General features: G+C 45.7%; 8 protein-coding genes and 1 non-coding gene across 12 annotated transcripts; 7 read left to right on the top strand and 2 right to left on the bottom strand.

Moving 5' to 3' along the window:
• Nucleotides 1-27876: 27876 nt before the first annotated feature.
• Otud7b (OTU deubiquitinase 7B) lies at nt 27877-86981 on the top strand. Of its 3 annotated transcripts, XM_040752208.1 has the most exons (13): nt 27877-28014; nt 31898-31955; nt 60284-60434; nt 63564-63752; nt 64802-65029; nt 67305-67406; nt 68001-68128; nt 75624-75736; nt 78919-79046; nt 79465-79614; nt 80112-80226; nt 81070-81154; nt 82879-86981. In XM_040752208.1, the coding sequence occupies exons 3-13, from the start codon at nt 60350-60352 to the stop codon at nt 84076-84078; spliced, it is 2523 nt and encodes an 840-aa protein (XP_040608142.1). In that variant the 5' UTR covers nt 27877-28014; nt 31898-31955; nt 60284-60349; the 3' UTR covers nt 84079-86981. The 3 variants fall into 3 exon arrangements, with proteins under 3 accessions (XP_040608142.1, XP_040608141.1, XP_040608143.1); XM_040752207.1 differs by lacking the exon at nt 31898-31955 and having other exon boundaries at nt 27882-28014; XM_040752209.1 differs by lacking the exons at nt 27877-28014; nt 31898-31955; nt 60284-60434 and having other exon boundaries at nt 63620-63752; nt 64936-65029.
• Nucleotides 86982-89416: 2435 nt separating this feature from the next.
• On the top strand, nt 89417-98192 carry Mtmr11 (myotubularin related protein 11). 2 transcript variants are annotated; one of them, XM_040752210.1, is made up of 18 exons: nt 89417-89568; nt 89698-89832; nt 90815-90890; nt 91266-91387; nt 91741-91801; nt 91934-92076; nt 92704-92779; nt 92885-93020; nt 93219-93306; nt 93414-93502; nt 93586-93710; nt 94099-94165; nt 94535-94605; nt 95081-95247; nt 95516-95689; nt 96251-96433; nt 96819-97112; nt 97587-98192. In XM_040752210.1, the coding sequence occupies exons 1-18, from the start codon at nt 89545-89547 to the stop codon at nt 97731-97733; spliced, it is 2178 nt and encodes a 725-aa protein (XP_040608144.1). In that variant the 5' UTR covers nt 89417-89544; the 3' UTR covers nt 97734-98192. The 2 variants fall into 2 exon arrangements, with proteins under 2 accessions (XP_040608144.1, XP_012979284.3); XM_013123830.3 differs by lacking the exons at nt 89417-89568; nt 89698-89832 and adding an exon at nt 90237-90510.
• An 825-nt stretch (nt 98193-99017) lies between these two features.
• On the top strand, nt 99018-103365 carry Sf3b4 (splicing factor 3b subunit 4). Its single transcript, XM_005084248.4, has 6 exons — nt 99018-99167; nt 99473-99601; nt 99851-100393; nt 100609-100815; nt 102414-102587; nt 102944-103365. The coding sequence occupies exons 1-6, from the start codon at nt 99134-99136 to the stop codon at nt 103129-103131; spliced, it is 1275 nt and encodes a 424-aa protein (XP_005084305.1). The 5' UTR covers nt 99018-99133; the 3' UTR covers nt 103132-103365.
• LOC121142511 lies at nt 102141-102267 on the top strand. Its single transcript, XR_005879554.1, has one exon. It is a non-coding gene; the product is annotated as a small nucleolar RNA SNORA19 (small nucleolar RNA).
• Nucleotides 103366-107062: 3697 nt separating the features above from the next.
• Sv2a (synaptic vesicle glycoprotein 2A) lies at nt 107063-121132 on the top strand. The gene is made up of 13 exons (XM_005084246.4): nt 107063-107215; nt 110478-111432; nt 112755-112935; nt 113579-113730; nt 113803-113936; nt 114463-114552; nt 114744-114854; nt 115492-115580; nt 116157-116321; nt 116490-116623; nt 118208-118414; nt 118921-119080; nt 119398-121132. Exons 2-13 carry the CDS (start codon nt 110811-110813, stop codon nt 119579-119581), a joined length of 2229 nt encoding a protein of 742 aa, XP_005084303.1. The 5' UTR covers nt 107063-107215; nt 110478-110810; the 3' UTR covers nt 119582-121132.
• A 1326-nt stretch (nt 121133-122458) lies between these two features.
• On the bottom strand, nt 122459-123315 carry Bola1 (bolA family member 1). Its single transcript, XM_005084247.4, has 2 exons — nt 123167-123315; nt 122459-122940 (listed from the first exon to the last, which is right to left on the bottom strand). The coding sequence occupies exon 2, from the start codon at nt 122935-122937 to the stop codon at nt 122524-122526; it is 414 nt and encodes a 137-aa protein (XP_005084304.1). The 5' UTR covers nt 122938-122940; nt 123167-123315; the 3' UTR covers nt 122459-122523.
• An 11698-nt stretch (nt 123316-135013) lies between these two features.
• LOC101844064 (histone H2A type 2-C) lies at nt 135014-135426 on the top strand. The gene has a single exon (XM_021235456.2). The coding sequence runs from the start codon at nt 135037-135039 to the stop codon at nt 135424-135426; it is 390 nt and encodes a 129-aa protein (XP_021091115.2). The 5' UTR covers nt 135014-135036.
• A 134-nt stretch (nt 135427-135560) lies between these two features.
• Nucleotides 135561-136009, bottom strand: LOC110343560 (histone H2A type 2-B). Its single transcript, XM_021235463.2, has one exon. It carries the CDS (start codon nt 135959-135961, stop codon nt 135569-135571), a length of 393 nt encoding a protein of 130 aa, XP_021091122.2. The 5' UTR covers nt 135962-136009; the 3' UTR covers nt 135561-135568.
• Nucleotides 136010-136051: 42 nt separating this feature from the next.
• LOC101843803 (histone H2B type 1-C/E/F/G/I) lies at nt 136052-138041 on the top strand. The gene has a single exon (XM_013123768.3). The coding sequence runs from the start codon at nt 136285-136287 to the stop codon at nt 136663-136665; it is 381 nt and encodes a 126-aa protein (XP_012979222.1). The 5' UTR covers nt 136052-136284; the 3' UTR covers nt 136666-138041.
• The last annotated feature ends 2276 nt before the right edge of the window (nt 138042-140317 follow it).

Here is a 140317-nt window from a genome sequence, read left to right as displayed (position 1 = left end):
TAAGCCGGGCGGTGGTGGTGCACGCCTTTAATCCCAGCACTCAGGAGGCAGAGGCAGGCGGATCTCTGTGAGTTCGAGTCCGGGCTGGTCCGACAGCCTCCAAATCAATACAGAGAAACCCTGTCTCGTAAAACAAAACAAAAAAAGATTGATTGATTTATTATTTTTTAAATTTTTTTTTAGTTTTTACGAGACAGGGTTTCTCTGTATTGTTTTCAAGGCGGTCCAGCCCAGCCTCTTATTCACAGAGATCCGCCTGCCTCTGCCTCCCGAATGCTGGGATTAAAGGCGTGCACCACCACCGCCCGGCAAAGATTTATTTATTTAATATACAGTGTTCTGCCTGACAGACCAGAAGATGGCACCAGATTGAATCGTAGATGGTTGTGAGCCACAATGTGATTGTTGGGAATTGAATTCGGGACCCCTGGAAGAGCAGTCAGTGCTCTTAACCTCTGAGTCATCTCTCCAGCCCCCTGATTAATGATTTTTATCTTGTGAAATTAAAATATAATTATATAATTTCTTTCTTTCCTTCCCTCCCTTCATTCCCTCCCATGCACCCTCTCTTGCTTTCTCTCAAATTCATGGCCTCTTCTTTTCATTGCACATACACACACATACACACACACACACACACACACACACACACACACACACACACGCACGCACACACGCACGCACGCACGCATGCTCCTAATTTATAAATGCATATGCTCAGTGTGTATATCTAGGGAACACAGCTCCTGTAACTAAGGCTCAGAGAACAAACCGCAGAAGATGTGCCCAGAAGATCCAGAGGAACAGGGTTGTGAGAGTGCATCAGGGAAGCTACATCCATGAAGTCTCAACAGCATGGCTGCCTAACTAAGACCTGAACAAGGGGACATCAATAGACAGCTGGATTTCAGTTGCTTGCTTTTCTAATCTATTCAGACCAATTGTTTAGATCGGGTGATGGGGAGGGTTTGGGGGATGTCTGAAAACCAGAGCAATCCAAACTGACCTGGATGTCTGCCTTTGGAGTTTATTGTTTGTGAGATAAGAATCAAGTGGCCCAGACTGGCCTTGAACCCCTGATCCTCTTGCCTTTGTCTTCCAAGTGCTAGGACTACAGGCTTGTGCCACCATTTAAAAAAATATGTTTTTTAAAGAGTTTTGGAGGGGAGGGGTTAAAAAAGAATCTTATGACTTAGCCCAGACAAGCCTTGAATTCACCGTTCGCTTGCCTCACCCCCTCAAGTGTTAGTATAGGCATCCATATGAGGCCTAGCTTAAAATCTTTAAGGACAAATGAGTATTATCTTTTTAAAAACTAGGGTTTGAGACCTGAACCAGATAATTCTTGATTTTGTATTAATCAGCTTTTCATTTATGTATCAAAAAGCCTGAGAGAATCAACTTAAACATAAGAAAGGTTTATGTTGACCCCCAGTAGGTTTCAATCAAGGCTGTGAACATGTTAGCAATCCTCCTGCCTCTGTTCCTCCCCAGTGCTGGAAGGCCTGCTTTAATGTTTGGCTTACCTCTGTTTCATATTTTTCTTCTGCTTCATATTTTAAACTCATTTTTCACCCTTGTGAAACTGGAAGAAGTGTATGAACTATATTATAGAAGGCATATATTGTGTCACTATAAAGTCTTTTTCCTTGCCCACACATCCTTGAACTTCAAATAAACAGTGGATAAAGTTATCTTGTCATTGCACACTTGATTTTGATAGGACTCCTGTATTTTTACCTCTTAGAAAGAGGATAAGCCATCTAGGTGCAGAGGCATTAGCTAAAATAAATTATGATGGCTCTTAAGCTTGAAAAAATGTGAGTGATTTACACTATTTTTTGTGTACATTCTGTTAAATTGTGAATTATGTCTGAATCCTTGACAATCCTAGTATTAATATTCGTAACCGTCACTAAGCTCGTGCATCTAAAATGAGAGCATTTTAAGAGCGGTAAGGGTCGGAAGATAATATTGAGTCTACCTAGCCTCATGTACGCATGCCTTCTCAGCACATGTAGTGAAAAATCACCCAGCATCTGGGGGACTATGTCATGCCATGCTGAATTCAGTAATTAACAAGAGGCCTGTTCTGATTTGGAAGACCTAAAGTTGTTGGAAATTGATTTCTTATTTTAGAGCCAAAGTTAATCTCTAGTTTTTTAATCTTTTGACTACACCCTTTAAGAACGTTACAGACTAAATTGGAAGGATGTTTTACAAGAGTAGCTCTTTCATGTTCTGCTCACCAAGTCCTGTTTCTCAGCTTGTATACACGCTCCCTAGGAACTGAACCCAGGAACTCAAGCATAAAAATCACAAGATCTGGACTGGAGAGATGACTTGGTGGTTAAGACACTGGCCTCTTACCAGAGGACCAGGGTTTGGTTCCCAGCATGCACATGACGGCTCACAGCCTCCTGTAACTCCAGTTCCAGGGGCCTGACACCCTTTACTGGCCTCCACAAGCATCAGGCTCATGTGCAATGCATATACACTTAGTACACACAAACAAAACAAAAATAAGTCTTTAAAAAACATGCTTTATTATTAGGCTACACCTTCACCCTCAGTTCAGAATTTTTTCTTTAAAGTTAAAAATTTGTTAATTCTTTGAGGTTTTTGTAGAATGTGTTTTGGTCATCATTGTGTTTCCCCAAGCTCCTCCCAGGACCACCCCTTCCTGTCTTACCCAACTTTGTGTTCTTTCTTCTTTTTCTTCTCCTTCTTCTACCTCTCATTCATTTATTCATTCATTATTCATTCAAGAGCCATTAAGTCCAATTTGTGCTGCCCATATACTCTTGGTCATAAGAGACTGCTGAATGCTGAGCCCTAAATGGAGCATATTGTCACACCCCATCCTCTCAAGGCTCAGGGATCGCTGTGGGAGAAGGGGCAAAATGAATGTAAGAGTCGGAGATGGTGGATGACTAAGAAGGAAACAATGACAGCATGCACAAGACCTAGGCATGCTCAAGCCACACAAATCCACCCAGGGCTTGTTATACGAGTCCTTATCAGTGTGCCATTTAGCAGAGTTGTTATTTCATGGTACTATAATAGACTTATCTTGGGAGTGCTTGTTAAAAATAGATATATATTCCTGGCCCCTGCACTAGATGTTCTGATGTAATAGATTTGTAAATGCTCTCAGGAAACAGTATTTTTAATTAATACCACTAGTGGTGCCCATGCAAAGGTCACTGGACCTCCCTTGGAGAACGAAGTATTGTTTCAAAATACCATGATAATAGGCCTCCAATGTCTTTCAAGGTGTCTACTGAGCAGGAAGGGCAAATGTGTAAAATGACCTTTACAGGGCTGAGCAGTGTGGAATGAGTATACGGGGAAGGCATGCTGATTCTCAGCCCAGGGGATGGAGGCAGGCTTGAGAGTGTGTGCCTGGAAATGCATGTGAGGGGAGGGGGGTGGGGATACACAGTGCCAACCAATGGCTACGAGAGTAAGTGGAGCTGTCAGGTTAAAGGGTGGGTGAAAATTAAAATTAAAGACAACACTGGAGATGTGCCAAAGCAGAACCTTTTAGCATATCGAAAGGTGTTTAAAAACAAAACAAGGACCACTTGGAAGGCTCTGCAGGTAAAGGTGCCACCAAGCCTGACCATCTGAGGTCGATGCCTGGAACCCACCTGGTGGAAGGAGAAAACTAATCCTAAACGTTGCCCTCTGATGTCAACTATCTTGCTGTGGCAAGTATGTACCTCTTCCCCACACAATGAAAAAGTGTAGCAAAAGATAAATCAATGAGGGCTGGAGAGATGGCTCAGAGGGTAAAGAGCACTGGCTGCTCTTCCAGAGGTTCTGAGTTCAATTCCCAGCACCACATAAATAAATCTTTTTTAAAAATTAAAAAAAGATAAAATAATGAAATAGTGAAGCAAAAGCTGTACAATTTAGAAATGCACTTAGAAACGTGAAAGACAGAACCAATAAAGCAGATATTAGAACCAATAAGCTAAGGAAAACCCAAACAAACAAAGCCAAACAAACAAACGAAAACAAAAACCCACCAACATCCCTGAAAAACAAAGAGTGGCATAAACTTTATAATTTCAGGACTTGGGAGTGGGGGAGGAAGATCTTGAGCTGAGCAGCCTTGGTTACATATCCAGGCATAATCTCGGGGCTGGAGAGATGGCTCAGCAGTTAAGAGCATTGGTCTGCTCTTCCAGAGGACTCAAGTTCAATTCCCAGCACCCCTATGGCAGCTCACAACTGTCTGTAACTCTGGTTTCAGGGGATCTGACACCTTCTATACCAATGCAAATAAAATAAAATTAATAAATAGTTTTTAAAAAACTAGACATGATCTCAGAAAAATAACACAACAAAACAAACAAATATCCCACTTCTCAAACCCAGGAATTAAGTGTGCGTGCGCATGCGTGTTTGCGTGCGTGCCTGTGTGTGTGCCTGTGTGTGTGCCTGTGTGTGTGTGTGTGTGTAGGTGCTCTCAGAGGCCTGTGTGTGTGCCTGTGTGTGCGTGCCTGTGTGCGTGTCTGTGTGTGTATCTGTGTGTGTGCGTGCGTGCTTGTGTGTGTGCCTGTGTGTGTGCGTGTGCGTGTGCGTGTGTGTGTGTGTGTGTGTGTGTGTGTGTAGGTGCTCTCAGAGGCCATAAGAGGGCATTGGATTCCCCAGAATCTTGAGTTACAGGCAGTTGTGACCTATGTGAGGTGCTGGAAGAGCAGCACTCTTAACCTCTGAGCCAGCTCTCCAGCCCTGTTTATTGAAAATGTAAACATCATATTTCATTTTAGAACACCAGAAGGCCAGGCCAAGCAAGCGTGCCTGTTGAAACAGCTGCAGGCCAGTGGTCACAGTAACAGAAGAATGATAGTAAGCTGTCCTGTCTGGATGGTAATGATGCTCTCATTTTTTATAATTAGTAAATTTTCTGCATTTTAATACTTTGTGTCTTCTTAATTAAAAAAATAAAGCCAGTATAATGAGGCCTGAATCTGAATTGTAAGGTATCCTCTGCTAAAATAGAAATTCGTGGGGGCTGGAGAGATGGCTCAGTAATAAGAGCCCTGACTGTTCCTCTAGAAGACTTGGTTTGGTTCCTAGCACCCATGGGACAGCAAACAACCATATAATTCCATTTCCGGGGGACCAGAGACCCTCCTCAGGTCTCTCTGGGAGCCAAACAAAGTGGTGCAGACCAAACACTCATACCCACACTCAAAGAAAATATCTAAAAGAAAAATATGCAAGCCTACAGGAGGAAATACATGGTGATGGGCACGTTCTGCATGGGTGTCAAATCACTTCTCTTTTCGAGAAACACTTTGACGCTAGAGGCTTTAAATGTTCTAATGTCCTTATTTTGCAGTGGTATCCATGCCACCCACCCCCCATGCCTCCCCCCCAGACAGGTTTTATTTTTCCTCTGTGTAACAGCCCTGGCTATCCTGGACTGGAACTCACTCTATAGACCAGGCTGGCCTGGAACTCACTGAGATCCGCCTGCCTCTGCCTCCCCAGTGCTGGGATTAAAGGTGTGTGATGGTTACCCCCATATCCCGTATTCCCTCTCCTTCCCTTAGGCTCATTCCGGCTTCCACTCCCTCCTTATACTCAGTTTATGTTGCTCATTAGAAAATCTTTAAGTACTGGGAGGCTATCAAGATTGTAATTTAATAAGAAAGCCACTCAAGTTAATTATGCAATGAATTTTAGTGTTACAGAGTGCACTGACTTTTTTTTAATCCATTAATAATTAGAAAATAAAATCTGCAATATCCAAAGTGTGTTATTTTGGACAAATCAAGGCCCACTAATATATTTATATTTTTGGCTTAATCTACTAGGACAACAACTCAAAAAGCAAAAAACAAAAAAACCTCCGGCACTTCTATTTTAGCATTGGAAAAGAGATTTCTAGATTATTCTTGCAGGGTCCTATCTGCCAACAGCCAGAGAGGGATGAGCTGCTTCAAATGGGTTTGCAGAAATGACTTCCTTTTTTAAAGTAGCTCTGTCAGCTGGGAGCGACAGCAGAAAAAGGGCAAGCTTGCTGAATGCGGATGCGCTGGAGCCGGCCAGAGCGCTGCACGGCACAGCTCTGTAATCGGCATTCCTGCTGCAGCCAGAAAAGCCTAAGCGAGCGGAAAATCTATAGAACTGTCGTCAACATCTAGCTCAAAATGCTTATGGGGGCGACTTTAAGTTCTAACTGCTGATAGGGTGCTGGTTCGGACCTTGGTAGAGAGCAATGGGCTCCTGGGTTCTGTCTTTGTAATTTCCACATTCTGTGTGAGCTTTGTTGTAGAGACCTAATCTGTGAATTGGTTACAGTACTTCTTCGTGGTATTCACAGACTTGTCAGGGCCAAACTAGTCTATATGGAGGCCTTTTGAGAAACTAAAAGTGCGGAAGCAAGGGGCCCTCGGCAGTTAAAGACTTTGGTTCCCAGCATCCACACTGCAGCTCATAACTGCCTGCAACTCCAGTACCAGGAGATCAAACGCCCTCTTCTGGGCTCCATGAGCACCATGCACACACGGGAGGTGCATACACATGCAGGTAAAGTAATCACACTCAGGATTTTTCAGAAATCTTGAAAAACCAGAACATTAAATGAAAGTATCAAGCAAAAGAGAATATTAGAGTTATCTAGTGTCGTGCTTTTAGATTTAAACTAACCTGGGCTTGAGTTTTGACTTTTCTTGCTTATTGTTATATATCTTCCCACAATATCTTCCTCTTCCTCCCTCCCTCCCTGCACCCCTCCCTTCCTCCCTCATTTCCTTTCCTCTCTTCCTCCCTCCTCTTCCTTTGATAGAGTCTCATTATTTTTCCTGGGCCAGCCTTGAATTCACAGTCATTCTATCTCTAACTCCTCAAGTGCTGGGATTACAGGTGTGCACTGCTGTATCCGACTTTACACAAATTTCTTGAATCATCTGATCCTCAGCTTTGACCGGTACAATACTGACAGTAATGCTGAAGGGCAGGGAACTGTAGATGATGCCTGCTGTTGTAACTACAAAGGCAATCAGACTTGTGCTGAATTTGTGTTTTAATGGCAGGCCGAGACCAAAGCTATTCAGTATCTTACCCTAATTGTTCACCATCAATAGTATCTTTGAGGCATGGAGACACTTGGATGTCACTGAAGATTCTGGGCTGGAGAGATGACTCAGTGGTTAAGAACACTCACAGCTCTTGCAGAGGTTAAATTTTGGGTATACATATGGCAGCTCAAAACCATCTTTAACTACAGTTCCAAGGGATCTAATGCCCTCTACTTGACTCCTTGGGCATCAGGCACATAGCATGTGGTATACATACATACATATGTACGTACATACATGTATGCATACATACATATATACATGCTGGCAAAAACACCCATGCACATAAAGTAAATATTTAAAAAGAATGTTCCTCCATGCATGATAGTGAACTAGATCATCTAAATGTCTCACAATAGAGACTGGCTAAGAGTAAGGGCTGGGGTGGTAGAGGAGGCTCAGCAATTAGTGCAGGTACTAATCTCTCAAAAGATTTTTATTCCCAGCACCCACGTTAGGAGGCTCGCACCTGCCAGTAAGTAATTCCAGCCCCAGAGGATCCAGTGCCCTCTTCTGGCCTCTGAGGGCACTTGCATTCATACACACATACTCACATGTAGACACACAGTCATACACACAATTAAAAATTAACAAAAAGAAAGAAGAAGGGCTAGGTTACATGTATGTACATTAATAGTTGAGTGGTGGAGCACTAGCCTTGTCTGGTTAAGGCTCTGGGTTTGATTCCCAATGACACACAAATACATGGGGGGGGAGGGGAATGGAGAAGGGGAGAAAAAGAAAGAAAGAAATGGGGAGGGAATGGTCATAAAGGAAGTAATACACAATTACTAAAAATCATGTTTGAGTGTAAAGAGACCCCAAATGCCTGCAGATGATTATCAAGTACGCTAAGTGTGTGATGGCGTTGGGGAGCAGTGGGGACTGTGACCAACTGGAGAGTTTACATTCCACTGGAGGGAATTAAAATGGAAATTCTAAAAAAAGAGATGTGCTGCCAAGAAAAGTAACAGAATGTTGCTTGCAAGTGTACTGTTGAAGACTAAAATATGGAAGGACACTTATGGTATATTTTTAGGTGACAAAAGCAAGTAAGAAAAATATAACTAGGACCTAAAGATCTTGGTCAGAGGCATAGTGTGCACGGGGCCCTGGGCTCCATATCCAGTGTCACATAAAGAAAAGGAAGTGTACGTGTAGAATTATTCCAGTATTTTTGTTCTTTGTTATATTATGTGAGTGAGTGTTTTACTCGCATATATGTCTGTGCCTGTGGAGGCCAGAAGAAAGTATTAGATGCCTTAGAACTAGAGTTACAGGCAGCCATGAGCCAGCATGCGGGTGTCTCCCTCTGAAGAGCGAGAAGAGCAATCTTAACTGCTGAGCCATTTTTCCAGCCCTCAAAAGGAGTCCTTTTTATACATAGAAATATATGTACATATAGTATAATAACCATCTCTCAGTCCCATTTGCAATAATTTTTAAAGTATGTTTATAGGTATATGCATTTTCTGCCTATTGATTGGTCTGTCTTAATTATTTGAAAGACCATTTGTCAAAATAATAATAGAAAATACATAGGCCTTACCATAGTCAAAGATTGCTTTAAGCATGCATACTAACTAATTAAATCTATATAAAACTAAGGGCATCATACTATCCTTGTTTCTCCAAGGGCAGAGCTGTGACAGAGAGATTAAATAATTCCCGAAGTCTGAACAACTAAAAAGCAACGAGGGGGACTCAAACGCTGACAGTAGAGGCGGGCTCTGGACTGCTATGCCATGTTAAAAATGTTGTGATTTATAACTTAGCTGGGGTTTGTGTGTGCTTTTTATTTTTCTTGTGGATTCTGGTGTTTAATTATTCTATGATAAGCATGTATATTATCATCAGGAAAAGCACAATATTTTGTTTAAAAATGCACATTTATTGTCTGTACGTGTGCTGCTTTGGGCTCTTTTTTTGGGGGGGGTTTACGAGACAGGGTTTCTCTGTATTGTTTTGGAGGCTGTCGGTCCAGCCCAGCCTCGAACTCACTGAGATCCGCCTGCCTCTGCCTCCCGAGTGCTGGGATTAAAGGCGTGCGCCACCACCCGGCTTGCTTTAGGCTCTTCTAATTGCTGTTCTCTGTTAATGAGAATTAGTTTGTGTGATTTGCTGGCTGAAAGCTTAGTCCCCAAAGGAGTGAGAAAGAGGGTAGGTGAGTTTTACGGAGGTCAGAGTGGAGGAACACATGGGAGGTGATGAGTCAGAGTAGAGGAACACTTGGGAGGTGATTAATGGAGGAACACATGGGAGGTGATGAGTCAGAGTGAGGGAACACATGGGAGGTGATGAGTCAGAGTGGAGGAACACATGGGAGGTGATGAGTCAGAGTGGAGGAACACATGGGAGGTGATGAGTCAGAGTGGAGGAACACATGGGAGGTGATGGGTCAGGGTGGAGGAACACATGGGAGGTGATGAGTCAGAGTGGAGGAACACATGGGAGGTGATGGGTCAGAGTGGAGGAACACATGGGAGGTGATGAGAGGAGTGGAGGAACACATGGGAGGTGATGGGTCAGAGTGAGGGAACACATGGGAGGTGATGGGTCAGAGTGGAGGAACACATGGGAGGTGATGGGACAGAGTGAGGGAACACATGGGAGGTGATGAGAGGAGTGGAGGAACACATGGGAGGTGATGGGTCAGAGTGAGGGAACACATGGGAGGTGATGAGAGGAGTGGAGGAACACATGGGAGGTGATGGGTCAGAGTGAGGGAACACATGGGAGGTGATGAGTCAGAGTGGAGGAACACATGGGAGGTGATGGGACAGAGTGAGGGAACACATGGGAGGTGATGAGAGGAGTGGAGGAACACATGGGAGGTGATGGGTCAGAGTGAGGGAACACATGGGAGGTGATGAGTCAGAGTGGAGGAACACATGGGAGGTGATGGGTCAGAGTGGAGGAACACATGGGAGGTGATGGGTCAGGGTGGAGGAACACATGGGAGGTGATGAGTCAGAGTGGAGGAACACATGGGAGGTGATGGGTCAGGGTGGAGGAACACATGGGAGGTGATGGGTCAGGGTCTCACTATGTAGCCCTGAACTTCTCAGTGTGCACCAATATGGCATCTAACTTGCGATGATGCCTCTGACTGCTGAGAGTCCAGGCCACCACTCCCAGCTTATCCTGCATTCTTAGAGACGCTCAGGAGATCAAATGAGTATACAGACACAGCTCCTACCTAAAAACTGAGACAGAGAAATAATTATGACTTATCCCAGAAAAGGGAAATTGCTCTCCAGGTCAGTTTATAACCGGATGAAGCCAGGATACTCACACTATACAAAATAGCACCCAAAAAAGAATATGACAGTCTATTCTTTTTTCTTTTTTCTTTTTTCCTTTTTTTGTTTTGTTTTTTGTTTTTGTTTTTCGAGACAGGGTTTCTCTGTGGCTTTGGAGGCTGTCCTGAAACTCACTCTGTAGACCAGGCTGGCCTCGAACTCACAGAGATCCGCCTGCCTCTGCCTCCCGAGTGCTGGGATTAAAGGCGTGCGCCACCAACGCCTGGCTCAGTCTATTCTTTCTTATGAATACAAGCACAAAGTCTCAAATATTACTGGCATGTAAAATCAGCAGTGCAGTGGAAGAATGATCCATTGTGACCAAGTAGGATTCATTCTAGGTTTATAGAACTGTTTTTAATATTAATCTTAGAAAGTGTATAAATAAAATTCGCTAGATCCTTTATATAGTAGAGGAGGTAAGATACACGATCATCTTAACAGACACAATAAAAAGGTTTGAATCTGGCTATGATGGACCATGTCTGTAATCCCAGAACTGAGGAGGCAGATGTGGGAACCATGGCTGGCAGGAAATGAACCACACGGGCAAGAACAAAACTCGGTTCAACATGACTGCGTTAGCTGGTGGTGGTTCAAACTTCTGGAGTCTGAAACCAGGCAGCTTATTTTAGATACATTTAAGTACAATAGCAATTATCCCAATTCCATGTGTACAATAAAGCTTAAGGCATGACTATATTGAAACTGTTTTGCAAAGTACTTGTGACCTCTACCATGAAGATGGGTTCCATAGTTTAATGGCCCAGGATCTGGTGTGGCCTGACCCTATAGAGAACAAGGGTCACCATGTCATTAACAGCATCCATCCGGAACCTTCTGGACAGCAAACAAGTACACGTCTCCATTGAGGAGACAACCCATGTGATTAACATCCTGTTTTCTCCAGTGCCTCTCTGTGCCCACTTACATGCAGGTGAAAGCAGGAGATTCAGGAGCAGGAGTTAAGGGCTAGTTATCTACTAAGTAGCAAGTTAAAGTCCTGAGTAACCCGAGACCCTGCCTCAAAAACAAGCACAAAACTTGACGTGGCATCACATGCCTTTATTCCCAACACTTGGGAGGCACTGTGACAACATAAGTAGCGTACACACTGGAAACAAAAATGTCTATTTGAAAATGACATAATGAGGAGCTGGAGATATGGCTCAGCAGTTAAGAGCACTGACTGTTATTCCAGAGGACCCAGGTTCAATTCCCAGCACATACAACGCAGCTCACAACCGTCTGTAACTCCAAGATCTGACACCCTCACACAGACATACGTGAAATAGATAAACAAAATGCCAATTCACATAAAATTAAGAATAATAAATAAATAATAAAAAAGAAAATTATATATTGATCTATATGAAAAGAAAGCTGATGAGCAATTAATTGAAGCCAATCAGAGTAGGCTGACATACAAAAAGTTTTTAAATATTTTTCTTTAATATCATACATGTACACAATATGTTTGGATCTCATCTGCTTCCCATTGCCTTCAGCTCTGCCCCATCTGCTACCATTCCCCTCCCACCTTGATGCTGTCTGTCTCTCCCTCCCCCCTTCTCTCCCACTAGGTATACTCAGTGTTGCCTGTACGTGCTGAATGTGGTCAAAATTTTTATTATTACATTGTATTGATTGTGTGTGTGTGTGTAGTCAAAGGGCTGTTTGTGGGAGTGAGTTCTCTTTTTCCACCAGATGGGTATCAAGGATTGAACCAGTCACCAGGTTTGACAGGATGTACAATGACCCCGACTCATCTCACCTGCCCCAAAATGTTTTGCTATACAGCAACTACTGTGAGCATGAAATCACTCTTTGCTTTAGGTAATCTTTATGTCAACCAATCTAAAGAAGATCCGGGAACTTTGGGGTCACATAAGCTATGGCCAGGGCAGCACTGGGTAATTATGGTTGCATGCTCCACCCACAGGATCAACTTTGGGAGAGTGGGCATGAGGCATTATCACTTAGCTGCCAGCCTGGTAAACTGAGGGCACTGGTCAGTGAGCAGACACTGGTAAGTGCCCCCAGAGAGGAGGCAGATGCACCAGCGGTTTGTCTGTGGGGCAGATGCTAAAAGATATGTGTGGGGAATGTGGGTGTTAGGAGATAGCTACTGGTTATGGATCTCGTGACTTTAACACTTCAGAGATGGCAATGAGCTGAGGCAAGAGATAACGGAGGCTGCAGGGAGTCCTGGGAGCACTGAGCCCTTGGTTGTCTTCCTGAGGTCTGTCTTGTAGTTTGCCTTCTTTAATTCAGTAAGATAGGTTGTGGGGGTTATACAAACTCTAAAGACTTAGGGTTTTTTGTTTTGTTTTTTTTTATTTCGAGCCCTGGTTGTTCCACAACTCACTCTGCAGACCAGGCTGGCCTCAAACTCACACAGATCTGTCTGCCTCTGCCTCCCGAGTGCTAGGATCAAAGACGTACGCCACCACTGCCCGGCCAAGATTTAGGCTTACAAGAAGAGCTGTTGAGGAGAACAAGTGAAAGAAATATCATCCACCCTTCTTTTCATATAACCTTTAGTGTACTCGGTTATAACCCAGCTGGTAGCTGTTGATATTTATTTCTGCATAAATATTTATTTATTTATATTTTCACAAGTATGTGTGTCTGCGTGTATGTAACTGCACCAATCGTGAGCCTGCAGTGTTCACGGGGGCCGGAAGAGAGCATTGGGCCTTCTAGAACTGGAATTGCAGACGATGTAAGTTGCCCTTTATAAGTTGAATTCCAGTCCTCTAGAAGGGCAACAACTCAGTGATTCTTAACCATGGAGTCCTCTTTTCAGCCTCTACTCCTATGTGATTGCTTCTGTAAGGCTTATGCTCTCAAACCTCTATTTTACATTTATAATTCTTGTCACATCTTAAACTCAGCTAAAACAAAAATCAAGAATAATTTCTGTAGTCTTTGAGAACACTGAGGGCTGAGCCCAGAGTAATAGTGTTTAACACTCTTCTTCAAGCCATCTGTTCCCAGTCTTTATCACCTCATCTCTAAACCCTTTATCCTCTTTACTCTTCCCTTCCTATTTACGATAATGTCCCCCCATAAGCCTGTGCTGTCCTTTTATTCCCCGGAATGCAGAGGCAGTAAACAGGGTCACACTCTTGGATGTTGTGGGTTTGGTTTTGTTCGTTTTTTTTTTTTCTGGTGGTGGTGGGGGAATGAAAATGGCTCTATTGGAGACGACCTAGAGTTTGTAATACGTAATAAAGCACAGGTTCTCAGAAAAGCGAAGCAAAGGTTAGGCTTAACTCGTGGGAGAGAATGCTCATTTCATTGCTCTGTGTGCTAAATACTTACAGTCCATCAAGAAATAACTACCCATCCAGTCTTAGCATCACCACAAGCTGGAACATCACAGAGAGGGGGTGAACAAAAGTGAGCTCTGCTGACGAAGTTCAATTCTGCCTCTGCTCATTAGCATGACATCAACGCTCCCTTGCTTCCTCTTACACATGCTAATAAACATGTTTTAATATGTTTTAGTTGTGATATCTATCACATGTGATATCTTGATATTTGTGCTCACTGTAGAAAGACCAAATCAAACTGAAAACATACATGTCATCTCATGTGCTTGCCACGGTCTTGCAGCAAGCATGTCCAATGCCTGCTCTCTCGGCAATGAAGTACGGCACAGCAAGCATGGCTGCCGTGTTGTGTGGCTCACCCACCCGTCTTCGTTTCTATGGATTCAGCGCTTCCATACTGTAGCGTGAGGTCATGCATCGCTGTCTTTCTGTGTCTGACTCATGTCACTTAGTGCAGTGTGAGGAAGCTTCACCCAGGCTGTTACAAGTGACAGAAGTCCCTCTTTTGAAAGGATTGCATAAAATTTTTATATAAAGGCAGGATTTGTATTATTAAAAGTAATAAAATTAAAGAAGTTTAAAGGCTGTACAGAGCTCAACATAGCAGCATATGCCAGCAAGCTTAACATTCAGGGATCCAAGACAAGAGAACTGTGAGCCAGAGGCCACAATTAGCTATATCCTGATATTCTGTCTGAAAACAAGCAAGCAGTCTGAAGAGTGGGCTCAGTGGTTGAGAGCACCTGCTGCCCTTGCAGAGGATCTGAGTTTGGTTCCCAGAACCGACATGGTGGCATCCGTCCTTAGCTCCAGTTTTAAAGGATCGGAAGCCCTCTTCTGGGTTCCAGGGGCACTGCATGCGCATGTGTACAGACAGACATGAAGGCAACATCACCCAAACACATAAACGAAAATAAATAAAGCCTTAAAACAAAAAACCCCCAAAACAAAACAAAAATAAACAAATACACCTAACTGCCCCCCAAAAGAAAGGGCTACCCAGGGCTGGATATGTGGCTCAGTGGTGGAGTACTTGCCCAGCATCACAGACTCCGGGTGAGCCCCAAGAACTAAAAACAGAGAAAGGTTATTATATAGTATTTCATTGTGTGTGTAACCCATAATTTTCAAATCCTTTCAGACACTGAAGGACATTTAAGTTGTTTCTATACCATGGCTTTGGGAAGAGTGGAAAAATAATAAAAATTTGAGGTACTGATTTATTTTTTTGGTGTATGTGCAATAGGATTGCTGGCTATACGGTGATTTTAGGTTTTTGAGAACGCTCCATTTTGTTTTTCAAAGCGGCCATACTAATTTACTTCTCACCAGCAACCCCTGCATCCCCACCCGAGCTGGCCGTCTCCACCCTCTTCATCACAGCCATTTGGCCTGGTCTGGGAACTGAACCTCCACACTTTCGCCCCTGCGCATTTGAAATGAGGACATCTCGATCCTGCTTTCGGTCAACTTCCCAGGTGAAAGGAATCCCTCTGCTTGCCTAGTGGAAGCCACCGTCTAATTGTGATGAACTTCTTGCCTCAATGTTGGTAGACACTAGTGTCATTGCGGATGCTAATTATGTTTGGTGCTGCTGGGCAGAGATTCTTTGGACTCTTGAAGAGTGCTTGAGCCCAGGAACTCAAGTGCAGCCTGGGTAACACAATGAAACCCCCACCTCAAAAAAGAGCAGGGAGGGGGTTCCCTTGAACTCTTCATTAGTACCATACTTTGAGACTTTTCTCTTTTGGGCTCTTAAATACCATTGGGCATGAAATAAGATGAAAGTGATGGGTTTCGTTTTTGTTTTTGTTCTTTTGCTTTGTTTTGTTTTTGAGACAGGGTTTCTCTGTGTCACTTTGGAGGCTGTCCTGGAACTCACACTGGAGACCATGCTGGCTTCAAATTCACGGAGATCCGTCTGCTTCTGCCTCCAGAGTGCTGGGACTAAAGGTGTGCGCCACCACTGCCCAGCTATGGGTTTCTTTAGTTTAACTAAATGAGGGTGACTGGAAATGACTCCAAGGTGCTTTGCCTAGAGGGTAAACTCCCATGCATAGCCAGCAGTTGGCTTGTTCAGAGACAGGGTACCGAGAAGTCTTCACAGGCCTCTGGTGCCTGTGCGCACCCATGGGCTGTCTTTTCCAGTGGGTTTCCAGGTGCTGGGTAGTTCCACACTCTGGAGTCCATGAATTCCATGAATTGTGTGCTTTGAGGGTGTGGCCACTCCCACATGTTCCCTCAACTAGATCGGAAGCTTCGGCCCCTGAGGCAAGAGACGAGCTGGTACAGTATTTGTCACAGGCGAAGACTAAGGAACGAAGACTCATTAGTTCTATTATGAGTTCAGAGAGACAGACAGACAGACAGACAGACAGACAGAGAGAGAGAGACAGAGAGACAGAAACAGATAGACAGACAGACAAACAGAGAGATGTATACACACACACACACACACACACACACACACAAAGAGTGAATGAGCAGACATCCTAGATCTTTCTATTTGATGAGAGACTGTGTTTCTAAATGACTGGGTTGGATATAGTATTTGGTGGCAAGAGAACTACCCTAACCTACCCTAACCTAACATAACCTAACCTATCCTAACCTAACCTATCCTTACCTAACCTACCCTACCCTACCCTAACCTAACCTAACCTACCCTACCCTAACCTACCCTACCCTACCCTACCCTAACCTAACCTAACGACTGTCTGTAATTTAGTGAATTTTGAATGTCTACTTCACACCTTGACTTCCTCCATTGAGGAGAGCTGCTGAAGTGGCTGGTCAGATGCACATTTTAATAACCCTTTAAAGGTCTCCATAAATACTACCCATCAAAGAGTTAACACATTGGCTCACAGAGCGCGAGTTCTCCTGAGCTGCTGCTGTCGTGGATGCTGCGTCTGTTCTCCACTAATCTGAGCCGGGTTACCATTCATTTGCTTACCCACAACAGGAGCCCAAGACTCCGCCCACTGCACACAGCCGTACAGGTCTCTCACCTCCTGCTTTGCCACTGGGCCGAATGACTGAATTCCTGATCTGTGATGTCATCTCCTATTTGGGCTCTGGATCTGACCTTAGACTTGATATGACAGGAACTTGCTTTTCTAGATTAATACTTAGCCCCTGCCATCCTCCCCACCCTCAGACAGAACTTTACGCTTACTGGCTCATTCTGTCCATTTTAACTCCTCCTCTATGCCTTGCCTTCCTCTTCACCTCACCAGGAAAAAAACAGACATCTAAAGCCTTAACAATGTAGTGTTTGATACGGCAAATAGATCGTGTTCCTCCAGAGAGGACATGACCTCCACAAGGGGAGGGTTGAGTCATTGAGAAATAGGGGGAAGAAAGTTTGCTATTAAACTTAGTCCCCAATGACAGAAAAAAATCTTTTCAAACTATATACTTAGAAACACATTGCTTTTGGGGATTGGAGAGATGGTTGGGTGGGAAGTATTTGCTGTGTAAACATTAAGGCCTGGATTCTGATCCCTGGCACTCTTGTAAAATCTGGGCCTTGTGAACTTCTAGTCGGTACTCTGCTGCCCAGGGAGTCTAGCCACCTCAGCGAAAGACCTTGTTTAAAAAAATAAGGTCAACAGGCCAGTGAGATGACTCAGCACGTATAATGCTGCTAACACCCGATGCCATGGGCTTGATCCCTGAAACCCACACGGTGGAGGGAGACCGTCTCTGATTTCCGCATGCTGTGGTACATGCATGCATATACAGCAAGTAATAATGAAATAATGGGGAGAGAAAGACACAGCATAGACCTCCAGTGTTCACATATACGCTCTCGCATGTGAACATGTAGACACACATGCAAATACACACACACACACACACACGTACACATATATGCGTAGTTTGCTTTAGTCTGGCTAATGTAAACTGTGGCAAGGGGGGGAGAGGCCAAGCCCAGCAGGGACAGGACAGGTTGCCTCAGCACGGATCAGGATATACCAGAGAGCCCACGGAGGAGAGGGAGCAGGGCTGTGTGGGTGTGGGTATGTGTGGGGGGCGAAGGATCCAAACTCTTGTTTGGGAACCATGAAATCAGCAAGTGCCCACAAGTATTTAGTTACACCAAAACTTTTGGGGGGAACATGTGATTTTATATGCAGATATGATAGGGTTCTATTTCAAGAAAATTTTCAAAATAAATCAATAACTTTATATAAATATTTAAGTTTTGACAAGTTTTTAAATACATTATTGGATAACATTTTATTGTTAAATAAGTAGTTATCTAATCTGAAGTACTTTTTGTTTTAAGTAACTCTACCCCCCACTTCCGTGAGTCTTGGGACAAGAGTAGAGGCCCATATATTATGTATCTAAATATTTGAAAGCTGCACACATAGTTAAGTTTTGTTAGATAACATATGTTCAGTCCTCTCTCTGTGATAAATATTTCTTCATGACGCCTTGTGAGTTGGATTCAAATGTAGAATTCTTGGAGCCCCGAATGTGGCAGTGTAGACACACCGTCTTATCAGTGATGTACTTGTCCCAGCAGCGTGGGCCTAGGGACCAGGTTGGAAAAGACTGTCTAAGAGGGCTCGGGCCTTAGGGTTGGGGCCTCCAGACTCCTGGGCACTCCTGGGGTGGTCTTGGGCTTCCTTATCAAGCGGAAAATGTATGCCAGGAAAGACTCAGAATGAAGAAGCTTTTTCAAGCTTAGGGCTCAGGGCAGAGAGGATCTTCACAGAGGGCCTCAGGGGAGCACTGGTTTGTCGCCCGGGACTCACCCTTCATTATCCTAAGCCTACTGCTAATCTGCCCTTATCTTTGCCTTTCTTCTGCTTTCCCTCAGACCTCAGGAAGGCCACCGTTGCCCTGCTCAGATACTAGTTTAATAAATAGGACACCATGATTGTGTCTTCCATCATTTCTCTCTTTGGATCCAATTACTTCTACTAATTATGTGGAATCTTATTAGCAAAGTTTACTCACAGGAGGCCTGTCAGTGAAGAGTGTGGGAGGCAGTGTCTGGGAACAGACAGGTGTTTTTCTTCAGTGAGAAAAGGCTATTCAAAGGGTTCGCCCAAATTCCACTCTGTGGACAGAGGGACGAAGACTTTGAGTAGCATTTACACTGGAAAGGTAGAAACATTGCTTACTGCTCATAGCTGTTGAGGGGCAGAAAACTCAAGACAGGCCAGACCTCTGGCAAGACCATCCGAAATGGGAAGTGGATGACAATGCTGGCTCTAGGTAAGTGTTTGTGTTCTAGACAAATGGCAGGAAATGGACACCACATAGGACTCCCAAGGTATTCCCAGAACAAGTAAGCAAAATAAAGAAATCCCCACTCCTCACCTAGTTGGAACCAATTCCTGTGAAGGTACTCAATGCTTTGAGATTCGAATGAAGTTGCCTGCTACCTTGCCTGAGATGGGAGCCACCCTTCTCTTCCTTTAAAGTCTTCTCCTCTTTCCACGTGGCTCCTGGTTCTTGATGTGCTTTGGTATGATAGTCAGGGATTATTTATTGTGTCTTGCTAGGTAATGAGAAGAGCCAGCACAGGTTTGCCAATGGCCACCATTCTCTTCCAATTCTGTTAGCTAAAGGAGGCAGTGTAAAGAATCATGTGATTGTACAGGTCACGCCCTCTCATGATCAGCATTGATGCTGCTTTTCTGGGCTCGTTCTACCACACTGCGCCTATGCTGGTCTCCTAATTCAAATCCTTCTGTCTCAGACTCCTGAAGATTTAGATTGCAGATCTAAGACTCCATACCTGATGGCTTTGGTTTTTAAATAACAGTATCTTTTTTTCCCAGTTACATAGCAGTTCCAAAACAGCCTATCAGTCCTCTGAATTCTTTTCACCCTTGAGAAGAATAACGTCAATCATAATAATTATAACAGAGATAATGATATCATTGTTGTTATTGGCAGAAGATAAATGTCCCTTTCAAGGACAATGAAGGCTTTTGAGCAGAGGAATGATATGACCAGAGCAGAGTTTCCATCTGAGTAGATGAGAAAAGACCATATCAGAGCAAGAGACCATTGTGGAACAGGAAGGTCAGAGGTAGTGAGAGCTAGGACAATGACAATGAGAATTGTAGGGAAAGAATTGATGCAAGGGCTCAAAGCAGAGGCATTGAAAATAGATTCAAACCCTGAAAGCAGGATGCTAATCTGAAGCAGGGACACAGGCACCAACTGTGTGCAGTGTTACACAATTGCAGATGTGTATGCGTGTGCTGGGGACCCTGCAGGAGTGGTAGGCTGAGCATAGTCACCCTGATGGGCTGTGCATCACTCAAGATTAACCGCTGTATTCTCTTGCTAAGTCTTAGAAGCTGTTTATGGCTCAAGGGCATACAACAGGTTCCAGTTGCCTGAATAGAGAGAGGAAAAAGAGACTCAGGATCAAATGGAAAGCCTCATGGAAAGCTGGAAGTCACGTCCAAGGGATTGGGTGGGCAGCAAAGGCAGAACAAACATCTACAGTCAAAGGCTGCGTTGTCCCTGTACAATCCACACCATGTGATGGTTCATTCCCCTGCACCCAGATAAGATGAAGGACGTATGTCAAGGAGAAAAGAAATTTGGGGGCTGGAGAGATGGCTCAATGGTTAAGAGTACAGGCTGCTCTTCCAGAGGTCCTGAGTTCAAGTCCCAACAACCACATTATGGCTCACAACCATCCGTAATAAGACCTGGTGTCTTCTCTTCTGGCATGTAGGTATACATGCAGACAGAACATTGTATACATAATAAATATATAAATCTTTTAAAAAATTTGGACCTCTACCTTCTGATTTGTTCATGAAAGCTCTGTGAAAGTTGTGATTGAGTCTTTGCCTGTTGTACATATGGTAGACACAGGAAATAGCAGCAAGATTCAAATATAGTATATTAATTTGCATTTTGTTGAGTAGTTATTGTTCATGGACAGGGCTTAGACAAAGGGGTAAATAGGCCAATGCTTGGTTCAGCATCATTTATTGGCAGCAAAAGTAGAGCTGTCATTCTTGTGTGACCTTGTGGCCCAGGGAGGAGGAGGACGACACTCCTTGGAGGCAGTGAGCCCACAGATGTAAGGCTGGCACTCCTGACTAGCACTGGGGACCTCCTTCTACAGTCTTCTCTTTCATGATGGTCATTACTTTCTCATCAGACTGTGCTCAGATCTTATATATCCCTTGTGTTCTTCTACCTGTGGAGCCTTCTCTAGCTGTTGGTTTTATTCCATTAGTTTCTTCTGGCCTCAGGATTTTACCTAAATAATAATATTTTTATTGTTCAGATCCCTATCTTTTTCCTTTTTTTTCCCCAGCTAAGAAGTCAACCTCCACTTCTTACTTCTCTCTGAGTTTTGTAATGCTCTGCAGGCTTCTCCACAGACCACCAGCAGCTTGGGGATAGTCATGATGATGCTTCAGTAGATCAACCCAGAAAGCCGCCATCAATAACACATCACTGAGAAAGTCTAGTAGATGCCAACTAGACATAGATCCTGGGCAGAAAATAAGGACTCATTTATAATTTGGGAAAGTATTCTTAGTATGCAGTAGTTTAGCACCAGCCATTAATGACATTTAAAAGAAAAAAAAAAAGAACATTAGCAGGGGCCTCAAGCAAGTACCACCGGGAAAGAGTCATCAGAGCTTGCTGCACTCACCTGTCTTCTACCCTCCTGAATGTGCTTGAATTTGGCTTGCTTCCCAGTACTGACTAGTCAGGGAGCAGTTAGTCATTCCATTCCTGGGCCTCTCCTCATGTCAAGGCTATTGTGGTAGCAGACTTAATTGTTTCCTCCAAGCCTGGGGGTGTGTCACCTGCAGTGGAGCTGGAGCTGACCCACCTGGTTGGCATTCCAATCCGGTAAGGTAGCACTTACTCTCCCCACAGCCTAAGGAACTGCCTTCCCTTTTCTACCAACCTCTTCTGGTCTTAAGCCATTCTGATATCCTCAGGGGATTGGTCAGGACCAGAATAAGAACACACCCAACCTGACCAAGGGCTTGTCAGTTAATGTCCCTGTCACAGCTCACCCAGGGATTGTACTTGCAGTAATTGGCAGCTAATAAGTCTTATTTGCAATAAAGTACCTCCAGTTCATCTTGGTCCCTCGAAGGGCAGAGATGTTCTTCTTAGGGATTCTCCTATTGCCTAATCCTAGGAAGTCTTCAGAAGTACACAAAGGTAATTTAGTGCCTCTCACTGGTTCACTGCCAAACTCTTCTCTTGGTATATTATTTACTCCTTTTTTTAATAAAAAGTCAATTAGGTAGTCAATTATAAACAAACACTCGTGGAAATGAACAGTTAAAGGCAATTGTCAAATTCCAATTGGTGGGTGAAGACATTTATAGTTTGAAGCTTTACATACAGCCCTTTAATGGGAGTGCCAGAGTTTACACCTTGAGCTCTACATAGAGAGAACACGTTAACGATAGAGGAGGAAGTTGCTAGTTACACAGTATTGTGCTGAGGTCACATCAAGCTCTTTTCCCACCTCCTTATTCAGTCAAATTGCATTATAGTAGGAAATCATCAGTGCATAAGTGCATCATGGAAACTGTTCTGCGCTGCCAACCACAGACTTTCCCCTCTGGAGAGCTAGTTGTTAATACTAGCACGCCATGGGTGGCAAAGACAGTAGAACACAGAGGTAGAGGTGGAAATTAATACGCTGCTGAATTCTGGAGCTAGAACCAGACTGAGGTCAGGCTGTGTAGGAGCTTATCAAGGAGACTAAGGAATCTTGTATTTCTTTACGATATCAGGGAACTAATGCTGTTTGCTTAGTTGAGATGCTTTGGTTATATGTCATAGAAAATTTAATTCAAATGTCTTAAACAATAAGTAAGATGTATTAGCTCACGTAACAATAGCTTCCGGTAGTCATTTGCTAAAGTTCCAGATTCTTTTGTTTTTCCTCTGCTATCTTCCAGATATCAGCTAGTCTTCCAACCAGCACAACAGTTCATAACCAACATTCAAACAGCAGGAAAAAGCTCTTTCTTATTTATTTCTTCTTGTCTCTGTAAGAACAGAGACCCCCGTGCCTCCCAAAGCCTCCAGCAGATCTCTTTGCCGGGAAAGAGTAATGCAGTTTCACGATCATCACAGTTTCACCTGTATCTCCCACACCCACCTCACTGGAACTTCAGAGCCACACAGAGAAGGTTTGCTATTGAATGTAACCGAGGTTCTTTAAGCAAAGAGGAAGGAGATGGACATTGATTTAGAGTCCTGGTTTGCTTTCTGTTACCATGATAAACACCATGACCAATAACAACCTCAAAAGACTTTATTTTAGCAGATAGGCTACAGCCTGTTTTCAAGAAAAGTCAGGGCACTCAAGCAGGAGCCTGGAGGCAGGAACTGAAGCAGACTACGGAGGATGCTGCTTACTGGCCTGGTTCTTGTTTCCACTCAGCTAGCTTCCTTATACAGCCCAGGCCCACCTGCAGAGGATAGCCCACCCACAGTGGGCTAGGCCCTCCTCCATCAGCTAGCAGTGACAAGCAAGCAAGCACAAAACACCCACTCCAAAGACATACTCGCTGTTAGCCCAACTGATGGAGACAAATATCCATTTGAGACTCCCTTTCTCCCAGGTGTAGCAAGCTGACAACCAAGAATAACTCTCTTGCCGTGCGTCTGTACTGCCTTGGGAAAGAGCGATCATTGGAGCACATTATGAGGTATGATCCAGCAATGGCAAATAAACAGACAGATGGTCTGGGAGGAAAGCTGAATAGTACTTGATGACGATGGTGACGATGACGACAAGAAGAGGGTCTTGCTTTGTAGTTCAGGCTGGCCTTGAACTTGAAATCCTTCTTCCTTGGCCTCCTAAGTACTAGGATTTGGTCATAAACCACAATACCTGGCCCCTGTTACACTTTTACAATGACAAGTGACCAAAGCAATGGTTCTCAATGGCCAATTTGCTACCAAATTCAACTAATATTGAATGAATGCCCATCATAGACCAAATATTGTGGTAGTTATTATACATAAAAATGGTGAGTTTACCTCATGGATATTTAGAATGTAATGGGTAAAGTGAATATCAGAAAATTTACAAATAATTATAAAGCTATAACCTCTTTAAGTATTAAGAAGGAACCGTAGATTTTCTCTCCTTCTTTCCTTTTTCACCAGTAACAAAATTCACCTATAGCAATCTCAAGCATACAATGTGACATACATGGGGCTGGAGCAATGGTTCAGCACTTAAGAGCACTGGCTGCTCTTCCAGAGGACCCAGGTTCAGTTCCCAGCATCTATGGTGGCTCTCAACCATTTATAACTCCAGTTCTAGGTGATATAATGACCTCTTCTGGACTCCGTGGGAAATAGGCTCATGAGATACACATGTAGGGAATATACTCATTTTTGTAAAATCATAACAAAATTAAGATAAAAACTCCAATGTGGCCGGGCGGTGGTGGCGCACGCCTTTAATCCCAGCACTCAGGAGGCAGAGGCAGGCGGATCTCTGTGAGTTCGAGGCCAGCCTGGTCTACAGAGTGAGTTCCAGGACAGTCTCCAAAACAATACAGAGAAACCCTGTCTCGAAAAACCAAAAAAAAAAAAACAAAAAACAAAAAACAAAAAACTCCAATGTGACATACAAACATCATATTCTATCACTTTAGAAAAGCCTCTTGTGTCCTTCTGTATTTAATTTTCTTCTCCATTAATAGGTGCCTTGACTGATATCTTCTATTGTATATTTCTTCCTGTCCAGGAATTTGAACTTCGTATAAATGACTTCTCTTCCTCAGCAAATTATTTGTGTGTGTGTGTGTGCCCGTATGTGTGTGCCCGTATGTGTGTGCCCGTATGTGTCGTATGTGTGTGCCCACAGGCAGTGCTGAGTGTCAAATCCGGGGCCTTATGGCTCTTAGACAAGGGTTCTATAATTGAGCAAAGATCAGTAGTCAAAAGTTTCTGAAGGGCCGGAGAAATGGATCAGTGGTTAACAGCACTTGGAGGGGATCCAGGTTCAGTTTCTAGCATTAGGTGGCTCACAACCATCTGTAACTCCAGTTCCAGGAGATCTGACATCCTCCTTCTGGCCTCCATGGGCACTGCACAAACATGGTGCACATACATGCAGGCAAAATACTCAAATGCATAAAATAAGATAAATCTTAAAAAAAGATTTTGAGTTTAACCATATATTATGTGCTTTAAGGTAGTATGTATGTATAAATATATATACATATATATTTAAATTATGTGGTAGACAATATAGATGTCCATCTTTTTTTTTTAATCATGGTCTTTGAAAGATTTCCATTGGGCGGCTGTCAAAAGTGAAGTTGTTGTGAACATTCACACATAAGCTTTTTGTAGACATATATTTTCTTTTTTAGTAGGTAAATACCTAGGAATAGAATTTCTGGATCAGAGGGCAGGAATGGCTTTAACTTAGATAAAGCCCTGGATTTAATATATATAGTCTCCAGCCCCAAGAATTCTGAGTTAGCCTGACATTCCTAAGGACGTACAGTACATAGTTTTAACAGCACCCTGGAACCACTGGTCTAAATTATAGTTGTGGTGGTAGAGAGGAAGTTATTTCAGTTTGGTTTTCTTTTCTACCACAAAAACATATGAATGCAAATAATTTCTCCTTTTTCTTCCTGGTTAGCTGCAAAACAGCTTTCTCTGAATAGTTGCCTTGCAGCACACCCATAGGCCAGCTGCTGGGTCCCCTTTGAGGAGCTCCCGTGAAATGCAAGCTAAAGTGCGGGGAGCTTCTAGAAGCTTACAATCGTTAGGATGAGGAAACAAAAACAGTTGTTAGGGTGGAAAAGAACATTGGACTGAGTAGCAGATGAGGGGTGTGGCCTTGTGCACACTGGTGAGGTTTTCTCCGATGCCTTTCCATCCTTTCCTTACCCTTCTACCTCTAGTAGAAAAAAGGGAGACCCAGCTGTGGTCAGCCTGCTGTGACTCTTGACTACGAGATGATCATTGCTTCTGAGCATCAGATGCAGTGACAGACAGAATGGCTGCACACCCCCAGAGAAGAGGCTCCTAGTTTATAGGCAAAGAAACTGACGGCATAGAAACGGGAAGGGAGTCACTTAATGGATTAGGGCTGGCTGAGCTGGGACCAGAACCCAGGTGGCCTGGCTGCCAGCCCAGCTGACCACACTGCTACCCACACAGACTGAGCTTGCCAAAGACAAGCAGCCCATTGAGCAATTGCACAAACAACAATGACTGATGGATGGTCAGAGCAAGAAACAGGCACAAAGCAACTGCAAACCCATCACTTCCTGACCCTACATTTCCAGGCAGGCCTACTATGTACGCTCACTTACATGGCTTTGACCAGCAACTTGGCCCACTTTTTTGTGATCACGGCCAAAAGAAAAAGTCTGCCTTGTATTCAAGGTGGAGAGAGCCTTTGAGCTGCATCCCTGGTCCTAAAGAGTCTGTGGGAGTGCTAAGTATGACGGACATAGTCAAGACATGAGCACCAGTTGGTCCTGGAGGCCTTGGGGAAAACAGCTTTTGGTTTTGCATAGTTCTGCCTTCCCACCTCAGACTTACTTATCAAGGTCTAGTATGATCTATGGAGGAATTCAATTAGGATCAAAAGAAGTGACAATATCTAATTTGTCACTCAACAGTGGTCACAATCTGCAGTCCCTGAATCTTTTAAGCTCTGGCCAAATGTCTCTGCTTGCTAAGTTGCATGGTAAATTCTGGTATGTTACATGCAAGGCACCTCACTCTGCTTGGTTGAGGTATGTACACATAGCCTTAGGTCCAGCCCTAACCCTTCAGCTCTAAACTTAATGGTATCCTTCAAGAGATACAGATGTCCAGCAGGCTTCCTGTTTCAGGTGTCCATTTCCTACTCTGGGGGATTCTGAGCTCTCTCCCTCCCTCCCTTTTAGAAACCAAAAGCCCCGAGTGAGGGAAATGAAAAGCTGACTGCGTTCTGTGTTTTTACATCATAATTTTGACAATAAACACTGCTTTGAATAGGTGGACTGGGTGAGCACCACAATGTCAGGTGTCTGAACTAAAACTTGGGATTCTTCTGGTTAGAGTATAGCAGAGGCTGGCCCCATTTTCTGTTTGCAGTAAAGTGCTTCTTCCGGAAGAAGTCCATATTCTTTTACCAACGAGGCTTGTTTGTGCTCTCCTAGGCACAGCTCACTGTAACCTACAAGGCACATATGTTTGTTTTGTCTTATATCAAAGTACTTTAATGCATTTTATTAAGTCTAAATGTAAGATCATTAGTGCTTGGGATTTATGACTTTTGACTTTTCTATTTCCAGTATTGTATTATGGAGTGCAGTGCCTTTACATGGTAGGGCTTCATTAAACACTGATGTTGAATTATGCTGCAATGTTGTAAAAGCATATTAGCAGTCAAAAGTACTACATAACTTTCACTGACTATGCTAAGTCTGTGGCGAAGATGTCATTAGGGTGTCATTGTTATGCAAGTAAATACAGAAAAGGGTATGTTCACGTCAAGAGTTAAGGAACAAGTGGAATGCATAACTGGGCGGGGCTGGTTTGTAAGAAGCGATGTTCATTTTCCTCTGGTCGGTCCAGAAGGACTGCGTGGAGTAACTAGAATTTCAAACCTCTTCTCAAATATTTTCATCCTTCTCACCTTTCGAGAACTACTCTGCCCGTTTCTATTTCTTCCTAAAGTGCTGGCGCCAACTGAGGCGGCTCCAAAGTCTTAAAGAGTCCAGCCGAGCTCCGAGCTCCGGCTCAAAACTGTTTCAGCCCGGGGGCTGGGGGACGCGAGCCAAGAACGCGCGGGGTCACGCGCCGGGCAAGCGCCAAACCGGCCGCAGCCCCAGAACGGCCCTGAGGGCGGGGCTGCTGCGGGGCGGGGCTGGGCGGGACGGGGCGGGGCCGGCCGCGCAGGGCGGGAGGAGGCCCGGGGGCGGCTAGGGTGTCACCGCCAACCCGCTCCGGCCGGAAACGGGCGCTTGTTTCCGGCCGGACGGCCGAAAGCCACCGATCCTGAACCAGCCACTGGAGTCGGAGTGGTGACCCGGTGTGGAGCCGGCGGAAAGCCACTGGGAAGAGGCCAGCTTCGGTCAGTCCCGGCTTGGCTCCAGCTCCAGTTCCTGTGGAGAGCAACAGTCGCGGTCGCAGTGTCCGCCTCCGCCTCCATCGTCGTCGGGGGAGGGGCCGCTCGGACCCCGGGGTCACTGCCGAGGAATGAGGAGAGGCGGCCGGGCCCCGCGCTCCGCCCCGGCCTAGAGCCTTGCCCTGAGAGTCGCGAGGGTAACGGAGCCCCCAGCCCTGACACCCTCCCCGTCCTCCCCCGCCCCTCCTGCCTCTCCAGCGCCCCAAACTCCGCGCCTCCGAGCTCCACTGCTCCCTCTTTCTGACCAGACAAGCCATCTCCCTTGAGCACCCGCTCCTCGCCTCGCCGCTCCCTGCTTGGTCCCCACCTTCCCCTTCATGCCAATCTTTCACCTGCGTCCCGCGCTCCCAGCCCTGCCCGGCGGTTCCAGTCCTTTCCCGAGCTGTGCTGGGCAGTTTGGAAGGTCCCCTCTGGTCAGCTAGACTTTGGGGGCGGGATGGCGGAGTTTTAGGGTGGTCAAGATGCAGCCTCCGGCCCCCTCACCCCAGTAGGATAAAGTTCTTTTAAAGTCACTATAAAAGTAAAATGAAAAGACAAGTTTGTTCTCCTTATCCATAGCCAAACTGAGGTGCGTCCAGTAATGATGGAAGGGGTGGGGAGGGGAGGGGGAAGAGAGAGAGAGAGGGAGAGAGCAAGAGAGAGAGAGGGAGGGAGAGAGAGAGAGAGAGAGAGAGAGAGAGAGAGAGAGAGAGAGAGAGAGAGAGAGAGAGAGAGAGAGAGAGAGAGACTGAGAGACTGAGAGAGACTGTGTGACTGTAGGTGAGGAAATTCTGGGGCAGGCTTATGGACTTTAGAAAAAAAGTTGCTCTGAGCCGATGGAAACTTTAGAAGCTGATGATGAGTAAGCCGGGGGCTGCGTGATCTCACTCTTCTCATAATTACTAGGTTAACGGTGTGGCTCCTGTCGAGATGGAATGGGATTTGTTTACTGGGCCGGCGTATTTTTAGCTCGTCGGCTCACAAGGACCAGCCCTCAGAGTCTGTCTCTCCTCCCTGGTGATAGAGTCTCTCTAACCGAGGTGTCTTTTCTGGGCAAAAGGCACATGTAAAATTGGGGAAGTTGAAAGAATAGGACTGGTGATATTTGATCTAAGAGGCTTGCCCCCCATTTTTTTTCCTTAGGGAATTTTCATGACTGCAGAAGCCAAGAGCTAACTCATTGACTTTGACTTTTGCTTTCCTTATGTTTTTGTGAGTACTACAGTAGATGTTTTATTTAGGAAACTAGAAGCTGGTAATTTTGTCAGTCTTTGACTTTTCCTACTCTATATTTAGGTCTTTGAGGAGGCTGGATCCCTTTGTCTCTCAAAGCCCATTTCAGGTGGGAAGGCAGGGGGGAGTAGTGGTGATGAGAAGATGAATCCAAAAGAACAGCTAATTTCATCTTACCTTCTCCATTGCATAGCTAAAAAGACATTTAGAAAACGTGTTTCTTAGTAAATGAGGTTCTGTTCCTGAAGGGATGGAGAAGTCTGCCAGGGAGAATCAGACTTGGAGTTAAATGTTGGCCCTAGGTAACTTACAAATGAACACTTTCTAGGTAAACAGTGAGAAATTAATTATGTCCTTTGTTTTCAAGCAGGTCTTTTAAGTTTACTAACCTGCTGTGCTAGTCTATTGATATTTTGAAGGCTGACCAGAACTGTAAGATGAAAGAAATTGGCTGTTCCTCTCGTACAGACAGGGCTGAATAGCAGTCTGTTCTAACTTCACTAGTGAACTGGTGTCTTCAGAGTGCCTTCCTAACACAGGCCAGTTTCTGTGTACTTAGGGATTGAACACGAAGACAAATATTAGCTCATGCTACGAATAATTGAGAAGGTAAATATGCTGAAAACATAAATTCCCAAACCAAAATAGATTTTTTCCATTTCCCCCCACATTTTGAGTTATCAGCACCTTCTGCCAATCATTATCCATTAACTTGAATAATTTAGAATTGAAAAGATATCTGCTTTGGGCATTATACATTCAAGCAGGAAGTAAAGGTGGAAGACTGTTTCCAAACTACTACTGATTTATTTATTTATTTTTGGTAGTCTGATTTGTCTTATTCCTTTCATTTAGTACCAGGGACTTCTGTGGAGGAAAAAAAGTAAAACTTTGCCAAAGAAAAAAGGCTGGTATGTTGTATGCGGCAGGATGACCAGCAGTGGATTTTGAAGTGTTGGGTATGAGGCCAGGTGACTAGAGATGGATGCTCATTGTTAGATGTGGAGTTATGTCAGTAACTTGGAAATGTTCTTGAAGTAATAATTGCTTTATCTCTCTTTTCTTCTCCCCTCTCCTTCGACCCATTAGTGGAAAAATATCTCAAACAGTCTAAAATCACATATATCTTTTTTGAGTCTAGACTTTTAATAGTTGTTTTAATCCGTGTGAGTTGACTGGTGACAATAGTAGTTATGACATATGGGTAATTTCTATTTATATCTAACTTCCTTTTGTTGAACTGTATATATTCCACAGGGTGGGGATTGAAGAGTTTGTATAACCCTAGGAATGAATGTAGAACAAGCAGCCCACTAGATCTACCACTGTTTGTCAGTTCTTAAAGGGCTTTTTTTTTGAAATTTGAGATACATTATAAACATTAAGGTTAGCTATGATGGAGCAATTTAGTATTACATTGTTATGGGAGCATTGTATTGCTTGTTAAAGTTTCTGAGCTCCCAAATGCCTCAAGTATTCTAACAGTGCTGGCTGAGACTGAGAGAGAGAGAGAGAGAGAGAGAGAGAGTGTGTGAGTGTACGTGCGCGCGAGTGTAGGTAAGTGTCCCTCTTACCATCGAACACACTTATTTCCGTGGTATGTTTCCTATATGGAATAGTGACTAGAGTCTTAGTAGTGCCCAATAGATTCAGACGATTAAAATTTTGTGCAGTGCATTTTTATCATGAACTCCTGAATTTGATTGGCTTTTTAAGAAAATAGAAGAGAGGACTTAAAAAGTCCTTGCTGAATAACAATTGAACACTCCTATGGATAAAGCAACCTCCAAGCTCCAGTGGCAGCCTTTGGGGATATAGAAAGATGTAAAACAGATGTCTTTTCCCTTGGAGTGGGGGTTAGGGTTGGAGTGGGAGCATGTGAGACAAGGAGCAGAGCAAAGGAGGGTGGTGACGTAGAAATGGGGAGAGGCTTTAGAATGCTTAATGTGTTACACTGGCATGTATATGGACTGGAGAAGACTTGAAGTAACAAGGAATTAATGAGATTAAGCAAAGGGATGTTTGTTTTGAAACAGACTTGGGGGATTATAGATTAGTCATATAGAACTATGGACTATGAAATTAGATGGACTTTGGTTCTTCTCTTTATGATATGACCTTGCCCATGTCATTACCTATAAGTATTTACATTGAAAATGAAAAATGTTTTCTGTGTTAGAGATAAAAAGAAAAGATTTTCTGAGGGGTTGGGGATCCTTAGCATGCAAGGGTTCCCTAGTTTCTGTTCCCAGCACTGCACAGATTGGATGTGGTAATGTACATATGTAATCCCTACACCTGGGAGGTGGAGGCAGGAGGATCAGAAGTAGGTTTATGGGTACCTTTCCTTGGCTATGTAGTGAATTCAGGCCCAACCTGGGATACGTGAAACCCAGTCTCAAAAACCCAACAAAAGCATTTTCCAAATAAAGTATAGAATATACAATGTGCAATGATGGTATGTATGAATGACTAAGTTATGTGTGAGAGTGACTGGTGAGAATGTGGGTTGGTCAGGTCATGGGGAGTAAGAGGGTGGAAGGCACTCAGAGGCAGACTGTTGGATGTGGATTGAAGGGTCAATAGAGTCATTGTAGGGCCTTGAACAAAGGATGGATTTAATGAGAAATATTGAGCCCTTTGGTCTCAGGGACAAGGAGTCAGGCAGGAGCCGGTACATTGTGACTCTTCTGCTTCTTTTCTGTACCATCCTGACCCAAAGAGATATAGCCAGCAGATGAAAGATTCTTATAGAAGTTTTTGTATTTGCATATGTTGCTGTCTGAGCTCTGCTTGTCCCTGTCTCAGTGCACCAGCCTGTGGAGAAATCGCAAGACTATGGCGGGGTTCTGCTCAAAAGCTTGTGGTAAGGATAACATTATGTTTCAAGGGCATTTAGCTCTGTTAATGTAGAGAGTGCTGGCATAAGAATTCAACACTTCATGAACAAATTTATTATTTTAAAAATGCATTATTTTGCTTGGCAGTGGTGGCACATGCCTTTAATCTTAGTTCTTTGGAGACAGAGGCAAGTAGATCTCTGTAAGTTCAAGGCCAGCCTGTTCTACAGAGCTAGTTCTAGGACAGCCAAGACTACCAAAAAAACCCTGTCTCAAAAAAACAAAACCCATTATTTTTAAAGCCAGACTTATTTTGGAGGTTATACTGAAATTGAATTTACATTTCTAAGCCTATATTACTATGTAGCAAAGAAAAGACTAAGAATGATGAAGTACAATTAATTTTGGCTTAAATATATAGCTTTAGAAATCCACAAAATTAATAGTTCATTTATGGGTAATTAAAACTAGACTATACTAAGTATCTTAATGTAGGCTAATTTCAAAATCTGTGAAGGTTGAATGTGGCCTCTCAGGCTACATCCCTCATGCCTAAGAACAATTGATAGATGATGTCTATATTCTAGCTAGAATGAATCTTCATTCACAGTATCTGGGGAATCTCACTAGGGTAGCTTCCTTAAATGTCTTGGACACTGAAAAATCTTCTCTAGATATCCTGAAGGGAAATCCTTTGATGATATGACTAATTTAAGAAAGGGGGTGGTGGAGAAAGGTCTCCACATATAAACAAAAGCACACAGCTGTTATTGGGTGGACTTGCCACCCTCATCCCTGCCAGCCACCACCTTCTTGTAGTCATTACAAAACTATGTGTTTGTGACGTCATGAGCACAGGTTATTACTTACCATGAGTCGGGTGATTATATCTCTGAATTGGAAACCAGAGGCAGCAGAGGCAGTAATTTTATCATGTACAGCTAGATTGGGATTAATTTCAACTGTATTATTTAGTATGTCTTCTCTCTATTTCTTCTAAAAAAAACATTTTGGGGTACGAGGAGTTAATTAAACGTGTTTTTATTGAGTTCTATGCTAAGTGCTTGAAGGACCAGGGGGAAAATGACAGCTTTGTGTCCTTGAAGAGTTTTGAGTTCAGCTGCAAGTAAGAGGAACGGAGTGGATATTTATTGAGCTTGGATCTACGTGCCAGATACAATTTTTAAATTGAAAGTATACTGATAATTGTATAGCCCAGGCCTTATACCATAGACACATTAGGAGAAAGTACTCTGGTAATTATGAAAGGTACCACAGAGGAATTATAGCATTTCAGATGCTTTAAAAAAAAAAGTGCATTAGGATAGCCAGATATAGTAACACACACCTGTAATCCTAAATCCTATCATATGAGAAGCTGAAGATCAAAGATTTTGGGTTTCAGATTAGATCAAACGCAGACACACAGACACAGACACACACACACACACACACACACTACTAGGTGGAAGTGGCACATATCTTTAATGGGAGGTAGAAGCAGGCAGATCTTGGTGAATTCTAGGACAGCCAGTGCTACCTAGAGAAACCCTGCCTTAAAAATCAAACCAAAACAACCCCCCCAAAACCAAACAAAAACAACAACAAAAACCAATAAATAAAAGGAACCAAACAACATCCTGGAAAAAGAACAGTATTCAAGATATTCTAGGGGTGTTGATTAGCTTGACCTGAGTAGTAGTGAAATGAGGGTTGTGTTTATGGGAAGAGGGAGTCGTAAAAAGTCTTAATAAATTTATGTGTTAAGAGATAGAGAATAGGGAGAAGGGAACCTGTGAAGATTTTTCATAGAATGTAATAAGACAGTAAGGCACAAGTTGGCTTGTTGTTTTAAGGGAGAGAGACTGATGTCTGGAGTGTGAAATGAGGAGGCCTGAGAGTGGTCTTGAAGGTGGACTATAGAAAAGAGAAGAAATGAGATAGTGAAGGGAAGTTGAAAACGAGTGAGGACTGGTATGGAAGACACAGGAAGGCAATGAGTCGGGTAGGACTTGTTAAGCCTAGGCTATATGAGACACTGACTGAGATAAAAAAACATTGTGAAAATTTCCTTCTTAAAAAAGTTTGTATGTGTGTGGGAGGTCCTGCATGTTTATATGTGTGCCATGTGCATGCCTCTCTTGGCCAAGTTAGGGTGTCAGATTCCCTAAAACTATAGTGAAATTACAGGTGGTTGTGAGCCACCTGTGAGTGCTGCCCTGAACCCTGGTCCTCTGGAAGAGCAGTCAGTGCTCATAAATTTGTAGTTATCTCTGCAGCCTCACTTTTCTTTATTTTTAAGGAAACATGATGAGTTCAGTTTGGGATGTATTTGGTTTCAGGTGGCACATGTCTGGAAGAAAGCTGCTGTGGTTGCCAGAGTTAGGGGCCTAGGGCTGGGTGGAGATCGTGGATAACAGGTGTATCAGCAACGATGGAGCCCCTGGAGTTGGGAGGACCGGGCTAGAGAAAGCAGCATGGTAAAGACTGGCAGAGAGCCTGAGTGTTAGCATTCTTCCTCCAGGCCATCCCAGCTGTTCTCCTTTCTCCTCTCCTGTTCATTTGGTTCTGTTTTTATTCTTCTGCCTCATCCAGTGTCGATTGGCTATCTCCCATCTACAAACTCTGTTCTGTGTACTAAGGAGATGGGAATGGGTCAGGAAGAGTCTGTGCTCACAAGGAGGATAAGGGTCTAATTTAGTTGTTCCCAACCTGGTGAACCACGACCCCTTTGGGGTCACATATCAGATATTTACATTACTATTCATAACAGTAGCAAAATTATAAAAGTTATGCAAAAGCAAAAGGTTATGAAGTAGCAACAAAAAATTTTATCATTGGGGTCACCACAACATGAACTGTATTAAAAGGGTCACAGCATTATGAAGGTTGAGAACCACTGGTCTAATTGAAAGATAGTAAATACGTAAGTGTGATAAGAGCTGTAATAAAAGTTATGAGGTAGAGAGTGGAGGCCCACAGGTCAGTTCTGCTGTGGGCATGAAACAAGAGGACAAGTGAGAGGCCTCCCCGAGGAGGTGACATTGCCAGGGAATGATGAGCTAAGCATGTAGCCTGCAGGAGACTGAGAGTAGCACACTCTAGGCTGAGACTATACCTTGAGTGAAAAAGCTTAAAGGAATGAAAAGTCATGTAGTATTTGAAATTATGGCTGGCAGACAAGGCGGACAAGGTTAGACCATGTGGAGCTTTATGTCCTGTCAGTATGTCCGTCCGTCCGTCCGTCCATCCATTATTGAGATGGAATTTTATGCTATAACTCAGGCAGGCCTGGAATTTAACTATGTAGCTCAGGCTGGTCTTGAACTTATAGCTGCTCTTCTGCTAGTTTCATAAGTGCTATGTACAGATGGGAACCTCCATGCCTGACTTGTGTTTATTTTGTGGTGCTGAGAATTGAACTCAGTACCTCCTGCATGCTAGGTATGTACTCTACCACTGGAGTGCTTTATCTGGTAAAGCACTAAGTAAATGGTGAGGTAATAAGGATTGTAAGCATATGCTGATAAATTTCAAAACCAAGAAAAGCTATTTCAGTGGTGTATAAAGTGTATTTGAGATGAACAAGGCGAAGGACTTTTTAGTAATTTCCTGTTCAACCACAGCACATTTGTTGATGGAGTTTGTGGAGTCAGAGAATTGGAGGGATTATTATGTTTTTATTTGTCTTAACTTGTAGATTGACTACCTGAGGATTTAATCAGGATCACAGTAGTTTTGATAGCTCAGTCTTCAGTGGCTGACCTTTGGCAGGTGATTAGTAAATGTGAGGTCACCACACTGTTCTCTCTTGTCCTCTTTTAGTGTTTGCTTTATTCTCCCACCTTGTACTGTGCTAAAAGACAGAAGGCTTAGTGACCCCATTCCACTGTCCTTTCTGTGGTATTCCCCAAGGTTTGATTGAGAAAATCCTGCTTTGAAAGTACCACTGCAGAGGGACTTTTGATGTGGGTCAATTAAGTGCCCAGGAGGGAGATGAACAGTGTGTTAGGATTATCAGCTGTAATGGTTGGATGTAGAAGGAAGTCAAGGTTTTACTGAGTATGTAGGTTTATTTTTCCTTCCCACTAAATTCCCTCCCAAGTTGTTTTACTTAGTTTTAAATTGGGCCAGCAAAACTTTGGTTAGGAATAGGCTATGGCTTATGGTGACCTACTATTGTAATTCCAATACTTAGGGGGCTGATGCAGAAGGATGGTGAGTTTGAGGCTAGCCTATACTATAGTGCTGAGACACTGTCATCGTCCCCCCCCCCCCCCCCATCCCCAGCCAGCATGGTGGCTCATACCTATAGTCCCAGCACTTAGTAGGCTAAAGTAGAAGGACATCAGGAAATTTGATTTCAGCCTGGGCTACATAGGGAGTATGTGTTTGGATCACAGAATGAGACTTTATCTCAAAAAGCAACAATGACAAACAAACAAAAAACCTCAAACCAAAACAAACAGGCATAGTAAATCAGACACTATACTCAGATTCCCACTTTCTTGTTTTGTGTGTATGTCTTTTTTTGGCTGGGGAAGAACAGGATCAGATAGAGAACATTTTCAGTTTCCTGATTCCCTTGGGGAAGTTGAGACTCTGGGGAGTGTGGAAGGATGGGTACCTTCTGAAGGCCTTCTTGGGATCTTGACTGACTTGCAATTTTCTTCTGTTTTCTGAGCTGTGTCAACATCTTCCCCAGAGAAGGGCTTTGGTTTGGAAGCTGTCCACTTCAGTAGCGCTGCCAATTCTTGATTCTTTCTCAAGTGGGCAAGGGTACATTTTGTTTTTGTTTGTGAGTGTTGGGGGAGGGGAGAAAGGAGGTACAGAAGAGCTACTCACAGCCAGTCCTTGTCTGGATTCCTCTGCGCTGGAAGTTTCCTTGGCTTTGTTTTGGTGGAGATGACTTTGCTGCACCGGCATTTAAGTTATTTGGGAAGGTGGTTCTCACTCCCCTCAGCTATCTGATTTGGGATGGCAGTATAAAAACTTCATTCTTAACCAGTATTGTCAACCCCTCTCCACCCTGTTCTAGACACTTCTTGTGTCTACTGTGTGAAGTGTTTATGACTCTTCAGCCTAAAATGAAAGCAGTCATGTGTTCCCTTAAAACAGCCTTTGGGGGTTGTCAAAGGACCCTTTCACAGGGTCCCATGCCACATATCCTACATATCAGATGTTTACACTACATTCATGTTGGTATCAAAATTACAGTTATGAAGAAACAACAAAATAATTTTATGGTTGAGGGGTCACAGTTATGAAGTAACAACAAAGTAATTTTATGGTTGGGTCACCATTAAAGAGAAGGACCTATACTAAAGAGGTGTCTTAAAAGGTTAGGGGAGCCGGGCGTTGGTGGGGCATGCCTTTAATCCCAGCACTTGGGAGGCAGAGGCAGGTGGATCTCTGTGAGTTCGAGGCCAGACTGGTCTACAGAGCGAGTTCCAGGACAGCCTCCAAAACAATACAGAGAAACCCTGTCTCAAAAAAAAAAAAACCAAAAAAAAAAAAAAGGTTAGGGGAACTATCCTGATTCTGAGTGTTGTCATTGCACATTGCATTTATGACTCTTATTTCTGGTTTCCCTATGCTGTGCTGGGCACCAACTAGGGCCACCTTTGCATGCTAGGCGAATGCTGTGACACTGAGATGTTCCCCAGCCCACGATTACCTCGTTTTTCCAACTACCTAGCCCTTCCTTTTCACGTTTTTGTTTTTTGAGACAGGGTTTGTCTTTGTAGCCCTGGCTCTTTTGGAACTCACTCTATAGGTTGTCCTGGAACTTAGAGATCTGCCTGCCTTTGCCTCCTAAATGCTGGGATTAAAGGCGTGCACCACCACTGCCTGGCTCCTTTTCAGTTCTACGTGAGGACCTAGTTTAAATATTTAGAAAATTTTAGGGAAAAAGCCCTAACAGATCATTTTGAGCCCACAACTCAAATGTAAAGAATATTAATATTTTATCATACTTGACTTGTTTTAATGTCTTGTACTCTTTAAAATATTTCACAAATATAGCCAAAGTTCTACACTACATCCATTCCCCTTCTTTTCAACAAGAGACCATGGACCTGATCATTTCATTTTAGATTTTATACTTTTCCCTACATATTACATATTCATAAACATTTATGTATATTATATAAATCCTATGTAAGTATAGTCTTACTATAAGCAGGCAATACAATGTTTACAGTGCTCTCAAAATTGCTTTTTCAGCGGGGCGGTGGTGGTGATGGTGGTGGTGGTGGCGGCGGCAGCGCCGGTGCACGCCATTGATCCCAGCACTTGGGAGGCAGAGGTAGGCGGAGCTCTGTGAGTTTGAGACCAGCCTGGTCTACAAGAGCGAGTTCTAGGACAGCCTCCAAAGCCACAGGGAAACCCTGCCTCGAACCCCCTCCCCAAAATTTTTGTTTTGCTTTTTCAGTTGTGTCTAGACATGGATCTAGTTCATGCTGTCATGTAATCTTTAAGTTTAATTACTCTTTCCACTGCTAAAGAATCCCTACCTTCCTTTAAGCTTTAGTGTTTGGTGTTTCATGGGCATCGACAAAACTGTGCCTCGGTTGATTTGTACCATTTTGTTGGTACTTGTCATATAGTATTTGTATATTCTCATACTTTGGCTTATTTGTGCCATTGGCATACTTTCTAAGCACTGTTAGTGCCTTAAAAACAGGTAAGTAGGGCTGGAGAGATGGCTCAGAGGTTAAGAGCGCTGACTGCTCTTCCAAGGGTCCTGAGTTTAGTTCCCATGGCTCACAGCCATCTGTAATGAGATCTGGTGTCCTCTTCTGATATGCAGGCAGAACACTGTATACATAATAAAAAATAAATAATAAAATCTAAAAAACAAAAAACAAACAAAAAAAAAAAGACCAGATAAGTAGTCTCTTTGATTTTTGTTTTCCTTGTGGGTCTTACAACACTAAGCATTTAATAACTATTAGTCATGGTTAGTGATTAAATGGTCAGATTAATAAAGGTATCTGTTGTGTTAGTGAACTCTTTAATTTAAAATTTTGACATGACCCTATAAAAATAAAGCTTACAAAGAAACATTCTGCAATAAAAAGTATATTAAAATATACATAAAGTATACTCAGCACTCATTTCCTGCAGGGAATGAAAGCACACATTCCTTGGAAGTTGAAGCAGAAATCGATAGGCGATACCGTCACAGTAGGGAAGCTCCTGGCTGGGAATTGATCCTGGTGACTTTTGATCCCTGTGTGCTCCTGTGGCCAGACTCACTTCACTAGCTATCAAATTCTGCTTTTGTCGTCAAGGCCTTGACATCCTCATCACACACACACACACCCTCCCTCCCTCTCTGTTTACTTATTAAATACTGCTGAGGACCTGGAAGTTTTGGCCTCTAAAGAAAATGTGATACAGTTCTTACATACATGTGTGCATGTATTTTTAACAATGTCTCCCACCTCCAACACCCACACATTCTTACGTGTACATTTTAGCCATGTCTCCTCCCACTTCTGGCTTCTCAACGTTTTGTTGGTTTGTTTTTAGATAGTGTCTCACTATGTAGCTCATACTGGCCTGTTCTAGAATTCACAGTCCTGCCTTGTCCTGCCCACTCTGAGATTACCAGAATTATTTGTTGTTGGTTTTTGAGCTGGCCCTGGCTGACCTGGAGACCAGACTGGCCTCAAACTCAGAGATTCACCTACCTCTGCCTTTGGGATTAAAGGCATGCGCCACCACTGCCAGTTGGCTGGCTGGCTTCCCTCCCTTCTCTCCCTCCCTCCCTTCTTCCCTCTCCTTCCCTCCCCCCTCTCTTCTTCCTCCTCCTCTTTCTCCTCCTCCTCCTCCTCCTCTTCCTCCTCCTTCTTTCTTCTTCCCTAGCCAAGTGTTTGCCATGCACATCTTTAATCCCAGCACTCTGGAGGCAGAGGCAGGTGAATCTCTTGAATTATATTCCACCTGTTGTACAGGGTGAGTTCTAGGACAGCATGAGCTGTTACACAGAGAAACCCTGTCTCAGAAAACAAACAAAATTGAGGAGGCCATGATATTTCAGACACTACAGCTGATTGAAGGCGTTTGTCGCCGCCACCTGGCTCAGCTACTTTCCTTTACAATTATCAATTAATGCCTTCAGAATCAAGTTGTTAATGAGATGTGGAGATAGATCAATCGTAAATTAGCTTTGCCCAAGAAGCTCGTGTCGCACGCCTTTAATCCCAGCAGAGACAGGTGGATATCTGTGAGTTTGAGGCCAGCCTGGTCTACAGAGTGAGTTCCAGGACAGCCATGACTGTTTCACAGAGAAACTCTGTCTCGAAGAAAAAAAAAGCCTGAGGTGAAAGCTCTTGCTGTGACTATGTACATGTCATTGATTGTGTTAGGTCTAATAATTTTACATATTCTATAAATGACTACCCCCTTTCCCCACCAGGCTATCTCCATGTTGCCTCCCGAGTCTCCATAAGGGAGCTCTGGTGTTGGAGAAAATGCCTGTGGCCTTTGAGTTCATTTGACTTTGGGAAGGAGCTCTAGCCTCAGACTATTCTGCTATGTTGTGGTTCCCAGAGTATTCTTAGGTTGGGGAGGAAGATGCTGAAGTCAGGGAAAGAACAAAGAAGCAGAGGTTAGTAGGTATTGCAGAATAGGAGTAGGGACAGGAACATAGCATCTCTTCCTAACTCTTCAAAACCTGGTCAAGGGTTCTGTGTAAGCCTTGTAATTTAACTATCTCCAGGCTATATACTAACAGTTAATTGGATAACATCATATGTAAAGTATAGCTAAAAAGGTCAATTTTGTGTTCTGCAGTAGGTGGTTTTTTTGTTTTGTTTTTGTTAAGGCTATTTTAAATGAGTTAATCCTTTTGTGTCTTGTTTTGTTTTGTTTTTGTTGTTGTTTTTCATGACAGGTTTCTCTGTAAAACAGTCCTGGCTGTCGTGGAACTCGCTCTGTAGACCAGGCTGGCCTGGAACTCACAGAGATCCACCTGCCTCTGCCTCCCGAGTGCTGGGAATAAAGGTGTGTGCCACCACCACCCGGCTTTTTGTGCCTTTTAAAAAATGTATTTTTTTATTTTACTGACTTATTTGATGTGCATTGCTGTTTTGCTTGCATGCATGTCTGTGAGAGGGTGTCAGGTCCCCTGAAACTGGAGTTTAGACAGTTGTGAGCTGTTATGTGTTCGTTGGGAGTTGAACCTGGGTCCTCTGAAGAGCAGCCAGTGCTCTTCCACTTAGCCATCTTTCTACCCCCTTTTGTGCCCTTTGAATGATTAGCAGCTAAGACCAAAGGAAAAGGAGCTTTCTTCTCTGAGACTAATGTTAGTGAAGCTTGATGTTATGTGGAGCTGGTCTGCTTGGAGGAAGAGAGGTACAGATATTAGGAAAGTGTGATGTTGACAGCTACACATTTTAGGCAGCAAGTTCTTGTCTGCTCTTAGAGCCCTCTGTGAGTGTTTGCTTGTTTTCCTTTGAACTGGGAGCAGCTTACTTGTCTGTTAAGTTCATTTCTTTTGATTTATTAGGGAACAAGTCTCTGATGTCCCTAATTCTTGGTTGCTGTTATTTACTGACCAGAGATAGACTTCTCATTACTCTTCTCAGAATCCTGAATATTAAATTTGAAAATTAGACTTAAGTGTTGTCATATCCTAGCTTCTTTGTTTTTTTTTTTTTTTTTTTTTTTGGTTTTACGAGACAGGGTTTCTCTGTATTGTTTTGGAGGCTGTCGGTCCAGCCTGGCCTCGAACTCACAGAGATCCCCCTGCCTCTGCCTCCTGAGTGCTGGGACTAAAGGCGTGCTCCACCACCGCCCGGCTCCAGCTGTAATTTTTTATAATACACTTGTTCATCATGAAAATTAAGGTTATGTAAATTTCCTTTGGTGTTTGATGACTGGTGAAAATGATGCACCAATGTGATTCTAAGAAGGTATTGTCCAATAAATAAGCAAGAGTAGGAGGATAGGTCCTGTGGGGATCTACATTCTGGGTTAAATAGGACTTGGTTTTACACACACACACACACACACACACACACACACACACACACACACACACACACACACAGAGAGAGAGAGAGAGAGAGAGAGAGAGAGAGAGAGAGAGAGAGATGGAAACTTTGTAGCATACAGCAGTATACAGCATTTTAGAACTAAAGGAACTTTACATGTTACTATCATTTTCTAGCTGAGTTAATCAAGGACCAGAAAATTTGAATTACTTGTCCAAGATGGTAGCTAACAGCAAACACTGTATATTTGCTTTCTAAAAAGTTAGGCCTCCAGGTTAGAGTTATACTCATCAAAAAATTAATAATTAGGGCTTGGGAGATAGCTCAGTTCTTAAGTGCTTGTCAGTCACATCATGAGGACTGAGTTTGACCCCTATTACCCATACAGAAAAGCTGGCTGTGGTGATGGTGGGGCTTGTATCCCTGAACTGGGGGAGGGGAGACAGGCAGACTAACACACAAGGTGAGTTCCAGGCCAGTGAGAGACTCTGCCTCAAAAAATAAACAGTAAGTGAACAAATAATAAATAAGTAAAGGTGAAATGACATCTGATGTAATTCTGTGGCCTCCACATGCACAGTCTCACGTGTTTCTATAGTTGTGTCTGTACCTGCGCACAATGTGAACTTGGATACACATGAGCAAGAAGTTAATTTTGTGAGGACGAAATATTTGCAGACAAGATAAATATGCAAAGCCATGAGCACTAATAAACAAGTGAGCAATCAGTTCCTGTAGCATTCTATCTAAGTAAGGAAGGGTTAGGTAAAATTTGCCCCTAATGAGCAATGAGAAATTTGAGTGATTTGAAGAGAAATGAAATTTAGCAATTCTTACTGTGGGAAAGGAATAGATAATAATGTGCTTGTTTTCAAATGGGTTAGAGCAATAGGAAAGCTTAGTTGGGTTGCTTTGGGATGCTTTTCTTGAGGTTTGCCTAGTGGGAACTTTTGGAAAATGCTGATTGTAACCAGAGGCTTTCAGCAATACGGAATTGAGAGTTGAAGTCACTAGTTTGTTTGCCCCCAGGAAGCAATAGAGCTCAGGCTGAAGCTCTCTTGACTGCCCTTCAGGGTTCTCTTTTACCGTATTGTATTGCTTAGGAGGAGGTAGGTCATGGTTAAAAGTGCAGATCAGATGCCTGGGAAATGGAATGGGAAGTTAATGACCACATTATGATGAGGTCTAACCACAGACTGTTTCAGTTCTGGATAAGTTTTCTGTGCACTTAAACACTACTGTGAACTCACAGCTGTCATGCTCAGACTGCACTACAACAAGCAGTTAGTGTTGTCTTCTTTTGAGGTGCAACTCTTTGTATTCAAAAGGAAAGATTCCTTTGGATTTTGGATTTAAATTATATTCTCCCTGACTCTCAGGTTTAAAGATAAAATAATTTTTCCCTTGTAAGTGGAATGATTACTTGGGTTAGCAAGCTGAAAATAATGTCTTTTTGGAATAAAGGGAGGAAGTAGGTCTAAATTAAACTCCCTCTGATTTATATTATCAGCAGTTAAGAACAACTTACATAGGTGCTCTTACCTAAAAAGGGGAGTGAGTACTGTGAAGCTGTTGAATGTTTTTACTAACAGATTAGAGGCTTTTATGTGATTTTAAAATATGTAATCAGATATATTAAGATAGTGCTCTTTTTTACCCCTCTTCTTTCCTTTTGAAAACACGATTTTATCTACATGTTGATAGATGCCTGTCGCACCTGCTGTGCGGCCTGCATCCGAGAATGTAGCGAGGTTGTCGGGATAGATGACACAGAGACCGGTCGGTTGCTTTAAGAAAAACTTTACGCTTCCCAAGTCAGCTTTAGGAGGAGATTCCAAGTCCGCTTAGGAGAGAGAAGTCTCTCCAGGAAAAAAGAGCTTCCCTTTTTAAGGACTTCTGTCATCCATCTACATATAATTCTTTTCAGACTTCTCACCCTCCTGGCTGGTGGTCGGGGAGACACAGCAGGGGGGACAGGAAGAGGCATCTAGCCGTAGGGGGTGTGAAAGTCATGGTATCTCAGTGAGCAAGCCCTTATCTGAGCCCTATCAAGAGCTTTATAGCACTGAATTGTTTTCAGTAAACATTACACAGCTGCCTGCTCCCAGGCCGAAGGGGAAGTGGGTTTCTGCTCAAGGTCTGGTGTCCCCACAGATGCCCAAGGATTCAGAATAACATTTTCTGAATCACCATTTGCTATTTTTCAACTGTAAGGGCCTGGCACTGCTCTTACTTTCATCTGCCAAGACTTTGCTGGGTTCTGTGACCAGGTTTCTAGTAGTAAACACCTTCCAACCGACATTTGGCTTATAGGACCCATACCCCATTTTGTTCTCTGTCAGGGTCTCTGTCATAACTTCTGACCTGGCTGGAGAATAAAAGGAAGACAGTATTACTGTTTGATAGTAGATCCTGTCCTGACTTAACCCTGGCACTGTATATCTTATTTAGTACAACAGTCCCCTAAGGTAGATATTCTTGTACACAATTACAGATGAATTATTCAAAATAGTCGTTGCTGTTGTTGAGGCACTGTGTTGAGTACTAAGGCTTAGTACTAGGTACTAAGTATAAGGCACTGAACACTAAGATACTGAGACTATTACAGTGAATGTCACATGAAGTCTCTGCCAGAGTCTAAGCAACTTACTTGGGTTACAAGAAGGAGAGTGATAGAGCTGGAATTTAGATAGAGCTTTTATGGATTCCAGAGGTAACATCTGCAACCATTATTACATTAGGCTGTCCTTTATATATATATTACACGATCTTTAAATACTTAAGTAAGACAAATCATAAAAACAGGTACAACCTCCTGAATTCCTTTGTTCTAAAGACTCTTGATGAATACAAGGAAAAAATGTGTCTGTGCTGACAGGTCTTGTCCCCCTGCTCATACCTTGGCATAAACTGGACAGTATGGCTTGCTTTAGACCATGTGTCATGAAGACTGGGAAGATTTGCTTCCTTGGCTTCCAGAAAGTACTTTGCCTGCTCTCATGTTCTTTCTTGTCACTCTGATGAGTAATGCATTACTGACAGTGTCACGTCGTCCTTCCAGTTGGACTTTTTTCCTTTACCCCAGTCCTTCCTGATGAGTATATGAACAGAAACACTTTGGTTGGATTTACCTTCTGCAACTCATTCAATTAGAAAATGTTTTCTGTATCATAATTCTGGGAAAGCGTTTTTGAGAGTGGGAAGAACATAAAAAATTGGGTGTCCTCTGCCTAGCCACAGTCAGTTTTCTTTGTATTCTAAGTTGACTCTTTAGCTCATGCTATTAAAGAGAGTGCTCATCTGGTTCCTCCTCCTCCCCCCTTCTGTTTGGTTTGTCGGGACAAGGATTCTCATCTAACAGCCCTGGCTGTTCTGCACTGGCTTTGTAGACCACAATAGCCTTGAACTCACAGGGACCAGTCTGCTACTACCTCCTGAGGGCTGGGATTAAAGGTGTGTTTATTTTAAATTATGGCCATTGTTGTCATGTGCCAACAACTGGGATAAGTGATATTCAACAATTTCAAAAGAGGCACAAGGATTTGTTCTAGAAATTACTAGAAAGCATTAATTACAAATGCTTAGGACTCAGAATCTGGATTCCATTTGTGTTCTATAATTTAGGTAGGATCAAAGTTTTAGGTATTAGAACTATTTGGTATTGAGGATGCAGTCATTTTTATACTGGAAGTTGTGTACATAACTTCTGCTGCTTCCTGTGTCTGAGACCAAAATCTGTTTGGAGCTGTTCGCTCAGGCTGCTTTTGCCATAGGCACCAACTGTAGCCTCTGGATAACTGGTGATTTGTAACGGGAAGGATGGCAGTGGAGCACACAGCTGTCCAGTCCGTCCTGTAAGGATTTTAACCTGCTCCAAAGCCTCTTGAACCTTTCTGTCCCAGTCCCATATAACGATCTTCATCAAGTTATGCAGCGGGACAGACAGACAGCTTAGGCAAGAGGGGCATGAAAATCTGCCAATATCCCAAGAGTTCCCAGAATGCCTGTAGCTTCTTGGTTAACAAGCATGGGCTGTTGTAGGATTTTGTTAGTAACATTGTCAGGTATCATATGCATCTTACCAGACCATAATAATGTAAGAATCTAATTGTGCCTGGAGCTTAGGTACAAAGAGAATCAGAATGCATCAAGTGAGATTAGTGGGATAGTTGACATGGGCGTAAGAAATGTGGGATACTTTGGTGGGTGCACAGTTGGTGAGGTGGTCTGCCTGCTGTGCAGTTGTGGCTCACCCTAGACTCTGACTTCCTTCCCCAGCCCTCACAGTGCTGGTCTTATAGACATGTGCCCCTGTGCCCACTCTGCATTATGTTAAGTCTTTAAAAAGTGCTCAGATGCCATGTATTTCCAGTTTGCCTTTCTCAGACATTTCCTCTTTGTTAAGTATTTCTTTTCTTTCTTTTTTTTTAAGATTTAATTTATTTATTATGTATACAGTGTCCTGCTGCATGCTTGCTTACACGTCAGAAGAGGGCATCAGATCTCATTACAGATGGTTGTGAGCCACCATGTGGTTGCTAGGAATTGAACTGAGTCCTCTGGAAGAGCAGTCAGTGCTCCTAACCTCTGAGCCATCTCTCCAGCCCCTAGTATTTCTTCTTTAGAAAATTATGTCCTGGGGCTAGAGAGATGGATCAGTGAGTAAAGCTTTGCATTTGCCACCATTTGTGTTTTGAGCGTTTAACTGTAGGTGAAGCTTCTGAGGAAAGGGTGGAGTTACACAGTTGTAGTTTCAGGTTCTTACTGACAATCTGAGCCTAATACTTGCAGACTGGGTCAGTTTGGTCTATTGAGTGTATAATTTAAGGGGAAACATGTCATTTTGCTTGAGTTAGTCCTACAGTTTTTTGATAGAAGTAACTTATTGATCCTTTGAATTAAGAGTATTTACTTGCTTTTAAATTCTCATTAAGATAGTTTTCTATAGTTCCTTTTATGTCTTTTCTATTTTTAAAGCCAGTAATTATTACGACCAACACTACTACCACTGAAAATAATAACGGGTTGCAATTCATTCTTAGGTGTGATTTCTTATGTTAACTTTAGGGAGAGATGCAGAATCAGTGAGGTATGTACCTTGTATACTAATTGATACTTTTGTGGTTTTTGTGGGAGAGGGAAAGGCAAAGACTTTTCTTCTACAAACTTGGTTGATGCTATGTTCTGTGAAGGGTTGCCTAGGTTACTTCTATCCAGTCTATATGCACAAAGAGCTCAACAGTTTTCTTGTTTGCATTGTATTTGTGCATTTGACCTAGAGCTTCTAAAGCTGAAGATGGCTTTGAATTTCCTCATCCTCTGGTGCCACCTCTAAAATGCTGGGATTATAGGTGGACACCACCACACCGATTGTAGGCTTTTTTAGTGTATTCTTCTTGAAGCAGCCATCTACATAGGAAACAACTCATCTTGAGTTGGGTGAGGATAGGATCCACCACTGTCTTCTAATATGCATCCTGTATAATAGACAGCAAACATATTTGCCAGATCAGAGTCTTGGTTCCCAAGTAGTGAGATTAAGTAAACAATGTCTTTGACTGAATTACTTGATTAGGTATTTTATCAAAGGACTTCACAGATAACTTTCAATGATTGGCATTTTTAATTAAAAATTTTTTTTTAATTTTTCGAGACAGGGTTTCTCTGCAGCTTTGGAGGCTGTCCTGGAACTCACAAAGATACACCTTTCTCTGTCTCCCAAGTGCTGGGATTAAAGGCATGCACCACAACTGTCTGGCTACACCACCACCACCCAGCGTTTGACATTCTTGAAGAGAAACATGACTGTAATAATTCAAAAAAAACAACTTGTTCAATAGATTTTTATAAGAAGATCTCTGGTTTCTTTTGTCTTTTTTTTTTCTGATACTTGGTATATATTCGTTCAGAAAAGGAAGTTAGCTGATACCTGCCCTTTTTTGTTTTGTTTTGTTCTGGAAACTGCCCATTAGGAATTTCTAGAAGATAGCAGTGCTTTGCATATTCCCATTCACCTCACAGCCTGACTGGCATCAAGTTAGGAGGTTACATTTCCATCAGTGGACACTTTGTACCTGGGTACCATTATGCCTCAGGATGGTGGCCCTTCCTGAGGAGGAGCACAGATGTTTTTTGTTTTGTTTTTTAAGAAGGAAATTAGCTTGAATAAATGTGGGAAGACTTGTTGCTTTGATGCTTTAGGCTTTTCACTTTGGGGCAAACAGAGGAAATGTATTAAAAGTTGGTGTTTTGTTTCTTGATTTTAGGTTGTTATGTCCTATTCAAAACTCAGCAGTGATTTTTTAAATTAGTACAAGAGAAGTATATTCAATAAAAATAAGTTTATTCTGAAAAAGTGTAATCTAACTTCAAACTATCAATATAAAAGTAAAAGAAAACTGATACCTCTATGATGCATACTTTTATCCCACCCTCTTGCTTTAGGCCTTAGGGTATGATGTTGCAAAATACTTCGAAGAAGAGTTTCTCTCTTAGTGTAGATTGGTACACAAAAGTGATTTGTTTTGCTGTGTCTCTCTGATTGTCTTTACAGGTGATTTGTTTTTCTGACTATGGGTCAGTTAAGGGATTGACTTTTTAAGGGCATATCTTTTTCTTTAGTTCATGTCTGATAAAGCTGTGTGTAGTGGTGCAAACCTTTAATCCCAGCACTCAGGAGGCAGAGGCTGGTGGATCTCTGTGAGTTTGACGCTAGCCTGGTCTACAAAGTGAGTTCCAGGACAGTCAGTGCTGTTACACAGAGAAACCCTGCCTCGAAAAAACTTAAAAAAAGAAAAAAAGTCTGTGATATTTCTAAAAGTTCACGACTCTAAAATGTGACACAGAAAAACACTGACATTCTAAGCCTCCCTACCTCTGTCCACGTTAATTATGTAAATGACTACTGTGTAGTACACTACCTTAGGTAGACTAGAATTATCAGATTGTGTTGTGTACTTATACCTAATCTTATGTACATAAACAGAAAAAGCTTGTTTATTTTTTAAAATTTATTAATGCATGTATATCTGTAGACCATGCACATGCCTGGTAACTTGTGGATGTCAGAAGAAGACATTAGACTCCCTGGAATTGAAGTGGCAGATGGTTGTAAACCAACATGTGAATGTTGAGTACTGAACTGAGCTCGTAAGCAGTAAGGACTCTTACTGTTGAGCCATCCCTCTAGCTCCCCAATTTTTACAAATTACTGTTTTATTTTATGTGTATAGTTGCTTTGTCTATATGTATGACTTATTTAGTTTGTACCTGCCTGGTACCAGCAGAGGCCAGGAAAGGGTGTTGGATTCCCTAGAACTGGAGTTACAGGTATGAATGTGGGTGCTGGGAATCAATCCCAAGTTCTTTGGAAGGGCAACCAGTGCTCTTAACTGCTGAACCATCCCTCCAGCACCAGCTTATTTCTAAAAGAAAAATACTGTAAGAGGAGCAACCTATACAAGAGAAATATGTCCAAAGAATGCTGGAGATAACCCTGAGTTAGGTGGACACTTTTAACTCCAGCTTGGACATGTGGGCATTTGTGGGATTGGGGTAGTTATTAGGAAGAATAATAACAGACATAGTATCAATAAGCATGGATAGTATTTAAAATTATTAAGAGTTCTTCTTGTGATTAAACAAATGTGATTTTACCATTAAGTTTTGGAGAACTGTATGAACCTGAATCAGAATCAGATCACTGCCTTGTCACTTGAGTGTCATTCAGACATGACAGATGCCTCTGTGTATATGTCAGCTATCAGACAACACAGCTAAGAACCTTAAAGAGTATTTAGTTAAAAGTGTTTAGGGGATAAAGTCATGATGTGAAGCCCAGGTTGACCTGAAATTCATTAAGTAGCTGAGGCTGTTCTTGTACTTGGGAATTTTCCTGCATCAATCTTTTGAATATTGAGATTATAGATGTGTACTACTATAACACGAAACTTCCTTTTTTATGATCTGCCAATGTGTATCACAAAACTGCAGAAGCTATTTAGTGGACTTAACAGCTATACACATGTTAATCGTATTTGTCCATACAGCCGTCTTATATCAATGGGGCAGATCAGAAAATGCTAAATATTTGAAATCTACAAATAATTCATAAGTCTATTTTAAGTATAGATACATAGATTAGCATGAATATTTTAGAGCCATAACTGTTTGTTAGGTGTGTGTGTGTGTTAAGCAAATATGTTAAGTCTGTTCCTAAGCTTTTAAAGTATAAAATAATAATACGAACGTCAAGAATCTCCACCGAAATATGATCTTGTTCTCCAGCCTCCTACTGTTCTTGAAAGGTCCACTTCCTAAATCATCTGGGTACAGCAGTTGTTCTTACACAGGTTCTTGTGCTAGTGACACTACAGGTTTACACTCCTCACCCCGCTAGAATGCCTTGAAGGTGGGACCATGGCTCCTCTTCATTGTGTCTCAGCCCTTAGATCAGTGTCTAAAAGATGGTGGCTCAGGTCGGATGTGTCAAGAAGACCAACTAATAACAATGGCAGGTGCTTTATACATAGAGCCTATAGGAGTTAAATGAAGGTTAGAGATGGCCAGAAAAGATAGATGAAGAACTAAAAAGAAAGTGATGAAAATCTGTGAGCTGAAGTATTTAATTTCTGATGTTGTTTGAAATAGTATCTCACCATGAATGAAGCCTTGGCTAACCTGGAACTCTCCATGTATCTTGAACTCAAGACAATCCTTCTGCCTTGGCTTTCTGAGTGCTGAGATCTAATTTTATAAAAGGAAAACTTCTTTGTGTAATGAAGGCTAAAAATTATTAACTGTATGTGAAAGGAAATTAATCTGCCAAAAGAGGTTTTTGATATAAATTTCATATGAGTAGCTAGCACAGTATAGCAGTTTGATTTCCCCCTCCTATCTGATTTCTCCATTGACTAGTATTTTATAATTGACAAAGAAATGACCAATAACTATCAGGTAGAGAGAGGGTTGGTTTTTACTGAAGATTAGAGAATTGGCTTTTGAGAGCTATTATGTTTCACATTTAGTGTAGGCTGTTGATTTGTTGTTACTGTTAGTAGTAGTATGTGTTCAAGAAATTTAGCAATCAATCTATCTTTTTTTTTTTTTCTCTTTTCTTCCGAGACAGGGTTTCTCTGTGGCTTTGGAGCTTGTCCTGGAACTAACTCTTATAGACCAGGCTGGTCTCAATCTCACAGATATCTGCCTGCCTCTGCCTTCCTAGTGCTGGGATTAAAGGCATGCACCACCACCGCCTGGCTCAGCAATCAGCCTTTAAAGGGCTCAAGTAGAACTTTTGTTTTTGTAGGCTATATTAAAAGTTGACTTTATTGAAAACCCAATTTGGCTGAGTGTGATGGCATACTCCTTTAATCCCAGCACTCAGGAGGCAGAGGTAGGCTGAGTTCCCGGACATCCAGAGGTACACAGAGAAACCCTGACTCAAAAGACAAAACAAAACACAGCAACAAAAACCCAAGAAAAGAAAACCTAACCTTGGGCTATTCTTAGCCCTATCTGAAAAGAAAAGGAAAAAAAAGTGTTTAAAGTACACATGTTGTCGAAATCTAAAACAAACAGTGACAACAAAAACCAATGTTTTAGGCACAGTAGTACAGGCCTGTGCTAATTCAGTGCCCATTTTAGTTACATCGTGAGTTCAAGGTTAGTTTGGGCTACCCTTTGAGACCTTTCTTAAAAGAACAAACAACAAATCTCCAAACAAAAATGAACTGAATTGGAAATGTGTCTCACTCGGTGGAATACTTGCTTAACATGCGTGAAGACCTGCGTTGGGTTCCTAACATCATATAAACCAGGTGTGGTGGCATGTTTGTATTCCTAGTACTTGTGAGATAGAAGCAAGAAGACCAGAAGTTGAAGGTCATTGGCTACAAAGAGAGTTCAAGTCCAGCCTGGGTTACATGAAGTCTTCTCTCAAAACACAAAACAACACTCCCCCCAGCAAAAAACAAAAACAAAAAATAAAAAACTTGAAAAACCAAGAAAAGATTTGTAAAACTGGAGGGGTTGGCTTGGGAGGAGAAAACTTTGGAAGAAATAATATAGGTAGCTGTGTTGGGTACTAGTAGAATTAGAGTACTATGAGAAGGATTTGGGCACAAAGGCAGCTGGCGTTTCTCAAAGATATACTGTGTATCAGATATTACTCTAAAGATTGTAAATATTTGTTATCCAGACAAGATCTGAACTATGTATTTTTCCATTTTATATGTTAGGCACAAAATAGTTGTATTCCCGTGATTACACAGTCCTAAAGGGTTAAGTTGGGGATCTGTAATGGATGTGTCTGAACCCAGAGCCAGTTCTTTGAGTGTGGAGTTGAGAGGGTTAAGTGGTGAGGGTGGAATTTTGTATGGATGGATTGATTACCTTTGTTCTTCCTTCCTCTCAGACAAAGTGTGGTACTGAGGAAACACCAGGTCTCTGGAGTAGTGTGAGTGACTTGTAAACATTTGACTCTGCTACTTAGTTCTTGACTAATGTTGAGGGATCACCTAACCTCCTTGAGCTTATTTGTCATTTTCATGTGCAACATGAGGTTGGTGATACAAATCTCATCTCTTAGAGTTGTTTGGAAATTTAAGTAAGATAATGTCTAAAGCTTTGGCACATGATTTTCTTTCACTTTGTTTCCATTTAATGTTACATAGGTCCCTTGAAAATGGATGGTGGCCATATCCTCTTTCTTTCTAAGGTTATATTTTTGTATGTTGGAAGGACATAGATTAACCAAAAAAAAAAAAAAAAAAAAAAGGACCAGCCTGCCAAAACAGTCATTCATCTTCCCCTCCCACCTTACCAAGAATTGTGTTCCCCTGCCCTCCTCTCTCCCTGTCTGGATTCCTTGGAATTGACATCATACGCATAGAGGAGTTTCTGACCTTTGAAAATTCTTCAGTGTTGTGGTTTTTCAGTGAGTTTTGAGAGGTGTTGGAGAGGACACAGAGGCAGCTCCAATATCCTGGTGGAGCCCGGAGAGCGGGTGTACAGTGGGAATGTGGAAGCCTTGGAGGGTGGTGTCAAAGGAGAATGTAGGGTCAGTAGTTTCTTAAGCCTTTAACAGAAGTCTGTTGTCTTCCACCAGTATTACCAGTATTTAATTTTAGCTTTGGGGACTCAGTACATACAGATGGGCTTTAATACAGTATTAGTCTGAGTTAAGCCACCTTTAGGGAAGAGAAGCTATTCCAGATAAAATCATTTAACAGTCTTCAGCAAATGTCTTTGAGGTAAGCCACTGTAAATTTGCCTGTGGGCAATACTGGTGTGTGTGTGTTTGTGTGTGTGTGTGTCTGTCTGTAGGTCTGTAGTTGGGTATTATACAAATAATTTTCAGGTATTAGAATGAAAATTGAGTACCTGGTAGTGAGTGGGACACAGGAGGAATAAGGCAGGTATTTGTCCTCGAATTGTTCCTGTTTGGTGGAGATATAAACATGTAAATAAAAGAAAATCTGTGCTGTATGATCACGTGGTGGTTTGAAAGAAAATGGACCCAAAAGGAATGGCACTATTAGGAGGCGTGGTCTTGTTGGAGTAGGTGTGGTCTCGTTAGAGGAAGTGTGTCACTGAGGGAGTGGACTTAGAGGTCTGAAGCTTCCCTCAGTGTGACAGTCAGTTGACTTCCTGTTGCATGCAAAATGTAGCACTCTGAGCTCCAGCACCACATCTGCCTGCACACTCTGAGCTCAGCACCACATCTGCCCACACACTGCCGTGCTTGCCTTCATGACAGTACTGGACTGAACCTCTGAAACTAAGCGAGTCACCCTCAATTAAATGTTTCTTTATAATTGTTGCTGTGGTCATGGTGTCTCTTTACAGCAATAAAAACCCCAACTAAGACAGACCAAATGGTGATGGATGTGTAGGGTAGAGTTCTGTTGGGATGCCAAGGAGAAGGTGGACTCCAGAGAACGCTTTGCAAATGAGGAAAGAGCTCGCCTGCTGGGCTAGCAGTCCTCTCAGGCAGGGGAACAGTCTGCAAAATGATGGAGATGAGAAACAGACCTCACACTTGATGGGACTAATGGGAGATAAAGCCAGGCCATGAAGGCCTTTTTTTAATAATACAAAGAATTAGAGGTTAATGCTTATTGGAGAGCTGTTGAGGAATTTTGAGCACTGGCATATATCATCATTTATATTAAAAATTCTTTACTGTAGGTGCTTATAGAGGTTGATCAATATTGTGGAAAGAAAGAGGAAGTTCTTTTCTGGGTCCTGGTTATCAAAACTTGAGATAGAGTAAAAGCTCGTTACAGTCATTGGATTAGAAAACTAACTGGGCTGTGGTGGCCCACGTAAAGCCAGTTCCAGGACAGCCAGAGCTGTTACACAGGGAAACCCTGTCTCAAAACCAAACAAAGAAAAGAAGAAAAAAAGGAAGCTGTCTGAAAGGTTATCCGTGAGTATTAGGCAAGAGAGGAAAGTACAGTGTGCCTTCCTGCCTTGTGGCTCTAGTGCTTAGAGTGATGCTCCGTTTGCTACATTAGAAAATACTGTGATGTTTGGAGAGAGTGGAGGCAGAGATGAGAGAAAAAATGTTTTTATGTGTCTAGGCTGAGGTGTTGGGGACTTCTAAGGTGAAGCAAAAAGAATTTGAGACTTTGTATACCTTTGAAGGCACTGGCATTTGGGGGGCAGGCACATGAATGAAATTTCTCAAGGAGGCACTACAGAGCAAGAAACAGAGGGCTTATGGTCAGAACTGTGGGCTGAACCTTAGTGCAGGAACAGTCAGAGTCCACAAGGTGCCCTAGGAGGCTACACGGGGAGCATAAGGAGGATTGTCATGCTACCTGTGAGTGGTACCTGTGATAGTGCCAGTGTCCTCTTGTAGGAGTGTATTTGAGTAGAATGATTACTAAGCCTATGTTAAGAAAGTAGCATCGGAGGATTGGAGAGATGGCTCAGGTTAAGAGCACAGGCTGTACTTCCAGAGGTCCTGAGTTCAATTCCCAACAACCACATGGTGGCTCATAACCATCTATAATGAGATTTGGTGCCCTCTTCTGGTGTTCAGACACACATGCAGACAGAACACTGCATATACATAATAAATAAATAAATAAAATTTTAAGAAGAAAAAGAAAAAAGAAAGCACCAGGGAATTAGTGTATTTAAGAAGCTGTTCAAGAAGAAGATAACAATGTTGTCTTATAAAAAGACACCACGACCAAACCGACTCTTATGAAAGAAAGCATTTCATTGGAGGCTTGCTTACAGTTTCAGAGGGTTAATCCATTATCATGGTGGGAGCATGGTGCCATGCAGGTGGGTGCTAGAGCAGCAGCTGAAGAGCTGCACACTGCTCAGTTTCAACAAGGCCACACCTCCTATCCCTTTCAGTAGCACCACTCCCTGTTGACCAAGCACTCAGATAAGTGAGCCTTTGGGGGAGAGGGGTGTCATTCTTATTTAAACCACCACAAATGGATAAGAAGGGCAAGGGAGAAAATCTAAAGAGGTCCTTTTGCCTTGCTTGGTAATGTTTTGTTTTGTTTTGTTCTTTCTGTGCAGTGGGAGCAAGATGGTTTGCTAAGAATAGGTGAGATAACTTCTTAGCTAGGAAGCTAGGAGCTAATGGTGAAGGTGTGGAATGATCCTGAGACAATTGCTTGCTGTGACAAAGTCAAGTAAAAGACAACAGTGTTTTGTTGAGAAAGGAGACTAGCCAGGCAGTGGTGGTACACACCTGTAATACCAGCACTTGGAAGACAGAGGGAGGGAGAGGTAGGCAGAGTTCGAGGCCAGCCTGGTCTACAGAGCGAGTTCCAGGGCAGCCAGGGCTGATTCATAGAGAAACCCTGTCTTGAAAAACAAAACAATTACAACAAAAAGAGGAAACTAAATATAATTTGTCATATTGATCTACAGAATTATTTGATCTTACTTTGTTCAGTCACTCCATCTAGTGGTAGAGAAATTGAGTGGCCAGCCATTCAAACTGGGCAGATACAACAGAAGGATAAAGAAATTTGATTTTGAGGAGGAGAGATGGCTTAGTGGCTAAGAGCATGTGCTACTCTCACAAAAGACCTGAGTTTGTTCCCAGCATCCACACATGGTGGCTCACAACCATCTATAATTCTATTTTCCAGGGATCCAGTATCCTTTTTTTTGGCCTCTTTGAGCACCAGACATGCATGTAGTACTACATATACATACATGTAGACTATAAATAAATCTTCAAAAAATAAATAGGTTTTTTCATCAAGTTAAATTATGTAAATGATAAGTTATTGATTTAGCTGTCAGTTGTCCAAGAAGGGACAGATGGAATGTATTCAGTTTTCCTTTTTTTTGGTTTTTTTCGAGACAGGGTTTCTCTGTATTGATTTGGAAGCTGTCCTGGAACTCACTCTGTAGACCCTGGTGGTCTCGAACTCACAGAGACCTGCCTGCCTCTGCCTCCCGAGTGCTGGGATTAAAGGCGTGCGCCACCAACGCCCGGCCATGCATTCAGTTTTCCTATTCTCTGCTGTCATCCTACTCTAGTTCATCATATTTCCTTAGCAATAATTTCCTAAGTCCACTGTGCTGCTTCAGTTCTTCCCACCTTACAACAAAAAAAGTCTTTAAAACCTTTCAGTCGGCATTGGTGGCGCGCGCCTTTAATCCCAGCACTCGGGAGGCAGAGGCAGTGTGAGTTCGAGGTCAGCTTAGTCTACAGAGCGAGTTCCAGGACAGCCTCCAAAACAATACAGAAAAACCCTGTCTTGAAAAACAAAACAAAACAAAACAAAAATTTTCAGTCTGCTATTTTAATAATTAATTTCTGATCATTTTCCACCTGTGCTCATGACCCATCAGTGCTTATCATTACTTTTAGAATAAAATCGGAAACTTCATTAGGGTCTACTAGCTCCTCTCTGTATTTTCTGCTGCTCTCACTTCGGTCAGTACCGTGATATACAATGCTTCATTGCCTTGGAGCATTCTTCTGTCCCAGTCTGTCTCTCCAGTTGTTCACTGTTCTTATTAAATAGCAATTCCATAGGGGCTTTTCCTCACTCCTTACAGGAGACAACATTCCCATCTCCAGCATTTATTGCTGTATGATTTTACAACTGCGTCATTTTCAGTGTAGACGTTTTATAAACATGGGAATTGTGTCCAGTTCACTGTTGATATTTATTATTGAGCACAGTACCCAATGTTCAGTTGGTTTAATGTTTTTGCATTGAAAAGTCCATCATTCTCAATTTTGCTGTTCTATAGAACAGAGTAAGAATCATTATGTAAACAGTTTTAGGGGAGGAGTCTGGTGATGGCTTTTGTTTAGAAGAAAATAGTTTGTAACAGTTGGAACTGAAAGTAATGCGTTCCCTGTCAAAACTTGTATTCACTTGGAAACTGGATGAGCTGCTAGAGGTGTAATAGACGAGTCCTTGAACTGGACTGAATAATTGGTGATAACCCCTTTTCTAGGAAGCTGGATGATTTTGATGGCTGAATCTGTCTATACACACAATCAACAAAGATTGTGTCCCTCCCTTTGTTTGAAAAGTTGAAGGTTAGTGTTTCGTTTTCTTGTTTCTGTGTACTGAGACAGAGATAGACTGAGTCTTTGTCATTGGCTCCATATCCCATTAGGAATTCGAGATGCTTTAGCCAGGTGTTGTGGTGATGTAATAAGAGCTGCTGTCCTTACCTGTTGGACAAAGGGCACAGTCCATGCCATGCACCTGGAGAATAAATACAAGACTGCTGCCAAGCAGTTTCCTTTAGTGCTTCACATTTTTGCTGAAGAGCCAGTCTTTCCAGATATGAGTTATTTGTTTATTTTAGATGTTTTGAGATGAATGACCTACCTTCCGTTACCCTGTAAGATGCCACAGCACCCATGGTTTTCGTTTGCTTCTCTCTCAGGAGCCTAAGTCTGGCTGGAATTGTCTGTGTGCCTGGGGCTTGTCAGATCTTCTTTTTTGCTAAGCGCTGTGTGTGTCTTTCCTACATCCTCTCAGAAGGTTGTTAAAGTTGTCTGTCTGTCTGTCTGTCTGTCTGTCTGTCTATTTATCTATTGAGACAGGGTCTCTATCTATCTATCTATCTATCTATCTATCTATCTATCTATCTATCTATTGAGACAGGGTCTCATAGCTCTGGCTGTCCTGTTACTCACTATGTAGAACAAGTTGGCCTCAAACTCACAGAGATCTGTCTTCTTCTGCTTCCTGAGTGCTGGGATTAAAGACCTGAGCCACCACACTCAGTAGTCTTATTTTATTTCTTAAGAGGGAAGATTGAAGTTCCTTTTGGAGCTAGGTTCTTAACTTTGGATTATTTATGTGTTGTTACTTAGGAAGTTCCCATGTCCTGTGACTAAAGTGGTGAGCACAGTGGGTTTTGGAGAGAATTCTCACTTTCATTAGGAAGTGAGAAACCTTTCATTCACCATGATTTCTGAATGCATTCAATTTTCATTTTTTTATATTTTTGAGACAGGGTCTTTCATTGTAGCCTTGAATTCTCGATCTTCTTGTCTCTGCCTCCTGGGTGCTGATATTACAGACATGTACCACTTGCCTACCTTGACGTTAAATTCAAACCACAAACCACAAGGGGACTGAATCACTTTTCAGAAAGCTTGGTCAAAAGTTCTTCATGTAGTTCTGGGGTAGCATAAGGTTAACAACCTCAGAGGAATGCTGGCTTGGTGCTTAGGATACTGAAACAGATGAAAATTAGACATTTGTTTATAATGAATTTATTCAGCAGGTATTTATTGCTGCCTACCGTATTGCGGATACCTTGATAAATATTGGGCTGGGATAGAATAAATCATATCTGGTACCCACTGATTTCTTGTATTGTTAGAGCACTGTTAGAAACAATGGTTTCTCTTTCACAAAACAAAACAAAAAACAAGAATCAAAAGAACTACCAACAACCAAGCAATGCAATTATCAGGTTAGAGACTTAGAATTTTTATAACCCACAAATATTTCCTCTTTTTGCCTTACTATATCCAAGAAATGAAGAAAATTGGGATCAGATCATACCTCTAAACCTGGGGAGGAGAGGAGTGAAGAAAGAATGCCCAGGAATCATTCTTAGGCTTTAGGTTTTAGGAGGAAAGTTTTGTTTGAATCACCCGTTGTTTTCAAGAATTCTGGCTTTGGCTTTTCCAGAAGATGGCATCAGTGGGTACAGTGGGGCACTTTATGAATGACCCCCTTCTGCAGACCCTGTGGATTTGTCAAAGGTCGTTGTCCCCCTACTTGTGCTTTCTCTACTGGGACTGTTAACCACAGAGGAATGTTGGCTTGGTGTCAGGCCGTCAGGTCAGGGACATAGTTTCTGCTAAAGTCTGAAAGAAGCAGTTTTTCCCAGGCAAACTTACCCAGCACTCATTTATCCTGGGAGGAAAAACACACTTCTGATTCTGCCTGTTCCTGAGTCCCAGAAGGTAGTTTTGTTATGAGCCTTTGGGCTCTCTACCCAGGTGTACAGAGCAGCCTATTATTTTATTGTGAGTGGTTTCAGCATTCACTTTTCTCTTCCTGTTTTCTCAACTAGCATGCGGACATTGGTCAACCCTGAAATAGTCTGCTGTGTAGTACTCATTTGTTTAATAAGTATCTACTAAGGGCCAATGTGCCATATATTGTGTCAGGTGATTCATTCCAATGATAATCAGTAAAGAAGACACACAGCTTCCTACTCCCGAAAACTTGACTTGTGAAAATCAAAGATTAGACAGAGAATGATTAAAATAACTTCAGAGGAAAGCCAGGGCATGATGGCATATGCTGTAATATCAGCATTCAAGAGACTGAGCAGGAGCATTGATACAAGTTTGAGGTTTGCCTGAGCTACATGATGAGGCGCTGTTTCAAAAAACAAAAACAAAAACAAAAACCCCAGCTAAAAACCCTTAATAATAAGTACGTTCAGGAAGGAAATGAACACGGCACCGTGTTAGCGAGCATTGCGGGTTGGGAAGCTTTATAGGACCTCGATCTGCTGCCTCCTTTCTTTAGACTAGAGAAGCTAACTTGGCAGCGGGGTGGATGTAGAGCACACTGCCTAGTATATACAAGCCCCGGATTTAACCCTAGTGCCCCCTCCTTACGCAAGTAAACAATAGCAGGGAAAGCTTTGTTCAGAGTGGTTTGTGATTATTGTAGGCATTAAGACATTATTGTTAATGAGGATATTAAATGTGATTCTTCATGAAATTTTTTGAACTTCTTTGCTTCAACATTCAGCTGGAATGAAGGCACCAGACTAGTTTACCATTTGGTTAAGAAACTGTTGAAACTGGGCTCTGAGGATGCTCTTCTAGTTACTTGAGCCTCGGGCACTTATCTTCTTTTCAGGGCAAAATCTGGATTTTGATCTATGTTCTGCTCACATCCTGCTGCCTGAGAGTACTTGATGATCCCATGACCCTGGACATGGATGCTGTCCTGTCGGATTTTGTCCGTTCCACAGGTGCAGAGCCAGGGCTGGCCCGAGATCTTCTGGAAGGTAAGGAGAGAATGTGAAAGAGAAAGAAAAATGTCATATATACTATTAGGGTGATTTAGAGTAAGGTGAGCAGAAAAATATTTTGTGTACAATAGGCCCTCCATTTAAGTTGCTTCTAATTATCTGCTTTGTATGACCCACTATAGTTTTAAAATCCAAAATTCCCCTTCACCTTGTATGTATTGGAGAGCTTTCTTCACCATGAGTTTATGTTCAGATAATCCAAGGAGAAAGTTATACCAGCTCACTAAAATAATCATAACGAAAAACACTTGATCTTGACCTCTAGCCTTTACACACTTGTATATATACACTACATTTATATACTGCATACATGCTTTAGCCTCTATAAGCACTTGTATGCACACACCACACATGTATACCACACAGGTGCCCCAAAACATACTCAAAATTAAGAAAAAATAAAATGAAATCATCCTCTTAAAACATGTGTCAGTATCTGTGCAGTGTACCCAGTACATGCGCCATTCATGAGATGTATTCTCTCAACTGCCATGTTTGAAAGCTGAGACTCAGTGAAGTTACATAGGATTTGAACCTTGGCAGCTTTTAAAACTGTGACTCTTAATGATTATGTTACAAATTACTTCTTGCATGTTATAGACACTCATGGTATTAAAAAAAAAGCTGAGAGCCCTATGAGAGTGCAGATGGAAATCTGATTTAGCTCTAGAGTGCAGGAAGCCTTTTTCAGGAAGGCATATCTAGGAGAGATAGCTTACAAGATGACTCTTGAGAGGAGAGGGATTGATGGGATGTAGAAACCAATAGTGAGACAGGAAGAGAGATGGGGAGCTGGTTAGGTGGACAAGAAGCAGAGTATGGGGCCTTTGTTGGCAATAATAAGGGATTTACACCCCAGGTTCACTGGAAATGTTTAGCTGAATAAGAATAGTTTTTAAGAGTTTCAGTGTTTAATATATTCCAATAGGATTATATTGGAAGGTGGCGGTGGTAAAAATAGATGAGAAGCCATAGTTCCTGTGAGAGATAATAGTGACTTAGACCACAGTGTGGGTGAGAGGAAGAGAAGTTGATGGATTTAGATATTAATCGGTAGCTGGAGAGATAGCTTAGTAGTTAAGAGCGTTTGCTGTTCTTACAGAGAACCTGAGTTCAATTCCTAGTACTCACATGGTGGCTCACAACTGTTTTGGAAAATGATGAGCAGAGTGATGAAGTACATGTGATTTTAAACTGGGCAGTCAGGGTAGGACTTACAAAGACTGTGATATTTGAGCAGATACCTGAAGTTTACAAAGATTCATCTATGGAAATATACTGGAGAAAGAGTATTCTTATGCAATAAGAATAGGCAGTGGAGAGGCCCTTGTGGGGAACAGTCTTGGTGTGGTCTAGGAATAGCAAGGAGACTAAAAACAGTGTTAGAATTAAATCAGCAAGCATGAGTAGTTGGCATAGCTTAACTGGAGGGTTAAAACAAAGACTACAACAGCAGTAGTAGATGCATGTAGGACTCTGCATACAAAGCATTGTGCTTTCGACTCATTTAACCTTCAGAACAGCACCGTACATCAGGCATAGCATTGCAAAACTTTTCCTGGGGAAATCTATTTCTATCCATTCCTGATAGAGGGAGCAGATCATAGAGGCCACCTCACCCGAATCTAGCCTGCTGAACCAGAGCTTACTGAGGTTACTTTAGGAGCTTGGGTAGCATGCCAAGTACATGGGTAACTGGACAGCTCTACCACCAAAAAGTCTGTCTTCTCAGCAGTTGTTAGAGCTTATATATATACCCTTGGGTAGAGGAGGGACCTTATGAACTTCATTACCTCATTACTGCTTCCCTACCAAGAGGGGGTTTAAAAGAAGGTTGGTCTTATTTTATGTGCATATGTGAGTGTCTGACATGTATGTGTGTATACTGTGTGCATGCCTAGTATCCAGAAAGGCCAGAAGAGGGTGTCAGATGTCGATGATCACACCCAACCTGGAAGAAACAGCCACATAGCATACTAGTGCTATTATCTACATTTTTATAAATAAGTAAATTACAGCACAGAGAAAAAGCTAGAAAATAGGAGAGACCATAGAAAGCCTTTAATAATGGGCAAAGGAACCTTCTGTAGTAGTGATGAGGCATTACATTAAGATTTTGAACATAGAAGTAAAATGATTAGAACTGTGCTTTAGAAAAATGAATCTCATGGGATTCCTTGAGTAGATGGAGGTGTAGGATATTGGACGATTAGTTAAACCAAAGCCGTAACAGCTACAGTAATACAGGTGCAGTTAGTCTACATGTATTAAGCAATTTAACTAGAGAAAACCACCATGGAGTCTTTCAAATAGAGAGCTGTTTTTAAAGTGGGAGGAGTATAGCACCTTTTGTTGCTGTGTTATCGAGAAACTCTTCACTGGAGACATGCACTTTGTATATACCTTTAGGTGGCTTATGACATCCTAGAGTCTACCTCAGCTGCTGAGTCCTGGTACAAATGAACATTGACTTTGAACAAGTTGTGGTACTTCTGTAAAGCTGTCTCCTTTATCTGTAAAAGGAGTTTCATTTTAGGTGACTAAATCTCTGAAGGGCCCTTTGAGTTTAGAGACAAAGTTTCTACCATTATGTAGCTTACGTAGGAAGTAGATAATAAGAAAATTGGTGTTTAGATTGATGAAAATTAGTAGGATAAGAAAGTTAAAATAGAATCGTAGTGTGCATTAGTATGTTCTTACTAGGTTTATCTATCTATTTTAATTTGTTTGTTTGTTTGTTTATTTATGGAGGCAGGTTTTCTCTGTGTAGCTCTGGCTGTCATGTCTAGACCAAGGCTGGTCTTGAACTCAGAGATCCACCTGCTTCTGCCTCCTGAGTGCTGAGTTTAAAGGCATACGCCACCAGTGCCCAGCATTACTAGGTTTGCTTTTGATACGAGGTGTTTGAAATTGAGTCTGATGAAACCCAGACTGGCTTCAGACTGATTGATCCTCCTGCCTCAACCTCCTGAGTTCTAGCTTGTACTGCCATACCTAGCTTGCTTAGTTGTGCTAGGATGGCTAGGATGGTCTTCCTATGTTTTTCTGCTGTTTCATTACACCCTGGGTATATAATATTCTTTTGTTTTTTGTTTTTCCTGTTAGGAAAAAACTGGGATGTGAGTGCTGCCCTCAGTGATTTTGAACAGCTACGTCAAGTCCATGCTGGGAACCTGTCCGCACCCTTTAGTGGAGAGAGTAGTTGCTCTAAGACCCCTGAAAAAGGGTGTGCTGAGAGAGAGCCCACTCGCCCTTCTCGACCAATCCTACAGAGACAGGATGACATCATTCAAGGTATTGCTTGAACTGAGGACTAAGCTTTTATATGATTGGGAAGAGTCTGTGTGCTCCTTTAGGGATGTTTTCATTCCTTACTCTCTTCTAGCCAAACTAACAGTTCTTGCTTTATATAATGTCTGGCCAGTGCCTGAAAAGGACAGCTGCCTATCATTAGAGCTCCTATCCCCTTGTGATAGTCACACATGTACTTTAAGCTGTGCAAACACATAATATTACACTGACAAATTTTGCTCATAATGTTGTATGGCTGGGGCATTGCAGGTGCCATGTACTTAAAACAAATGAAATGATTTGGGGATACAGTTTTCATTAGTGTTTTGTTCTCTGGCATATTAAAATTTGACTGTCTCTGTACATTTCTGATAAATATGAATACTAAGAAACATTATAGTAAATGATATAGATGTTGTTGATGACACTGTCTTTTTTTGTTTGTTTGTTTGTTTTTTGAGACAGGGTTTCTCTGTACTGTATTGGAGTCTATCCTGGAACTCTCTCTGTAAACCAGGCTGGCCTTGAACTCACCGAGATCCACATGCCTCTTGTCTAAGTGCTGGGATTAGAGGCGTGCGCCACCAATGCCCAGCATGTCATTTTCGTTTCTATAATGGAGATCCTTTCTACACTCTCTCAGACCCTAAGGATTACTGGAATGATTATTTAGCTAAATCCAGCTTAATTAAAGCCCATTTCTCTTACTTGTTCTTCTTTCCACTAAACAAATGACCCAGTTGCTAACTGAATGGCTCGTTCTCATGTTGAAAAATGGTAGTCAAAGATAATGTCATAGAGAAAGGGAAGTCAGGGAAACCCCAGACAAAGTTAGAAAGAAAGTACTTTTTTAGTACTACTGTGTCTACAAAGATGCCATTTTAAATATTTCCCCATTTGCATTTGGCTAAGAAAAACTTCTGAAGTTCAGAAGTATCTGGTTAAGTAGTTTTTCCTTGGCCGGAAACTGTCCAGTGGTAACCACCTTCGTCTGTGGAGAGTTCTCAGAGTAGGTTGCACATATTCTAAGGTGACTCCATTTCTCATTGCAGAAAAACGCCTGTCTAGGGGCATCTCCCACGCCAGCTCCAGCATTGTTTCCCTGGCCCGGTCCCATGTCTCCTCCAATGGTGGGGGTGGGGGGAGCAGTGAGCACCCCCTGGAAATGCCCATCTGTGCCTTCCAGCTTCCAGATCTAACTGTGTACAAAGAAGATTTCCGAAGCTTCATAGAGAGGGACCTCATTGAGCAGTCCATGCTGGTCGCCTTGGAACAGGCAGGTCAGTGGATGTTTTCTCTTCAGTCCTATCCCCTCTAGTCTTTGCCTGCGACCACATAGGGGTCCAGCTTTTATCAGTAGCCTCTTCTTTAAGTATTTGATCTGATTGCTGTCAAAGACGGGGGTCAGTCAGATACTTGTGCTGAGATAAAGAATAAACATTAGCCAGGTGTCAGGGGAGGAGCAGGAATAAACATTAGACACTTTGGAAAGTTCCTGTTTAATAGAAGGGAAACCAGATACATAAGTAAAGGGTTTACTAACTGATACCCAAAAGCCAATATATGGACAATGTGGCTGTTAGAATTGGCTGTGGAGCGCCTTTGCAAGCACAGAGGACGATGGCTGTAGCTGATGCATGAAAGTCACGTCTAGATTTATTTACCTTTACAATTGAGTTCATCTTAAATTAGCATTAAAAGCAACTTGGGTCATCAAGATAGCTCAGTGAATAAAGGCATCTGCCACCAAGACTTAGAATGAGTTTGATCCTTAGGACCCGCATTGTGGAAGAAGAGAATTGACTCCTACAGGTTGTCCTTCTCGCCCCCACATAGGTGCTGTGGCAGGCACATGTGTGCCATTGCTTATATACTCACACGCTAAGTAAATGCAGTTAAAAAAATGAGCTGATGTAAAACAGTATGGTAGTTGGAAATACTGAAAAAAACTTAGGTATTAAAGCATCCTCATGGAGGTGGTGCGGGTTGGAAGCCCAGGCTTGGTGGTGTATGCCGTTATTTAATCTTTTAGGAGTTTGAGGCCAGTCTGGTCTACCTGGTCTACACAGCAAGCTCTAGGCTAGCCATGGCTACATCGTGAGACACTGTCTCAAAAAAGCTATGGGAGACTAGAGAGATGGCTCAGCAATTAAGAGCACTTGTTCTTCCAGAGCACACAGGTTTGTTGTCAGTACTCACCTGTCGGCTCACAGCTGTCCATAACTCTAGTTCCAGGAGATCCAGTGCTCTCTTCTGCCCTCTGAGGGCAGCAGGCATTCACATGGGACATACGTGCAGATAAAACACTCATGCACATAACATAAATAAATATACATTTTTTAAGTTCTAATGGGAGGAAAATTGGAGGTTGGAAGTGGGGGTACAGAAAGGGAGCCTTTTCATTTGTATCAATCTGTATTAGCTGTAACTCTTTTTAGAAGTTAGCAAGTTATCTGGGCTAGTGACATTATAAGCTCCCTTTAAACTTTTGTAGACTTTTTAATTGCTGGAGAAAATTTTAAGTGTCATTTGTAAAATAGTTTCCTTCTATAAATAATGGATTGGCAATTATCTAGTTTACTTGGGTGTTTTATGTACTTTTTCTTTTTGCTTATAACAAAAAGTCACACCACACACTTGCTGAGTGCTGTCATATATGTAAATGATACAGGACATATACCTTGCATGGTTTTTCTTTTGTTGGTGATTCAATTAAACTGAGTTTTGCTGCTATTGTAGTAAACAGTCTTCCTGCCAGAGTGAAGGATTCAGAGTCAAACAAAGTAGCTAACAGTTTCAGCCTGGGCACTATTGACTTTTGATGCCAGATAATACTTTGTTGTACAAGTTGCCTTGAGCATTATCTTATATTCTAAATAGAAGAATATCTTATATTGGCCAGGTGTTGGTGGCACACTCCTTTAATCCCAGTACTCAGGAGGCAGAGGCAGGTGGATCTCTGTGAGTTCGAGGCCAGTCTGGTCTGCAGAGCTAGTTCCAGGACAGGCTCCAAAGCTACACAGAGAAACCCTGTCTCGAAAAACCAAACAAAAAAAAAAAAAAGAAGAAGAAGAAGATCTTATATTCTAAACCTAGAATATAAGATAATGCTCTCTTTGGTCTCTGTGTACAGATGCCAGAAGTATGTACCTCCCCACCAATTGTGACAAACATATCTTCATACATTGTCTAGTGATCCCATGAGACAAAACTGCCCTTCATTAACCAGTCATGCTTGACAGATTCCAATTGTAAGTAAAGAAGATGTAAAGAGTCCCAGAGATTGGGCTTAATGCTATATTCCTTTCGTCTCAATACCAAGGACATAGAGGCAGATGTATCAGGAGTTCAAGGCCACCTCAGCTACTTAGTGAGTTCAAAGGTCAGTCTCAGCTCCATGAGACCATGTTTCAAAATAATAAGTAACAGCAACAATAATACAGAGCATGCAGTACCTGGTTTGGGAGGCTGAGGCAGAAGGATCATGAGTTCAAAGTCAATCTGGTGTGTGTAGCAAAACCCTGTCTCTCCTTTCTCCCACTGTCATGTCTGCAGGGCGTTTGAACTGGTGGGTCAGTGTGGACTCCGCCTGTCAGAGGCTGCTTCCTTTAGCAACTACTGGAGATGGGAACTGCCTGCTGCATGCAGCCTCTCTTGGTGAGTCTTAAATAATCCTCTCTTCCCGTAGAAAGAAAACAATGGAGTCGAGTGTCACGTGTGGTACTTCATCTGACCACTCTTCATCACAGGTGAAGGGATGGTCCACAGCAAGGCTTAGGGAGCTGGGAGAACCTTGTCTTGGCTTGCTGTCTTTAGAGATGGGAGAGCACAGGGTTAGTTTAGGCATCACTGAGCCCTAAGAGTAATGAGCATAGTAAGCAAAATTTGTGTGGCTATATACATATACATAGAAAATTATACCTAATTATTCTTCTGGTTGATCTTTGTGACATTCACTGTGAATTATTAAGCCTACTCGTAACTCTGTTTATTTGTTCTTAGCTTTGGAAGGGGTCCCCATTTTCTAGCCATTTCATGATCTCTGGCCCTGATGACTGTGTGATGCTATACAAGTCTTACTAGCTGTTGTGTTTGGTTTGTTAGATTTGCTGAGGAGGGCTTCCTCTCAGGGGTTTGGGAAATATCACTCAGCCTTTTTTGAGGCCCTGGGTTTGATCCCTGTCACCACAAAACAAAGGCTGGATTAGTAAGTGGAGCTCCATCAAGCTTTGCCTTGCTGTCTCCCCACAGGGATGTGGGGTTTCCATGATAGAGACTTGGTGCTGAGGAAAGCTCTGTATGCACTGATGGAGAAGGGCGTGGAGAAGGAAGCATTGAAAAGGCGCTGGAGATGGCAGCAGACGCAGCAGAATAAAGAGGTGGGTGAGCTGTGGGGAGACCTGTCCCAAGGCTCCTAGTGCTGAAGATTGTGTCTTCTGTGTTCTCCTGAAAATTGAGGACGATGCAGCTAATGCCATAGGGCAAGCACCTTTTGGTCAGCTAACACCAACCTCTACATGCGACAGAAGCCTGTGGTTTCTATCAAGCCTTTTACAGATACTCAGCAGTTCTTAGTGGAGGGTTTGTTTTTGTTTTAATGAGCTATGATAGTATTCATAGGATTTTTGCTGTTTGTTTTTTATTATGAAGCTAGATCATTTATGTAAAAAGAAAACCTTTTCCTTGAGAGAAGCCTTCCCGCCAGCCTGATTCTAGAGCCGCATCAGTCCCAAATAAACACACAGGAGGCTATATTAATTATGAAGCTGTTGGCCTTGCTTGTTTCTTACTGGCTAGCTCTGACTTAAGTAATTACCCCGTAATTGTTAATCTAAGTATATCCCTTACTGGAGAAGTTTCCGGGCTTCCTACCCCATGGCGTTACATCTTGACTCTCTGTGTTTCTCTTTCCCAGAGTTCTCCTGGACTCCTTGTCCCACCTATTTTGGTTCCCTATTGGCCCAACAGCGCTTTATTGACATATACACAGGACTTCCCACATCACATTTATTCATTCATTCATTTGTTGGGGGGCGGTACATGCATTACCACAGTGTGTGTGTGTGTGCACGTGCCCGCGTGTGTAGGTCAGAGGACAACTTGTGGAGTTGGTTCTCTCCTACCACTCTGGATTCCAAGAATTGAAACTCAGATCATCAAACTTGGTGGCAAATGCCTTTATCTGCTGAGCTATCTAACCTGTGGTAGATGACTTTTGAGTCCCTTCTGTCTCCTCCCCTCTCTTCCTCCCTCCCCTTCCCTGTACTTCCCTTCTCACCCTTCTCCTCCCCTCTTCCCTTTTCTTCTTAAACAGGCTGTTAACTCTAACCCAGGCCAGCCTGGAACTTACTACATAGTCCAGGTTGGCATTGAATTTGCAGTAGTCCTTCTGCCTTAGCTTCCCAATTGCTGGGATATGGGTAAATCACTACTTCCAGCTTGTTTTTAATTCTTTAAAAAAAAAAAGCATTTATTTATTTATGTATTTATTTATTTATTTATTACAGGTCACCCATGTTTTTAATTCATGTGCAAACGCTTGAATGTTTTTAGTATTCTATAGCTTTGCTTTTCATATACTTAGTTTTTGTTTGATTAAAGAATATAAAATGATACTTGTTAAATTGAATTTAAATATTACTGTTCAGGGATTTGGCTGGTGTAATGATTACTTTTATATAGGAAAGTAATGATGAGGGGCCAGAGAGATGGCTCAGAGGTTAAGAGCACTGACTGTTTTTCCAGAGGTCCTGAGTTCAATTCCCAGCAACCACATTGAGGCACATAAACCATGTGTAATGAATCTGGTGTCCTCTTCTGACATGCAAGAAAGTAATGATGAATTTTTATGTTCCACCTCCACACTGGGAATTGGGAAAACTGCAACTGTTTTCTTAGTTTTGGTTAAAAAGTTTCACTGAAAGGCAGCCTTGGTGTATGTTATAGATGTAGCTGCTGTCTCTGTTTAAGCACAGACTGCAGAGTGACATGTGCTCCACAGAGCCTGGAGTGTTTCCTATGTGCTTCTCTGTGGAAGAAGGTGACTGGTTCCTGTAAGAATGGCATTGTGCATTTATGTAGAATAACGGGCTTCCTCGTTTCTATTTCTTTAGTTCTTCTCTCCTTTTCTCTGTGTCTGCCATATCAGTATACCTTGTTTTCGTGTGTAACTGCTTTTGTTTATTTCTGTATATAAGTGCTTGAGCATGTACATGTGCACGAAAGTGCCTTTGATGACAGAATAAAATATTGGTCCTCCTGGAACTGGAGTTGTAGGCAGTTGTGAGCTGCCCAGGGTTGGTGCTGGGAACTGACCCTGATCCTCTCCAAGAACAGCAAGGGTTTACTGTTGGGCTGTCTGTATAGTTCCCGTCTTTGGGTGTTTTGTTTTGTTTGGCCATGCTTTGACTAGTTATTTCTGATACCAGATGTGGTAATATCTTTTCAGAGGCTTTCTTTTTTTCCCATGCCTTCCTCCATCCCCAGTTTTCATTGTTCCATTTTAACTGGCAATAATACAGAGCTGAAATAAGGGTGGTGTTGTTTGTTTGTTTTCTTTTTGTTTTTTTGAGACAGGGTTTCTCTGTGCAACTTTGGAGCTAATCCTGGCACTCCCTCTGTAGACCAGCCTGGCCTTGAAATCATGAGATCCACCTGCCTCTGCCTCCCCAGTGCTGGGATTAAAAGTGTAAACCTCCACTGCCTAGCTAAAATAAACTTTTATGTCATTTTGGGGCTCAGTGCTTCCTGTTATAGATCTTGGCACATAAGCATGAGGACCAAAGTTCAGATTCCCAGAACTCACATTAAAGCCATACAGGTTTGATTGTCTCTTGTACCCTCAGCACTCAGGAGACAAGGGATGGGACCCTAGGGCAGGCAGCAGGGGCAGCTAGATTTGCTGGGCTCGACGAGCTACAGGTTCAGTAAGATTCTGTCTCTATAATAAAGGGATCAATCAGGGAAGACACTTGACATCACCTTCAGGCCTCCATATAGGCATGTATGCACATCCATACACACAACGTAGTGTGTTTCTTTAAAGCAAAGAACCCATTTGTTACAGGGTGTTTCAAGTAGGATGGTGTACAGTAGTTTGAGGGTTGGAAAGAGTCTCAGCAGTTATGAACATTTGTTGCTTTTACAGGGGATAGGAGTTTGGTTCATAACACCTACATCAGGCGGCTAACAACTACTTGTAGCTCCAGCTCCAGAGGATCTGATGCCCTCTTCTGGCTTCTGTGAGCATCCACATTTATATGACATATGGAGACAAATAATTAAAAATAAATCTTTGAAAAAGAATCATAGAAAGCTGGGCAGTGGTGGTGCACACCCTTAATCCCAGCACTTCGGAGGCAGAGGCAGGTGGATCTCTGAGTTCAAGGCCAGCCTGGACTACAGAGATATAGCACAAATTCTAATTAGTATTAATAATAAAAACCCAGAGACAGATATTGGGGTTAAAGCTGAAGATCAGAGAAACAAAGCAGCCAGCCACTAGAGAGTTCTCACCTCTACCAATGCGCAGACTGAAAGGGCGATCCTGTCCTCAGACTTCATCTCCAGACTGCACTGAGCTCCCCTCTCCTCCCACCTTATATTCCTCTAGTGCTGGGATTAAAGGCATGGCATCCCAAGTGCTGAGATCACCTTTGCATGAGCTCTGTTTCTCTTTTAGACTGGATCAATTTTGTGTAGCTCAGGGTGGCCTTGAATTAATAGAGATCTGTCTGCCTCTGTCTCCCGAGACTAACTAGTGTGGCTAGCTTTGCACTCTGATCTTTAGATAAGCTTTATCTGTTGGATCATAAATAAAATATCACCACAAAGAGTTCCAGGACAGCCAGGACTACACCCACCTGTGGGGGTGGGGGGGGGAAGGAGGGAGGCTGGAAATCATAGACATTTCCTTGATTAATCATTTTTGCTCCAAAGATAGAATCCACAGGGGCAAAAACACAAGTTGACAATCATTTTTTTCCTTCCTCCTCTGAGATTGCTCTACATAGCTCTGGCTGTACTGGTATTTACCCTGTAGACCAGGCTGGCCTCAAACTCACTGAGTGCTGGGATAAAAGACTTGCACTGCTGCCACCATCCGGCTACAAATTGACATTTTTTATTATCACACAAAGCTGGGTGGACCTTGCAGAGAGCTGCCTTTCCTGGACTTGATCCAAGCTGGCCTAGGATTTACAGTTCAAACCAAATTAGTAACCAGCTCTGCCTTGGTTGCTGAGTGTAAGTCATAGCTGAACTTCAGCTTTGACCACACTATGGACAAGGAAAGACCTCATCAGAGCATGGCAACTGTTAAGTGGGAATGACAGCAAAAGTAAAACAAGTGTGCTCAGTTCTGATGATTAAATCTATTATAGTTACTTTAAAAATAGGGGTTAGATTATAAAAGTGTTTGCCCAGAAGAACCAGAGGTACCTAAGTTCTTTCCCATGTTTTCTTCCCTTCTTTCTGGGGCACATGTGTACAGAAAATAGAGGCTAGTGAAGGAGCTGCTTTTAGTCCTTTGGTTGCCATAGTAAAAGTCTCATACTGGAAATGTGTCATGCATGATTGTCTTGATTGAACTTTGATGACTTCATCCCTTACCTTGGGAACAGGAAGGAGACAAGAAGGTGATGATCTGATATGCTTCGAATTTTATGATATCAAAACTCAAATTAGTTTTTCCTGCGCCTTCTTGATTTGTGTTGAAATTGATGGTAAAACTTGCTAGGAGTGTCTGCCACCTAGTGGCCGTATGTACTAACACAGGAAGCAGAGGGGCTGGAGAGGTGGCTCAGCTGTACTTGCTTGTTCTTGTAGAGGAGATCTGATGACTCACAGCTATTCATAATGCCAGTTCCAGGGGACCAATGCCCTCTTTTGACCTCATTGGGCACCAGCAAGCATGTGGTGCACATACATACATGCAGCCAAAATGCATGTATAAAATAAAATTAATCTTGTCGGGCGTTGGTGGCGCACGCCTTTAATCCCAGCACTCGGGAGGCAGAGGCAGGCGGATCTCTGTGAGTTCGAGGCCAGCCTGGACTACCAAGTTAGTTCCAGGACAGCCTCCAAAGCCACAGAGAAACCCTGTCTCGAAAAACCAAAAATAAAATAAAATAAAATTAATCTTAAAAAAGCAGTGGTGGTACAGACATTTAATCCTAGCACTTGGGAGGCAGAGGCAGGTGGATCTCTGTGAGTTCAAGACCAGCCTGGTCTACAGAGTGAGTTCCAGGACAGCCAGGACTACACAGAAAAGCCTTGTCTCAAAATGCTAAAAACCACCAGGAATAGGTGACAGGGAGAGGAGGAAGGAGAGGTCCTTCCTGGATATGTGTATCAAATGACACGAGCATTCTATATGTAACTTTTGCATTGTCCTTTTTATTTTACATGAAATCTGTGAGAGTATTTATACATCGCAAACTGCTTTGCCTTTTTATTAAAGTCACACACTCTCACATAGCTCTAGCCCTTGTGACATTTGTTCTGGTGCTGCTCATGCTCCCCTGAGATTGTGTATGTTGTCAGGATGTAACTGTGCTAAACAGAAAGGTAAACTTACCTCTCAAGTCGAGTCACCACATGTCCTAAAGCCTTCTTCTCTCCCCTCCCCTCTCCTCCCCTCCTCTCCCCTCCCCTCTCCTCCCCTCCCCTCTCCCTTCCTACCCCCTCCTCTCATATCCCCTTCTCCCCTCCCCGCCTCTCAATTAACCCAGTCTGGCCTCCAACTTACTTTGTTGCTGAGGATGACCTTAACCTTCTCATCTTCCTGCCTCCACATGAGTGCCAGGACTATCCGTGATTATTGGAGTGTCCCACCATACCCATTTTATCTGATGCTGCAGATCAGAATCAGGGCTTCCTGCATGCCAGACAAGCACTCTACACTTCAGCTGCACCCCATCCCCTAAAGCCAATACATCTTAAAAGCTGGATGTGGAGGAAGTCCGTCAGGAGGGTTAGTGTGAGGTTAAGGCCAGACTGAGTTACCCAGTGAGACCTTGTCTCAAAAAGCAAGAAGACAGAGCAAATTATTTGTATTACTATACACAGTCCTTTAATAAAAACTGTAACTTCACTTAGCCTGGATTTATTGATTGTTGATCACATAATAGGCACTGGGCCATGTTGCATAAAACATGACTCTTTCTTGTAGAACGATAGAATAAAAATGGACCTCTAAAGATATAGAGCAAAACAGACCAGATGTGGTGTCTTGTTTTCTTTTGATTTTCAGCCTCCCTGGTAGCCCTGGTAAGCCTGGCACTCTCAGGGATGTGCCAGTCTCTGCCTCTTGCATGCTGAGGTGTGTGTCACTGCGCCTGACTCAAGTTCATGTCTATAATAGAGTTCTGTACAGTAGTTGAGGAGAGATTCAAAGAAAGCAGTGGCTAATCTGCTGGGAGGCTAGAGAACGCCTCAGAGAGCTTTGCTGCCAAAGTTGAGGGTTTGTTTACCAGGTGCATAGGGGGGGTCATTCCAGGTAGTGGGAATCACTTACGGAAAAAGTCAGAGTATGAGGCAGTGTCTGTCAGGATAGACAGCTCTGATAGAGAGGAGACCTGTGCCGAGAAAGGGGCGGGGCATGAGGTAGGCTTTGTGTACCATGCATGGGTTGTCAAGAGTCTTAGAATGACTGTCATCAGGAAACAAACCATTAGATTTTGATCACTGGGGGGGAAATACTGTGGCCTAATAGGAATGGGTCTGAAGAATTCAGAAAACCAGAGAGATGCATGCAGTTCACGCTTAGTACTTGTTGAGAGAGATATCTGGTGTGGGACGAGTGAAAGAAGAGAAATGTCAGGTGACTCCCTGATTTTTAATCTGGGTATTTGGGTGATCGTGGGTGCTGTTTGATAAGGTTAGAATATAGGAATAAGAATGAATATGCGAAGAGACAGGAGCTTAATTTTAAATTCAAAAATTTAGAATTAAAGTCGCTTTGGATAGGTTGCAGTTTTTGGCAGACAGTGGACATATGAACATAGAAATGAAAAGGAATTGTGGGCTTGAGAGGGTTGATCCTAGGGTCCTGAGCTCATAAGTGGAATAGATACGATTACAGCCTGTGAAGAGATCACCCAGAGGAAAGCAAGGTGCAAATAGTTGCCCAAACCCCAATTTTGTGGTGTGGCGAGTTCAGAGAATAAGAGATAGTGGTGCTATAGCCGCTAAAGTAGAATGTTTAAAGAGGAAAATAGACACAAAGGCTATGAAAAATGAAAACCAGAGTCATTGGCTGTCAGTTTGAAGTACCTTGTGCGGATAGGTAGTAGGGTGGAGAGCAGAAGTAGGAGTCAGGTTGCAACCAGTGGAAAAGGAATAGATTAAGAAATGTGAGACTGCTGGGTGTTGGTGGCGCATTAGGGAAACAGAGGCAGGCGAGTGAGTTCAGGGCCAGCCTGGTCTACAGATGGAGTTCCAGGACAGCCTCCAAAGCTACATGTGCCTGTGATCCCAGCATCGGGAGATAGATGAGATGGACCAGAATTACAAGGCCAGCCTTAATACATAGCTAATTCAGTGTCAATACATAAGATTCTGTCTCAGAAAGAAACAACATGAGGTATGGTGTCACACGCCTTTAGTCCCAGCACTGTAGAAGCCAATGCTAGCCAGCTTGATCTACATAGGGAGTTCCAGGACAACCAGGGTTATACAATGAGACTCTGTCTAAAAACCAACCAACCAGCCAACCTATTTTATGGGTCTTGACCCTGAAAAGGAGAAGAAATTTGATTTAGTGCAAGTGTAAAGCAAGTGCTAAGGGACTAGAGAGTGGATGTAGCACTGGGAGGGTTGGGATGGTATCGCCTTTAGAACCTGACCTTCATTACTGCACAATGTCTTTCACAGTCAGGACTGGTCTATACCGAAGATGAATGGCAGAAGGAATGGAATGAACTCATCAAGCTTGCCTCAAGTGAGCCCAGAATGCATCTGGGCACCAATGGAGCCAGTGGTGGTGGGTAAGTGTGTCTACGTGGGGGAGCAGGGATCATCTTTGTGGTGTCCTCAGTGAGTGAGCTCTCAGGTCTCCAGCCCCAAATCTAGACCTCTATGCTGAAAGGACGTTGGAAGGAGAGAGAAGCCATGGCAAGGGCACAGAGGTGTGTGGCAGCACAGTGTGTCTCTGCAGAGACTGATGGGGGGCAGGCAGCTCTCTTTTGTTTGCCATATAAGATTTCTCTTGGGTCATGTGAAGAGTCCAGCTTGTGTCCTGTGTAAGCTTTGGAACACATTAGGCGAAGTGGCTCAGCATCTCAAGTAAATAAATTACAAGAAAAATGAAAAGGAACAGGAGACTTACAGAACAAGGACTCTCAAAGCTTATCAGTTGCAGGGTGTGGGCGTTGATAAGAAGATTGGGAAGGTGGACAGTATCTGTACGTTTTCATTTTTAAGTGTGTTTTTAAGAGGTATTGTGGTTGTTTGTTTTTAAAGGAGTCCTTTTAAAATGTATTCGGTGTGTGTGTGTGTGTGTGTGTATGTGTGTGTGTGTATGTGTGTGTGTGTTTGCACCTCTGTCTGTAATGTGTGTGTCAGCAAAGGCCAGAAGAGGAAGTCAGATTCTCTGGAACTAGTTACAGATGGTTGCAAACTGCCATGTGAATGCTGGGAATTAAACCCTGGTCCTCTGAAGAATAGTCACTGCTCTTGATTGCTGAGCTATGTCTCCTGCCTCCAAAAGGAGTCCTTTTTGTACATAGAGACAGAAATATATATATATATATATATATATATATATATATATATATTTAAATAATGGGTTTACTTCAGAATAATGCAGCAGAGTAGAGTTGGGGTGGGAATGGATAAGCAATTAGATTGAGGTGTAGGTGAAATGAAATTGTCCGTGTATTTATAACTGTTGAAGATGGGCGATGTATTCCTGTGTGTTTCGTGTGATTTTCTTTCTTTTTCTGCTTTTGGAGACTGAATCCAGGGTCTTGAATATGCTAGGCATATCCTGTACCACTGAACTATGTTCCTAACCCCTGTTGTACTCTGGGTCGATTACTTAGCATGCAGAGTTTTGAGCTTTTGTATCACAAGACGTTCCAGTTGAGTTGGAGTAAGGTAAAGCTCAGACATCTGAGTTTAAGTGTGAGACTCATAAGTGAAATTGTGCATATGAATACACCAATACCCAGGCAGGTGATAAAGTAAACGGGAAGTTAGAGTAGAGGAGATTTTAGAAACAATCTGGGTCAGGAGTGTGGGAATAAACAGAGTGGTAGGTAGACATGCAGGAGATATAAGAGCCACATGGGAGATGGAGTTGATCCAGCCAGTGAGTAGTTGAAGCTAAGTAAGAAAAAGAACACATTTTACAAACTTTAGTTAAGCTGCTGAGTAGATGGTGAGGCTGCTCTTTAAGTAAGAGAACAAGAAGAGTGTGGAGGTTTTCTTTCCTGTGACATTCATGTGTGGGTTGTAGTGGGTCAGGAAAGCAGGATGCAGCTGTGAGCTTGTGTATTTGACTGATAAGGAGGTGTGGGAGGTGAGTATGAAGGAGAATATTGAGAGCTGCGGATCACCTGCAGATTGCTTGGTCTTTGTTCTGTATGTGTGGGGTGGGGAAGTGGTGAGCGAGGAGTGAGCGAGTGAGTGATGAGTGAGTGAGCGAGTGAGTGAGTGAGGAGTGAGTGATGAGTGAGTGAGTGAGTGAGGAGTGAGTGAGAGAGCGAGTGATGAGTGAGTGATGAGTGAGTGAGTGAGTGATGAGTGAGTGAGTGAGTGATGAGTGAGTGAGTGAGTGATGAGTGAGGAGTGAGTGATGAGTGAGTGAGGAGTGAGTGATGAGTAAATGAGTGAGTGAGTGAGGAGTGAGTGAGGAGTGAGTGATGAGTGAGTGAGTGATGAGTGAGTGAGTGAGTGAGTGAGGAGTGAGTGAGTGAGGAGTGAGTGAGTGATGAGTGAGTGATGAGTGAGGAGTGAGTGATGAGTGAGTGAGTGAGGAGTGAGTGAGTGATGAGTGAGTGAGAGAGCGAGTGAGTGAGCGAGTGAGTGAGTGAGGAGTGAGTGAGTGAGTGATGAGTGAGTGAGTGAGGAGTGAGTGAGTGAGGAGTGAGTGATGAGTGAGTGAGCGAGTGAGTGAGTGAGGAGTGAGTGAGTGAGTGATGAGTGAGTGAGCGAGCGAGTGAGTGAGGAGTGAGTGATGAGTGAGTGAGGAGTGAGTGAGTGAGTGAGGAGTGAGTGATGAGTGAGTGAGTGAGGAGTGAGTGATGAGTGAGTGATGAGTGAGTGAGTGAGTGAGGAGTGAGTGAGGAGTGAGTGATGAGTAAGTGAGTGAGTGAGGAGTGAGTGAGTGAGTGATGAGTGAGTGAGGAGTGAGTGAGAGAGCGAGTGAGTGAGCGAGTGAGTGAGTGAGGAGTGAGTGAGTGAGTGATGAGTGAGTGAGTGAGGAGTGAGTGAATGAGTGAGGAGTGAGTGAGTGAGTGAGGAGTGAGTGAGTGAGGAGTGAGTGAGTGAGTGATGAGTGAGTGAGCGAGCGAGTGAGTGAGGAGTGAGTGATGAGTGAGTGAGGAGTGAGTGATGAGTGAGTGATGAGTGAGTGAGTGAGTGAGCAAGTGAGTGAGTTAGGAGTGAGTGAGGAGTGAGTGAGTGATGAGTGAGTGAGGAGTGCTGAGTGAGTGAGGAGTGAGTGAGGAGTGAGTGAGGAGTGAGTGATGAGTGAGTGAGTGAGTGATGAGTGAGTGAGGAGTGAGTGAGGAGTGAGTGAGGAGTGAGTGAGGAGTGAGTGATGAGTGAGTGAGGAGTGAGTGAGTGAGTGAGTGAGTGAGTGAGTGAGTGAGTGAGTGAGCGAGCGCTCCTGTGCAACCCAGCATAGAGGTCAGGGAAAAGGACAAGGAGTCAGTTCTTCACTTCTCTCTGCCAGGCGCTTCCCAGAGAGGGGCTTTAGGTCACTGGCGTGGTGGCAACCACCCTTACCCATGTCACCAGTCCCTTACAAATCTGGAGATTTGTAACACCATTTCTACCCCATAGCTTTGTCTTGGATTTCCCAATTGGTAAAGCCAAGCGCATAGCACAGAATAACCTGCAGGGTGCTCTCTCCCTCACTTTGGAGCTATCTCAGGACTCTTGTTTATTTTCCTCCTTCTCCCCTCTCCTGTGCCTCCTCCATTCTCTTCCCCTGTGACTGGAGAGTGGAGAGCTCAGAGGAGCCGGTGTATGAGAGCCTGGAGGAGTTCCATGTCTTTGTCCTCGCTCATGTGCTCAAGAGGCCCATAGTGGTCGTAGCAGACACCATGCTGAGGGACTCCGGAGGGGAAGGTGAGTCAGCAGCTGTCACTTCTGTCATTCTACCTCAGGATGTCCTGAGTATATGAAGAGACTTGGGCTGAACACAGTAGGAAGACAGTGGAAAATTCTCAAGAGATTCTAATGAAAGCTGTTCAGATTAATTGGGATGGGGTTGAGGGCTGGAGAGATGGCTTCAGTTAAAAGCTTCAGCTGCCTTACAGGGGACTCAGGGTTAGTTCTAGCACCCACACTGGGTAGCCACAGCTGTCTGTTACGCCATCTCCAGGGGACCTGGCATTCCACACTCATGTGCAGGCCCACACAAACACACACGAATGCCCATGCTTTAAAATAATAAAAATACATCTTAAAAAAGAGAAGTAGGGTAGAGAGACTGAACTCTGCAAGACCCCAGCCTTAGTAATAACAACCTTTCTGTTTCCTGCAGCATTTGCCCCTATTCCATTTGGAGGGATCTACCTCCCGCTGGAGGTCCCAGCTAGCCAGTGTCACCGGTCCCCTCTGGTGCTCGCCTATGATCAGGCCCACTTCTCTGCACTTGTGTCGATGGAGCAGAAGGACAGTGCCAGGGAGCAAGGTGAGGGCCCTGTGTCTGTGTCTGGGTTTTGTTCTATATTTTTCCTCAAAAGCGGAAATGATAGCTAAGAAGGGGGAAAATGAAAGTCCAGACTCTGCCAGTTTGGGGCTTTTTGTCTTTGTTTTTAAACCAAGCTACACAATATTACCAAGAGTTTTTAACTTTAAAGAGGGGATGGTTTGGTGAAAAGGGCGTCTGTCCCGTTATGGAGTAAAGGTCTGTACTAAGATACTGGCCTTCTAAGGACTGCATTGCCGCACCTGTCTGTGGAAAGTAGGCTGGCTCACTGCAGGAGTCCAGGGGATTAATAGGCTCAATTGTGTGCTGGGTGGTAAGGGGAAGTCCACTGGTTTTTCATGTAATTCACTTCTAAGAGTTGAGGGTGGGTTGACTCCAGTCAGTTGTGGCCCGCATCCGAGTTTGATGAAGTCAGTGCGTGTTCGTTTGCCTTCTGCCCTTCTCAGGAAGACTTCCTGATACATGTTTTCCCTCCCCAGCTGTGATCCCGCTCACAGACTCAGAGCATAAGCTGCTGCCCCTGCACTTTGCTGTGGACCCAGGAAAGGGCTGGGAGTGGGGCAAAGATGACAATGACAATGTCCGATTGGCCAGGTGAGGCAAGCTTAGCTTTTCGTATGCACGGCAGCGAGATCTCTCCCGCTTGCAGCAGCCTTGGCCTGGCACACACCCTTCTTCCCTAGCTCAGCAGCAGGGCAGTCACGTCCTTGGTCCAGGCTTATTGGGAAGGTGGAGAGGGGGAAGACAGGCTGGGCCTTGGGACACTGGGGTCCTGCAGCTGCTTTGTCTTCCTGTCTTAGAGCAGGGTGAGTGTTCCTGCCCTGTACATCCCAGAATCCCCAGAACAGTGGTCAGAAAAGGAACACAACCAAATCCCATTTGATTCTAAGCCAAAGTCAGAGGAGTTTTAAACAAGTGACCAAAATAGTTGGCTCTTAAATTCCATCTTTCTGGCATTTAGATAGCAAGGAAAATGCGCTCTTTCTCACCTCCTCAGAGCTGCCTCCTTGTGGTCTGTTAGTCCCCTGGCATGCCTCTCTGTGCCTGCAGAGATGCGCCTATAGACATGGGCCCTTACCTCTTACCCAGTGCTTCCCTTTTGGGGCCTTTGCAACTTTGGGTGCTGGCTGAAAGGTTTGATTTTAAAGTCTACTACCTTAAAAAAAAGTCCTTAGAGTTGGGCATGGTGCCCCACACCTCACCTAGCATTCAGGAGGTTGAGGCAGAGAAATCACTGCAAGTTCAGGGCCAGCACAGACTACATAGTGATCCCTTTTCTGTAAAACAAAAAGAAAACCAAAAGCTGTAATCCTCAGCTGATTGTCAGAATTTGCTAGGTAACGTCAGCGGTGACGATGACTGCTGTGTGATATGTAGCATTTGGACGCTGCCGAGTCTTTGAAGTGATAGCTGTTTAATTGTTCCCTCTTTTCACAGTATAATTTTGTCCCTGGAGGTCAAATTACATCTGCTGCACAGCTATATGAATGTGAAGTGGATCCCACTGTCGTCTGATGCCCAGGTGAAGGTTCTTCCCACCCATAGCCCTTTGTGTCCTCGCTGTAAGTGACAGGAAGAGCAAGGGGAGCCCACAGGCTCAGCTGGGATCCGTTGTCATCAGAACTTGGCCTTCTTGTGGCCCACCTGTCTCCAGTCACACTCTGCTTTCTTATGTACTTTATTACTTGACTCTATCTGGAGAGGGAACCCAGGACCTCCACATGTTAAGCATGTGTTTCACCACTGAGGGACATGTCTAGCCCCATACTCTGCTTTCTTTTTTTTTAATAATTTATTTTTATTTTATGTGCATTGATGTTTTGCCTGCATATATGTCTGTGTGAGGATGCCATATCTGCTGGAACTGGAGTTACAGACAGCTGTGAGCTGCCATGTGGGTGCTGGGAATTGAACCCGGGTCCTCTGGAAGAGCAATCAGTGCTCTTAACCACTGAGCCATCTCTCCAGCCCCCCCACACTCTGCTAACTACATTCCTTAAGAAACCTTCTTCTTTTGTTCTGGAGATGTAGCTTGAGATTGTCATTGCTGTGTTTGTGCCCCTCACTCTTTGGATACATCTGCTTTGGACACTAGAAAGAGAACGCCAAAGAGTTCTTGGTCATGAGTTCCGGAACAAAGGCAAAGCTATGAACCCTGGAGTGTGGAATGTATAAAGCAGTGCTCAGGCTTGCGTGCCTGTGGTTAGTTAAGGCTTCCTTGAAATTAATTCTGAACATAGAAGACTTGTAATAATGAACATACTGGTATCTGCAAAAACGTTTTTTTTCCAGCCAGGCAAAGTAACAAACACTTTAGTCCCAGTATTTTTGGGAAACTGAGGCAAGGGAATTGTGAGTACTAGGCTACCCTGGATTGTGTAACAAAACCCTGTCTCAAATGAAAGAGAAGAAGGAAGGAAGGGAGGGAGGGAGGGAGGGAGGAGAAAGCCCCCCCCCCAGGCCACGCATCCCGTGCTTCGTTGCTGGGGGACTCTCGGGCTCCCTTTAGAGCTCCTTATTATAGAAGGAGATGGAACTTCAGTGAGTTAGATACCAGATAAGTGTCTTTTCTTGGCCCGTGACACACCTGGCTGAAGCGAGAGGACCGTGGCCTCTCGAGCAGCCTTTGTCATTTCATAGCCCTTCTCTGGAGCTAGACAGTCACTCCACAGATGAAGATGATGGCACACTTGCTTCCTGTGGCTGTGGTAAAGACCGTGACCACACGTGGGGAGCCAAGGGTTTATTGGATGCACACATTCTGACTCCACTCCATCGCTGCCAGGGTGGGGCCACAGGCAGGGACTGACGTGGAGGCCAGAGAGGAAGGCTGCTTACTAGCCTGTACGCCCCACTTTCTTTTCTTTTTCTTTTGTTTGGTTTTTGGTTTTTCAAGCAGAGAAATCTGCATCGCTTTGGAGGCTGTCTTGGAATTCTCTTTGAAGACCAGGCTGACCTTGAACTCAGAGAGATCCGCCTGCCTGATCTGCCTGCCTCTGCTTCCCAAGTGCTGAGATTAAAGGCGTGCACCTTTAATCTCAGCACACTTTCTTACACAACCCAAGACTACCTACCCAGAAGTAGCACCACCCACTGTGGGCTGGGCCCTCCCACATCAATCACTCATCAAGAAAAGGTTCCACAGACTTGCTTGCTTACCATGGAAGCCCTGTAAGATGTTAGATAGGTTCCATGTCTCCCACACCAGCCCAGTGAGGTAACAGTCAATGCTGTTCTCTCTTACAGGCTCCTCTGGCCCAGCCCGAGTCCCCCACAGCCTCAGCTGGAGATGAGCCCAGGTCCACTCCTGAGTCTGGGGAATCCGACAAGGAGTCAGTTGGCAGCAGTTCTACCGGCAATGAGGGCAGCAGGCGGAAGGAGAAGTCAAAGCGAGACCGGGAGAAGGACAAGAAGAGAGCAGATTCCGTGGCTAACAAGCTGGGCAGCTTTGGCAAAACCCTGGGTAGCAAGCTTAAGAAGAACATGGGGGGCCTGATGCATGGCAAGGGCCCCAAGCCTGGGGGGCTGGGGAGTGGGTCTGGGACAAGCAGCGGTGCAGAAACACTAGACAAGAAGAAGAAGAGCAGTTCTCTGAAGAGCTGGAAAGGTGGCAAGGAGGAGGCAGCCGGGGACGGTCCGGTGTCTGAGAAGCCGCCGCCCGAGACTGTTGGCAGCGCAGGGAGCAAGTACAGCCAGGAGGTGATGCAGAGCCTGAGCATTATGAGGATCGCGATGCAAGGGGAGGGCAGATTTATTTTTGTTGGAGCCCTGAAGATGGGCCACCGGCACCAATATCAGGAGGAGATGATCCAGCGCTACCTTGCAGATGCCGAGGAGAGATTCCTGGCAGAGCAGAAGCAGAAGGAGGCTGAAAGGAAGATCGTGAATGGAGGGCTAGTTAGTGGGCCTCCTCCAGCCAAAAAGCCCGAGCCAGATGGTGGCGAGGACCAGCCCAGTGACTCTGCAGCAGAGTCCAAGGCACTGGCATTCTCTACTGGTTACCCTGGGGGCTTTACTATCCCTCGACCCTCTGGGGGTGGAGTCCACTGCCAGGAGCCCCGGAGGCAGTTGGCAGGGGGTCCCTGTGTAGGTGGCTTTCCGCCATATGCCACCTTCCCCAGACAGTACCCTCCTGGGCGACCCTATCCCCACCAGGACAGCATCCCATCTCTGGAGCCAGGCAAAGATGGCGTTCACAGGGGTGCCTTGTTACCACCCCAGTTCCGTGTGGCTGATTCCTATAGCAATGGCTACAGAGAGCCCCCTGAGCCAGATGGATGGGCTGGAGGTCCGCGGGGGATTCCCCCAACCCAGACCAAATGCAAACAACCGAACTGCAGCTTCTATGGACACCCCGAGACAAACAACTTCTGCTCTTGCTGTTACAGGGAAGAACTGAGGAGGAGGGAACGGGAACCCGGTGGGGAACTGCTGCACAGGTTCTGAATGATAGAACCTCAGCCGGAAAGGGGCTAAACAAAGTTAAGCTCAATCTGGCTCCAAGACCCAGCCCCTATGTTGATGGGGCAAGTGCAGGAATGTTTGTGGGGGCTGGAGTGCTGGCAGGCTGGCGAGAGCAGGACAGGGCTAGTACTACCTCGAGGGCTGTACTACTCTACTCGCAGAGTTTGAGGCAGAAGGGGAGACTAGCTCAGAGCCTCTTGCGCCCGCCCGGTCCCAGGGCCCAAGGGAAAGTAGGGAAATAATTGGTGTGTGTGGGTGGGAGGTGGGTGGAGTCTTGGGGGAGGAGCCTGGAAAAAGGTTCTCAGTCAAGGAAAAAACAGACCAAAGTTCATTGGCTTTAGAAAAAAAGCACACGGTGGTGGAGTTGGGAGTATAGGGCGAATCTGAGATACTGAGCAATTTTGATCTTGGTTTGAATTAGGTAGGTGTCAGGCTTGGGTAAATTCTCCTTTCGGAAGGGTCAGGCAGTGTGTGCTTGGCCTAGTTAGAAAGGGTAGGAGAGGGAGGAACTTGAAGGGGGATTCTTTTCCTAGTAAGTTTTATGTTCTTCTAGATAGTCATCTGTCATTCATCCAAGTTTTAGGGGAGATTGCCTGTTACCCCCATATTTTCCTCCTTTTTGAGGACTGACTGAGCTCAGCTAAGAAGTTGTGATAAAAAAGAAGTTTTTAAGAGCAAGTCTTCTTGGGGAGAGAGAAGGGTGGTGAGCAGTCTCGTGTGCAGCTCTCTTCAGGTGATAGGTGCAGAGTGATCTGTTTTTAACTACTTAGCAATAACTAAGCGTGGGTTCGAGTGCACTGAAGAGGGCGGGAGAACTCGGCCACGAGGTCGGCCAGACTGTTTGAAACAAAACCAAAAACCTAGATAGAACACTCCTCTGCTGCTGCATTTCTGTAGAAAGCAACTTATTTTACTGACTAATTTTTTAAAGGAAAAGAAATAAGACCCTGAGCAAAAAAAAAAAAATTTAAAATTACTTACTCCCCAGCACCATTTAAGTGATTTTTTTTTCTCCTTCCTGTCTACTTCTGGAGAATGAAGTTAACATCCTGGCTTCTTTTGTTAAGCCATAGCTGAGCTTAATCTATGGTTAGTTTATTAAAATAATAAAAATACTTTGTAAGAAGAATTATTTTTGATATCAGGGTTGGATATTAGGGTTGGTGTTGAAGCCTGGGATGGGGCTAGGGGCCATTTATAAAGATAGCTAGAGAAATATATTTTAGTGAACCATAGCCACAGGCCCAGATTAGTCCCAGTGAGCTGATCTGCCTTTGGATCCCTCCCTTTTCCTGAGCCAACCCTGTTCTCCAGAGGGGTGGGAATGACCCCAGTGCTGAGAGCTCCCTTGCAGTTTGCACAAAGCACAAGTCTGGACAGCGTATTCTCTGACCAGAGCCATTTCTAAGAGCTTTACACCAGAGGACTAGCCTTCACCGATTGTCCTTTTTCCTTACATTGTTTTTCTGGGGGAAATCATCTATGCAATTGCGTGCACTTGTGGCTGAAGTGGTGTGAAGAAGGGTGTGAGGGTGCTTCTTTGTTCAGAGTGTTGACTGTGCTTTGTTTTCTTTGCCGAGGTTAGGCCATCACTTACTAATGGAGTGTAACCCCACATTTGATCCGAGTCACAAATGACGCTGTGTGTGTGTGTGTGTGTGTGTGAGAGAGAGAGAGAGAGAGACAGAGAGAGAGAGAGACAGAGAGAGAGAGAGAGACAGAGAGAGAGAGAGACAGAGAGAGAGAGTCCTGTCTGCATGTTCCTTCTGCCTAGTCAGGAAAATGATCACACACACCTCCCCTTGGTAGCAAAGCTAGTTAAGAATTCCTGTTGAAATTACTTAGTTTAGGAAGGCTCCCCCCCAAAAAAATCTGAAAGTATCTCACTTCCATATCTGCCAATCTGTTGATGTAGTAATTTCCCATCATAATTTTTAGATAATTTTTGTTTGTTTCTTTGCTATGAAGCCCTGGCTGGCCAGCCTGGTACTTGCTATATGTAGTCCAGGCTAGCCTCCACCTTATAGCCACCCTCCTGCCTTAGTCTTTGGAGTTGTGGGGTCTGAGTATGAGTCACCACACCCAGGTTTCTTTAGGCTGGAGCCTAATCTGAGACAAGCATTTCTGGCAGGTGTCTAATTTAAAGGTCTATACAGAAATTAAAGGCTTTTTTTGTTTTTGTTTTTGTTTTTCTTAGTTGGGTCCTATTCTGTAGCCTAGGCTGGCCTCAAATGTGTGACCATCTTGCTTCAGCTTCCCAAGTGCTGGGATCATACCACCAAGTATATAAACATAATATTAAAAAAACCAGATTGACCAACAACATCAAAATCTTGGGATATAACAGGAATGGTATTAAGGGGAAAGAAGTGAGCCCCGAATTGAACAAGTATGAAGACAAATCCTGTCTCTTTAAATTTTGATATGTTCATAAAGTTTGTTCTTTTTTTACATTTCTTGAGTTTTAAAAATATTGCATCAAAATAGTATTTATCGTGATTCATGCATTTTAAGCACTCCTTCAGTTTTTCCCAAGGTGAATGGATGCCTTGTGCCTTGTTCTCATCACCTTAGACTTGTCCCAGTTTGTGGAGTTGGAGTGACACTGGTGAAACCTGCACCAATGAGCCCCCTCCCCTCCTGACTCTACGGACACCCTGGTGTGGGGTGGGCACTGCTCAGTCTTTCTCCCACAGCCTGTGTGGATGCCTGCCTGGGTGGGTAGGAAGGAGACAGCTGGGCAGGGAGGGGGTTTCCTACAGAATAAAACCAGGGAGGTTGCTCTCCATTGACTGCTGTGTTTGGACTTGATCTGTTACTAGATTGTATTTACCACTCTGTTTAAAAAAAAAAATGAGGACAAATGAAGAGAAACAGAAACCTTGTATCACGTTTGTTTTTATTTATATGGTACCCAATCTTAACTGTTTGCCTTTTCAAAGCAAAAATAAAAGGAAATTCCAGGGAAAGGGAGGGAAAGATCATGTGAAAAAAAAGATTTTAGGCCCTTTAACTTTTTATTAAATTAGTTTTATTTGGGCGGGTGACTATTAAGGCACCAAAAGGCCTTTCCATTCTAAGGATGAGGGACTCTGAGACTTTTTTTTTAAATAAGGGATGGTGAACTTTATTTTTCATTCTTTTGGGGGGCAAAGAAGGGGTTGAACAGGATGGAGTTTAGGAATAATGTCTGGAAAGCAAACAAAGATGGTCTTGTGTGGGGTTTTTTTTTCGTTTTGTTTTGTTTTGCTTTTGTTTTTGTTTTTTTGGTGTTTTTGATACAGGGTTTCTCTGTGGCTTTGGAGGCTGTCCTTGAACTCACACTGGTCTCAAACTCACAGAGATCCGACTGCCTCTGCCTCCCGAGTGCTGGGATTAAAGGCATGTGCCACCACCGCCTGACTGTCTTGTATTTTTTGGAATAGACAAGCCCATACAATTACTGGGGTGAGAAGTGAGGGAGGGTTGTGTGGGGAGCATTCAAGTGAGTAAAACGGCCAAAGAGGATCACGTGAGTGACAGGAAGGCAGGCCCTGTATCCCTCGGTGAGGCCTGGCCTCATCTCTCAGACTTTACATGTAAGTGCAATTACTGATGTTAATGCAGGGCATCTGGAGTCCTGCTGATGTACTGGAGAGAGGAGATAGTCAGGGTTCGTATTTTTCTCCTCTCCACTTAACATGGTTACACTCCACCTTACACTCTCTGCCCTGCCCCCAGCTTCCAGCAAATACACCAGAGGGCCAGCCTCCAAGTTTCATGCTGGCTAAACTGAGAACTGCAAAAGATTTCCTCATACTGTGTTTTATAAGTAATATAAATTATGTCTTTTTATTTAGTTTTTAAGATGCAATTTCTAAGAGTGAGGGGTGGTGTTAAGCTTCCCTGTTGTGCCTTAAAATAGAAGTACCTTCCCTCACCATAGGCTTCCAAAGTCCACAGACCAATAAAGCAAGAATTACCATGACTATATTGTGCACTTGGGATGTGATCCTGAGCCCAGAGAATGGAGCTGATTCTCTGAGATCTGGTCCTTGCCTTTCTTCCTTCAGCCACACGCCCAAGTTTCCAGGCACTTCATTTTTCCTTCAATAAAGGAGCATTGGGAAATAATGACTGTGCCCTCTTTTTCCAAGGAGGCAGTACCAGCCATATAGCCATAAGTGAGAACAGAATTGGAAGCCATTTTCTGGCTTGGAAACACATGTACCCCAGAGTCTTAAAATTTTCATCTTTACTTCCATCTCCAACTACAGATTCAACGAGTCATAGAGGCACTCTGTCCCTTTTAATAATATTTTGCAGATTTGCAGTTGCAAATTAGGGTGATTGCCTCCTGTTCTTAAGCTGATTATCATACTTGCATGTAAAATCCCTGTGCCCCCTTCCTCCATTGGCTCTGTGGGTTGGGGCAGCAGAAGTGACGGAAGCTGTCTAAGGAGTGGGGTGGGAAGGACCTTGGCCTCTTTCTGTGTTTATAACTGGATCCGTGACTCATCGTGAGTCACTCAGCTCCACCTCCCTCCTCCACTGCCCCTCCCAGCAGCCCTTGCTCCTGGAACAAACCTGTAACCAAAACAGGGGTCTGAAAATGGAAAAATCAGATACGTCTTTCTGCTTCTCTATGCCCTTTCCATCCAGTGGACATTTGGGTTTGTGCAGCAGGTGGGGAAGAGTCTGCCTGTTACCTAACCCTCGGTTGCTACTACTTTGCATTTCTGGTTGGGTGATGCTCCAAATCACCCAATTTATTTCTCTGATTTCTCCCACTTCTAACCATTGCTTCCTCTGTAGTCTGCTGTTCCCATACCTCGAGGTATTAAAGAATAGAGTGAGGCTCTGGTGGGAGAAAAGAGGATCATGGGATTTTAAATCTTCGGGGCACACCTCTTCATATGCTGCTTCCTTATTACAGTCCATACTTTATTCCACAAGACATCGAGGTGTGTGGTGGGATGGTGGGGTTCAGCGTCCTTTTGGGCTTCTACAGTCAGGCTTGCGGGCCCCCTTGCTAGCAAGAACATACCTGTTTGTTCCAGTCTGACTGCTCGTCCTAGCTTCACTATTTCCACAGCTGCAGCCAACACAGGGAAACTTTGGAAGCTGAGGCTGGAAGGATGTGTGCTTGGGGAAGGGAGTATTGAATGTCACGGCCCCCACCTAAGGATTGCGGCCTCTGTACAGACTCAAAAACAATAAAACTGCAGCTCATTAACACCTATTTTGTATTCATTTCCTGTCTTTTCCGTGTCGAAACAAGCTGCCCTCAAGTTACCCTGCCCCTCAGCACCCCACCCCCGCACCTTACCCCTCCCCCCCCCCCCGTCTCCGTTCCGCGACTCCCAGCACCCCATCTCATCTTTGCTTCTTGAGTTCAGCTGGGAAGGAGGGGAAGATGTGATCCTGGAGTTGAAAGGTTTCCAAACCCTAGCTTTCAACGTCCAGAACATGAATCATTCATTAGGAGATCTGGTGACTGGGTTGGAGAGGAGGAGTCGTGTACCTGGGCTGCGCTTTCCAGGGGGAATAGGTGGGGGTGGGGGCGGGGAGGCGGACTTGTAGTGCGTAAAGGCTGGGTTAGATACTACGACTCTTTCCTAGGCTTTCAGCACTCCTGACTCCCCTGGTGAGATCTGCTTGCCGAAATACCTGTACTACATCTGCATCCCGACGCACCAACTTCCGCCCACTCCACTCGACCCTCGGCCTGTCACGCTCTCCGGAAAAGAAGACAAGGTCCGGTTCCCATCTGCATCCTTTTCTCAACCCCTGTTGTTAGGTGGTCAGAGGAGGCTGAAGATCAAAACAAAGTCCAACAAGAACATAATCACAAAATCCATAAATAAACCAAACAAAAACAACTTGTTTCCTAGCATTTCATTTCTCGCTGAACAGTACAGAGAGCTGGTCCAAAATGTTTCCATTTAATAATTGCATCACTGCTCCCCCACCCTAGCCTCTAATATTCACGAACAGAAAGAGAATAGAACGTGGAGTTGGGTAAAGGGAATCAGTATTCCCGTTACCCCATCTCTCATATTTCTTAAGGTCCTCCACTCCCTTTCTACTTTCCGAAAAATTGTGCGTATTCTCCTTTAAAGGGGCTGGGCATCTCGCCTGCCCTCTTTAGAGTCACTGAAGTTTCCAAAGAGCCTCCCCTGTCTGGGCAGGGCACACCTTCAAATAGGACCCCCGGAACTGTGCTCTTCGTATCCCAAACGCTGTTTCCCCTGGGTCCTCCCTGGCCTCTTTCTCCCCACCTCTAGAATTTAGCCTCTCCCCAGAGAGAGTGAGCATCATTGTGGACTCCCACCCTTAGCTGCTCCGCTCCCGGATGGAGCCAGGGAAATGTGGTGGGGGGGCCGGGGCCAGAGTTTCAACATTGCCCCCCAGAAGGAGCAGCCAGAGATGGGGGTAAGGAGAAATGGGGGCAAGACGCTGTGAATGGGGCTGCTGTGGAAATTAAGAGGGAGAGGATCCAAAGAAGGGTGTATCTGTTAAGTCAACTGTCATGGAGCTTGCTCTGCCTGAGTTGTCTCATTATCCATTAACTAGCCCCTCCCTGTCCTGTCTGCCTGCCCCAGGCCTGAGCTCCTGGTAGTCACTGGTCTCAGTTTCCCTGAGAAGGAGAGGCTCAGTGTGGGTCCCCAAAGGCAGTTGCTAAAGAAATTCCAGATCCTGAGGTTGGGGAGTCCCAGATTAACTCTCCCCTTCCCAGCTCTCTGGACCAAAGTCTGAAGCAGGCAACAGGATGCCGGAGCCCAGCCGTTATCAGCTTGGTGGTTGCCTCCCAGGTAATAATCTGACTTTCCAAGGATCCTTCAGAATTCCTACTACCCCAGCTTTCTTATATTCTCACCACAGATAGCTATGTATTCCTTTCCTCAAAGTGTTTCTGCCTGAGGCTTGCTCTCCTGTCTCCCAGAGCTGGTGGGGAGCTTGAACCTGGATGGTTCCTCTGCTTTCTTGTCTTGGTTAGCTCTTTTCTTATTAACTAGTCCATGAGCATCGAGTGTCTACTGTGTACCATGTTCTGTGCACTGAGTTGTTAGAGGTTAAAAAAGCAAATCATTTCCCTTCTATCTTACATTCTAGAAAGAAGAGTACTTATGTAGATGTGTGGCAGCATTGGGAACAGTTACAACTTTGCTTCCCTTTTTTCCTTTTAGGGGAGAAGGTCCTAGGGTGGGCACCAGGGCTGAGGAAAGGGCAAGAACTGGAACTTCCTGGAACTCTGATCTGCACTAACTTTAGGGTCACCTTCCAACCGTGTGGATGGCAGCGGAATCAGGTGAGATGCTTAGTATAATAGAAAAGACAGAAGCTGGGCATGGCAGCTCTAACCTGTGACCCCAATTCTCTGGCGGTTGCGATGGGAAGACCATGATCGTTCCAGGCTAGCCTAGGCTACATAGCATTGCTCTCTTTCAAAAACACAAAACAAATAGAAGGACAGCTAGAGTGAACTGGGAAAGGGAGTCTGGATTTGGACATACATGGGTTAGGGGTTGTCTTTTGAATGTATCATTGACAGGAGTTATTTCTAGGGAAGTTGCCTTCTACTGGGGAGGGGAGAGGAAGAGGCAGCAAGGTGGGACAATGATGGCTGTTGGAGGTCCACAGTGAGTCTTGTGCTTCCTTTAGGACACTCCCCTGAGCAGTGAATATGATTTTGCTTTGATCAACATTGGGAGATTAGAGGCTGGTAAGTCTGAGGACTTGACAAAAGGGCTGTCAGAGCAGCCCCCTTCTGTTCTCAGGATGGGGGGCAGGATGGGCTGGAGGGAATTCTCCCAGAGTGACCCCATGGCTATCCCACTCCAACTCTTGACTGCAGTGAGTGGCTTGTCAAGAGTGCAGCTCCTCCGTCCAGGGTCCCAGCTTAAGTTCATCCCAGAGGAGATCCTCATTCATGGCCGAGACTTCCGTCTGCTTAGAGTTGGTTTTGGGACCGGAGGGCTAGAGCCTCAGGCCTTTCAGGTAAGAATGCTTTCATTTGAAGAACTCTCACCTGAGAAAACCAGTGTCCACAGGGTGGTGGTGGCGCAAGCCTTTAATCCCAGCACTCGGGAGGCAGAGGCAGGCGCATCTCTGTGAGTTCGAGACTAGCCTGGTCTACAAGAGCGAGTTCCAGGACAGCTTCCAAAGCCACAGAGAAACCCTGTCTCAAAAAAACAAAAAACAAACAAACAACAAAAAAAGAATCCTCTCCATGCTCCAGGGTGTCCATTCATTTCTCTCACTCCACTCAAGGAGAAGCTAAAAGGCTGAAGTAAGTCTCATGAGGGGAGGGAGGGGCCTGAACTGTAGTCTGGCTCTGTCAGTTATGAGCAGTGACTATGGGGAAGTTTTTACCTCTGAAAAATGTGAAGAGTTGGATAATATTCCCAAGATTCCTCCCCCAAATTAACATTCTATGAGTCAGTGGTTCTAGATTTGTTTCTCTGACCCCAGTACCCACTTGTGGAGGTCCCCTTCTCTAGGGCCTGTTTTAGCGGCTCTGCTCTCTCTATTGGAGGTGAAGACAGTAGAGTAACACATGCTCTAGTTCATTCTTTATACTTATTTAGTCTAAGGATAAAGGGTGGGGTATGCTCTCCTCCCCAGGTAACCATGGCCATCGTTCAAGCCAGAGCTCAGAGTCACACCCAGCAGTATAGAGGAATAACCCTGAGCAAAGTTGGTAAGTGACAATGCTTTAGGTCAAGGAAATGGGAAGAGAGTCTGAGACAGAGGGGCTAGTTGGGTAAAATATTTCTTCTTCCTCTGTGTTTCACTCCTGCTCCAGGCAAGGTATCTGGCTCCAGAAAACCACCTATTCCTCTCTTGGAGACTTTAGAAGACTGGGAAGCTGAACGCAAGAAGCAAGGGGCCAGTGACTGGAGGGTTAGCACAGTCAATGAGAGATTCGACATAGCTACCAGGTGATGTCCCTATCCACCACAACTCCTGCTGCCCTCCAAGTCTTCCCAGAGTTCCTTGCTTCTCTGAGCCAGTACTTCCCATAAACTCCAGTCTCTATGACTGTTTTAAAACCAGAGATCCCTTGGAATGGTCTTTCCAAAGTAACTTCCATTAGCAGAGGCCACTGACAAGCTATGGCATCACTCTTCATTTTGCAGCCTCTCTGGTTACTTCTGGGTCCCTAATCGAATTCTGGACAGTGAGGTCAGAAGAGCATTTGGCCACTTTCATCAGGGCCGTGGACCGGTCAGTCTGAGATGAGAGGGTCGGGGACAAGGGATGGGAGGGCTTCCTGTGAGGTCATTGTCAAGGCATAATTCTTCCACAATGACCCTTTTCTCACCCATATGAAGCGCCTGTCCTGGCACCACCCTGGCGGCAGTGACCTTCTCCGATGTGGAGACTTCTATGTAGCCAGTGATCCTAACAAAGAAGATATCAGGTGAGGGGTGTGATGAGACTCAAGGGCTAGGTATTCTGAGAAGATGCCTCGCTTTAATTCCTGATTCCCTCCCTTCCCTTCAGAGCAGTGGAGTCAATGCTACAGGCGGGGCACTCTGATGTCATCTTGGTAGATGCTATGGATGAGATGCCTAGTCTTGCTGATACCCAACTTGCCCACTTGAAGCTGAGGGCCCTTTGCCTGCCTGGTGAGAATAACCTTTGAGCCTTCAACCCTAACCTGGTTTACTATTTTGCATATTATGAATAATCCTTTTGCCCAATGGTCTCTCACTTTTCTATCCTATCTTCATTTCTTAGTTTTGCCAACAGTTTGTTTTCTCCAATTTTTTGTTTTGTTTTGGCATTTCTTTTTTTTTTTAATTTTTGGAGACAGATTCTCACTGTAGCCCTGGTTGACCCGCAGCTCACTATGTAGACCAGGCTGGCCTCCATATTAGAGTGATCTGTCTGCCACTGCCTCCCAAGTGGTGAGATTAAAAGAGGGCATGACACACCTGGCCCTATCATACTTAACCCATTAGGGCATAGACCTGGATCCTGATCTCTTTGTCCTTCTTGATCCCTCTCTGCTAGATTCATCTGTAGCTGAAGATAAGTGGCTCTCGGCCTTGGAAGGAACACGATGGCTGGACTATGTTAGGTATGCCTAGACTTCTAATCTTGATTAATAATTCCAACTTCTAGCCAAATATAGTAGCACACACCTTTAGTCCCAGCACTCAATGCAGGGGCGGAGGCAGGTGGAGGTCTGTGAGTTAGAGTTCAGCGTGGTCTACATAGGGAGTTCCAGGTCAGCCAAAGCTACTAGTGAGACTCTGTCTCCAAAAACCAACCCTGCCTCCCAATCGCACTCTCTAGCCTTCTCTTGACTTGGGCTTTCCAATGGCCATCCATAAATCCATCCCCTTCATTTCCCATGAAGACTGCACTGCTGTTTCTCAGAAGGAGCACTTTTTAGAAATCTGCTGCTCTTCTAACTCATTACCCCCGTCTTCACATGCCCCTTCAGATCTTGTCTTCGGAAGGCCAGCGACATCTCAGTATTAGTGACATCCCGGGTCCGGTCTGTAGTACTTCAAGGTGAGCTCTTTGGATCAGCTCCTTTCATTCCGTACCTTTTCCTTCATGCGACTGAATAGTGTGGATGGGGGACAGAGCTCCCTGGTGCCCTTAAATACTAGCATCCTTCTGTTCATAGGAAGCACTTGTACCAACACATCCTTCAGAGCTTCGCGGTCTCCCTACTGTAGTAGTTGTCCCCAACTCTAAGCTGCTCCTAGTCCCTCTGCTCCCTTCATCAGTGGATGGGGACAGCACCTGGGATGGTGGCTTGGGAACTGTGGCTCTGCTTCCTCTGTGACACTGGGTGTTTCTAGAAGGTGAAGTTTATGAGGTGAATCATTCAGCTTTGTTTTCTTACTTCTCTGTGTCCTTTCAATCCTGCTTCCCCTTCCTTTTCTTTCCGTGCCCCCCCCGTCCTCTTCCCGTGTTTCCTCTCCTCATTTCCTCCTGCCCTAGTTTCTTGGACCCCCTTTTTTGTTCCTTCATCACCCAGAGCGTGGTGATCGTGATTTCAATGGCCTCCTCTCTTCACTCGCCCAGCTGCTTTTGGCCCCTGAAGCCCGGACATTGCTTGGTTTCCAATCACTAGTGCAACGAGAGTGGGTGGCAGCTGGACACCCCTTCCTGACCAGGCTTGGGGAAACTGGGGCCGGTGAGGAGGTAAGAACACTTTAGCTTTTGTTTTTTGGGGGTCATTACTAAAGAAATGAGGGTGAGAAAATGATGTAGCGTAACCCATTGGAAGTGAGCCCACTCCGAATGGACTGTTAGGCTGAGGGAACCCTCTGATGAATCAGGCTCACACCTCTATTCTCAATTCCTATCTTACCCCTGACCTCCTTAGGGTCCTGTTCCCTGGGTCCTCTGTTCTGTACTGTTACTCCCTTCTTTAGACCCTGTAGACTCTCCATCCTCCTTTCTTTTCTAGGCCCCAGTGTTTCCTCTCTTCCTTGACTGTGCCTGGCAGCTCCTCCAGCAGTTTCCAGCTGAATTTGAATTCTCTGAGTTCTTCCTTCTTGCTCTGCATGACAGTATCCGGGTTCCCGACACCCTCACTTTCCTGAGAAACACTCCTTGGGAGCGTGGGAAGAAGAGTGGGCAGGTTAGTGACCTCTAGTTTTTATTTTTTTTCTGTAGCATTTCAAACTTTGAAATCTGGTCCTGATTTATGAAAATTGAGTTTTGTGGAAGGGGTTGGGGGAGCTCACTCCAGATTAGACTTTTGTTCTACACGTGATGCCTGAAATAGGAGGTAAGGGGGTTGTAATTTGTTTCTGGATGTGGGATGCACACACACACTGGTTTAACAATCCTGGTTTAAAAGTTTGTGTGAGCACATTCGTATGTGTGAGTGTAGATATGTGAATGCAATAGTAGCCCTGTGGAAGCCAGAGGACAGGCCCAGGCGTCAGTCCCCACCTTCTACCTATTGCTTGTCTGCTGCGTACTCCAGGCTGGCCCCTGAGCTGCCAGGGATCCTCCTGTGTCTGCCTCCCATCTTCCTGAGGAAGCACTGAAATTGCTGACCCTGAGCTGTGTGTCTGGCTTTGTGTGGGTTCTGGGGATTCAAATTCAATGTCCTCACCCTCACATGGCAAGTGCTTTTACCCACCAAGCCACTTGCTGAGTTCTAACCACCCCTTTTCTTGCTTCTGCTGTCCAGTTCAACTCCTATACACAAGTTTACACCCCTGAGTACGCCCAGTCCTTAGCTGGGAGCTCTGTTCATCTACAGCTGTCTGTCTGGGACTGGGATTTACGCTACAGCAAGGAACAGATATCACAGTTCCTTAATCCTGGCTACAATCCGGAGTGTCGCCCAGATTCCTGGCTCCCTAGACAACAGGTAAAATGCCTACACTTCAATTCCCGACTTCCCCAGGTTTAGACTACTAGATGAGCTATAGAAAGACATGAGTTCCTCAGAGAAAGCAACCACTATCTTTTACAGCTGTCACTTGTAACCTGTCTTCAGCAAGACCCATGTGCCTCAATAGCAGACAGCATTCTGTCTTCATTTCTGTTTGTCTCCTTGTTTCATGGCCATATATTACAAGTGTCTCTAAAATCAAGCTAGTAAGTCCAAAGCCCCAAAGCCTAGTGAGACATGAGCTCAGAGGGGGCTTGGGGTTCAGTCACTGGTACATTGAGTTGGTGTGTCAGCGGGGTTCTCTCCCCTTCAGAAAGCAGCAGTCTTCTCAGTTGCCTCTTGACTTCACTTTCTCTTTTAGGCAAGCTTCACGGTTCCCGGGCCCCCCAGTTCTGTGTGGCTGTTCTCTAGAGGGGCCCTGACACCCCTGAATCAGCTCTGTCCTTGGCAAGATGGTCCCTCCTTGCGGGCAGTCTCTTCTCACTGGCTCCCTCGACCTGCTAGACCCTCTGAAAGCCTAGCAGATCAGGAATGGGGGCTCCCTTCACACTGGGGAGCTTGTCCTTTACCTCCTGGGCTACTGCTGCCTGGATATCTGGGACCTCAGATCAGGCTCTGGAGACGCTGCTACCTGAGGGGAAGGCCTGAGGTTCAGGTGAGAAGGGAGGACAGACTGGAAGGGGAGACAGAACTGGAAAGGTAAAAGCACTGGAGAAACTGAGGGCCATCCATTTAGCAGACTGGGCCCACCTGGATAACGTGTGGCTGGAAAACTGACCCCCCGGCTTGGATCATGCATAGTCTAGGGCAGTCAGAAGAGGAAAGAGCATTTAAGACTCTGGAAGTAGCAAGGATCTTAAAAATAGATACTACCTCTTTTGTCAGGCAGTGGTGGCACTGGGGGGGGGAGGGCAAGAAGCTAGCTAGGAGATGGCCGTGCATGCCCTAATCTCTAATCTTACCACTTGGGAAGCAGAGACAGGTGGATCTCTGTGAGTTTGAGGTCAGCCTGGTCTACAGAGTGAGTTCCAGGACAGGTGCACAGAGAAACCCTGTCTTGAATGAACGAGAAAGGGGGGGGGGTAGATTTGCAACAACATACCTTTGTACCCTCCTTTCCCTCCCCCAGATGGGCTCCTCAGCTCTTACAATCTCTGGCCTCCAGGATGAGCTCTCTTGTCTTCAGGAACTATTAAGAAAATTGACACCAAGAATATCTCCGGAGGATCACTGCAAGAGGAGAGATCCAAATACCATCCTCTCCCAGATCCGGTGACTCTGCTGGCGTTCTCGAAGGCAGGGTGGTGGGAACGTGGAGGGAGCTCTGCTCTTCTTTGTATCTGACGCCAGTGCTTCTGCGGTCACTCCAGCCCATAAAGGGGCTCACTCAGTGTGAGTTTCTGTAGCAGACATGGTGCTACCAACCCCCAGCTCTCCCCCTCTTTGCTGACTTCCAGCTACTTTTGTTTCTCTTGAAAAAGAAACAAAACCACTTCAGAATGTCCTTTTCCCCCAGGCAATTCCATGCCACTTAGATGACAAACTGTCAAAACTGAGATCAGTTCCAACAAGATGTCCTAGAGACTTTTCTCAACCCCTCACCACTGCTTTGAAATCCAGTTTCTTAGTCTTCTGTGGGAATGAGGTGAATAAGGGAGACACCCTTTCCTGCCACTGAATATTTTTGTAGTGGTATTTCTATTTAAGGAATTCATTAAAGCACAGTATTTCTACACATGGCCGGTATTGTTTCTTGTGTTGAATGAAGATCTCAGCAAAGCGGTTGGGGTAGGGTAAGCACTGAGAGAAAAGCACCCAGATTATTGATACGGAACTAAAGGACCCAAATCAGGTGGGGCTCAGCGGAATTCACATGAAATTTGCAGAAAGAAGCACCACTGATTTTTTTAACTTTTGGAGACAGGGTCTCTCTGTGTAGTCCTGGCTGTCCTGGAACTTGCACTGTAGACCAGGCAGGCTGGCCTAGAACCAGGCCTAAACCAGGCAGTGGTGGCAAATGCCTTTAATCCCAGCACTCGGGAGGCAGAGGCAGGCGGATCTCTGTGAGTTCGAGGCCAGCCTGGTCTATGAGAGTGCGTTCCAGGACAGCCTCCAAAGCCACAGAGAAACCCTGTCTCGAAACTAAAAACCCCCAAAACACCCGCCCGCCTGTCTCCCGAGTGCTGGGATTAACGATGCCGTCACGCCGGGAGAAAGGCTCTCTTTGTATCTCTTCTATAGGAGAAGGGGCAAGAACGAACGACGCTGCCGGGCCCAGAGCGTGTTCTGGAGGTGGAGGCCGAAGCGTCTTTAAGCGTCAATAGCCCCGGAACACACGCGGTACGGCGCTCATTTCCTCCTCCCTGCGGGGCCCCGGCCAACGCGGACCGCCCCTGCCCCCGGCACATCTCCCTGCGTCGCAGGACACACAGGCCTAGTTCAGCTCTTGAATTTGGACGGGGGAGCAGTGACTGTCTGACAGTCGGCAGCTGCTGAGGACTTCCGTCCCACCCCGGCGTCGCCGGAGCTCCAGAGCGTCCCCAGACCCGCGCCCGACTCCTAAGATGGCCGCGACCACGGCCGGCCCCTCCACTTCCGGCCCCTCCCCTGCCGTGGCCCGGAAGTGGAAGTCAGTGGGCGGTGCTGCTGCTTGGAGACGGCGGGAGCCTTTTCGCCATGGCTGCCGGGCCGATCTCCGAACGGAATCAGGGTAATTGGGAGAGAAGAGCCCAAGATGGGCCCAGCGGGGGTGGAGGGCCGGTGAGCGCCGGAAGCGGTACCGCCAGGGTGCGAGGCTAGACTTCCCCGGTGTGAGGCCACCCTGTGGGTGCTGGCCTGGGCGCCGGGTGCAGGCCGAGGCCTGCGAGGGCTGATGCTGCTCGACCCGGCTCCCGACGCACCCCCTCTACCCAGCACGTAAATGAGACTCCTCCGGGAAACCCAGAAGGAGCGCGGACGGGCGGGGGTGCTTTCAGGGCTTAGTGACGTTTTCTACCTTGTGCTCTCTCGCTTCAGATGCCACGGTGTACGTGGGCGGTCTGGACGAGAAAGTGAGCGAACCGCTGCTGTGGGAGCTCTTCCTCCAGGCAGGGCCAGTGGTCAACACCCACATGCCAAAGGACAGAGTCACTGGCCAGCACCAAGGTGAGTGAGCGAGCGAGCATGGGCTAGCGGCCCCTGAAGCGTCCCAACGCTGGCCACACCTCTTTGGGGATGATCTCTTTCCTTCAGTTGACAGTTGTTTCACGGGTGTTCTCTTAGCTTTAGTTTGAAGGTGCTGGGGCCGTTCTCAACGGAAGCGAGATCCTTCCCTCTTGTTCTTTGTTTGGAGGCTGGGGAGTTAATGTGCCATTTTGAGTCTTCTCCTGAGTAGTCTTTTCTTCAATTCCCCAGGCTATGGCTTTGTTGAATTCTTGAGTGAGGAAGATGCTGACTATGCCATTAAAATTATGAACATGATCAAACTCTATGGGAAACCGATACGGGTGAACAAGGCTTCGGCTCACAACAAAAACCTGGATGTAGGGGCCAACATTTTCATCGGGAACCTCGACCCGGAAATTGACGAGAAGTTGCTTTACGATACTTTCAGCGCCTTTGGGGTCATCCTACAGACCCCCAAGATTATGCGGGACCCTGACACAGGCAACTCCAAGGGTTATGCCTTCATTAATTTTGCCTCCTTTGATGCTTCGGATGCAGCAATTGAGGCCATGAATGGGCAGTACCTGTGCAACCGCCCCATCACCGTGTCTTACGCCTTCAAGAAGGACTCCAAAGGCGAGCGCCATGGCTCAGCAGCTGAACGACTCCTGGCAGCCCAGAACCCGCTGTCCCAGGCGGACCGCCCTCACCAGCTGTTTGCAGATGCGCCCCCTCCACCCTCCGCACCCAACCCCGTGGTTTCATCCCTGGGTTCTGGGCTTCCTCCACCAGGTAGAGCTTTTAGTTCAAGCTGCACCAGTGAGGCGCTTGGGAGGGAGGGTCAGAAGGCAGACAATCCCTGAGGAGTGAGCGGTTACTTCAGTGGGCAGGCATGGTGGGAGGTGGTTGGCTCTCTTTGGGAGACTGGAGTCTAGTGTGCTGAAGCAGGCTAGAGCTCTGTAAGACAGTCTCTTTCTTCACTAGAGGGACACTCGTTTCTCCTACAGGCATGCCTCCTCCTGGCTCCTTCCCACCTCCAGTGCCACCTCCTGGAGCCCTCCCTCCTGGGATACCCCCAGCCATGCCCCCACCACCTATGCCACCCGGTGCTGGAGGACACGGCCCCCCAGCAGCAGGAACTCCAGGAGCTGGGCACCCTGGTCATGGACATTCACATCCTCACCCATTCCCCCCAGGTGGGATGCCCCATCCAGGTAAGTGCTCTCCTGGAAGCGAGTGGCTGTCACTGCCTGTCCCGCTGCTCTTTGTCTTGGGTGGAGATAGTCCAGAGTTCCCCTTTCCTTCAGAAAACACTACCTTGTGTACTTCAGCTCCCTCCCATTTTACCTCCGTTTTTTACTGTTTCTGCAGAATAGCCTGTACTTACTGTTTTTTTACTCTCAGCCTCTCCTCTGACTCCAAGGTAGTAGGCCAGTTGCCAAATCTAGGCATCATTTTTGCTTCTTTATGTGTTTGTGTTTGTTTCATTTTCAGGACAGGGTTTCTCAGGATCATGGCTGTCCTGCAACTCACTCTGTAGACCAGGCTGACCTTGAACTCAGAGATCCACCTGCCTCTGCCTCCCAAGTGCTGGGATTAAAGGTGGTACCACCACTGACCAGCCGTTTCTGCTTCTTAACCACTACTATACATGTGACTAGCTATGTATTACTGTTTGAAATTTTTGTATTTTTCTGTTTTTCTGGATTGTCTATGTGACATTAACCTCAGCAATCTGGGTCAGCCCCTTTTTCTGTATGTAGATTTTGCACTTGGTTCTCCTTTCTGTGTTATCTGCAGTGTTAAATGTGCAGGCACTGATTCCTTGTGGGTCTCTAACCCATGGTTCTTGACAGCTGGGCAAGGCTGCTGTTGAACCCACTGTTTACTTCCTCCTTCCAGCATCTCCTTCTGTAGCCCTTGTTTGTAGCAGCTAAGTTCACAGCTCTGGGAGTTTGTACACTCTGTTATCCACTTGCAAGTTTACTGCATGTTCCTGCCAGGTGCTGCACGCCAGCACCCTACTCTGCTGTACATATACTTACTGTGGTAATCTCCTATCTCTTTGACTCTAATTTCTTCTGTCTTTGATCTTCTTTTCCTAAGTAATTTTTCTAGGATGTTCATAGGCATTTCCTTAAAATTCTTTTGTTCCTCGTTACTTACTGAAATTGCCATAGAACGTTGTACTCAGGTTTCTCCTGATGGCCTGGTTATTGGTATTTTCATGTTTGCTGTTTGGTCTTACTTTCTCCCTGGAGCAGTTGATATCTACTCTGGTCCTCTTAAGGAACCCTTTTTGGTGGCAGTGACGGTGGTTTCTGCCCCCCTGATGCTGTTATTAAAAGTGTGCGCCACCAAAGGCAGGCAGAGATCTAAGTGGTGGGATTAAAAGTGTGCGCCACCCTGCAGGCCTTCTTATTGGCCTTTGCCGTGGGGTGTGTCTGCCATCATCCCCATCCTGTTGTAGAGCAGAAAAACTGCTTGCTGTATGCTTTGCTGTCGGCTTCTCTATGCTTGAATCCTAGAAGAAAAATGAGCGCACATTTCATTGTCTTTTTTCTCCACATCAAGAAAAAAGGTATTTCTGATGTGCTAAACAAACTTGAAGGTCAATTAGCAGCGTGGCTATGTTAACCATTGCTGTCAGTCACCTTCAAACAAGTGTTGGTTTAAAGAAAAGACAATCATAGGATGATGAAGAGCCTGCAGAATTGGTTAGATTTTACTATTGAAAGGCTAGAGCGTCAACCCTGTCTTAATCTTTTGTCATTTTGTTCTGTTTTCTTTGCCCTGTGTTTTATTTTTATAGGGATGTCTCAGATGCAGCTGGCCCATCATGGCCCCCATGGCCTAGGACATCCCCATGCCGGGCCTCCAGGCTCTGGAGGACAGCCACCACCCCGGCCACCTCCTGGAATGCCTCATCCTGGACCTCCTCCAATGGGCATGCCCCCCCGAGGGCCTCCTTTTGGATCTCCCATGGGTGAGTGGGTGCTAGCCCCTTCCTTACCCTTCCATATATTTATACGTGTGTGTGTGTGTGTGTGTGTGTGTGTGTGTGTGTGTCTGTGTGTGTGTGTCTGTGTGTGTGTGTGTGTGTGTTAAAGACACGGGACCTCCATACCCACAGAGTATGCCTCAGTGCTAGGGTTCTAGGGGCCTGTGTCAGGAAGCTGTTGATTCTGCATGTATTATTACAGCATTTTTGTCATCGCTCTCTCCCATGTCCTTTCTTTGACTTCTCACATTTCTTCTGTTCTTATTCTTATCCCCTACTGATCTCTCAGCATCAACTGCTTCTTATTTTCACTTTACTAACTTTTCTTTTTCTTCCTGCAGGCCACCCAGGTCCCATGCCTCCACACGGTATGCGTGGGCCTCCTCCATTGATGCCCCCTCATGGATACACTGGTCCTCCGAGACCCCCTCCCTATGGCTACCAGCGGGGGCCCCTCCCTCCACCCAGACCCACTCCACGGCCCCCAGTTCCTCCTCGTGGTCCACTTCGGGGCCCACTTCCTCAGTAAATTGCCATCCTTTGTCTCCCTCTTATGTCCTCTCAGTATCTTCATTTCTTGGACCAATCAGAGTTGCTATAGCTTGTCATGGCTAATGTACTGACCCCTCTCAGCAACTCTGTCCCCATTTCAATGTCATTTTTTTCCATAGGGGTTTTTCTTCATTTTGTTTTAAAATGTTGATTTGGTCCTAATTGTTTTACCAAACAACTTTAGAGAAAATAAAATTATACTTCTTGCTTATTCTCTGGTGAAGTAACTTTTACTAGAAGTCAGGGTATTGTGGTATAAAAGAGGAAGGTGTTTACATTGTAGTTTTTTTTCTGACTGCGGCTGTTGCTGGGCTACAGTGACTTAACTAGCAGACGTCTGCACTAGAGCAGTCACTTCTTAGAGTAGACCTGGTTTGTAACATTGGGAACATTAACAAGAGAAATGAAATATCTGGTGATATGTTAGTAAAAACGTAACGCACGAAAGAATCCGTTGGAGCGCTGTGTGAAGTTCAGTTGGAAAGTGTCGGTAAGGAGCTGGTTGTGTGAAACTGGTGAATCCACACACTACAGCACTGTGCAGCCTTGAAACAGCCAAGAGGGAATGGGGAGGAGTGCATCCTTGGCAGTTGTCAGGTCCTAGGCTCTGTCTTTGACACCAGAGGGAAAAAGATTCTTGTGAAATATGTGTAGGTGGTAGGTCGTAGTAAATGAAATTAATGCGTATTCGTGTATTTGCACAGTACATGCCTATATAGGTGATGTGCGTTACCTATCTAAGGGGTAGCACACGAGTGTGTTTGCTTATATTTAAAAAATTGATCAATATCTATTTATAAATTATCCCTGGGAAGATGGTCTTTGGAACCCTGAAACCCTGGGGTTGTCTTGGAACTCACTGTGTAGACCAGGCTGACCACCAACCCAGAGATCGTCCTGTCTTTGCTGGGATTAAAGGTGTGCACTACCGTGTTCAGCTGAACCTTCACTTACTGTGTGTACTCATAACGTGGCTTTTCATTTGGAGCCATATAAATGTCTTAAGTAATTGCCAGACAAAATGAGTAAGGGCAAATAGATGTTCATTTTCAGCATATCAAGTTTATATCTTATTCCTAATCTTATTCACATTCTTTGCACCTGTGTAACATTTTCATGGTTCCTACAAAGGCTCTGTCTTCTAGTGGTGAGGACACAAGCTTAGCGAGTATTGCTGTCAGATCTGAGACAAGACACAGTTCCTGAAACATGTTCGGGGAGTGGGGTAAAAGATAGCTGACATGGTCTAGAAGCTCAGGAGGACTTTCTGAGAAGAATGGTGATGTCCGAATGTAGTCTTCTGGTCAGAGATGGTCTTAATGGCCAGGCATGGTGATACTAACCAGGCATGGTGACTCACGCCTTTAATCCCAGCATTCAGGAGGCAGAGGCAGCTGGATCTGAGTTCAAAGCCAGGGATACACAGTAAGTTCTAGGGCAGCCAGGGATACACAGAAAAACAAAAATGATGGTCTAGGCTAACCTTAACTCAGGCTGACCTCAAACTGCCTTGTTTTCCTGCCTCTGCTCATAGAATGCTGGCATGAGGGTTCCACAGCTCCTGGCTGAATTTCATCTTGAAAGGTGGACTTTGGCCATGCACTGGGCAGATGTTACACAGAAGCTGTGTGTTATTGAGACCAGCGGAGGTCAGAGGGGGTGGGGGTCTCCTGGAGGTATTAGTGCTTTTTATCTCTTTTCACTTGATGACCATGGAACGCTTCAAAACAACACTGAGGTAAAAGGGAGGATGCTACTTCAGCTGTGGCCTTTCGGCTCGGGATTCCAGCTGCCTGGTTAATACGTGTAGCAGACATCAAGGTGGTATGCTGACTAGGCAGGGGGAGGTGGATCTGCATTGGAGATGGAAATATGGGAATCACCTACATACACAGCAACACAGTTGTGGGTCTGCATGATGTGAACAAGGGGAATGAGTAAGAAGCTAGAAGGGCCCAGTGCCGAACCTGAAGAAACTGGAGAGTTAATGCATCCAGGGAACGAGGAAGCTCATGTTAAGTCTTCCCTCAGATTTAAAGAGAAACTCTGTTTCCCTTCTTCGTTTGCTTGTAGTCCTGGGGATCCAATCACCCCCTGAGTTATCCCTGGCCTTAAACTCATTCTGTAGCCCAGGCAGGTGTGGGACTTGTGACCCGCCCGCTTCCTGACTAGGTGGGACTACAGGCTTGCTCTACCACTCTTGGCCAATGAGTACACTCTTCTGGTAAGCTAATATGTGAGTGCAGAGTATGCCGAATCACTTCTAAGAGAAGCAGCTTCCTGTCAGCAGGGCTTGGCTATGACCTAAGATGGGAAATAATGTATGTAAATTAAAAGATGTATTGACCTTAAGTTTCATCAATGAAAGCCTAGTAAAGGATAGTTTCCTGAGGCCCATGTGGGCAGAGCTGTTGTGTGTACCATCCTGGAAAGAGTACTTCAGCCAGCAGCTTTAGAGTACTTCTAGAACATTGGCAAGGTTTCCCAAGAGGTGGGGCAGAGAATTGTTGCCAGGTGAGTTTTTGGATTCATTGACATCCTACTGAGGATGGCCAGATGCCATTAAAGATACAAAGCCTCTTGTTCAGTAATGTCACTGAGCAACTATACATTGACATGGTTTGGTTTTAGGGGGAGGATGTACTGGACAAGCATTTTCAGTCTAGGTAAGAGGTATTTTTTGGGGGGCTAAACTAGTATGTACGATGCCTTTCAGTAAATTGTGAACTTTATTGACTCAAACATTTCCAAAGTTCAGCATTGGGTCCTATAAAACTTAGGTCCGCATTCCTATCAGCACATTTAACATGTCTAACTACATCTGGGAACTCACTCAGTACACAGGCTTCCGGTCTTCAGTATTTAATATACCTCAACATTTAACCAAGCAGACTCATACAGTGTCTAGAAAAGACCATGTAGCACCTAGTCCAAATCACTCCATTTTCTAGACAAGAAACCTGAGGTTCACAGATTTGACTAATAGCCAACAGTGTATCAGACGTGGAAATCGGAACTAGACCTTGGTCAGTGCTCTGTCCAGATAACCCCACCGTTTTACCTGGAGTAGACTGGTTCAGGGTGTACATCCTCAAACCATCTCTGAGTTCTGGAGCAAAGATGGTCACCAAGTGATAGCTCTTGGATCTGTCCAGGTTATCCGACAATGACACAGGAGAGATGCCAGAAAAAAACCGAGAACCCAAACCAGTTCACTTCCTCTGGAAGAGGGTAGGGGGAGTTGATTGATGGGGTTATTTTTTTTTTTTTTGAGTCACTGGAGAGAGTGAGTGGATGGAAAGGGAAATGTCCAGCTGGTCAGACTTGCAAACAAACAAATCCCTTCCCAAGCACCGGCTTCCAATACCACCCACTGAATGGAAAAGAAGGGGAGGAGGTCGGTCTTGTAGGTAAACAGTCTGGACTGGTTTTGCAGGAGACAGATGGCAGGGACCCAGGAGTCACCGACTCTGGCAGTTGGGTACCGAAACCATACGTTGTTATCTCTGCTTTCACTTAGGTGAGCCTGTGCTCTGTGCCGTGGGCTTCAGAGAGTCGTTCTTCATTCCATGGAACAGTGTAGAAGGGGGTGAGCTTTTTTAAGGCAGCAAGAGCGGCGGGGGTTGGGACTCCTGGGTTCAGTCACCCTGAACTAAAGAAGAGGCTGCTTCATTCAGCATCCCCTGCCTGTCTCCCCACTTGCTCCCCTAACCAGTGTTAGTATCCTCCTTAGTTTCTGTCATCTTTTGCTAGGAGGAAGGGGCTGGGAAAGACTGTCATTTCCAGCTGTCGCCCTGACAATCCCCTTCAGTCCCTCCATCATCTTTTTTTCCTGTGTCCCCTCCCCATCCTCTTTTCTTTCGCCCCCCCCAACAATGGTCTCTCCCGATGCTCACTGGCGCGGGGGAGGGGGGCCGGAGGCGGGGCCGGAGCGCGTGCGGGGGGCAGGTCTGCAGTGCCGCTTCCCCTGGTACGAGGAGCAGTCGCTGCTGCCGCCTCAGCCCCGTGGCTGGACCCCCTCCCTCACCCAGGGACTCCCTGACCCGGGGAACCCAGCTCAGGTGAGACCCCTCTCCCCTCACCTCCACCCCGCCCAAGGCAGAAGCATCCTTGCCTAGCCTTGCAGCCATTTTATCTTTGATGCTTTGCTTATGAGGAGGGTGACTGTCCCTACTGTAGGGGTGAGGGTGGTGGTGGTATCGGTTTGAGGAATGGGCAATTTTTTTCCGTTGCTTTGAGAATATATTTGAATAAATAAACATATATGTGCATATACACATATATGTCTGTTTGTATATACACACGTAGATAATGCATACATATATACATGTATTTATACACACACACATGTATGTATATATATATATGAATGAGAATTTTTTTCTACGTTAGTCTAAGTCCTCATTACACTTTTTGGAGATAAACCGGGTGAGGGGTTGATAGGTAAGCTGGGTTTCCTTCAAACTCCAGTCCCCTCCTCACCTTGATGTATGCCCCCCCATCCCATGATAAATATGACCTTGGCTGGGGCCTCTCTTGCCTGGTCTGGGGTGGGTTAGGGGCAGAGGAGTAGGGTTGGTGAATGACGGAAGGAATGAAACATTGGAGAGACAGAGATGGGAAGCAACCAGGGGCTTGAGGCTGGGGGCAGTCTCTGAGGGGGGCGAGGGGGGGGAGAACGGTGGTGGGCACCGGGCCAGCAGCAGGACCACGGGTGGGAAGTCAGCCCGAGGCCTCATGCCTTCCACCAGAGCTGAGGCTAGGGGAGGGTGGGGGGGGTCTCCGCCATCCTGGGAGAGGCGGTCTCTGAGCCTGTGCGTGTGGGGAGTGTTCTCTCTGCAGCCCGGCCTCTCCTGAGCACCCTCCTTCCTCAGCTGACACCTTTCCCTCCCTGACAAAACTGGATGCTCCCATCTTCCCAACCCAGGGGTACATTGTAGGGGTGAGGCTCAACCTTGTTGGTCCTGCGGAGGGGTAGAAGGGTCAGTTATCAAGCTGTGATAAAAAGGGTGCTCAGGAATCCCCCACACTCTACCTTCTCCGTCCCTCATCCTTTTCCATGAGACCCTTTTGATAAAAGACTGCTTCTTAATGACCTTGTCACTTCTTAATGACTTGGGATAAGATGGGCTGAAAACCTGGGTGGCCCTCAAATCAAGGGCTTTGATTAGGGGCCTGGTCTAGACCTGAGCAGATGTTCTGAAGAAAGGTTTGCTTATGAGGTCCTTTCCAGACGCCCTTTCCACCTTCTGCGGAAAATCTGGACACGTTTCTTCCGGTCAGGTGAAGCCAGTCAGCCTTAAAGGACTTGGTAAATCCCAGTCTGGTCTCCTTTAACTCCACCTTTCCCGGGACTGTCTCCCTCAGGCTCAGCCACTCTGCTGCTTTGCAGGCTAAATATAGCGCCACTTCCTCAGCAGCTCAAAGAATTTGTCTTCTTTCTCTCTCTCCTGGGCTTGTTGGCCCTGGGGAAGCTGGCTGTTGAGCCAGCATCGACTGTTGTGGCTGTGCGAGCCTTTCCTACCCCCATAGTCACCGATGAGGGGTAAACAATGTTAGCAGGCATAGGGAACAGCTCCTGGTGGCTTCAAATGCTTCCTTCAGGGTTTGAGGGGAGATCATGGTTGGGAAAGAAAGGCAAGAGAATAAACATTGCCTTGCACTGAAAATGGTTGGTCCCTGAACCATGAAGAAAAGGTGATGCAGGGGTCACTGCTCTGGTCACTGTTGAACAGCAACTGCTTACATCTGTCCTTGTCTGGGCTTCATTTCTGAATGACATAGCATTATTTACCCTTTCCCACTAACGTGTGTGCGTGTGTGCCTGTGCGTGCATGGGTGTGTGTGTGTGTGTGTGTGTGTGTGTGTGTGTGTGTGTGTGATTAGTCAAGGCTCTGGCTGGAGCAGTGGACTGTTTTAGGGGAGTGATCTTGCTCAGAATCTAGGCCTGTGTCCTCTGTTGCCACAAAGGAGGATATCTTATGCATCCCTTTGTGGGGTGTCTTTTTTTAAGGGGGAAAGTCCTGGGCTCCCTTCATTCTCCACCAGCTGCCTACGCATTGCGGTATTTGTGGACTCTTTTTTTTCATTGACTCATGAAGAAGCAGAGGGATTAAGGGGGATTAGGAAGAGAGACCCTGGAGGAATGAGGCACAGCTCTAGACTTCAGACACCAATCATCCGTACTCCTACCCATGTGAAAGGGGGCCTACATGTGACATTCGGGAGGAAGGTGATAGCAGCTACTTGTCTCTTCTTCGCTCATGATCCTCCTTCTTGACCCTTATACCCAGGTTCCAAGTCTCCCTTTTGGGCTCCTTATCCTGTTGGTCTACAAAGCGTGTAACTAATCCCAGCTGCTGGAGTCAGTCGGAACACGGAGTTCTTGGGAGGACCCTGGGCATAACGACCCATAGGGCCTTCTGCTGACTGCCCTGCTTCATTCCCACTGTTCCAATACAATAGGGAGGAGGCAAACTACTATCCGTGGGCTGCTACTGTGAGGTTAGAGCTCACAGCTCTGAGAGGTGGATTTTCCCGAGCTAAGTATGAGGACACTGAGGCTCAGGCAAACGGGGCAACCTGCCCATCCGCAGTTAGCAAGTAGGGGGATGGGGACTTCAAATGCCATGTGCTTTGCATCCAGCAGGCAGTCTCCTTGATAATTCCCCTAAGGAGGCAGAGGAGGCGTGGCTGAGGGATCTTCAGGAGGGATTGTAGGGCATCTCCCTGGTCCTGGCCCGCGACACTGGCTCTCCATCACTTTTTCTCCTTATGTCCCCTTTCAGTCAGGGGAACCAAGGCTTGGATATTCAGAAATGTGTCACCCATGTAGTCCATGCCAAGTCTATCTGACTCTGGAGGTTGAGCTTTACCTACTGGGCTAAGTGGGGAGAAATTTCTCAGGAGACCTCCAGGGAAGAACTGTGGAGACACCCCCCCCCACCTTCGGGTCCATCAGCAGAGGGAGGAACCTGGTCAGAGGGCCTTGTCCTACCGCACATCACCTGAAGGTCTGTCTCAAAGAGAACCCTCCAGGGACTACAGCAGGGAGTGCTCGTTTCTCTGGGTTTTCTTTGCGTTGGGTCTGAACTGGATGTTGACCGATTTTGGAGCAAATCCTCAAGGGCAAAGTGAAGGGGCTTGTGTGTTCAGTGCCCACAGTTCGCCCGTATAGTAACCTCTCTTCAGTGGCTGGTGGCCTGAGGTGGGGGCACCGCGATACATAGTCTAGACCTGTGGCTGGCTTGAGAGGGGGGGGGGGGTTCCATAGTGGCCCTCCTTCACTAGCCTAGTGAACTTCCTTTTTCTCTTTTTTTCTAGGTCTCCAGTGGCTTAGAAGAGAAGTAGGCAGCCCTCCCTGAAATCTCTTGGCTCCTCAGTTTAGCCTGTCCAACCTGGCTTTCCCTTCCCACCCCATCCCCCTGCTTCCCCTCCCTCTCCCTCACTCCCCCCCAGTGAACTTGGTATCGAACAAAGCTCTAACCTTCCATTCCCCTTCGGGACCTCACTGACCAGGCCGTAGTACCTCTTATTCTGAGCCCAAAGATACCGGAACACATTTCATCTGGGAAAAGGGTCTTGACCTCACAAGTCGTTGAGCTACAGGTTGAAAAAAGAAGCATCGAGGGAGGTTGAGGTTGATCCAGCCCCACCATGGAAGAAAGCTTCCGGGACCGGGCAGCGTTCATCCGTGGGGCCAAGGACATTGCCAAGGAAGTCAAGAAGCACGCGGCCAAGAAGGTGGTGAAGGGCCTGGACAGGGTCCAGGATGAGTATTCTCGAAGGTCTTACTCCCGGTTCGAGGAGGAAGATGATGACGATGACTTCCCTGCCCCTGCTGATGGTTATTACCGCGGAGAAGGGGCGCAGGATGAGGAGGAGGGTGGCGCCTCTAGTGACGCCACTGAAGGCCACGATGAAGATGATGAGATCTACGAGGGGGAATACCAGGGCATTCCCCGGGCAGAATCTGGGGGCAAGGGCGAACGGATGGCAGACGGGGCACCCCTGGCTGGAGTGAGAGGGGGCTTGAGTGATGGGGAGGGTCCTCCTGGGGGTCGGGGAGAGGCACAGCGGCGGAAAGATCGGGAAGAATTGGCTCAGCAGTATGAAACCATCCTCCGGGAGTGTGGCCACGGCCGCTTCCAGTGGACACTGTACTTCGTGCTGGGTCTGGCGCTGATGGCAGATGGCGTAGAGGTCTTTGTGGTGGGCTTTGTGCTGCCCAGTGCTGAGAAAGATATGTGCCTGTCTGACTCCAACAAAGGCATGCTAGGTAAGAGCCCTGTGAACACCCTGTTGCTGGGAACTCCTGCTCCTCCCCAACAGCTGTGCAAAATACACGCAGAGGGTACTGATCCTACGCACACCATCCCCCCATAGACACCTTCTACTGATCCTGCACACACCATCCCCCCATAGACACCGTCTTCTGGAGGTTGAGTAGATGAAATTGTGTGTGAAAGAGAGGGAGTGTAGCTGGATTGGGGCTTTCACTAGTGTCCGAATGGGTGGCATTTTGCCTAACTGCTGGATATGGCCACGGCGGGTGGGGCTGCAGTGCATTTTCCAAGCCTTCTGTCCTGTTGCTGAGTTGCCTTCCCTGCTGCAGAGCGACAGCAACAAAACAACAACAACAACTTTGGGATGGTTTGTTATACACTGGAAGGGTCTGTTTGGAGCGGTGTGGGTAGGGACAGCTCAGGCATGGGAGTATCTAGGGACCAGGAATGTCTTTGATGGTCTTTCTTGGTAGGGATCTAGAAGGAGGAATCCCTCAGGCTCACGGAGAAATTATAGAGGGCTGGCTTTGCCCTGGACAGGTCTCTCTCTTGGGCTTGGTATGGGCATTGATAAAATGCAAAATTTGGGAATGGTTTAAAAATCAATTCCGATTATGGTTATAGGATAGAGACAAACTGAGGAATGTTAGGGCCCAAGTATTGGGGCTGGAAGGATGAAGGAGAAACTTTGTATTGGAGTCCCTTTTCCAAGGAACAGGAGATCTCCATTAAGGGCATGAAAACTGTGTTGGAAGGGAGAGACCAGGTGTGATGTGAACGAACACCATTAGTCCCAGCACTCAGGAGGCAGAAGCTGGTGGGTCTGTGAGTTTGAGGCCCATCTAGTCTGCAGAGAGCTCCAAGACAGCCTGGTCTACGCAGTGAGACACCATCTGAAAACACAACTGAAAAAACACCAAACCAGTCAGACTGGGAGGGAGCAAATCATGGATGCCGGCGCGTCTAGGAATCTAGACAGATCCATGTGACTTCTATGTGAGTCGGGATGAATATTAGGTTGATGGAGGAAGAAGAGAGAGAGGAGGAGGGGCCTAGGGGGAAGGGAGGGGGAGGAACGTGAGGGAGGGTTTTTCAAACATTTGCCTTCTTGCCTTTGAACCCCTGGTCTGCAGATGACTGTCTGTCTGTCTTTGTTCACACATCACCACCTCTCACCCTCCCTTATCTCTGGGCAGACTTAGCCTCAGGTTCTTCAGAGTCACTCTTCTAGAGGAGTTTCAGCCCTCCGCTGCTCGGTTGATGGGAGAAGGGAGGCCTGTCTGCTCACGCCCCTTGGGTTTCCTCCTCTCCACAGGCCTCATTGTGTACCTGGGCATGATGGTGGGAGCCTTCCTCTGGGGCGGCCTGGCTGACCGGCTGGGTCGGAGACAGTGTCTGCTCATCTCGCTCTCAGTCAATAGTGTCTTCGCCTTCTTCTCATCTTTCGTCCAGGGTTATGGCACTTTCCTCTTCTGCCGTCTCCTTTCTGGGGTTGGGTGAGTGTCCACATCCTACACCCTAAAAGACGCTGCTGCAATATGCACTTGGTACGGCGTCAGGCACACACCTTAAATATATGTGAATTGAGAGAATGAGCCCCTTTCCCACTCCCCACCCCCATCTTCAGGCCAGCTATGTTGCCTGTCGAGGGTCTGCTAGATAGCAAGCAGAATCCCATGTCCGGTCCATCCCTGCATCCTCCAACTAGGTAACAAGCAGAATCCTATGTCCGGTCCATCCCTGCATCCTCCAACTAGATAACAAGCAGAATCCTATGTCCGGTCCATCCCTGCATCCTCCAACTAGATAGCAAGCAGAATCCTATGTCCGGTCCATCCCTGCATCCTCCAACTTGTCTCCATTTCTGAGGCTGTCTACACAGAGGTCCAGTGGGCCTCAGGCTCACCTCCTCCCAATGCTAACCCACCTTCAAGGTTTGATGCTTGTTCTTTGCTTACCCTGAGACCTGCTTGCCTGCTTCCTGCCATCCCCAGAATGGTGACTTGGTGGCTGGTGGCAAGTAGAGCTTGTAAGACATAATATAATATGGGATGGAGAGGAGGGAATGAGGACCCAGAGCACTGGGGCCGGGGACTGGGATGATGGTTGCTTCCTAATTTTCATTTTTGCAATGTACAGGATTGGTGGTTCCATCCCCATTGTCTTCTCCTATTTTTCGGAGTTTCTGGCCCAGGAGAAACGTGGGGAGCACTTGAGCTGGCTCTGTATGTTCTGGATGATTGGTGGAGTGTATGCAGCTGCAATGGCCTGGGCTATCATTCCCCACTATGGTAAGCGGAGTCCCCCAGACTCTGTGTCCTCCCGGCTCCTGCTTCTTTGCTGATTCTGTGACTGTCCGCCAGGGTGGAGTTTCCAGATGGGCTCAGCTTACCAGTTCCACAGCTGGAGGGTCTTTGTCCTCGTCTGTGCCTTTCCCTCTGTGTTTGCCATCGGGGCTCTGACTACGCAGCCAGAGAGTCCCCGCTTCTTCCTAGAGGTGAATGGATTGCCTCAGTGGGGTGGGGAGGGGTAACAATACTGGCTGTGGGTTGGCGCACTCCTGTGACTGCTACCTCCTTCCATGACTCTGGGAACTTTATCTTGCTTCCTTTGTCTTAAAATGTGCCTCCAGAGGGATTTGGAGAGACCAGGAAGCCTGCTCATTTATGGGTGGCTTAAGATTCTGCAGGCTCGAGTTGGGGCCCACCCATTACATCTCCCAGCTACACCTGGCTCCAGCAGATTAGGGCGTGGATCCTTCTCTGACCGCAGACTTGACCATCATTTCCTCCATCTTAGGCTTTTCCTTTCTGTCTTACTAGAGAGATCCCTAGGATCTGTGCTGGCAAACCCCTCACCCCAACTCTTGCCCGAGTCTGCTCATGCTTTGCTGGACCCCAGCTCGGTCTGATGTGTATTCCCATAGATTAGGGTTTTGGGGATCTGGGGGTGTCTTTTTGGGTTCTGTACATTGGATCTGGGAGCCCTGAACTGCATGTTGGGAATTACATTTGTGGTTCTAGAATGGGAAGCATGATGAAGCCTGGATGGTGCTGAAGCAGGTTCATGACACCAACATGCGAGCCAAGGGTCACCCTGAACGAGTCTTCTCAGTAAGCAACAGCGTCCCACCCAACCCCGCAGCCCTCCTTCCACCCTTTCTGGATGCCCATTTTCAGGCCCAGACCACACTGGAGTTCAATGATATTCCCAGGGCATTATGTCACTTCCTGCCTCTATTTTATTTCTGAGACAAAGACGGTTGGAGTGGGTTGTGAGAGCTCGCCCCTTTTCTTGTGTCCAGGTGACCCACATTAAAACGATTCATCAGGAGGATGAATTGATTGAGATCCAGTCTGACACAGGGACCTGGTATCAGCGCTGGGGAGTCCGGGCTTTGAGCCTGGGGAGTCAGGTAATGGGGGATCAGATGGTGGAGAAAGAGAAAGGAGTGGGTGAACTGGGGGGGCGTGAGTCTATGTGATGGTGGAGGGGAGCTGGGGGAGGGAAAGTAAATAGATGGAGGCCTATCCTGTGAGTAGAAGTTACTGTCCTATCCTATGAGTAGAAGTTACTGTCCTATCCTATCCTATGAGTAGAAGTTACTGTCGTGTCCTATGAGTAGAAGTTACTGTCCTATCCTATCCTATGAGTAGAAGTTACTGTCCTATCCTATGAGTGGAAGTTACTGTCCTATCCTATGAGTAGAAGTTACTGTCCTATCCTATCCTATGAGTAGAAGTTACTGTCCTATCCTGTGAGTAGAAGTTACTGTCCTATCCTATGAGTAGAAGTTACTGTCCTATCCTATCCTATGAGTGGAAGTTACTGTCCTATCCTATGAGTAGAAGTTACTGTCCTATCCTGTGAGTAGAAGTTACTGTCCTGTCCTATGAGTAGAAGTTACTGTCCTATCCTATGAGTAGAAGTTACTGTCCTATCCTATCCTGTGAGTAGAAGTTACTGTCCTATCCTATGAGTAGAAGTTACTGTCCTGTCCTATGAGTAGAAGTTACTGTGGGCACATTTCACCCTCACTGTGTCCCCCGTAGGTTTGGGGGAATTTCCTCTCCTGCTTCAGTCCAGAGTATCGACGCATCACTCTAATGATGATGGGCGTATGGTTCACCATGTCCTTCAGGTGAGAGGGCTAAGTGTGTGGACAGAAGGGAGCGATGAGACTGGACGTGGAGGGGCACTAGTGAGGGAAGACTTGGACATGGGGGGCACTAGTGAGGGAAGATGCTGTCTGTTTGCATCCTCTTGATGCTTGATTCAGGAAGTCATCTAACCTGTGATTCAGGCTGACAGGCACTGTACTGTTGTCCTGTGCAGACAGTGTACCGGGCTGAGTAGACATGGCCCAGTGCTTACACTTTGTACTCTGTCGGGAACAGATAAAACTAGCTGTAAAGTTAGTGCAGTGGCGTCACAGTGAGGTGAGGGAGCTTTGTGGGGACACACAAGGCTTGGTGGGTGGGGGTCTAAGTCCTGGGGAGGCTGAGGGGTGGGAGTGGCCGAGGAAGAGGAAATACCCGGTAAACAGAGAGTACGATGGGTAGCACAGAAGACCTTAACGTCCCAGAGCCACAGTAACTGGAAGGGGTGTGTGTGTGGGGTGAGGCTGGGATAGCGCACAGGTGGGCTGCTCACCCCTTCCTCTGACCGGTGCTGGTGCCTTATCTGCCTCTTTGACTCCACGATTTCGGCCCTGCAGCTACTACGGTCTGACCGTCTGGTTCCCTGACATGATCCGCCACCTCCAGGCTGTGGACTATGCAGCCCGAACCAAAGTGTTCCCGGGGGAGCGCGTAGAGCACGTGACATTTAACTTCACACTGGAGAATCAGATCCACCGAGGGGGGCAGTACTTCAATGACAAGTATGTGGGGACTTTTCCAGGCCACTCTTCCCTGTCCCTCTGCTTGTCACTTTGATGACTGGGTGGTTTGGGGCAAAGCCTGTATGTTGATCTCCACTTGTGGGGGGGGCGGTAAGTCAGTGAGGGCGTGAGGCTGAGGGGGCATGTCTCATCACCCTGGTCCTGTAGGTTCATCGGACTCCGTCTGAAGTCAGTGTCCTTCGAGGACTCGCTGTTTGAGGAGTGTTACTTCGAAGACGTCACATCCAGCAACACATTCTTCCGGAACTGCACGTTCATCAACACCGTGTTCTACAACACTGGTAAGGCGGCTAGTGGGTGTCAACCCAACGGCTGGGACCTTGCTGAAGGGAGGGGGCTTCCTCATCCCCTAGCTCACAGTTCTCAAGCTGAGAGTGCCCTGGAGCCTTGGGGTTGCTTACTGGCTACAATCAGTGATTTGGGACATATAATGAACACTGGGTATTTTGATCGACTATCTGAGGAAATGTCACATTTCTTTACCTTTAGCTGTAATTTTAAGAGTTCAGTGAGTTAATGTTAATATAGTTTTGAAGAGGGTAAACTGGGTTATTGGGGAGGAGGAAGACAATAAAAAGGGATATTTAATCAGAAAAGGCTTGGAATCATGGCATCCATCTACCTCTTAGCTCTGCCTAATAGCACAGGTCTGTAATCCGCCTCTTCAGAAGGCTGAGGCAGCAGGATTGAAACTTGCCTGGGCTACAGAGAGTTTAAGACCAGCCTGCACAACTTTGTAAGATCCTGTCGCAAATGAAAACACATTGAATACGCTGAGAGTGCCGCTCAGTGGTGGAACACTTGTCCAGCTCATGCGATGCTCTCTAGGTTCAGTCCCTAGCTTCAAAAACAAAACAAAACAAAAAACAAAAAACTAAGGGGAGCCGGGTGGTGGTGGTGCACACCTCCCAGCACTCGGGAGGCAGAGGCAGGCTGATCTCTGTGAGTTCGAGACCAGCCTGGTCTACAGAGTGAGTTCCAGGACAGTCTCCAAAGCCACAGAGAAACCCTATCTCAAAAAACCAAAAAACCAAAAAACCAAAACAAACAAACAAAAACTAAGTTGAGTATGCTGGTGGACCCTGGAGTGGAGGCAGGAGGAATCAGGAGTTCCAGTTCACTAAATAACAAGTTTGAGACTAGGCTAGGTTACATGAGACCCTGTTTCAAAAAAAAAATTGTTAAGGGAGCTGGAAAACTGGCTCAGTAGTTAAGAGCACTTGCTCTTGCAGAAGATCAAAGTTTGGTTCTCAGAACCCACATTAGGCAGCTCACACCTGCCTAGACTCTTGTTCTAGAAGATCTAACATTGTCTTCTGGCCTCTGAGAGCTCACGGTACACACACACACACACACACACACACACACACACACACAAGACTAAGATAAATCTTTTCTAAAAAACATGTAAGAAAAAACTCCGCCTCTACTTTTTAAACAAAGGTCTTAGCTAAAAGGCCGAGTTCTGTGTGGTAGCTCTGTGAGCTAGACTGAAGCATCCCTCCTCAAAGTCGAGGACTCTGCAAGTTTTTCCCACCTTGCAGAGAAAGAGAGAGGGGGGCAGGGCTTTAAAGTTTATGTTTACTGTTGCCTTTAGAAGCAGCTCCTAGGTCAGCAGCAAGGCTCCTGTTTATAGCCAGCTCAGGTGGACAAGAAATATGAACAAGAAACAAAGACTAGTAAAGCCTCAGACACGCCACGCTTCTTGAGTACGGTCTGCTGGAGAGATTGCTAGTTCCCATGGCGATCTTATTTGATGGCAGGGATAATGCCGAGAGTCCCTGACTGTTAACTCCCACAAGTGCAGCAGATCCTGAGGAGTAAGCAGGAGCTCTCACCGCCTGCTCTGTGTCTTGACCTCCTAGACCTGTTTGAGTACAAGTTTGTGAACAGCCGTCTGGTGAACAGTACGTTCCTGCACAATAAGGAAGGCTGCCCGCTGGATGTGACAGGGACGGGGGAAGGTGCCTACATGGTGTACTTTGTCAGCTTCTTGGGGACACTGGCTGTGCTTCCTGGAAATATCGTGTCTGCTCTGCTCATGGACAAGATTGGCAGGCTCAGAATGCTTGGTAAGGGCATGAGGGCTGGGTGCAGATTGGAGGCAGCTAGGGCTGGGGCAGGCTGTCAGTGGGCTTCTTACCTCCTGCCGTGGAAGAGATTGGCCAGAGAGCTTCTCCCTGTCATGTTTGTTTAGGGGTGCTGCAAAATGGGGGTGGACCTGGCATAGAAGTTACTCTAGGGGGCTAAAGAGAATGACAGGCAAGTAAGGTGCAGACTTTGAGGTTCTAGGTTTGAAGTTCAGCGCCGCCACTTACCATGGGCAGGCTGTTCCCTGTGAGCTTGCAGCTGCAACGTAGGACATGAAAATAGCACCTGATGTCTCAGATAGGTACATCTGAGTCATCAAATTACTTGTCTCAGAATTGGTATTGAGTGAATGGTTGCCACTGTTATGATAGTAACGAACGCGGGGCTGAGGACTACCTTGGGAAACAGTTACCTGGGGCTGTGGCTAAGCTTGCTGGTGGCCAGTGGGGCCATGGCTGAGTCTCAGTGCTCTCCCTTCTGGTTCCAGCCGGTTCCAGTGTCCTGTCCTGTGTTTCCTGCTTCTTCTTGTCTTTCGGGAACAGCGAGTCAGCCATGATCGCCCTGCTCTGCCTTTTTGGGGGGGTCAGCATTGCATCCTGGAACGCACTGGACGTGCTGACAGTTGAGCTCTACCCTTCGGACAAGAGGTAGTGTGGCGGGGGCGGGGAGAAGGGGTGAAGTGGGGGCCGCAGTAGGAGGAATACTGTTAGGGATAGCACACACATCCCTGCTGACTTTGTCCTTAACGGCTGGGAGCTTTCTCGTTCACTCCTGACTACTAACCTCGGGCTTCTGTCTCCTTCTCTCCCGCCTCCCAATTTGTCTGTGTTCCCGCCTCTCCCTTCCTCCGTCCTTCCTCCCCTCTCCTCCACTGCCTGCCATCTTTCCCTCCTCCACTTTCCCCCACCTGTCTTCCGTCTTCTGGGTCCTGCCCACCATGGCTCGGCCGGGGGCCTCCGAGCAGGACCACCGCCTTTGGCTTCCTGAATGCCCTGTGTAAGCTGGCGGCAGTGCTGGGGATCAGCATCTTCACGTCCTTTGTGGGCATCACCAAGGCTGCTCCCATCCTCTTTGCCTCAGCTGCCCTTGCCCTCGGTAGCTCTCTGGCCCTGAAGCTGCCTGAGACCCGGGGGCAGGTTCTGCAGTGAGGACGGGGGTCTCAGGTTTTAGGGATGGGTGGCAGGCACACTGTGAGACCAATAATCCCTTTTATCCCTTCCCTGCCCTGCCGTCCTGGTTCTCACTCCCCTGTGTTTGGTGTCTTAGTTGTGTGTGCCTGTGTGCATGTGTGTGACCCTGACGGGCGGGGACTATAGGGAAGGCCCCTCGTCCCACTTTCGGGATGAGGCACTCCCCACCTGCTGCCACCCTCGACTTTGCACAGGAGAAGGCTGAGCTGCATCCTCCTCTCCCCCAGTGTTACTGGGGTCCTTGTTTCCCTGTTCCAGGATTCCAGAATTTCTGCCTTCCCCTTCATTCCCTCTGCCTAGGCCCTGGTGAACCACAGGTATGGAGTTACGTTGGGGGCTGAGGCTTGGACCAAAAGGACTTCTTGAGTGGGAAGGTCCTTGGGTGCCCTCTAACCTCCCAAGGATGCTGGAGAGTAGCAATAAACCTCAGCCTCTGGCCTCCATTTTCACCTCAATGTAGGCTACAAAGGTGAAGCCTGGGTTTTATGGGATTAGTTTTCTGATTCTTATTTATATGTAAGTTCTGAGGCAGCTTAGCAGGAGTGTGTGTGTGTGTGTGTGTGTGTGTGCGTGCACGCACACACGAATGTGCGAATGTGTGCATGTGTGCCATGGGGCAGGAGTACCACTATACTGTTCAAATAAGCCAAGGGTAGTAGTTTCAGTGAATACACAGACAACACTGTTTTTCTCTACTACTTCCCAGAATCTTCTGCATTGGAGCTGGGAGGGAGAAGCACTAGGCAGGTTGGGATGAGTCCTGGAGGCACCTGACAAGGCCTCACTCTCCCTCCTTTAGAGGACCCACCCACCGGCCTCCCACCTGACCTGCCCTCACAGGCAGGGGCCAGAAGGGAAAATATCCAGGCTGAAGGTCAAACCAGCAGATCCAAAAGCACAAGGAGTTGGGGCAGGGGCAGGAAGCAGGGGTCCCCCCTCACCCCTTTCCAAAGAGGTTGGGCATGAGGGACCCCTAATGCAGGGACCAGGAGCCTCGGTTTCCCCACCTCGCCCTTCCCTAGGTCAGCCTCTGTGGGTAGAGCTGCCCCCTCCTACCCTACTCTGTGTGACTGCTTTTCTTTGGTACTTTCTACCCACTCCCTCCGTAGCTGTGACGTGTTGTAGTTTTTAGCTGTTTGTAAATGTTAAAAAAAAAGTTAAAATAACCACAAAAGAGAAAACTCCAATTCACCCTCCTCATGCTTCGTCTGGTGCCCTCCACCCTAAGGCCATTCCTTGATTTGGTACCACTGAACCAGACGGTGACTGTTGAACCCCGGTGTCTGTACTCAAAGGACTGCCTTCTTCCTCCAGTGCCCAGTGTTCGAGTGTGTGCCCCTTCTCTCGCCATCCCGTGGCTGGCCGTAGCCCTCTCCCTCCCTTACATCCCCAGGGGAGACACATCCACTTCCTTGTCTCCTGAGGAACCCTAAACCCGATTCATTGATGTGAAAAATGAAATGAAAAATACTGCTGAAAAATAAAGGGTACAAAATCCTTAAAGTTCAAGGTGGCCCTGTCTGCTGCTTGGCGTCTTCACTCACAATTAGCTCCACCCCGACAGTCTGGGGAAGACAAAATGGTGTTGGAGAAACAGTTCCTTCTCCAAAGCCACATTAAACAAACCCCCTCTATTATTATTCTTGACTTGTGGAATAGGGCGCCTCAAACCTACATTTTGTGTGTTTAAAAAACATTTGTTTATGGGGACTGAAAAGGCGGGTCTCTGGGTCCCTGTTACCCTTGCATATGTGCCTGGTACCCCCCAAGGCCAGAACTGGGCACTAGATCCCGAGACTGGCGTTACAGTCGGTTGTGAGTCACCATGTGGGTGCTGGGAATCAGACCTGCATAGCTGGAAGAGCAGAAAGTGCTGGCACATGCTGAGCGTCTCTCCACGCCCCAGTTGTAAGCAATGCCTTGGAAACTTCTGTCTGCAGCTTGCCCTTGACTCCCCGTTACTCTAGCTGCTCTATCAAGCCACATTACATTTCCCCCCTTTTTTGAGACATCTTCCTATTTAGCCCTGGCAGGCCTTGAATTCAATGAGATCTGCTTGCTTCTGCTCCCCATGCTGGGACTAAAGGTGTGTGCCACTACATCGGGCTCCGAAGCCTTAATAATCATCTACTGTGCAAATAGGTCCAATCTGGAAACAGTTCACAGTGAGACACGGTCAAGATTACATACTGAGACATTCACATCTGCATTGCTGGGATTAAACCCGACAAGCTAGTCAAGGGCCCATCCTCAGCCCGGCTATGGCCAGCAACACCTTTCTCTGACAAGCTCCCAGCAGAGGACTTTGGAGGGCTGCTGCAATCATCACCTGCGCCCCCTTCCCCCCGAAAAGCCAGGAGTGTTTGTTTCCGTGCTTTTCCTGCTTCAAATGCAGGAATTTCTTCCTTTCCTGTTTAATTTTGGTGTCCTTGTAAAACCCAAATAGTTCACTTCCTCACGAATCCCTTCTCTAGTCTGCACAAAATTTTCCTCACAGAAACGCCTGTAGGGGCCTAACCCTGCATAAAGCTGACGGCCTCAATTCCCAGAATCATTTAGTGGTGGGAGGAAGGACTCAAGAGTTGTCCTCTGACCTCTACATGATCACTGTGGTATCATGTGCCCTCCAACACATACACAGGTAACACCAGTTTAACAAGTGTTAAGAACACGGCTTTGACCTCACGAGGCAGCTTCTCATTTATCTTCATGGCCCTTTCTGACTCATCAGGACCCAGCAGCCATTCTTAACTAGCCCAAGCCAGTTTAGATTTCCTCAGCCAAGAGCTAGCAAAAAGGGCAGGGGGCCCGGTCCACACAAATCAAGGCATGAGGTTGTAGTGATTTAGAGGTTTATTCTCTTTCGGCCCATTCTGATCACTGTTTTCCCCATCTGGGGGTTAGGAAGTCCCTCGAGTTTTCTTGCTTCCACCTAGGCAGGGGGGGCTAGTGTCCAGCTGTGGGTTCTCCCTCCACTGGGCGGGGGTCTTCGCCTGGATGGCCAGCGCGTGTACCGGCCCAGCCAGCTCCTCCGACAGCGCCGCGTGAACCAACCGGTGCCGCTGCAGAGGGCTCAAGCCTTCGAACCGAGAGCTCACCACCGCCACACGGAAGTGCGTCTCGCTGCCTGCTGGGACGGCGTGGCCGCCGCTCTCGTTGCGCAGCTCCAGCACCTCGGGGCTCAGGGCTTGCTCCAATTTGGCGCGGATAGCGGCCTCCACTGGCCCGCCAGCCGCCGATCCCGCGCTGTCCAGCGACACACACGCGCGCGTGGCCATGGAGACCGTGCACCGGGCCAACTGCGCCCTCAGCATCCGCTGCGGAGAGACGAAGGGCGTGGGGCTGAGAGCTGGGTTCACACACCCTCCCCACGCACCCCAGAACCGCCTCTGCACTGCGTGGCGATTGTTCGAACGGCCGGAGCGCTGGGCTCTAAGGGCACTGGAAAGGCATGGCTGGGAGCAGTAAAAATGGAGGGAGTGCAACTTCGTCCTTTCGACTGAGTCAGAGCCCTAACGTCCCCTCCGAACCCTAGGGTGATACCTCTGTGCTCGCTGCGCAGCTTGCGTTACCCAGATCTGCTTTACGGGACGTCGGGAAGCTCGTTAGGAAATGCCGTCCTGGTTGCGTAGGGCGGGCGTTACGTAGTACCCAGAGGTTTCATGGGAACTGTAGTCCCTGCTCCTCCCAACCGGTGGAGTCCTGCGAAGACAGAAAATGCAATGCAAACGCAAGGATAAAAGACTTTCCTGCAAAATTGGGACTGTTGCGCCAGATTTGTTGTTTCTTGATCTTGTAACTCAAATAGCTTTATAATTAATTAAAAACAAGGTCTCGTGTAGCCCAGGCTGGCCTCCACCTCTCTAGAATGCCTGATCGTCCTGCCTCTACCTCCTAAGTGCTGGGATTACTGTCCGGTGTCACTGACAGAGTGCCTCCAAAGTACAAAAGGGATTCCTATGCGATTTCAGCTGACCTTGCTCAGTAGGTCAGCCACAACTCAGAAGGGAATGTCTTCTGAGACAGCCTTGTTCCCAAGGTAATCTCTTTTGCTTGAAGCAGATAATCCCAGGAAGAAAATGAAGACCCTCACATAGCCCCCTACAGCTGCCTCAACTTCCTCATTCCCAAACCTCTCACCTACCCCTATATAAGGTCCCAGGCAGCTTTCTTCCCCTCCCAAGCCCCTTCATGTCTCTGTGTGCACTAATAAACAGGCTCGCCTGTCAAGGTCAGACTCTGGTCTCTTTCTTCCATCTGTCTCTTCACCTTGTACTCCTAAATCTAACAGTCACATCCCTGGATCCCAATTACTCTACCACACAGACAAGAAAATGGGAGGCCATTCTATGCACTAAACATAATTATTGTGTGCCGGACCAGTGCTGGAGGCTGGGGAATGAAATCAGGCCCCGCTCTCAGAGTTTACAGAGCTTTGGAGAAATAGTGAGAGGGAACCCTGTGATATGGTGTGCCAAGTGTGTGAGAGACTAAACAGTTTCTTGCCAGAATATTATTCAGACTTGGGAACTAAACTTATCTTAGGGTTTCTGTTGCTGTCAAGAGACACCATGACCTTGACAACTCTATAAGGAAAATATTTAATTGGAGTGGCTCACAGTTCAAATGTTTAATGCATTATTGTCATGGTGGGATATGGTGGTGTGCAGGCAGACTCGGTGCTGTGTCAGGGGCCTCCAGCCATCAGTCAGCTAGGCTGCATCACGTACTCATAGAGAAGACGTGACACTGAGACCACCCTGCCACCCCTTCTGACATAAAGCAAATTCCAAGAAACAGGCCTGCAGTTTACCTGTCTGTTAAAGATTAGCTTAACTGGAAAACTACAAGGTCCTCCAGAGATAGGCCTGAGCAATAGTAAATTGTAATAAGATAGGATCAGACCCTGCTGTCATGTTAGCAAACAATATAGAAGGTCCTATGCCTGACCTCTTGCCCTGTAGATTAGGTTGCCAGGCAACGCAGCAGACCACCTCTCCCACTGACCTCTTGCCCTGCAGCTGCAAGTACACCCTCCCCTCTTCCCCTCCTCACTTCTCCTATATAAATCATTTAGGGACAAATAAAGTTGTCAACTTGATCAGAATCCTGTCTTGTCATCCATTCTTGTATCCCCCTGTCCTCCATCTTTCCCCTAGGTGTCTACTAGGTCAGGGCAGTGCTGGAGAAGGAGCTGAGAGTTCTAGATCTTAGGCAACAGGAAGGGAACTGAGTGTCTCACCAAGCATATCCTGAGCATAGGAAACCTCAGAGCCCACCCCCACATGTCCTCCAACAAGGCCATACCTACTCCAACAAAGCCACACCTTCTAATAGGGCCATTCCTTAAGAGACTATGGGGGCCAATTACATTCAAGCAACAGCATTCCCTTCCCTGGAATTATGATATATCATAATGAATGCAAAATGCATTTAGTCCAACTTCAAAAGTTCCCATAGTCTCAACAGTGTTTAAAAGTCCAAAGTTGCAAATTTCTTTTGAGATTCATGCAATCTCTTAACTGTAATCTCCTGTAAAATAAAAAAAGTAGATCACATACGTGTAGGGAAAGGGACCAGTCAAAGAAACACACCCTGAGCAGAGCCACAGAAACACACTTTGGCCCTGCAACCAGAACTAAAGAAATTCACCCTGGCCCTGAAACCAGTGCCAAAAGAACACACTTTGTCCCTGGAATCAGAGTCAGTGAAAGAAATGCACCCTGGTCCTAAAATTGGAGCCAAAAGGCTAAAAAGGACCAGAGAAAGAAACACACTTTGGCCCTGAAACCGGAGCCAAATCTGACCCTGTGCAGAAAACTAACCAATCCTCGAGCAGAGCTCTAGCCAATCTGAGCTCAGCACTAAAATCTGACCAATCCCCACCCTGGAAGCCCTATATAAACCCTGTGTCTGCTTAGCTTGTGTCTGTTTGTGCTACCCAGCCCACTGTTACTCTGGCAAAGGACAGCCACTCTCCTGGATTCTTCCTTCCAATAAACCCCTTCAATGAGCTTTGGGTAAAGATCTTTTGCAGTGACAGAGCAGAGCAGGGCTGTAATACTTGCCCGGGAAACCTTTCCTTGGCAGATTGGAGTTACACTCAGCTCCTGGCTTTCTGCGAGCAGAGCTGAACTGTAGCAACTCTGGAGAAACCTCCTACCGAGCAAAACCGCTACACTGGGCGAACATGCCCAGCTGGAATACCCTGTCCTGCTGGAGTGGAGTGGATACACTGGGGAAGCCTTTCCCTGAGGCCGGATTGTAAGCAGCTAAGCTTACTGCAACCTGTGGTGGTCCTTGGTTCCTGAGCTCCAGGATACCTTTCCACCTGAGCTGTGTAACACTCAGTATTCTGTGGCTCCCGAGCGCCAGAATACCTGACCCATCCCGATCTGCCCGAAATGCCAACAATACGTCCAACACATAATGGCACAGGATATACATTACTGTTCCAAAACGTAGGGAAGGGAGTGTAGTGAGGAAATACTGGATGGAAGCAAGATCAAAAACCAGCTGGGCAAACTCCAAACTCTGCATCTCCACGTCTGATGTCGAAGTTCTCTTAGATCTCCAACTCCTTTCAGCTTTGTTGACTGCAACACACTTCTCTCTCTTGAGCTGGCTCCACTCCCTGTTAGCAGCTTTCCTAGGCAGGTATCACAAGATTCTGGTATCTTAACACCTCGGAGTCTCCAAAGTAATACAGACTTCTAAACAGCTTCACACAATGGCCTGTCTACTAGGCCTCCATTTGAGAGGACAGAATAAAACTCCATTTGGGGAAAAAGTCTTTTTGAGAAAATTCCTATGTGGCCCAAGGCTGACTTAGCTCCCGACCAAGGAGTTCTGAGAAAATCGACAGACTCTGTCTTCCCCAGTCAAAGGGACCCCACTCAGTGGTCAGACAATGACTAATTTTGGTAAACAACATGTGCTCTCCTCAGATTGTCCTTGTGGGCATCTGTTAGTAACAGTTTTAGGATTCCCCTAGACCACAGCCAATAGATTTAAAGGTCACAAACTCTGACCCAATCATGAAATGTCAATACATGTACCACCCTACGAGCAGTTTTTCCCTTTAAAAACCCAAGCATTCAGGTCTCCTCATAACCCTGCTATTCACTGATATCTCTGTCTGCTCTCCCTCTCTCTATTCCCCTCTCTCTGTTCTGCTTCTGCCTCTCTCTCATAGCCAGGTCCAGCCTGCTGGCCATGCTCAATCTACTCTCTCTCTGCTCTGGACTCTTCCAGGTGCCCTAGCTGTTCTCTCCCTCCTATCTGTAACAGAGGCCTCCCCCAAACCATTCCATGGAGCAGCCATATTGTCAGTTTATACACCAACAGAACCTCGTGACTGCTAGTGGGGACTGGCCTGGTCTGTGTGCATGCCTCTGTGTGTGTGTGTGTGTGTGTGTGTGTGTGTGTGTGTGTGTGTGTGTGTGTGTTGGGGGATTATAGGAAAGAAAAGTATATCATCTTATTAAAGAAAGAGTTATTCTTTCTTCCTTTCTTCTCTTTCTTCTTCTTTCTTTCTTTCTTTCTTTCTTCTTTTTTCTTTGAGACAGGGTTTCTCTCTGTAGCTCTGGCTGCCCTGGAACTCACTCTGTAGACAAGGCTGGCCTTGAACTAAGACATCCTCCTCTCTCTGGCTCTTGAGTTCTTAGATTAAAGGTGTGCACCAGCACTGCCCAGTTGAGCCTAGCTTTCTAAGGGTAGTCCTGCCTAACCCCAGGGTGATTGGTTGACCAGGTGGTTAAACGGTCTAACTGGATTACCAGTTCATATTTTGAGTATCTTGGAATTAGGGCTCCACCCAGGACAGAGATTTCATCATATTCTCACACATGCACTTACATGTTTAAGAACTTTATGTACACTTAGGACATGCTTTTATGCTTTTGTTTTGCTAAAGTTACTTGAAAATAAAATTTACATATCTGAAGTGGTCCATCCTGGATGTCTTTAGGGCACAAGTATTCTGCTATTACAACCATAGTAATTATTGTCAGACTCATGATCTTAACATGTAGTGACATTTCCCTTAGCCTCTGAGATGTTTAAAACTTTCAGAAAAATTGTAGTATTGGCATAATAGAGATAATACTACCTATTGCCTGGATCCACTGATCTTTTATTCCCCCCCCCACTCTTTTAAGACAGTTTCACTGTGCAGTCCTAACTGGACTGGAACTCAGTGTGTAGACCAGGTTGACCTTGAACTCACAGACATCTGCCTTTTAAGTGCTGGAATTGCAGGTCCAAGTCACCGAACCGTACTTTGCTAGAATTGCTTTTGTGTCTCTATTTGAATGTGTGTATTATAATGATAAAGTAATTATTTTTGCTGAATCATTTCAGTTGCAAAAATTTTTTAAAAATTTATGTGTATGAGTGTTTCCCTGTATGTATGTATATGTATGTATATCACAGCATGCCTGTGCCTGAGGAGGCTAGAAGAGGTTGGTAGATCCCCTGGAACTGGAGTTACACTCTTGCGAGCTAACATGTGGGTGCAGGCAACTGAATCTGGGGCCTTTGCAGAAGCTGTATTAGCGCTAACTGCTGAGTCACCTCTCCACGCTCTGGGTGAAGATCTTTTTACCCTGATCTGCCATATGCGCACTCACTTGTCCTCCCAGAACCAGGACCCTACCCCACAGTGCCATTGTCACACCTCCAGGATGATATTCACACAACCAGCCTAGCTAATATCCAGTTAATAATCCAGTTTACCTAGTCCTCTCATTAGTGTTTGCCATGCTTTGACGGTGTCCTCCAAATCTGTTAATTCAATCATTGCTGTAGTAGTATTTCGAGAGAGGGCTTTGGAGTGATGGGCCCTGAGGGCGTTGCTCTCAGAATGGATTAGTGCCTTAGAAATGGGTTTGAGGAAGCAAGGCCACTCCTTTAGCCCTTCTGCAAAGTAACGACATCTGGATAGTGTCATCTATGAGGAAATGGCCTTCACCAGGCACTAAGCTGTCAGCAATTTGATCTTGACCTTCTGTCTCTAGAACTCTAAAAAAAAAAAAAATCCTCTTCTTTATAAATTACCCAGCCAGTGCTATTTTGGTACGGCAGTGCAAATGGACACAGACAGCGTCCCATCCGATGCTGAATCTTTGGAAAAGCAGTCAAGGGTCATGCATGGCACTTACTTGGCTTCATTATAAAAGAGGCAAGAAACGAAACTGGGAGATCAGCTGGGAGTTAATGGGACTGTCCATGTGAGAGAGGTGACCTTATGGGGGGTCGGGCAAGAGTCACTGCTTCCTTTGCAGGGCTCTCCCCTCAGATTTGCTGGGGTTCCTGCCACCACAGAAGGGACTTTCTGGATGAGCTAGTACAGCTGCAGCTGTAAAGGAAGAGCTTTGACGCAGAGTGGGGCAACACTCGGAGGTGGACATGCGCTCCAGAGAGTTGCGCTCAAGTGTCTTTCCACATGGAGACCTTGGGGTCTCTGAGGTTAGCGCTCACAGCTGCTGAGGAACTCGAAGGAGATCACAGAGTGGTCCCTAAGGAGCAATGACTAGGGTCCCAGCTGATAAATTAGGTGTCTTTACTGTCAACAAAGTAAGATTTGTGGGAACTTTTGGATTTTCAGATTTACATCTGGGAAAGCAATACATACAAATATTGTGCTTGATTGCTAGTTCCATATTCTTATTTGAAACATCTCTACATAAAAGGAATGTTGCCTCTGTCTCAGCGACATGAACTAGACTCTGAGTCGGTGACCCCTTTTCCTTCTTAGGTCCCCTGAACTTTCCCTTTTCGTTTGCCCTGTCTCAACCTGAGCCAAGGTGGCAGGAGAGATGGCGAGACACTGTGACCAAGACATTACAAGAGGAACACACACAGGTGGTGGTGATAGCTTGTGAAATGGGAAGTGCTGCAGTGATCTCCATGTGTGCATCTGAAGCTAGGAAATCATGCAAACAATTCCTGTATAACCATTACCCTGCCATTTACTCCCTCTCTCTCCTTGTGGGTCTGCAACATATGCAAACCCGACGAAAGTGGCTCGGAATTTTGAGTCCTGGGTGTAGGCCTGGCACAAGTATCTAAATAAAAGCATCTTCTCTGCTCAAATTAATTGATGGTCAGACTGGGCAATCTCTGAATGACCCGACCCAAAACAGAATCCCAAAGAAAGAAAAGAAAAAAGAGTGAAAATGTTTACTCCAATGACAACTCTGGCTAGTGTGTGAGGACTGTATTTGAGGTAGCCCAGGACAAGAGGAGCCTTTGTCACTATTGTGGGTGAAAAGAACTTGAGTGAAGGCAGGACACACGGTAGGCGGTCGTGGATTCAAAGGGCGTGGAAAGGCTCCATCATTCTGGTCATGGCCTGGAGACTTGCTAATCCCCAATGACAGGGAGAACTGGGAAGCTGTGGTCCTGAAGCTGATTGGGCACAGACAGCTAACCCATGGAAAGAGGCCTCCAGACAGAGGACATGGCCTTTACTGTATTCTAAATGTGTGAGGCCAAGTTCACAGCTGAGCATACTTAGTATGATGTACTAGATGAAATATCTTAGAACATGGCAGCAAATGTCTGTAATTCCAGTGAGTAGGAAAGGCTGAGGTAACACGGCAATACAGTACAGCAACAGCAACAAAATGCAATGGGTGGACAAATGAACCAAAGTCTGACAGGAAGAAGTCAACATTATCATTACATTTGCAAACGAAGTTTTGTGGGGCTTCAACACTGTTTTTCTTAAGAAACTGGATGATTTTAGCACTTTAAAAGGTAAACTTAACTTTTAGGATGGCCAAAAATGTATAATGGCCAGTCATTCAATGAAAATGAATGAAAAGAAGCATATAAAAGGTAAGTTAAATAGAGACATAAAGATGTAGCAAATATATCCAACTATGCATCCTTAGTTACTCATGGTCACCACGTACACAAAATGGACAGAACTTAGTAAGTAAAATTTGTTATTTTTATTTTTTGTTTATTCATTCCTTTTAAAAGAAAAAAGTTAAGTGTAAGCTGTATATAGTAAGCTTATTGTCTTTGTTTTTGATAAAAAATCAGGTTGCAATAATATCTCTCATTTGCTGAGGGGTCTATCCTAGGCATATCAAGATTTTTTGAGGCATTAGGTCCGAGAAATTATGGTGGTCTCTTTGTGTGGCCACAACACACAGCAAACACCTGTAACATGGGTTGGGGTACCCAACAAGCCACTCACTGTCCCCCCATGATGTGACATTACTTACTTTTGTGTTCGTTGAGGTATAATTTATACACACTAAATTTAGGAATCTGCTTAGTTTTGCAGGAGTGCACCCATATGAAGAGACAGGAAATTTCCAGTGCTTCAGAAGGCATCCAGGAAGTCAATACTACCAGTCAATAGGTAACCATTATTTAAACCTTCCTTTTGTAAATGTTTATGGGTCCATAACTGAAGAAAATGTCTCTCTTCCAGTTACCTAAAATACTCACAGACTTTTAGGGCAGGGTGACTCTCATTATCGACCCCACCCCCAATGCTTTTTAGAGACAAGAGACTCATCTACCCAGGTTGGCTTCAAACTGGCTTTGTAGCCAGGGTTAGCCATGAACTTCTGATCCTTCTGCTGCCACCCCCTCATTTGCTAGAGCAAGGCAAGAGCCACACGCCCTTTCTAATGGGGCGCTGGAGAGCCAACTCAGTGCCTGGTGCATGCTAGGCAAGCATTCGATCTGCCGAGCAACATTCCAGCGTTTGATGGCATTTGGAAAGTTTTGTGGAGTAAAAATAAATACCGTAGGGGAGAAAAACCATGGATTTTCTAAAAGTATTGTTTAACTAATTTATATCAAATAGTTACTATAAGCCAGGTAGGAGGAATCACTATTGTTACCAATATAAAGAAGACATGAGGGTGAAATCAATGTTAAAAAGGTAGGGGCAAAGGCTGTCACAGGGTGTGAAGGGAGCTATGTGGACACTGTGTGTGGACGTGGGGAAACCCTCACGGAGGGCGTGGGGCTGGGAAGCTGAGAACCTGCTGGGTCAAGAGCAGCTAGCTCGTGACCGTGACAACTGAAGGTGCAGTGGCAGAGGGGGAGAGGGGGGGAAGGGGGAGGGGAGGGACTGTGGCTGGAATAAAGGTAGAGCACAAAACGAATGTTTGCTTAATTAAATTGTCTGGTAAGGAACTCAGCTGCCTTTGGCAAATAATCCCAGCGGTATCAAAGGAAGCAGCAGGCAGCCTGCTAGTGACGGTGTGCACTTTGCAAATGGCCTGCTCTGCCTGTTCTAGGAAGGCTCTGACAACAGTGAAGCCTGATGCATAGTGGCCCATGCAGATCTATCTAATACAGTCTCAAAATAATTCTCTTTTATGGAGGAGGAAAGTAATGGCGGACGAGTGACTTCTGTAAGCCCCTCAAGACGTGAGTGGCCAGGCCCCTTCCCCAGGACTCTAACTGCCCTAACTGCTGGACCCTGCCCTACCCTACAGAGTAAAGCAACCAATCTCTGAACATGAATCCCGCCAATTGCCACCCTGGAAACTCACCCCCTTCCCAAGAAGCTCCATGTAAGCCGTGTATCCTGCTCAGCTTGCCTCTTCTCACGGGCAGAGGCAGTCACCTTCTGGTTTTTTCCTCTCCCAATAAATCTCCTGTGTGAGGTTGGTTGTGCAGTGTGACTTTGTATGTTCCTTGGCTTCCGGCTGCCAGGACACCTTTCCATCCAAGCTACAATGCTTACAACTTCATTATGCCCAATATCTGGTTAGTGAAAGATTAGGAATGAAGTCATAAAGAGTGTATGCTTTGAGTACTAAAACCTTGGGTTAGTGAATGACTATGTGACTTTCAACAAGTGCCCGGGGCCCTTTTTCTTTATCTGTGACACAGAAAATTGCTATCCACTTTGTAATAGCTTCTACCACAGGGCTTATCGGGTTCAGCAGTTTCTTTCTCCTTAGCCTTCTTTGTAACACAGGTCACTGATAAGAAATTCAGAGGTTCAAGAAAAGGGGGTTCACTGGCCCTCCAAGCAGGGCCTTAGAAGGTGCCAGGGCTGTGTATAGGTGTTCCCTGCTATTGGGGGTTTTGTTCTCAGCCTCAAATGTCTCAAAAGTTGACACCGTTAGAACTTGCATAGTGGGATGGCTAACAAAATGCCCTGGAAATTTGGGAATAGTTCAGAATGAAAGTATATCCAGCACTAGACACATTTCCCATGGCAGGCTCTCCTTTCTCAACCTCCTTTTCCACTCCACCCCACCAGACAGGGTTTCTCTGTAGCCCTAATTGTCCTGGAACTTGCCCTGAGATCCGCCTGCCTCTGCCTCCTAAGTGCTGGGATTAAAGGTGTGCACCACCACTACCCAGTGACCAGTTTTCTGTGTGTGAGTGTTTTGTCTGCCTGCACATATTTCGTGGTGCGTGAGGTCAGAAGGGTGTGTGTGTCCTCTGATTTGAGACACCTTGAGAGTGCTTGGAACAGCAAGTGCTCTGCCAGAACAGCAAGTGCTCTCTCTCTCTAGTCTATATGCTGGAAAAACAGCATAGTTCCATCACAAATGCTACCTGTGGTCCCTGTGAATCATACCTTTCTGTAAACTCACTTTCTAAAGTGAAATGAAATCATCAAAAAAGGGCTAGAATTATTTTCTGAATTATGTTACATTTCACTCACTGAGGAAACACCTTTATTGGCTTTGTCTTTTTTTTTTTTTTAATTTTGTGTCGCTCAGGCTAGCCTTCATACTCAGCCTTCTAAATGCTGGGGTTAGACTTGTGACCTCACGCCCTGTGTCACAAGTGTGTCACAGCATCTTCCCCAGGCTAACTTCTGCATATGGCTAACAGTCATTCACAAGCCTTCTGCCATTTCTAGACATTTCATCATTTGCGCTATTGTTAATGACCTGTATTGTCCATTAGCCAGCGGCGCACGTTCAGCCAATGGCAGTTGAGGGGCTGGAGAGACGGTGCAACAGTCATTGAGAACACTGGTTAGTCTTCCAGATGACCCAGGTTCGGACCTTATCACCTTCGGGTGGCTAACAACAGCCTGCAAATCTAGTTCCAGGAAATTTGAGGCCTTGCACGCCACTGGCAACAGGCACAGACAAACACCCATAGACCTAAAATACAGAGTAAACCCCCGGAGAAACGGGGGTGAGGAAGAGTATTAGCAGAGCTCTGAAAGGCTAGGCTTGAGCTCTGTTGTTTTCTTTCTAAGCATAGAGCCATCACGGGATTACCAAGGAAGGGGCGAGAGTTTTGCTGGGTAGGGGGCCGGATGAGACACTAGGAAGGAAGAAACAGGATTTCCAGAAACATTTTTAAAGGAAATGTGCGGGGTAGAGGTGTGGATAGGTGGGAATAGATCATTCAAGCTAAGATTGCAGACAAAACTATTCGTTCGGGGCTGTTGCTGGAATCTTAGGGAGGAATGCAATGTGGACAAGGGCAGATTGATGTTAAGGGAGTAAATGGCAAGACACGTTGTTGTGACAAGGGCAAGATCAGAGTCTGTCTTGGTACCTGAAAGTTTGTGGGTGCAATTCTTGGGAGAGGGCAAAGGAATGCGGAGTTCACGTTCAAGGGCTATAAGGTGCATGCTGAGACAGACGAATTACATGTCCGGTAAGCGTCGATACAGCAGTCTGAGACAGAGAAACGAGTCTGGATTAGCTGGAAGCTTGTAAACCTTCTAGAGTGAAGAGCTGGGATAGGATAGATTGGCTAAATTCGTGGATTTAGAAGTGGGAAGAGAACAGGGTAAAGAAAATCGGAGATCTAAAGAGGGAGACATCTTGAAAGCCAGGGGAACAAGGTGGCGGCAGACGCCTCCTAGAGGTCAAAGAGGAGAATGGCAATCTCATCTAATCCTTGGTCAAAAGATTCAGGGGAGCAGAGGTGGGGATTGGGCGAGCCACAGACAAAGCTAAGGAAGGCAACTTCGTTAGTTCCTTTACGGAGCCTGCCTTTGAGAGACAGGAAAGGTAATTTAAAGCTCCAGGGGAAAATCCATTACTCTTGGGAGTGGCTGTCCTCTTTTGTGTTCTTGGGGGTGTGTCCTTTTTGGATTTTCCCACAATGAACTGGGCAAAGAAAACAAACCCTCTAAGTCACCATACTAAAATAAGCAACTCCGCGAAAATCTTCGGCCTTTAAAATTCCTGGGGTGTAAATAAGGAGCTTTAATGTGGCGCTCATCGATTGGTAAATTAAAAGCAAAACCCGTCATTTCCGGTACTGCAGGATGTAAACCTTCGAGTATAGCTTCTGCTCTCCTATTGGCTGTTTGAGGCAGCTCCGCTTTCAGCCAATCAGACTAGTATTCCTTCACCCCCTCCCGGCAGATCTTATAAATTACACCAAATTGCTTCACCTTTCCATATCCTTTGCTTGAAAAAGCTGCAGTTATTGCCTATTCCGCCATAATGTCTGGCCGCGGTAAGCAAGGAGGCAAGGCCCGCGCCAAGGCCAAGTCGCGGTCGTCCCGCGCCGGGCTGCAGTTCCCGGTGGGGCGCGTGCACCGGCTGCTGCGCAAGGGCAACTACGCGGAGCGCGTGGGCGCCGGCGCACCCGTGTACATGGCGGCCGTGCTGGAGTACCTGACGGCCGAGATCCTGGAGCTGGCGGGCAACGCGGCCCGCGACAACAAGAAGACGCGCATCATCCCGCGCCACCTGCAGCTGGCCATCCGCAACGACGAGGAGCTCAACAAGCTGCTGGGCAAAGTGACCATCGCCCAGGGCGGCGTCCTGCCCAACATCCAGGCCGTGCTGCTGCCCAAGAAGACCGAGAGCCACAAGGCTAAAAGCAAGTGAAACGGACGTCGATCCAAAAAGGCTCTTTTTAGAGCCACCAAGTCTTCATTAGAAGAGCTAGTGCGCTAGTTCGTGGTCAGCCCTCTAGTTGACTCTTTGGTGGCTCTTAAAAGAGCCTTTTTGGGTGGGAAGCGATATTGGCTTATTTGTTCTTGCCGGGCTTATGGCTCTCCGTCTTCTTGGGTAACAAGACAGCCTGGATGTTGGGCAGGACGCCGCCCTGGGCGATGGTGACGCCCCCTAGTAACTTGTTGAGCTCCTCATCGTTCCTCACGGCCAGCTGCAGGTGGCGCGGGATGATGCGCGTCTTCTTGTTGTCGCGGGCCGCGTTGCCCGCCAGCTCCAGGATCTCGGCCGTCAGGTACTCCAGCACGGCCGCCATGTACACGGGTGCGCCGGCGCCCACGCGCTCCGCGTAGTTGCCCTTGCGCAGCAGCCGGTGCACGCGCCCCACTGGGAACTGCAGCCCGGCGCGGGACGACCGCGACTTGGCCTTGGCGCGGGCCTTGCCTCCTTGCTTACCGCGGCCAGACATGTCTTTACAGTAAAAAATCAACTCTTGTGACTTTACTATAAAACTAGGTTGTAGCGTCTCTAAGGCCTTTATAAGGTTTCCTAGGGGTGGGGTCAGGAGCCAGCTTTTCATTGGTCATAATGTGGCCCCAGAGAAGCCCAATGAAATCTGAAATGTAGATTCTTTATTCCATAGGCTTGTACTGAAAACGCAAGTTTCGTGTATGAACCAATGGAAATGAAAGGTATTTTGAGTCCTAATTTACATAAGGTGGTTATAAAAGGCTCAGGTCCTCTGGCTTCCAGTTTGTTTTCCCAATTACTCCGCCCCTTTGTGTTTTAATCATGCCTGAGCCGGCTAAATCCACTCCGGCTCCCAAGAAGGGCTCTAAGAAGGCTGTCACCAAGGCTCAAAAAAAGGACGGCAAGAAGCGCAAGCGCAGCCGCAAGGAGAGCTACTCCGTGTACGTGTACAAGGTGCTGAAGCAGGTGCACCCCGACACTGGCATCTCCTCCAAGGCCATGGGCATCATGAACTCCTTCGTGAACGACATCTTCGAGCGCATCGCAGGCGAGGCTTCCCGCCTGGCGCATTACAACAAGCGTTCGACCATCACTTCCCGGGAGATCCAGACGGCCGTGCGCCTGCTGCTGCCCGGGGAGCTGGCTAAACACGCCGTTTCGGAGGGCACCAAGGCGGTCACCAAGTACACCAGCTCCAAGTGAGGCGCAGCCAGGATGAGGCGCTCGCTGACCCTTTTGCCCTCTGAAGGCTGTTGCAGAGCTACCCGCTTAATTCGGGGAAGTTTTGTCCACTTGTATCAGTTTCTGGTTCCTATTCCAAAGTTACTTTCAGGGTCTTGGAGAATGTACTCTTGAGTGTTAAGCATTTGTAGTTTCGAGGTCCCCTGAGCTGCTGTGCATTTGGCCGTAGAGCTCACGCCCCATTTAGTTTCTTGGAGTTCTTAAGCTAGGGCGATGAATGTCGGCCTCTGCCGGGTTTCTTCCGTGTTCTAGACTGTTGTGTTCGGGCGCTTTTTTGTTTATCGACCTAAAGCGAGATGACTTGATTACTTTGGCGGTGAGAGGCTCCGAGACACACCTAACTTGACGAGTGCTGTGTACCAGTCATCGACAACTGAAGCCGCTGGGTCCAGTTTATGTGTCCTGGGTGCCGGCGCTTCCTGTACTTAGGGCTGCATCCTCGCCTTCCGCGTTGCTGCGGGTTTGGTAGAAGTCTGTTGGGGTTCTCCCTCAGGCTTTAGAATCCCAGGATTGTGGGTTTCTTTTCTTTTTCCCACTTACTACTTTGCGTTAACCGCTGCTCATTTTCGCTCTGGGCCCATGAAGCGATCTTTCTAATTCACCCAGTCAAGGAGTTGTTTTTCCTGCCTGTCGTGTCTCCCCTGTCTGGTTTGCTTTCTTGTTCTACACTGTCTCTGATAAAGCTGGCCTGATGTTCTGATACCTCAGAACCCATAAATGGCCTGGCACCGCAGATGCCTAAGTACTTGTTAATTGTAATTTTAATTTCACTGCTTTTGTGGCTGAAGTCGGTGTGTGTGTGTGTATGTGTTTGTGTGTGTGTGTGCGTGCGCGCGTTGTCCGTTTGATGTATGTGAAGACACGATGGAACAGAAATGTTTGGAGTATTCTTTCTCCAAATCTGTCTTTATTATAGTTAATGTGATGGCTGTTCTTGGTTGTCAACTGGACTACATCTGGAAATAACTAAAACAAAAGTGACAGTACACCTGTGAGGGATTTGTTTTCTTAATTAAATAATTTGAAGTGAGAAGAAGCACTTTTTGAGGTGGGAAGAGCCACTTTGAACCTGGGCCACACCTGCTGGCAGCCTGTGTGAAGGACAGGAAGAAGGGAGCTTGCTCTTCGACTGCTCTTCCTGACAAGAGTTCCTTCACTGGCATTAGAGCCTACTTCTGGATTCTGGCATATTCTGAAGACCAGCCGAGACATCCAGCCGTCAACAACTACCCGGTTCATGCACCTTCCGTTGGTAGGCAGCCATGGTTGGACTAACTGGACCCCAGCCTGTAAGCCATATATCTATGGAAAAAATACATATATATTTCATTCTATAAGTTCTGTTCCTTGAGAGTCCTGACTAATACAATTACCTCAGTGTAGTGTGTGTGTGTGTGTGTCTGTGTGTGTACCAGAAGCTGGGCATAGTAGATTCCTTATTTTTCTCAGTTTAGAGTAAACTCTTGGATTTTCATTAAATTGAGAGCATTGGACTTTGGGAGAAAGTCTCCTTTTACCTCCACCAGCAACCTGCACTCCAAGATTTGCTGAGAATGCATAGAGGCTCTAGGTTCAACCCCCAATATATAAACACACACACACACACTCATGCTCACACATGCACACACACATTCATGCTCACATATGTACACACATTCACGCTCACACATGCACACACATATTTACACTCACGCATGCACACACATTCACGCTCACACATGCACACACATTCACGCTCACACATGCACACACACTCATGCTCACACATGCACACATTCATACTCACACATGCACACACATTCACGCTCACACACGCACACACATTTACACTCACACATGCATGCACATATTCACACTCATATGTGCACACATTCACGCTCACACATGCACACACATTCACGCTCACACATGCACACACACTCATGCTCACACATGCACACATTCATACTCACACATGCACACACATTCACGCTCACACACGCACACACATTTACACTCACACATGCATGCACATATTCACACTCATATGTGCACACATTCACGCTCACACATGCACATACATGTTCACACTCACACATGTACACACATTCATGCTCACACATGCACACACATGTTCACACTCACACATGCACACATTCACGCTCACATATGCACACACATTCATGCTTACACATGTACACACATTCACGCTCACGTGCACGCACACATTCACACTCACACATGCACACACACCTGCCTCCAGCCAGACTTCTTCCTCACTAGTGCACTGGGGCTGAAATATCCTACAAGGCCAATGTTGATGCCTAGTGATTGAGAAATATATGACCACAAAAGATATTACAAACAAGACGTGTGAAATAAAATCCCCGGTAAAGTCTAGCCAACACCTGCAGAACACTTGGGATGTACTAGGGAGTGTTTTATGCCCTTTATACACACCGGCTCTTATTATCCTCACAGAGAACTTTATGAAGTTTACTATCCCTCATTTTATAGCTAAGGGAATGAAAGTAACTTCTGCCTTTCCTCAAAGCATTAGAGAGTTAGTCTCCAGCCTAGTTTTATGGGACTTGAGAAAATAGGATTACTCCGTGGAAATCTGGGCCCGTTCTCTGCATTTGGGAAGAGGGCATTGAAATATCCAGACTTCACATTCAACTTACCCGCCCCCTTCTGAACACACCCTGCATAGAAATCCAGAAAGATGCTGGCTAACCTTGGGGATGGGATTGGGAGACTGACTCCATCCCAGAGGCCAGTTTAGTTTGTCCTGGCAGAAGGAAGGGGCTGTGGGAGCATTTGGGGGAAGGGTTTTACTAGCTCACATCCTTTCACCGGCACAAGAGGCTTAGTGGCTTATTTGGGGCTGTCCCCCCCCCCCCGTGATCCTGTGATGGTCTTGTGGCAGACACAGATGAAGAAGGAAGTGGTAGTAGAATCTGGTATTTTAACCTGGAGGAGAAATTATCAGTACCAAGAGGAATCTTGCATTAAACCTCCTTGTCCCATTCATTTGCTTACCTTAGGTTAATAATTGCTACAAAAATGATCATTGCTTCTACTTACTGAGCCTTCGACTGCCCGCCAGGTCCTCTGCTTAGTGGTTTACACGTGTTGCTTATTTACTCTTGCCAGCTACCGTTTGAGGTATGTTTCATTATTATTACCTTTATGTTATAGATAATGGGAAAAGCCTTGGAAAGCTTAAATGGTTCTTCTGGGGGTGTTGAACATGTAGAACTGCAGCCCAATGCACACCTTTTTGTTACTTTGAGACAAAGTCTCACTATGTAACTCAGGCTGGCACCAATTGTGCTGCAATCCGCTTCAGACACCCAAGTGCTGGGCTACGGAAGGGAATTACTGCACCTGACTAACATCTTTAGAGATCTGTTCATCTTGTTGTACACATTAGTATTTTTTTTCTGACTTAATCCACTTACCTGTTAATGTATAATGGGTTGCCCTAGTCCATCCCCAACTCATATTTTCTCTCTCCTTTTCCTTCCTCTGCTTTTTGAATGTACCCCAACTTGGGGCCATGGTGATTCCATGGAGAAGCTCGGTAATGTTTTCTACCCTTAACTGAAAAGGAGCACAGCGGGAAGGCTGA

The sequence above is a fragment of the Mesocricetus auratus genome, unplaced genomic scaffold (genome assembly GCF_017639785.1).
Source record: "Mesocricetus auratus isolate SY011 unplaced genomic scaffold, BCM_Maur_2.0 Super-Scaffold_100009, whole genome shotgun sequence".
Taxonomy (NCBI): domain Eukaryota; kingdom Metazoa; phylum Chordata; class Mammalia; order Rodentia; family Cricetidae; genus Mesocricetus; species Mesocricetus auratus.
The sequence above is the reverse complement of the archived record's forward strand: the minus strand, read 5'-3'. Positions and strand labels throughout refer to the sequence as shown.

What these genes read in the sequence shown, in the direction of transcription:
- Otud7b (XM_040752208.1), top strand. Translation starts at nt 60,350, where the DNA reads ATGACCCTGGACATGGATGCTGTCCTGTCGGATTTTGTCCGTTCCACA. An exon ending in ACAGGATGACATCATTCAAG is followed by an intron (nt 63,753 to 64,801) that starts GTATTGCTTGAA and finishes TTCTCATTGCAG; the next exon opens with AAAAACGCCTGTCTAGGGGC. An exon ending in GACAATGTCCGATTGGCCAG is followed by an intron (nt 80,227 to 81,069) that starts GTGAGGCAAGCT and finishes CTCTTTTCACAG; the next exon opens with TATAATTTTGTCCCTGGAGG.
- Mtmr11 (XM_040752210.1), top strand. Translation starts at nt 89,545, where the DNA reads ATGAATCATTCATTAGGAGATCTG. An exon ending in AATAACCCTGAGCAAAGTTG is followed by an intron (nt 92,780 to 92,884) that starts GTAAGTGACAAT and finishes CTCCTGCTCCAG; the next exon opens with GCAAGGTATCTGGCTCCAGA. An exon ending in TTCATCAGGGCCGTGGACCG is followed by an intron (nt 93,307 to 93,413) that starts GTCAGTCTGAGA and finishes ACCCATATGAAG; the next exon opens with CGCCTGTCCTGGCACCACCC.
- Sf3b4 (XM_005084248.4), top strand. Translation starts at nt 99,134, where the DNA reads ATGGCTGCCGGGCCGATCTCCGAACGGAATCAGG. An exon ending in GATCTCCGAACGGAATCAGG is followed by an intron (nt 99,168 to 99,472) that starts GTAATTGGGAGA and finishes CTCTCGCTTCAG; the next exon opens with ATGCCACGGTGTACGTGGGC. An exon ending in AGGTGGGATGCCCCATCCAG is followed by an intron (nt 100,816 to 102,413) that starts GTAAGTGCTCTC and finishes TTATTTTTATAG; the next exon opens with GGATGTCTCAGATGCAGCTG.
- Sv2a (XM_005084246.4), top strand. Translation starts at nt 110,811, where the DNA reads ATGGAAGAAAGCTTCCGGGACCGGGCAGCGTTCATCCGTGGGGCCAAG. An exon ending in CTCCAACAAAGGCATGCTAG is followed by an intron (nt 111,433 to 112,754) that starts GTAAGAGCCCTG and finishes TCCTCTCCACAG; the next exon opens with GCCTCATTGTGTACCTGGGC. An exon ending in CGTCTCCTTTCTGGGGTTGG is followed by an intron (nt 112,936 to 113,578) that starts GTGAGTGTCCAC and finishes TGCAATGTACAG; the next exon opens with GATTGGTGGTTCCATCCCCA.
- Bola1 (XM_005084247.4), bottom strand. Translation starts at nt 122,937, where the DNA reads ATGCTGAGGGCGCAGTTGGCCCGGTGCACGGTCTCCATGGCCACGCGC.
- LOC101844064 (XM_021235456.2), top strand. Translation starts at nt 135,037, where the DNA reads ATGTCTGGCCGCGGTAAGCAAGGAGGCAAGGCCCGCGCCAAGGCCAAG.
- LOC110343560 (XM_021235463.2), bottom strand. Translation starts at nt 135,961, where the DNA reads ATGTCTGGCCGCGGTAAGCAAGGAGGCAAGGCCCGCGCCAAGGCCAAG.
- LOC101843803 (XM_013123768.3), top strand. Translation starts at nt 136,285, where the DNA reads ATGCCTGAGCCGGCTAAATCCACTCCGGCTCCCAAGAAGGGCTCTAAG.